Source organism: Platalea leucorodia, assembly GCF_965183815.1.
Source record: "Platalea leucorodia genome assembly, chromosome: 2".
Lineage (NCBI taxonomy): Eukaryota > Metazoa > Chordata > Aves > Pelecaniformes > Threskiornithidae > Platalea > Platalea leucorodia.
This window is the reverse complement of record NC_138824.1, coordinates 96737355-96880693: the sequence shown is the minus strand read 5'-3', so window position 1 is coordinate 96880693 and position 143339 is coordinate 96737355. Positions and strand designations below refer to the sequence as shown.

The following is a 143339-nucleotide window of genomic DNA, read 5'->3' as shown; positions in this document are numbered from 1 at the left end:
ATGCACTTAAGAAATGGGGTTTTGTGGTCCCACAGAACTTGTGTCAGGAAGTTGTTAATTTATGACACACTGTGGTGTTCAGTTTAAAATCACGTGGTACATCACTGTACTTGAGCATTGCTCAGAAACTGCTCCAGCGCATGAGAGTAACTGTGCTATTTAAAAAAAACCTCTGAAGAGTCCTTTGTGGAAGTACCTCTGCCAGTGAAAAGCTCTGTGATTGTGTGGGCTGGCAAATGAATCACAAACAATTGCTTGCCTTCACAAGTGGAGCCAAGCTGTGTATGCCAGGCGGAAGAATAAGGAACACACATCTAACTCTCTTTTACAGCTTTGTTTCCCACTTTATGTACACAATAAAACTTCAGACCCTGCGGTCATCTGTGCTCTTCTGCAGGGCTGAAATGCACAGACACCTGCATCTGCACTGTAGTTTCTCCCTTCACTTGCCCTGTACACAGCTTAGCAGCACTTCGTGTAGAGAATTTTGTGTCCGTGTCACACCTGGAGAGATGCTCTCTGCGCAGAGAAGTAGGTTACATATAACCTCTTTGCTGGGCCTACAAGCTGAACAAGGCAGGTTACCAAAAAGACCCTTGCAAGGGATGTCATCTTTTGGGATACTGTAGTGGTTTTGGCTGGGATGGAGTAAATTTTCCTCATAGAATCTTGTACGGTGCTATGTTTTGGATTTGTGACCAAAACAGTGCTGATATAATACAGAAATGTTTTAGTTATTGCTGAACAGTGACTAAACAGCATCAAGGTCTTTTCTGCTTCTCACACTGCCATGCCAGTGAGTAGGCTGGGGATGCACGAGAAGCTGGGAGGGGACACAGCCGGGATGGCTGACCACAACTGACCAAAGGGATATCCCAGACCATATGACATCATGCTCAGCAATAAAAGCTGGAGGAAGAAGGAGGAAGGGGGGCATTTGGAGTGATGGCGTTTGTCTTCCCGAGTAACCGTTACAGGTGACGGAGCCCTGCTTTCCTGGGGATGGCTGAACGCCTGCCTGCCGATGGGAAGTAGTGAATGATTTCCTTATTTTGCTTTGCTTGCACCCACAGCTTTTGCTTTACCTATTAAACTGTCTTTATCTCAACCCATGAGTTTTCTCACTTTTATACCTTCCAGTTCTCTCACCCATCCCACTGTGGGGAAGTGACCAAGCGGCTGCGTGGGGCTGGGCAGCCTACTGGGGTTAAACCACGACAAGTGCATATGTGTGGAAGTTGTTGAATCAATTCCATGTCTCCTTAACTTGTTTTCTTCCCCTAACATTTGATTTCTGACATTACTTCTAATGTGGTAAAAGACATCAGGCTGAACACATCTGAAAAGTACATGGCCAGTTTAAAAAAAAACTACCTAACACTGCATAACAAATTTATTGGCCTTTGAAAGGCATGGGGTGAGGGGAGACAGCCTGCTGGAACCCTTTCAGCACAACCCTCCTAGAAAAGAGGAATGATGTTCACTCATGTTCCACTGCATGTGAAATCTTTCAGGAGAGAAAAGGCCCCGATACTGCAAGATTTCCCTCCTGCAGTCCCTCAAACTTGCAGGAAGTGAGGACTCATAACATTTGACAGACGGGATTTTTCCTACATCTTGCATGCATGGATCATAGTGCTGTGGAAAATGGCATGAATTTCCTTAGCATTAAGTGGATGAAAGAGGGGAAAACTTGCTTTGTGCAACAGCTCAAATAGGTCTTTGTTCCCTTATCATCTGTGAATGTAAAATGGACCTCTCTCCAAAGGTGTTTAAAACTTTTGCATTTTCAGGTGGAAATAGGTACACTGCAAGGTCTTGGTGTGCGAAGAACTTGAGAAACCCAGATGCCTCCTTTAGCTGCAATGAACTCTTGTGACCAGCTTCCTCATCGACTGTGGAAAAAGTCCTGTCTCTGGGGAAAAAGGAGCTCTGCAAGTCAAATGTGACGGGGTCTCCTGATGTTTTTCTAAGACGTGTGGAGCATAGATACTCTCAGCACCATTTTTCATACACAGCTTTGTATGTGGGAGAAAATTACCTGACTCTTAACCTCAAACTCATAATGTCTTATATGTCATTAATATACCAAGGTCAGGTTGGATGGGGCTGTGAGCAACCTGATCTACTGAAAGATGTCCCTATCCATGGCAGGTGAGGTGGACTAGAGGATCTTTAAAGGTCCCTTCCAACCCAAACCATTCTGTGATTCTATGATTCTGTGATTTAAAGGCAAAAGCTGGGCACCTAAACCAATATTAGATGCATGAAGTTAAAATGGTCTAATATTTTAAAATAATACTTCTACTAGCTTTGGAGTACACTCTGGACATCAGAGTGATAACCTAAGGATGAAAAGCTGGAGGGAAAGCTTCAAAACCTTAAGTTCAACATCATATCCTTGCATTCAGCACACCTTTTTTTTTTACTTTATTTAGGAAGAGGTCTGAAAAATGACTGCTCTAATACTATCTATCTAAAATGGTCTTTCTTCATTATTGAAAAGTGAGGAGGCAGAAGGATAAGAGAAGCTTAGCATACCTTGGTGCAACAAGTTTTAGCAGGGGTTCCTCCCTCTCCAAGATAGGGATGACGGAACTACTATTAACTAGTTTCCAAATTATCCTTAAGGTATTTCTGGAAAATGCAGGGAAATTAAATGTCTCCTCCAACAAAAGCACCAGTGGTTTCCAAAAGCAGCAAATCATCTTCTTGGAAGCACTTTTTAGCACGTTAGAGACTTCCAGATATTCTTAGCGGTTCTTGATTGTATTCCAGACAGGATGCAATTTTTGCAGGTATACCACTGGGGGTCACTCATGTACTAACAAACAGTACAGTACTGGCTGCTGTAAGGGAGAAGGTAATTTCATAAATCATCCAAGAATGAACTCAGCTTGAACTGAAGATTACCTTAAAATGAAAATTAGTTGGGAAATATGCTGTGCAGGTATTTCTCAAATTTACAGCAGAATATATTAAAACTAGCAAGTAAACTAATGATTTTTAGTTTTTTATAAAAAGACAAAAACCCTAACATTAGCAAGCCAAGTTTGCTTTGATCTAGCTACAGTAATATTGGAAATGCAGCACTTCTCTTTGCCGAAGAAAGCACAAAGACGAAAAGATAACCACCTCTAAAAATGCTCACTGAAGTCACAATCGGTGTGACAAGAAATTGCAAACAAAATTACATGTAAGATAGGAGGGGAAAGACTGCATGAGAATTTTCTCACTATGAAATTCGTGATAGGAGAAAAATTGCAGGAAGAAGTAATAAACTCTATTTATATGACTTGTTTCCTTATCTCTGCTTTCTCTTAATCCATTTTTATCACTACCTTTCAAACTTCTGGGCATAGCTTTGCCAAAATTGTGAGTTGTCAAGAAAAGGAACTTTTTAAAATGTTTTTCCTTTTTCCCCTAAACTAAAATTTTAGCATAGATTTCGTGCTCTGAGGTTAAGAATAAAAGAAATGCAGGTCTTGTTTCAGCAGTTATCAGTACAACATACCTTATCCCAACTGGGCCAAAACCAGTTACTTTACTTCAAAAGCAAACTGCTACTGGCTGGCAACTCTCTACCTCAGGCTCCAGGGCCATCAACATTCACACCCATATTCTCACAGCATGACAGAGTCAATTAAAGTCAGACAGATATATATGTTAATAACTAAGGTATTGCTTACATATTATCAGGAAAAAATTTTTCAGAGCAGCTTTATTCACCTGGGAGGTGTGTAGTGGTCCAGGTGCTGTGTATCCAAGGACCTGCCGAAGGAAGCATGCAGACTGTTCACTATTAAGGAGGGTAAATGGGACATCAGCGGGGTCTCCACAGAGGTGAGAGCCTGAGGGATGTCTAGGGGCTGCACTGGATGGAGCGGTGGATGGGGACTCCCCTGAGGGAGGTTGCTGAAGTTCATGACTTCTGGCAGCAGGAGAAATGTTCCTCCTGGTATTGAGCCCTAACAGCCATGGGAGGGGAACAGGTGCTGCTGAGGGAGGCTTCAGAGCCAGCTGCGCCCAGCTGGAGCATCAGCAGCAAGAGGCAGCAGCTGGAGACCCCCTTCTGTAGGGAACAGAGGAACCTGCCTGCTGACCAGACACGCTGTCATGGGAGGTTTGCTGTTTGGTAGATGCCCAGACACTGGATGTTGTAGAGAGATGGCCAAGGCTCATCCAGTCCCCTGACTGTTACCCCTCATTGCTCATCAGTGTAACCATCTGTCCTGGTTTTGGCTGGGATAGAGTTAATTTTCTTCCTAGTAGCTGGTATAGTGCTGTGCTTTGGATTTAGTATGAGAATAACGTTGATAACACACTGATGTTGTAGTTGTTGCGGAGCAGTGCTTACACTAAGTCAAGGACTTTCCAGCTTCCCATGCTCTGCCCGGTGCACAAGAAGCCGGGAGGGAGCACAGCCAGGACAGCTGACCCAGACTGGCCCAGGGGCCATTCCATACCGTACGGCGTCGTGCTCAGTATATAAACCGGGGGGAGTTGCCTGGGGGGGGGGGGGGACGGCTGCTTGAGGATGGGCTGGGCATCGGTCGGCGAGCAAGTGCGTTGTGCATCACTTGCTTTGTATAGTCTATTATTATTATTTATTTTATTTCCATTATTAAACTGTTCTTATCTCAACTCACGAGTTTTCTCACTTTTACCCTTCCAGTTGTCCCCCATCCCACCAGGGTGGGGAGGAGTGAGCGAGCGGCTGCGTGGTGCTTAGTTGCTGGCTGGGGTTAAACCACGACACCATCAGCAATACTGCTGAGGGACACCGGGAGCAAAACAAGAGTAACTTCAGGATTCTGGGTGGCAAAGGACACGGAAACCCACAGGATGACCCCTTGATCCTCCATGGGAAGAGGTCAGGTAGGAGGGGATGCAATCCTGAGAGGTAACAACTGGTCGCACGGCTGTGGCCATGGATAGTGCTTTGGCTTTCATCACCATGGGTCCCTTCTGGAGGAACAAGGAGATCGAACAAAGTGGGGTAAGAGTATCTTTGCCAACAGGTTTGTAAATCTGGTGAGGAGAGACTTACACTTGATACCTTGGAGGATGGCAATAACTGCTTACACTAAGGGAAGGAATGGAGTTCAGGGGTGGTAAGTAAATGGGGCAGGGTGATGGGAGCAAGATACCCCTTGGGCAGGATAAAACAAATCAAAAGGGAGCCAACCTTAAGTATGTGTATACAAATGGATCCAGCCTGGGAAACAAAAAGGAGGAACTAGGAACTGCTCTGTATGCAGATGCGGAACTGTGACATTCTTGGGAAAACTGAAAGTATGGTGGGACAGCTCACACAACTGGAGCTCTCCAGTGAATGAAGGGCTCATTAGTAAAGACAGAAAGGGAAAACGAGGGGGAGACTTTTCCTCTATGTGAAGAAGCATCTTGAATGCATGGAGCTCTTCTGTAATATGGACAATACGCTGGTTGAGAGCCTGTGGATCAGCAAGGGTATTAAGGGTGGCATAGTGTTGGGAATTTGTTACAGATCCACTTCCTCACCCTGATCAGTTGACAGTCTCCTTTAAACAGCTTAAGGAAGGCTACAAAGTACACAAGAAACTTGGGACTGAGCTGCAACACACACAAAAATGTAGCAATATACAGAATATACTGAATTTTGTATCAGAAATAGTGTGGCCAGCAGGGGATAGTGCCCCTGTACTCGGCACTGGTGAGGCCGCACCTCGAGTACTGTGTTCAGTTTTGGGCCCCTCACTCCAAGAAGGACATCGAGGTGCTGGAGCGTGTCCAGAGAAGGGCAACGAAGCTGGTGAAGGGTCTGGAGCACAAGTCCTATGAGGAGCGGCTGAGGGAGCTGGGGTTGTTTAGTTTGGAGAAGAGGAGGCTGAGGGGAGACCTTATCGCTCTCTACAGCTACCTGAAAGGAGATTGTAGGGAGGTGGGGTCAGTCTCTTCTCCCAAGTAACAAGCGATAGGACGAGAGGAAACAGCCTCGAGTTGCACCAGGGGAGGTTTAGGTTGGGTATTAGGAAAAAATTCTTCACGGAAAGGGCAGTCAGGCACTGGAACAGGCTGCCCAGGGAAGTGGTTGAGTCCCCATCCCTGGGGGTCTTTAAAAGACGGGTAGACGTGGTGCTTGAGGACATGGTTTAGTGGTGGACTTGGCAGTGCTAGGTTAACGGTTGGACTTGATGATCTTAAGGGTCTTTTCCAACCTAAATGATTCTATGATTCTATGAAAATGGAAGCAAAACCAGACTACAAAGGAAGAATTTAAAAACACTGCACCAGTGTGTTAGGAAAACAAAATTCAGTTTGAGTTCAAACTGGCAAGGGGAGATTTAGGGCAACAAGAAGAGCTTCTACAGCTACATGAACAATAAAAAAATAAACAAGGAAAATGTAGGCCTGTAATTGGTAGTCTAGTGACAGGGGATACAGATAGACATGAGAAGCCAAATTCTGCCTTTGTCTTTGTCTTCACAAGCAAGACCCCCAGGTCTCTGGGCCCATAGGCAGGTTTCAAAGAAGAGAAGAACTACCAGTAGTGGAAGAAGATTGAGTTTGCTTCTGCAAACTTGTGAGGACACAGCTTCATGAATCCGGAATAATCCCGTACTGATTTCAACAACTGACCACCTGCTACAGCAAATAAAGTTGTCGTGAGACTGCACACTCTGAGATCATAAAAGTTTCAGACTTATATCTTCCAGACAGAACAGTGACAGAAATGTTTATTCAAAGTATCTTAACTCAGACTTTTATGAAGAAAAATATTGCAAGTTTACCATAATAAATGATTTACTCTGAAATTTATGGGGTTTGGCTCTTTGTCTTTAGTTGTATCCAATTACTCTTCTTCCTTTGGTTCATCCTCCTTATCCTCTAAACTAGTAGTTCCTGTGGAGGTGAAGGAAAGACAGGACATAGAGATGCATTTTATTATAAAATACTGGAAAGCAATCCTAGTAACCTAAAATGTAATTCTAGGACTATGCTGTCTTCCTCAGTCATCTTTCCCATTGCCTTTCACTGCCAATACTTGAATTTAACTGTTATACATTGTTTGTCAGCTGCCAGACAGACTCAGTACACACATATTGACTGCCAGCCGGCCCATATGTAACTCTGGAATAGCCAAAGAATGTTTCCTATTTAGACAAGTATCATAAGAAACATGGAGCAAGAAGGATGGTATTCCTGTGTGGAAAAAAAATGATGGTAATGGGACAGAGTACACAAGGCTGCGAGAAACCAGACTTTGTTACAGCTGCTCTTCACAGTATGCATGTTTTCTTCAAATCATTTCCTCTTACTATAACTTAATCTTGCTAAACATAAAGGCAAGGGGAACAATATGTTGCCTAATTAATTATGGATGTAGACCTAATGCTGAAAAATGTATAAAATCCAACTCTTTGATTCTAGAAATAAAGAGCTGGAAGGAACTTGGAGAACATCTATCACATTCCTATGTTTTCATGCATTGGAATCTGCATCTAGGCTGTCTCTGACAGATACTTGGGTCCATTTGTTCTTTTTTTAAAAAAAAACAACACAAAAAAACAATGGGAATACCATAACTGTTTCATTGTGGTAGGCCAGAAAATTTGTTAGAATCAAGTTCAGTCAAAAATGGTTATTTGCGTCCAAGAGGCTTGGAGACAAACCAGGCACAATGAACTTTTGCCAAATCCAAAGCAGAGCTATGCAGGAAACCTGCTTAGATTTCTGCTGGATCTGATCCAAGCCCAGGGATCCTGTATGTCAGCCTGATGTCAGCCCTACACACCAGATCAGCTAGCTGGCTAGTCTGTCCTGAAGTAGGAGTGCACCTTCAGAGGTGATGGGTAAAAAATGAGAGCAAATAGACTATGAAATTTCCAAGAGCTGGCCTAAATGTTTAGTGTATACCTCCAGGCATTTTCACACGGTTTAATAGTCTTTCTGATCCCTATGGATAGTGCTTTGCTTTGATTTATTGTAAAATGGACTGATTAAAAATTGATAAAATTATCTCATGTTTTCATACATCAGATATGTAAGCTTGTAAATTTTAACACTGAATAAAAACAAGCAACACAATTGGGTGGAGGCTAAATATGAGTAAACATAGATGCATCCTTTTGTTGCTTCTTAGTAATTTTGTATTTAAAACAGGCTTCTGAACTGCCTGGAAGAAAACCTGAGCATCTGAATTCCAAATCTCTTTGATTTGTAAGAGAAACAAATCAACCAGAGACTGTTCAAACCATAATGCATAACAATACCTAAAATTTGTTTCTTCAGATGTGTTTTGCCCACTTTTTAACTTCAGTTGAGAGAATAAGAATACACGGTTCCATTCTTGAGAGAAAAGTGGAGTGATCAAAACCCACTGAATTTCCCAGGGTCTGAAATCTTCTCTCTCATTTTTGCACAAAAAAAGTTTGCAAATGCAGTCACTTGCAAACTCAGCCCTGCAAGTGCTGTCAACTGTACATGCATAGGTAATGCTGCACGAAGCGTCACTTCTAGTTTGTACTGTTACAGTATGTGAACTTGACTATTCAAAATCAGTTTGCATCTATAGAGGACTGCCCCCCTTATGAAAGGTAGAGATTCCCATAGTCTCTTCAGCTTGATAATGGACCTCTCAGCAGCCGCATGAGTTCAGCTGATTGACATACATCACTTCAAACCCTGACTGCTAATTGAAGAATGAGCATGCATGCCCCATTCCTCACCTTGATCCTCCTGATCTTTGTTTTCTTCTTCCTCTCTGTTTCCCTCATCTTCCTCTCCTGCATCCGTTGGTGGGCTAAAAGCTTCACTGGATACTTCATGAAGAGAAGGCTCATCATCCCTACCCTCAGCAGATTCATCAGTGACTGAAATACGAGAAATTAGAAATACTGAAGAAAATCATTGTTTACAAATTTGCACTCAGCCACCATTTTCATGCAGTAGCTAATAACTCCTACTGAAGTCTGCAGTCTTTACTCACATGAGAAATCCCACAAAATCTTCTGTAACTGTTTATAATCAAGTTTGTGTAACAGGCCATGATATAGACTAAGATGATTCACAGGCTTCCCAAGACAGTTGTATCTCATTATGCTAGGTAAGATAAACCAGACATGTATATATTGTGCAGTTTATGAACAGGCTTGGAAGTTCCTAACATTCGATATGTGGTAAACTATAGGAAAAAAACCCAAAAAACCCTCTCTCACCACTTGATATTAAACCTGAAAAACATGGTTTCAGGGGATAGTCAAAGCATGGAGTTTCCAGCTGTCCAGAAGAACAAACCTGTAATTGATGGCATTTTCCTCTCTTCAGTTGCTGCTTCTGCTGCTCTTTCTTCCACTGCTTCTGCTGCTGCTGCCGCCACTAGGGAGGCTTCTCTGGGAGAAGGTGGGCTTTCCCCATGGGGAGTCCAGAGTGTTAATTTGGTAATTTCTGATGCTTTCCATTTTGGTGCAACAAGTAATGAGGGTTCCTCCTCTTCTTCTCCCTCTCCTTTACCCTAGAAGACAACTCATGAAATCCAGCATCTCATCTTACAGGTGTTAAGGGAGTAACTAAGATGATGGATTTGTGTACTAAAACCTCTTTTTCTGGGCTCAAAACAACGACATGACCCTTTAAAGTATTTACTGGTGGAGGAACTTCAGCAGCCGCAAATCTTGGAAGAGAACTATGCTTCGAACCTTGACGAAGTCAGTTGACTACTACTAATGATCAATGCTTGCCAGCTTGCTTTCTTTAAGGTAAAATTTTGTCTCTCCCTTAAACAGAATGGCTGTGAGGGGCCTATCAACTACGTCTCCTCTTCTATACCTGTCTACAGTATAACAGCGGCAAATAAGACCTGATGCTCTGTCAGGTAGATGCTACGCTGTCTATCTCACCTTGGGTTCTCAAATTCATGTTTAAACTCCCACATCAGTGGCCTAATATTCCAAAATCAGCACATCCAACAATTCCCAACTGAACTGAGGATACTAGATACACATCACTTTGGATATTCCTATGAGTCTGATATTTAATTTGAGGATCTCTTGCTTTTAGCCAAAAAAGCAAAACAGTCTCCATGTTTTGCAAATCTCTATCAGTAATGATAGGAATTTTTATTATTATTATTTTGTCCTTGTCTTAAGAAACAATTGCTGCATTGGAGAATTTTCAAAGAGTGTGTAACGGGAACTTATGTGTCAGACAACAGAGGCAGCAAACTCTCAGCTAAAATGTGGCATATTTTCTTGAATTCAAAACAGTAATATTAAGATATATTTCTTATTTCTATAGCTATTTTGCATTTGCACCATATTAATCAGAAACATTTCGAGACATTCATGCATGAAGGAGAAGGAAAAACAGGCCCTAATCCCATCTGGTCCCTATGATTATTAGGAGCTGTGGATATTAAGCTCCTAACAGGACCAGGACAACAATGAGACATATTTCCAAAACACGAATCTGCTGGAAATTAGCATTTGTATACATAGCATCAAGCAATTCAGAAATGTAAGAAGAAATATTTTTCATTGTTTTCTGGTGTTGGGAACAAAGAGCAATACAGGCTAAATGTACAGACAAATACATCTACATTCTTCTGTGGTTTGAAACTTCAAATGTTTTGGGAAGGTCCTGATTCTTCTAAACTTTAAGCAGAAAGGACTCCTGTCTGCAGGTAGTGCAAAAATCACACCTTGTACTTGTCAAAGCTTACACAGTAGAGAAGCTAAAGAAAAAGCAAAATGAAACCTCATTTACTGAGTTTCTACCCTTTTTTGACTCGTTAGATCTACTTTAACATCAGTATCTATAAGCCTATCTATATAGATTACTCAACAATAGGTTTGATTTACTGAGTTCTCTGATATTCAGCATAATTTGCACTTTCTTTTACCTGCTGTGATTGTATGTATTCACCATGCTGTTCACATCCGATATCAAAGACATATTTGCCATGACCTACAGGCTGCACAAAGATACAAAAAAGTCAGCAGAACTATAAAGTTAGTACATTCTAAGCATATAAACGTAAAATATGCTTTACTACAAAATTCATACAATAGCCAATAACAATATAGTTTGAAAGCAAAGTTGCAGAGAAACTTAGCAATCTGTCCTACAGATTAATTCAGTTTCATATGTTACACTTATGGTACAAGAAAAACTAGAAAAGATCAGGAGCCTAGCTTCTTATTTTAAGTGGAAACAGATCATATTAAGGCAATTCCATGGTAACTGTTCAGATCAATAGAGAGTTTTCCAGCACACTTACATTTCCATTCAAAAACTTGCCCTTAAATCTATGGTTTAGGTGGATAAGTTCAGCTTCTCCTTCCTGGTTTCCATTTACCCAACCACCAACATACTTAGATCCTGTGTCTTTATAGACATATGTACCTTGCCCATGCCTAAGGAGAAAATAATAATTTTGCTTTATATTACTGAATATTAAGAATTTAGGATGTTGTTATATTTAAGGTATTAAAACTGTATTATTTAAGTAGCTGGAATGACTCAAGTTGGGCTAAATTGCTGAGGTCATCCAGTAGCACTTGATTTGCTGCAGTCAGCCATGCTTTGAAAATAACCTTTGCATTTTAATGCCATTGCGTGACTTGAAACATCACTGTAAGAATGAAACAAACCTATTGTTGTCAAACCATTCTCCAGTATAGGTGTCTCCATTTGCATATGTATACTCTCCATAGCCGTGTCTCTGGTCATTCACCCAGTCTCCTTTAATGAGAATATGATAAAAACAGAGTGAGATGTGGTGTATTTAATTGTGTGATATAGTGGTCAGTTTGTAAAGTTATCATACATGAATTATTAGAGAAGGAAAAGAAAGCTATGACACCATTTTGATTCCTTACCATTCCTTACACCATTCCTCACTCTAAGCCCTTGCTCTTTTTATTTCTGTCTGTCCCTCTGCACACATATTTATGCAGCTGCCTGACCTCCCTTTCATTTTGTCCATCACAGTCTGTCTCCATTATCACTCTCCAGTATCATTATGAACACAAGAAGCCGTGTAACATCCTGCTCCTATCTATGTATTACAGTTGCATTAGATAATGTGACATTTGCACTCAAATAAAAAGAGGGACTACTTAAGTTTGACTCATTTGCTAAAATTGTCCTGTCAGTCAGTGGGCATCTATACTTAAAAGGATGGTAGATTGTGTGTCTTAATTATTCTTCTATTCAAACTTAAAGAAATAAAAAAAAAACCACACCCAAAATCACAGGTGCATATGTTCCCATAAGGGAAGACAAGGCTGCTCTTTTTGCTCTCTGCTTCTAGCCCTCACAATGTGAATGTTCTTTCTTGCCTAGCTTAGAAAGGAGGGGGGGGAAATATTGTCCCTTGAAGCCTAACTGATATTCAGAGTGTTTCAGGTACTCTCCTGGAAGAAGGGAAACAATTCAGGTTTCAACTTCTTCAAACTTCAGAGGCATCCCAGTCCCTGAGTAAGTGCTCTAATTAGTAGATTATTTTTTAAGGATTGACCTAATGAAGTCCTAAAATACTTTATACTGAACACATCTGTGGTTCTAATCATCATTCAGAAATAAGTAACTATACTCTCTTCTACCAAGATTGCACTGATTTGTAAAAGATGCTTAATATTTCTCAGGACTTAGAACATCCCACTTGAAAGGAGGACATGACAAGAATAAACTGCTACTAAATACCACACTTCTCAGAATAATTGACATAAATCCCCATAAATAAAACCCACACTTCTCAGAGCTTGTAGTAAAAAAGGAATAAAAGGAAAACATTTTGTAGCAAATTTATCTTCTTGAAATAATACATTTTCCAATGGAGGGGGTGAGGGGGGAATGTGTCCTTTCACTTACAGAAATCCTTGCAACCATGTTCAGTGTTTTACCTTCATATTTCGATCCATCTGGATAAAAAAAAGTGCCCTGGCCATGCTTTTTGTTTTGAAGATATTCTCCAATGTAGCGAGCACCATTTTTAAATCTGTAGGTCCCCTGAAACATATTTGGTATAGATAAAATACTTGTCAGTTCTCCCTCTTGTTCCAATATAGTGCCAAAAGTAACAGAACTGCCAAAATGTAAGCACGATGACTGTCTTCTGTCACTGTCTTACCCGTCCATTTCTGAAACCATGTTCATATTCTCCATCGTATGTGTCACCATTGGGTAGACGTGCTTTTCCACGTCCATGTCGCTCACCTTCTGAATTGCGTTCACCATCATACTCCTGATCACATGTGGAAAAAAAAAAATTGTTTAAGAGGGCTGACTGAACCTAACCTCATTAGGCAGAGGAAAAAAGGTGTTTGCTCAAAGCTGCTCCAATTCGGCTTGAATCAGAGACTGCAGGAGCACCTGGCCGACAGATGCACTGCTTACGCAGAGGCTTTCGCCAGGCCCTGGCACCCAGAGGCTTTCCTCCCTTCCTGACACACTACTGGAAAGTATGGGTGACTCGTTCTCGTCCAGTGGACAGAGTTTCGGCAGGTCCCAACTGAAATGGGACAGTCCCGCTTCCGAAACTCCCGTGCCCACGGAAGAAGCGCCTCGGGAGCTCTCCCAGGCCCGGCACGGCCGCCATACAGCATTTAAGACCCCGGGACCGGTAACGTTCACCCTTCGGGCGCTCCCCCAGCCCCTGCCCGCCCCGCTCGTCCCCAGCGCCCTCGGCGGCGGATGCTCCCAGCGGGGACGGGAGACGGGGCAGGACCGCCTCCGCCGGTGCTGCAGAGCCGCCAGCGGCACCCCGACCGCCCCGGCGGACCCCCAGGTCGGCCTCGGCCTCCTCGTTCTCCTCCGAGCTCAGGTCCGACATGGCCGCCGCGTCGCCGTCACCTCGGCAACCGAGGCGCGCGGGGGAGGGCGGGGCGCGCCGTTGGCTGCCGTGGCAACGCCCGGCGGGGCGCGCGGGGGCCCGCGCTGCTGTCCCGGGTGCTGAGCGCAACGGCCGGCCCCGCCCCTCACGGCGGCGGCGGCGGGGGCGGCGGGAGCGGTGCCTCCAGTGCCGCGACACGGGCTGGTGGCCCCTGAGGTGAGCCCCGAGAGCCCTCGGCCTTCTGAGAGCTCCCAGGAGTTCGGCCGGTTTGGCCCGTAAACAACGCTTGTTCTTTTTTTTTCTGTCAGGTTTAATTACGTTCAGAAATTCCAGTCCGTGAATCTTTATCTTTTTGTTTTATATCTTAACAGTTTCAGTCCAATGAGCCTCATTCACCCGCTCAACAGACCAGACGTTCCCCCCACGCAAGCCGGTGAATCCCACTGGAAATTCAGTACGCTGCTTAAACTGGAGCCAGAAGGCCGACGGCATCCAGCTCCAGTCTCCGCAATCCCACAGGATTCCACAGCCAGCCGGACGGTTCGCATCCGATGGCGCCGTTCGAGGCAGGGGACCCATGCGAACTCGTCAAGAGGCGTCACAGAAACGTGCTTTGGCTGTCACCGGCGCGCCCGGGGCACTGTCGCACTCTTAGCGGTCAGGCTCTGTGCTTTGGGGCGCTCCGAAGGGATTCCCTTGCGTTTTTTTATGCAAAGCACAGCAGAACGTCCGTATGGGTAATTCAGGGGTCAGGACAGAGGCGGGGAAATGCTCTGGCGCTAATCACTGCTGGAGCTTAGGCACCAGGAATCATCAACCAACTGTGTGGTCTGGCCTGGAAAATCCTGTGTTTCTGCATAAACAAATGAATGGAGTGCAAGTAACTTCTCCCGTTATTTTTTCTAAATTGCACTGACTGCTGTGGTGGCAGGGGCACTGTGCAGTTCTAACAGAGTTACTAGTGAGACAGCAGAATGACGAGTCAGTCAGGTTTTTACATCACTTAATCACCTTCTGCTTTCACACATGCAATTACTTTTACTTCCACTAATTTTTTTTTTCTTCTCCTTTTAGTAACTATAATTCTCAATGATCTTAATATGTAGGAAATTCTCAGTATTCTGACTTTTCTCCAAACCCCTCTACTCAGTCAGCCTCAGCAGTGATCTGCGTAACTCCGATGACAAGCTCAGTCACCTCAGCCAGCCAAGACCCTCCCATACTAATATGATTACAGCTAAATCGATGCAGGAGGCAAGAGAAGGGCTCTCCTTTCTCAAAAGGCCAAGAAGAGTGGAAGGGAGTACCTCACAAGGAAATGGAGAGAGGATAGTACATCATAGCCACCCTCAGTCCATATCAAGCAATAATAATACCCCAAATGGAAAAGACCTGTTTTGCATTTCATGTCGCTTTTTTGTTAATGTTTTGTATGTGAGCTGCAGAATTCAAAACCAACCACTCTTCTTTAAGATGATCTTATTTGCCTCAATGCAAGGTAGTGCTTTGTTATTCTTTACAGAGGAAAATGCCCTAAAAATCTACCTTGGCTAAGGGAGTTGACGGTGACTGCATTATGGCTCATGCCCGCCTCCTGCAGATGTTGAGGACGGGTTGTCTTGCTGAATGCAAGTGGCACTTTGCTTCTCTGCAAAGCAGCGGCTTCATAGCGGTTGTGGGAGCCAGCGATACGGGAGTCAGGCAAACCACCTCGCTATCGCTGTGCACAGTAATGTAATGGCCGAGGTTTCAGGAGAGGGGCCGTGCGAGGATATGTGTGGTCAAAAGCAGTTAGCTAACGAAGCACTGGGCAGAGGAGGTGACGCTTCTGAGGCAGGCAGCCAAAGGAGTGGCAAGTGGCTGGAAAACGTGGTGGAGGTCATCTTATACCCTAGGCCAACGCTTTACCACCCAAACCAGGAGCAAAACAGTGCTGCCTTTATACAAAGGAACACCATATATTCAGGTAATTTTCTTAGTTTTCATAGGTAGGAATCTAAATAGCCAGTATTTAGATAATAAATAAATGCTACTTATTTATTAAGATGTGTCACTTATGTGGCATATGTGTGTCTCTGTTTTCAGTCGGGCAAAGATGAAAACAAAAGAGAACTATTGCTAAATACCATCATGTTCTTAGCTCATAGGAAGCATTTAGGCTTCCGAGTTAACACCCAGTTCCTAATTTGAGAGTGCCTTCTGTTTGAAACATTTAAGAACACTGAAATTAAATTTTGTTAGCTGGCAGAGCTTTAAGAAGCTATACATTTATTAACTCAAAATTGTATGGTTATTTCTCTTTCCTGCACATCTCCAGCATTTTATTAGGGAAACCTCATTTGCATAATCACTGTACTGTTAGTAAGTGACTGCGGAGTATGCAAACTACTGCTCCGATTGCTTACCTCCTGCAGAACTGGATGTAGGTGCATGTTATCTAAACCATAGTCTGTGCATTTCCTCCTTTCTCACTCTTGATGATGCCCCAGGTTCTTCTTTCGCCTAAGGATGGCCAAATTCTTTTATCTGTGATAAGGTAATGTCTCTAATTATAAAATCGGTTGCTTAGCCTGTGAGTGGCATGTTAATTCTAAGCAGACACTGCGGCTCAGAGTTGTAAGGGAAAATATGTTCGGGATGCATATAAAGGTGCTCCCTGTTAAACTGGATGGCAAAAATAACCAGATATGTCTTTTGGCTTCAAAGTTCACGTAGCCCAGGGGACAGCTGTGACACAAACAGGACACGGTGACAAGCCGTAAGAGAGACTCCCCCTAATGATCACTAACTGCTCTTGCGCTGCGTATTGTTTCAGAGTCCTGAAGGAGGAAAGGGTCTGAAAGAAGAACGGTTCATTTTCTCAGGAAACAAACAGGAACTATTCCTTTAAGCTGCTCTGAACCTAGAAATGGCAGACAGCACAAATGTCCGTGTGTCGGGGTCACGTAGTTTGACCTACATGAGGGAGGCATCATTTAAAATTTTCTATACCTAGAAACTGCCTTGTGAGGACAACTAGAGCTTATACGGATGCATATAATTAATGACAAGGAGGATATATTTTGTAGTTTCTGGTCTTTCCATTGCATTTGGGTGTGTTTCGATGTCAGATTTAAGTTAAGCTTTAAGTTTGTTACTATTTAAAGGAGGGCTGCTATCATCCTTATTTTCTTGTTCTTCGTCCACCTTTTCCATCAAAGGACCAACATAATACCATAAATATTCTTAAGGTCCTGCTGATCTTGTATATGAATTTCATTTGGCAAAAGGCCCGAGAGGGTTAGCAGTGTGCTGGTTATCTGCTCTGCTCTTACTGCTGGCTCAGCTGGCAGCTGCCGGCACCGAGTGCCCGTCACCCTGGCAGGAGAGGGCAGAAGCTGCCACATCTGCGAGCTGCCCTGGAGAAGCTCCTGGTTTGCAGTTTGAGCAGAAGCCCCGTAGGGAGAGAGAGCTCCAGAGAAACCCGAAGCTGTTGCTGCCGGAGGGGCTTCCAACCAGGGAAAGACAGTGACACAGCAAAGCAAAAGGCTGCTAGGCACAGGACCCCATAAGGTACCTCCTGCGAGAGAGGACAGCCCTGGCTGTCCTTTTATCCTGCTTTGCAGGTCCTCACTCTTATTTTAGCCAGAGAGCTCCTCTGTAGGGAGGAATGGCGCACTATGCCCCCGGCTCTCTTTGGACTTCATCCTGCGTTACGAGGGGGGAGACTTTCGGCAGCACTGAGGTTCTGCAGGGAAAACACTGCTGTGCCAGGCCTGGCCTCAGGGACCCCTTCCAACACTGACTGAGCTTTGAAAACACGTGTTGCACAATGAACGTTAGAAACGACAGTACTATCTGTTCACCCCTACATTGCAATCAGTGTCTCGCTTCAAAGGGGTGATAAAAACACAGCAAGGTGCACACGTTACCTCTGATGTGGTAAAGGTGGCGTGCTTCTTAATTCACGCTGGGTGCACTTTGGCATTCCTGCCCCCTGGGAGCTCTCTGCTCTATGTCCCTGTCCTACCACACATCCTTCTTCCAGAGGCAATGCCTCTGTGAACCAGCTTTTCTCCACCCAGCCAGCAGTGTGGCTTTAGGGAGCTGCCTTTTCAAATTCTGCCATCAAAATTATCAGGCAGAGTGTAATTTGCCTGATTCACAGGTTAGTTTCCTCGCTTTACCTACAGTTCAATCATTACTGACAGAGCCGGTTACTTTGTGAGGGTCAGTCCTTGGGCATTCAAGTCACTTTGAGTTTTGCTCTGGGCTAAATTAGAGATGCAAATGACCATTTATTACTTTTGGTAGGGGAGACCTGGGCAAGATTATGGTTTTTGACAGGAATTTAAAGAACAGAAATCTGTAGCGAAATATTTTCTTATGTCTTAGAAGACAGTAATTTACATCTTTCTCCTTATAAAAGCTAAAACCACAGTCTAGTGTACTGCGCGGTCAGTATCAGATACTAGCAAAGTGTAAACTGGAGTTGGCAGGAAAAACTTAATGAAATTAGCTCTCTTCCTCCTGAAACTTCATATAAATCAGGTTGATTTCAGCAGCCTTTTGGAGGAAAACTGTGGGATTAGTGAATTAAAGTAATATCTAAAGGGGAGTTCCCATTTGGGAATATATGTTTCAGGACTTTTTTATTATTCTGCAATATATACTATCAGACATACTTAAAGAAGTCAAAATATTTTCTTAGATTATGGGAGCAAACAGTGGACAAAGTGGAATTTACCATCACTAACTTCAATATATTGGTCTTTTTCCTCCAATTCAGGATGAAGCCAGATTCTGAAATCTTAAAATCCTTTGCAAAATGGGAACTTCTCTCTGCACAGCCCTTTTTAAGCCCTTTACAGGCAAAATGAAAGCTGCTTAGTATGAAAGCCATTCTTGAAATACCGGTAATATTTTTTTGCATCTTGGCTAAATATAACCTTTCAGTTCCCTCCTGCAAATTATCCAAGGGAAAGCGTTCTGCTGTATTTATACCCTGCCTCCCTCTTCCCTGACCTTACTGCTCATTTTGAAGTACAGAGCGCATTCCATTCTTCAGACATAAGGGAAAATTGTCAAGTTTTTCTTTTATATATGGGGTCTCCCTTTCCACTAAAGTGCAATAGGGACATACACAAGTCACTTCTATTCCATTTAGGAAATTGTTGCTAATGTCTTTTCTCAAGACTTTTGTGACAGTCAGCGTTACTACTGCTACCAAGAAAGCAGTTGGCGTTCATGGGATGAAAAAATATCTTATGGTCAGTATAAGAATAAAGTAGTGTTAATATTACATTTTTCTCTACTTCTCTCTGGAAGTGGATTTTGTTTCATTAAATAAACAAAACCCCAAACCTAAGCTTCTTTATTTAGGCAGAGCTTGTAATGACATAAAGCTAAAGCAGCTCGATCCTTTTGTCCATACCATCTGAAGTCCTAACCTGGTAACTCAGAATGAATTCAATAGAGAAGAACAAAACGATCGAGGTAGATGGGACTAATTTGCTGCCTCCTCATTCCTGTCAGCTTGAAGACCTTCATACTTCATCTTCTTATACATGACTTGCAAGGCAATTGCTTTAGTGTAAGCTCTCTGTTGTGGTCTGCTTTCTATTTTATCATGGTATTTGTAACTGTTCTGGTATTTGGTTTCTATTAAAATATGCCTCAGTCCTCCCTTCTCATATAACTACCTTCCAGTGATCAAGTCTGCAAGCAAGGAGAAATGAAATCTATCAGTAGTCTACCTGCCTATTTCAATCTGTTTACTCCTCAGCAATTGTTTCCATGGCCATTTCTTGCACTTCCACTCAGCTCTCCAGGCAATTTAAGAAGAGTAGAAATAAGGGCAAAGTAACAAGAGAAACTCCTCCATTTCCTGCTGGAAGCAGAATTAAATTCTTCAAGATAAGTTCCTCAAAACAGATGTTCTCCGTTTGTAATGAAAGATGGTCTATATATTGTTTTACAGATTCCATTTATAATAATACAGCTTGGTTGTGCTTTTTTTTTCAATTCTGTGTTCTCAGTACATTCTTGTTCATTTTCCTGCGAGCAGGTGGCTGAAGGTATGAGAGCTGATCTGGGTCTCCGATCCCTGTAGCAACAGGTCACGTGCAGCAGCTCTGCCCAGAACTCCCTCCAGTAGATCCTACCCCAAGACACCACTGTTCCTATAACCGCTTTTTTTACAGATTTTTCCTTAGGCGGCACGAGGTGATTTAACAGTCCCACTCTCCAGCCCTCTGGAAAGCCTTGGAGAGAATCAGAGTAGCATCCGTCAGCACTCCGGATCTCAGTTTTCTGAATGGAACAGGAGACTGACAGGCAACTCAGAGGGTTCAAATAAATGCCATTATTCCTCAATGTCTCCTGCAGTCCTAGCAGTATCTATCTTTATGTAGGAGGCCTGGATGCAGTTTTACACCCCCCACCCCCCATCCGCGTTCCACCTGCTAGAGGTTTTTTTAAGTAGCTTGTACTTAGGTACTCAGGCTGGGGAAAAGGCCGTGCTGGCACAGTGGTCTTGTCCGCTGGTCTCTTTTCCTAAAGATACTGACTGGTGGTTCTCACTAGCTTTCTGGCAAGCCAGACGTGATGAAAGTACCGGTCTGGAAACTATGTACTCGTATTAGTGTGGCGCTGGGGCAGTGCTAAAATTTCTCATCAACAGGCAGGAGATACTGTGCTAACTCAGCTAGACAGCTTCCACACCACAGCTGCCTTACCTCCAGCCCTTTCAGACTATGGCCGCAGCAGGGCTACACCCGTCTACTCCCAGCCATATGGGCATATCCTTCACAACCTCTTTCTTTTTTGGCTCGTTTGGATATTTTTTTTTTTGGTCTGCCAAAGCTCGATGGCAGGTTTTATTTGGATTGCACCCAGTGTTGATGTGAGCTGCTTATACAATATCGCAGCTGCTCTGTTGGGAAAACAAAGCATGTAAAACTAATAAAGGCAACTAAAAGCTGTGATTATATCAGTCCTGAGAATCCTGCTACTTGGGTGGAATAAAGTCTAAGTAAATATCGATTTTTATATTGTAAAATACTATTTAACAACCCATTATTATGTAAAGAAGTTATGAACTTTTCTGATACCCTAAGACAAAGAGATCGCTCAGTGGCTAAACAGATTAGCCGTTTCCATCTGTGCAATTATGAATCATAAAATATACTTGTGCGATTTACTGGAAAGAAAATAAATACATTAATCAGCTAAAGGGTGCAATAATCTGCATTCAGACCTCTGTTCAGCCAGCATCACCTATTCAGCAAAGGAAAGACTGTGCTGACATCCACTCAGGTCAGAGTGTTTTGCTCTGTCAGGACTTGAGGAGTTAAGAGCACCACTCTTGTTCGGTGGAAGTAAAATTTAACCGTCAACCAGGAAATTAGATTCTCTTTTCTGAGAGAAGCGCCAGCAGAGGCACGCATAAGCATCTGTCAGCTCATACATCTTCACTTCTGTTTGGTTTTGCAGACAAGAACACTCCCTTTTCTATTTCCTCTAGTATGAACGGTGCCAGAGGCTTAGAAAGCCAAGCTGCCGCCACGCTTGCTACCCAATACAACCGTTCACTGGACCGCAGCCTTCATTTGTATTTCCTTCTAGAAAGGAACTGGCCAAACGTCCTTTCTGTTCTTCCCTGTGAGGCTCTAGGTTACATATGCTATTTTTAAAAACAGGGGTCTGTGTTCTGTTTTTTAACCGTTTACTCCTGCCTGTAGACCCCTTTTTACCTCCGACGGAGCTCTGGCCCGCCGTTGATACCCCGCACCGGCAGGCTGTTGTGCGACCCGCAGCACAAGCCTGGGCGGCTCCTTCTCCCTGCGTTCTTACTCGTTTGATGGCTGCTGGCAACTGTAGCTGCTGGTGGCCAGCACTGGCACAGCAGAGAGAGCAGCAGGGTTCAGTGATGTTGGAGGAATGGGTTAGGAGGGACCTTTATTTTAATGGGAGATGCAGCTTCTACTTTAAATAGGAAGAATGTTGGCGGGGTTTGTGGCTGTTTGGCTCGTGCTTTTTTGCAAGTTGCTTGTAACTGAACATAGAAAGGTACTCGAGCAAGGTTAAATTCTTTAAGGAACTTAAAAAGGTCCAAGCCAACATCAATTTAAAAATTATGAGACTCCTGCATGGTGATGATAGTTGTTGTGATAATTTGGGATGGCTAATCATGTATAGAAACAAATGCACTGTGATGGGTCTGACCTTTTCTGCTGTAAAGAGACAAAGCTTCATTTTGTGTGTGTGTGTGCGTGCCGGTCAGACTAGATGGTGCCTGGGTGCCTTCCCGTGCTGGCGCAAATGTGCAGCCAGGGATTCATGCAGATCCCTTTTCCTAGAGGAGCATTCCCTGTCTCGTTTTGTCTCTGCAAAATGGTTGTTACAGCAGAAATGACAAACATCAACATATGTAGGTGCTCTGCTCTGGCTGCAATTACCCCATCTATATCTGATGTTAGCGTGTGCTTTTCCACTCCAGGGAACAAACGCCCTCTCCGTAAGGCAATGGCATTTCCATGATACACGTGCTCAGAAGAATAACGAGGCTTGAACTATTTCCTTGTCCAGTTCATGCACCATCATACGGGGCACAGTACACACGGAGAGCTAAAGCGGCTCTGGGAGATGCCTGTTTGTGCTCCACCTACACGTGTTACCAGTCGCTGAACTGAGCCCTGCTGCCCAGGGCATCGGCCATTTCAGCTGAGCTGATGGGGGTTTGGGGCAGGTGATTTTCCTTTTGGATTCACACGGGACATGGGCCCGTGTTGTCAAAAAGCAGTTACACGCTGTCCTTTCCCTGAGACACTGGATGAAACCGTGGTTTGTCTTATACTGCGTGACAGTGCTGTAAAAGCTGTGCTAATGCGAGACCTTTTGATGCTGAGTAGCAGCTTTTATCTGTGAACCAAAATCTTGTCCTTAGATGCTAAGATTGACGCTAATCAAGAACAGTGCATTTGGTTTTCAAGTAGGAACTTTGTAGCATTTGGGGGCATAGTGAATACTTTTTTTTTTTAGCCTCCGATTCACTGCTTATGAATCTCAGCGAGAAGGATGTGAGCGTGAGCAGGAGTCGAGGTCTGCCAGTGACAAGTTTAACAGTGGCAAGCTGTGCAACACCCACCCGCATTGCAACAGTCTGGTGCAACTCTGTGACCCTGCTTCTGCAAACCTTGCTGTAAGGGAGAAGGGCTTGTTTATTGACTGGGAAAAAGGGAAGGAAAGATGCCGCTGGGATTGTGGAGCAAAGCCATGCACGTGTCTGAGTCTTTGAAATGTGAGGCCTAATCAATATCATCCCGGGAGTCAAACAGTTTCTTTTATTGGAATTACTGGCAAAGGCAGTGCAAGAGGAGAGGGAAGAGACAAAATAAAACCGAACATGTTAGATAGCGCCTTAAGTGGGCTGCTTGTGCCAGGCAGGGGATACTCTGCAAGGGACAAACAGTTATACAGATAAATTAAAACCTGCACAAGGTAACTGTTAGCAGCTATTCAGTGTTGGATGAAATAAACAGCGTGGGGTTACCCGCACTGGTGAGGTGGTCACAATAAAGAAATACACCTGCAGCTGAAAGTATGCATTTATAAAAATAACCAAGCTTTGAAATATATATGGTTGCTGAAAATGAAAAAGCCCTGCAGGATCAGGAAACCAGAAGGCAAATAAAATTAATAATTTCTTTCTTTTTTAAAGAAGTGCCCTTTGAAGAATTTTGCCGTCAGTTTTCAGACGAGCTGGTGTGCGATGTCCTAACGCTGGCGGCCTGGCACCCGAAACACCTCCCCGCGTCGCAGGCGGGCAGCCGCCGGGGCCGGGGCCGGGGCCGGCACTGGCGATGCCGGGCGAGGCAGAGGGCGCCGGGCCGCCTCCGGGCCGCCGCTGCGGAGCGGCAGAGGCCGCCGGGGCGACAGGTGGGTCGGCGGGGAGGGCAGGCAGCACCGGCTCCCGGAGCGGCTTTTCCCTCCGCGGTTCCCCAGCGGGATGGGGGCGGTGCGGGGCCCCGCCGAGGAGCCGCCGCCCCCTCAGCCCCGCGGCGGCGAGGCCCGGGGAGCCGCGGGAGGCCGGGCCGGGAGCAGCGGTTCCCCCGCAGGCTTCGCCGGCCGCTACAGGGGCGGCCCGGAGCCCCCGCGGGCCGCGCTGCCGGCACGCACCAGCCCGCGGCGCGTCTCCCACCGCCCGCCGCGGCCCGGCCCGGCCCGCCCCGGCGGGCTGCCCGCCTGCCCGCCCAGCCCGGCCGTGGCGCGGCCCGCCCCGCCGCGGCGGGGCGCCCTCCTCCACGGCGCGGCGGGGAGGGGCCCGGGCAGACCGGCCCGCCGCGCAGCTCCCGCGGCCGGGCGGCGATCCGCAGCCGCGCCCGGCCGCTCCGCTCCGCTCGGCTCGGCTGGGCTCGGCGCAGGCCAGGCAGGAAGCAGGAAGCTACCGGCGGCGGCAGGGCGAGAGCAGCGGGTAGGCTCGGCTCGGCTCGGCTCGGCTCGGCGGGCGGGGGGCGGCCGTGCACCTGCCGTGCCCGCGGCGGGGGCGGAGCGGGGGCGTCGCCGCCGCTTCCCGCCTGGGTGGCGGCGGCCCCTTCTCCCGCCGGGCTGCTCGGGAGCGGCGGCCGGGCGGGGGTGCCCCGGGGGCGGCGGCCCCGGCTCTCCGCCGGAGGCGCGGGGAAGGCGGCTGCGGTGCTGCCGGCGCTCAGGCGCTCACCTCCCCTCCCCTCCCCTGCCGCCGCCGCCGCCCCCGGCGCTCCGTTTTCTTCCCGTCACCTTTTGTCGTGCTTTCCCCCTTTTCTTTCTTGGAGGCCGGGCTTGCTGCGAGACCCCCCTCCTCCGCCCCAGCCGGCGGAGTCAGGCCCCGCACCCGGGGCTCCGTGGGTTCCGTTGGTCGCAGAGGGGCCACGCTGTGCCTGTGCCCCTACGGCTGCAGGCGGAGCCCGCTGAGCGATCGTAAACCCAGAGGCAGAGACCAGCCCCCGGCTGGCACCGACCTGCCCGAAGCCTCCCCGGGGGGTGCGGGGGGGGCTCCCGGAGGCCACGGCGCCTCGACAGCACTCGGGTGCTGCCGCCTCGCCCGGCTCCTGGCCTGGCCCCGCAGACCGCGGGTGCGGGAGCGCTGGCCTTGGCCTGGCTCGACATTTAGGGAGGCCGGGCCGTCTGGTGTTGGGGTAGCGCCTGGTGCGGTGCGGTTGTATGCAGGGTCCTGGGACGCAGGGGTGGATTCGCTGTGCGTTCACAAGCGGTCTTGTCCCCTGTCGTTAAGCCAAGGATTAACCGCTTTCCACGTTCTGTATTCAGTGGAAGGTATACGGCCCTTTAAGGTCCAAAGCTGATGGATTTGGCAGTTTATGGCCCAGGTGCTGAGCTGTTGAGTATTGCGCACCATATGCGTTTGATCTGCCTGTGTCTGAAGGCCCTTGGAGTCCTTGAGGACGCCCCGATGAGGAGTTGGCATTACCCACTGTCTGCACGCACAGAATTAATGTCCGCCCTCCCGGGGAGCTGTGTACAACGGGGCAGGGGCCAGGCAGGAGTTTTGCTCGCTCTCTGCAGCGCACAGCACAGCTGAGCCAAGGTTTGCAGTATTGGCCGTGGTAAAGGCCAGTCACGAATGACCGTGTTTTCCTGAAACAGGGAGGGAGCTATGCTTCGGCCAGTGCAGCAGGAAGCCTGAAGAAGCAACACAAAGTTTGGAAGGTAAATATGGATTCAAAGTAAGTACCAGAATATTGCTTTATACGTTGCGGTACAAGGAGGAAGCAAAAGTATTTGTTTTCATTTTCAGGTAAAATAGTTGCTGAAAATGAAAGAACAGACAACCAGTTCGAGTGATTGAATTGGAGCTTGTCCTTGGGCTTCATTAGCAAAATGGAAATATAAAGGATGTGTTGGTAAACTACCAGTTATGTGTTGTAGCCTGTTAATGTCATTTCTGAAGAATAGCTTGGTTTTAAAATGTGGTTTAATCTCCAGCAGGATGTAGTCTTTATAACCTGGTACCACAAGTTTTGTTGCCAGAAGTTTCTTTGCTTTTGTGGAGGAAGTTTTATTAGTTTATTTTCATGGGTATATGGGGACAGAGATAAGCTGTTGGCGAGTAAATGAGGACTCATGTCTCTCTGCCTGCAGTAGATAAAATGAAATCAGCCCCTGTCGAATAGAGTTAGGGTGCAGTTCTCTTAATGCTGCTCATAGTCCAGTTGCCTTTGCTAGGGCCTTGTGACTCTGGATTTATGGCCAGGATACGCTGTTAGGAGGTGGCGTGAGTACGATCTGTGCAGCAGGTGCACAGATGTGCAGCCTTGTGTGACCACTTAGCACTGAAACCTTTTTGTAAGATGCATGAAATCTTTTCCTGCTTACACTAAAGCTGTTAAATAGTAACCTGTTAAACAGTTACTTTTCTGTGAGGACAGTTACCTTGTCCCATTATATTTTAAGGGAACCGTTGAAAGAGGTTTATGACCTCAGATTTTTGTTCTTTGCCATCCTCTCCATTTTTTCCCAGTAGGTATTTCCGTCACCTCACTTGAAGTGTGGTCAGTTAAATAATAGTTTTGGTGTTTGGGATAACTGTGAGAGAGGGGAGATGGGGTTTGGGATCACCCTGAAATAGATCTGTTACTGCTGGCAGAAAAGTTCACTCCTCTTCAGGGCTGCTTGTGCCTACTTCTTCTTACCTTTCTTCTCCCACGGGAGCTATCCACAGCTCATTTCAACCAAACACGAAATTACTGACAAGCAGTTGTTGGTCTGAAATTAGAGTTCAGCTGACCTACCGAGCTAGCCATGGCTGTAAGGGGCAGGCCCACCTTTAGTCCCTGCCTTCATGTTGCTGCTTCAGATTCATCCTTTGTAGTGGTTTTGTGGCCACAGAGTGAGTTAATATTCTCCATTGGATCAGCTGTTTTTCAGGGCAGGTTTTCTGATGGATCAGCCACCTGAACCATCGCTGTATGACTACAAGGTCTGACACCGAGGGAGGCAGGGACCTGCAGCTGGGGGTGGGAGAGGGGAGGAGGGTGTAGGATTGCACTTTCCCTAACCTCTGCAGCCTCAGAGAGGAGGTAGGAAACGCATGTTTGTTGGGAATGATTATGGGCTTTGCTGATTAATTGCACAAGCAGTTATCTGAATCGGGGCTGGGGGGGGGAGGAGGTGGAACATGCCAAACCAGATTAGCAAGTCAGTGAGTTCACTTTTAGGGGAGGGAGGTGTCAAGCTGAACCAGGACACTGTGGAAAAATTAAGGGTATGACAAAAATGTGTTAGCATAAAGGAGCAGACACTTGATCTTTTGGTGTGATACTCTGTTATGTGAAGAGGTGGTAGTTTTGCCCATTCCTGGGGAAAAAGCCTATGTGAATAGTGAAGCTTTCAAGTTGCCAGCTTTGACCCAGCAGATACTGTTTGGTGTTGTCATTCAGCTGGCTAAGGAGGAGTAGTTTTGATTTCTGTAGTAAGATAGGGCAATAAAGATGGGAAGAGGGAGGCTCTCGCCTTTGCCTGCCCTTGTGAGAGCCTCTAAAATTCCCAAGTTAAGACAAACCCTTGGTCTTGGCAGGTGTGTTTTCTTCAAAGGAGATTTTGCCGTTGTTTACCGGGAGAGCTAGTCCTGTATCCTGCCAGCCTCCCGTCAGGAGTGTCGCAGTGGCTGGTGCTGGCATTAAACCCACTAGCTGGGCTACCGGGAGGGTAGGGGTTATGCTGCAGACCCTGGCGTGTTATTTGGCATCCTGCTGGGGTGGCTTTGCTGTTAGCACAGAGGGAGGCTCGGCTTGCATGCATGAGGTGTAGTCACACCTTTTGCCTACAGTGCCTTTTGTCATCTTACTCAACAGTTGGCTCAGACTTGCTGCCAAATAACCATGCAGCTAGTTCCTGTTGCTGTACCTGTAATAAAGGGCACTGTGCATCTTTCTCTCTTGAGGGGCTTCGGCCCAAATTTGAATAAACAGGGGGAACTCTACAAGATTTTAAACCAAACTGAACTGATGCTGCTACAGTCTCACCCTTCCATGCATATCATGCACATGAGCCTGCTTTCTCCCTTGTGCTGGATGAGCTGGTGTAGGGAGCACAAGTGGTGAAAAAACTTTTTTTTTCTCTTTTCCAAGTTTTCTGACGATGTGGTGCTTTGTGCAGCACTGATACTGGGATGGGGGAATCGGGCTGGAAGAGGGAGTGCTGGTCAAGCCTTGCTGGCAGCATTCTTCAGCAGCACCCACTCTCAAGCTGGAGGAGTTTCTGTTCTGAGCTGAAAACACTACAGTCATTTTTTTAACAAATTTCAACCTCATGAATGTTTCTGATGTGTTAAAATAGATCTTTGTAAGGTGGGGAATTGCCTATTTGTAGTCTTTCTGGGACAAAAGCAGAGTGTTTTGATGTCAGCTGGCTTTGGATCATGTTGTAAGTACATCTTTCCCTTTTGTCCCCACTGCTTTATACTATGCTGACTTCTCAAAATAGATTATACATGATAAAATTCAGAAAAGGCTGCGATTTATATTGGCTTAAAATTCTCCATTACATTTTTGATGTCTAGAAGGTTAGTTATGGTAATTACTTGTCTCTGAAATAGGTAATTGCTGATTCAAATGTTATGATTAGAAAATATTACAATAACTCAGTAAGAATATTTACTTATCAGCTTCTTTTATTTGAAGATCAGCAGTTAACAAAGGCAGAGTGAAGAATTTGCCACATCGTGACTGAAGGTATAAGAAAAAAAAAAAACCCTACAAGGAGATCAACTTGGCAGCATATCTTCCACGTTTGTTAACAGCCTACCACGGCTTTGGCAGGATCTTTGTTACTCATTCTGAAGAACAGCTAACGTTGTCACAAGTACATAATCGTGTCACCGAAAATTTGGTACCAGCTGTAAAGTAGATGGCTCAGCTTCCTCCTGGGATTCGCCTCATCACTTCATTTTCACGCGATCAGTGGTAAGTCTTGAAGTATGGTGGTGACCTTTGTTTTGGACAATGTGAGTTCATATCTGGGGAAGACGATACTGTTGCCTTACTCTATTTTTGCTTTTTCGTTGCTTAACATATACAGCAAGAAAATATAGTCAGTTGTATAATAAATAAATATTGCTGACATTTAAAAAGTGAGATAATTCATTGGGGGAACCCAGACAGACCCTTACTAGTCAAGTGTGCTAGAGAATAAAGCTTTTTGTCCTTTTCTTTGCAAGGTATTTGAAGGGATAAATTTCAGATTTTTATTTTCAAACTCTTAGGTGGGAGGGGTGCTCGAGGTTAGCTTTCTTAATTAGAAGTGTATTTTCTCCCCTATAATTTGATGTGTAATATAGACTTGTAGAATTACAGTTTTAGTTCTTGCTACTGTAATATTAAAAAAAAAAAAAAAACAAACCCAAAAACTCTTTGCTTTAGAAAAAACTAATCCTGGAAGTTGGATGGCATCAGTTCTTGTGCTTTCTGAGATACAATACTGCATCAGTTGTGTGTGACTAACAAAAAAATAACAAATGAAAGACGAAGCACTTCCCATTTGAGCAATTTTATCACATGCTTTCTCTAGTAGAGCATCAAGGACAAAGTCATTTCAGTTTTATCACTTGTGAGGATGTTTTCAATCATGGGGGTGAATAACAACTCGTGGGATAACTCGCTCTTTTTTTTTTTTTTTTTTTTTTTAATGTCTCTGTGAATATGCCAGAACTATAAAGCGACCCTTGTTATGTAAAAGTTTATGTAAGGCAGAAAAAGGTTGGAAAAGGTTAATTAAAAGTTAGGGACCATAGGAGGCTGTGTGATATCAGATCTTTGTATGTATATATGTACTTTTATTTACAGATGTTAGTTTTAAGATCAAGGCTAGACACACTCTGATCTCTGTGTATTGTTAAAAGCACAAATCCACAAAACACTCTCCTTTGTAAACAACTGAAACATGCTGCAGGTAGAGAATACAATAGAATAGATCAGATTGTTATCTTTGTTCAATGCTTGCAGTGACAGGGAGTTTGAGATGCCCTTTTAATTCAGATGCACTGCAGGGAAAGACCCAAGGATGCCAGTGAGGTACAAGGGAAAATTCCTTCCCAATCCCAAAGCTGGTTAATTGTGTTCATGTGCTCCAGCTGACAGTACACAGTCAATGTCAGTCCCCCCGTCCATCTCTAGAAAGGGCTGATTTCTGTTGTTACAGAGGAAGGCAAAAGTAAAGCAAAATCCTAAAAGCAGTAAGGAAAGAAAGAAGTAATAACCCATAGTAGCCAAATTGACAATTCACAGAGCCATCATGTCCTAATCGTACCAGAAAACCGAATGAGACAGTAAAATGTGAAATCTGATTATCAGTATGTTTAATGTTGAACTGCCTTTTAACAGCCCCCAAAGGAAGGTTGTAAAGCAGATCAGCTCTGTAGACTCCAGAGCACTGCTGTGTTGTCCTGCCCATACCCATGTGCTGCTAAGCTCCCTTCCAAAGCCAGATCAGAGCAGGTGATGTAAGGCAGTGTAACTGCTAGAGTGGTTCTTCAGGCTGTTAGAGAACATGAAAAAAGTTGTCTTCTACTATTCCAAGATTACTAGTGACTTGTATAATGTCTTTATGTAACTTAGTGCTAAAAGTAAATCTGAATAAAAAAATTTTCAAATACTCTTTTTTTTTTTTTTTTTTTTTTTTAATATATTGTAGGTACAGAGCCTTCATTTTCTCTCTCACTTTCTTACTGTATGCCAGCTTCCATTTATCAAGGAAACCCATTAGTATAGTTAAGGTAAGCGAGGTTGTGTCGTTTAAACATCCTTCTGCTCCTGTCAAACACGGAAGTAGTCGTCTTTTTCAGTGTTTCCTTTTGTGAAAGGCAGTGTTTAACTTGGAATGGTTTAAAAGATGAAAAACTGATAAAGGTAGTATGCAGTGACATTTACTTGGTAAACTTTAGTAAGACCACACCTAGAATATTGCGTATATGTCTAATCTTAGGGCTTAAGACTTGAAACAGCTATGCCTATTCTTAATTCATGTGAATTAATCTAATTATAGACATTTAAGAGTTTACAGGTTTACATTCATATGTTTGAGAAAAGTTGCTCATAACTGATGAGTCACACATGATAAAATTCTGCTGGCATTTACAAGACTGTTCCAAGTACTGTTGAACATCACAGTCATAGTTGTCTGTGCACTTGGGACTCTGTTCCCAGTGAAGCTGGTGGCAAAATCCTATCTAATTCTAGGTTTGTTAGTTTAATCTTCTGCCTGTATAACTTGCCAAACACAAATCAAATCCCCCAGGGCTGTATTGTATATAACTGATGAATAACAATGGGCAAAGTAGCTTGATGTTAGTGAAGAATTTTGAAATTCTGCAGTATCAGAAACACCAGTTCGCTATAGCATGTTGTTTCTAACCACGTAATTACTCTTTCATGTAATGGTGGCTTCATCTAGCAAAATACCAAGCAATTAATAATGGCTAACAATTTTACTGATTTCAGTGGGTTTGACACAGGCTCATAGAGAGCTAGAATTGTTGAATTTATTGCTGTATGGGGATTAACAGTCACAAGCAAATTTTCCATTTTCAAATTTCCTTTCTGTATCAGGGAGAGCTGCATAAGCATTGCGCTGCTTCACATGAAGTTGAACTTAGCTCCTACAAGGAATATGCTGCCCAGATTCAGCCTGTCAAAAAGCCATCTAATGTATCTCAGTGTGGTTGGGAGCCATTTGGTAAGGGTTGGGTTTTTTTGTTTCGTTTTTTTCTTTCATAATAATGAGCTGATATTCACAATTAGATTATTTGCCTCTTGCTATTTCTTCTCCACGTGTGGAGGGATTCAGGAGATGTGTATGGGAGGAGTGTTTTGTTTCCATGTTCTCATTGATTTTTCCAAACCAAGTTAAGTTGTGACTTACCTTATGCTGTCTTTCCTACTTAGTCACTTAAACAACTGACATTATTTTACCTGTTATAGCTATGAGATGGTTTCAGTAGATCAGTTTTCAGTCAGAAAATGGGATTTGTCTTTAGAGTGTCTATTAAGGAAAAAAAGGGTGAAGAATAAAATAAACCATTATAATTTTCTGCTATTTTAGTTCAAGGTCCAGCAGTCATTTAAATGAAATTACTTGGTGTTTATCTAAATTGGAACTTTTCAGAGTTCTTATCTGCCAGAAAGAATATTTTTCTCCTCATTTTAATGGAGAAAAATGGGAAACTTTATTGCAGAATAGAGTTGACAACTTACTGAACAGCTTATGAACCTGGTCTTTCACTGAAATAGAAAAAAATATTTGCCTACTTATAATTAAATTTGAATTTAATTGTATAGGAATTTAATAGAGATTTTGAATCATTCCTTGACACTTTTATCATTACCAAGAATGTCAGTGAAGTAGAATAGACCGTTCTGTCAATGTCCCAGTCCACTCCAGTCTATCTAGTCATCCATTCTAATTATTCTTTAATTAGCAATTAAAAAAAATCCTGCTCTGTTCAAAGATAATTAAAGATCAGAGCTCTGGGTTTTCTGTGGACAAAATTCTGTGTATTAACTGCCTGCTGCAAGGTAATCAGTCTACTGAAACTATATGGTCCCACAGGTTTCCAAATGTATCAGGATGCAGTTAAACTTGGTTGCTGTTTCTTGTCCCTGGACCAAGGGGAGACTGAGTTTGCTTGTCTAAAACACTAGTTAGCTTTCTTAATGGAGACTTCTGAGCTCCAGTGTCCTCCTTTTTCCATGAGCATACAGGTTATTGCAAAGCTACCCCCTTGGGATAGCACTCTAGGCTTGTTCTTTCAGCTCTGTTTTTCAAGCAACATAGCTGGCAAGCTGGGAGTAACACTGAAATAAGGAATGCTTTAATAACTCTGACTCTATTCTCAAAGTCAATGGGAATTGTGGCTCCTTGCAAATACACAAACTGTCTTTCTTGGTATGAGCTCAGGTCTCTTGAGACTAGACTTGGTGTTTCTGTCTGAGTGGAGTCCCTCCTGCTCCCTCCATCCCGCCTGCAGGTCCCATTTAGTTGTGATTGTGGTCATTTGTGGTACAGAGCAGAACCCTGTTTTGGTTTTTTTGTTTTGTTTGTTTTTTGTTTTTAAAAACAAGACTTCTATGTCTGTGCTTTATGAGTAGTTGGAAAACGAAATGCAAAAGGCTTTAGCTATTTAAAAAATATATATTAAGCTGATTCCTTAAAAGCCTATATGACGATGGCTTTTTTTTAGCCATTTTGACTGTTAGAACCTCACACATTTGCAACGCGTCTTTCCACTTTTAATAAAGTCCGTTAAAGTTTGGGTGTTTTTTTTTTTTTGTTTAAGGACCTATAAGAAAAGGGCACCTTGTTAGTAACTGATGTTTCTTCTCTTCCAAAATGCTGTTTGGAATAAGATAGAATTAAGAATGGGCCTACCAATATTTTCCTAGTATGTTACAGGCAAAACGGTCAGTTGTAGAGGGGATTTTTTTGGGTAAATAAAAAGTTTTGCAAAATGCATGCTCAAGTCTAAAAGTGCCTGTTGAAAATTAAGTGTCTGTGCATGTTCACTAACATTTTTCTTGTAATACGTAAAAATGGTTGGGAAGTTATTGGTACATTTAAACTGATAATTTGTTTTGAAAATTATTCTTAGATAAGAACAACTACAAACAGTTACTGGGAGCACTGGATTACTCGTTTCTGTGTGCATATGCAATTGGAATGTATTTAAGGTAAACCTCACTCTCTTGGAAACCTGCTTTATTGCTTACTGTTAATTTACGAGGCCGTACTGCTTCTGAGATATTGTCCTTTCCCACTGTAAAGTTGCTGGTGAAGGGAGTGAGAACTTGGTTGCTGAGGAAAAAAACCCACATCATTCTCAGTCCCCAGTGGTGTCGTACCAGCTTGTATATAGAAGGCTTCTTACCTGCACCCATCCTGACTGCCTTGTGCAGGAATGCTTTCCAACTTGCAGTCCAGCCTGTCTTTCCTTCATATGGAAGAATATATGCTGGAATACATGTCCTCAAACTTTATCAGACTCCAACTTGCACATGTAGACTAAAGTGATTGTCCTGGCTTTCTGCATAGTCACAGGACAGAAGCAGCCACCTCCTAAAAAATAATCCTGAACCCGTCTTAAAATGTGCAATATTAGCTGCTGTTTGGAGATGCTTCTTTTTAGTGACTAAAACCAGAACCTTCATAACTAGAATCATTAGCAAGGGAGACAAGTCTCACTTTAAGTGGCTGGAGACATGTCCCACCTTATGGGTCATTTGGAAAATGACTCTGTAAGTAAATGACTTCCAGTGTGCTCCAGGTGTGCATCTCCCTGAAAGATGATTGTGCAGATGTCAGCACTTGGCAATTAATGAACATGAAATGTTTGTTGTTGGTTTTTTTTTTTTTGTCAGGTGCTAAAAATTGCTCATTTGCTGCTGTGAAGGAAAACAGCAGTTACCAGTAAAGTTTCTCCTCAACCAGAATTAAACAACACAAAATATTCTTTATTTGTGAAGGCTTGGGATATGATCTCATTTTTAATTATTACCTTTCTTTTTATTTCCTTCCACATTCCAAGTGGAATAATAGGAGAACGGCTACCTATCCGGTACTATCTGACAGTTGGGATGCTTGCTAGCGGACTCTTCACTGCAATGTTTGGATTGGGTTATTTCTATAATATACATAATCTGTGGTTTTACATAATGGCCCAGGTAGGCACGATGTTATTTAGATACTCTGAGTTTCCATGGTGCTGTTTAGTGTAGTATTGGTTTTTTTTCAGTTGCAAACAGTGATTAGTGTGGTTGGATGGGAGGATGTAAATGCTGGCGTACATTGTCATTGATGACAGGCAGAAATGATAGAGTGGATAGCCCCAGGTTTTATCTTTGAAAAATGTTTTTTTAGTGGAAGAACTCTTTGAAAACAAATTAAAGTGTTTCAGTCTGTGTCAAATCAGTGATCCAAGCTTAAATGTGGGCGAGTTTTAAAACAAGTGTGTTTACTTTTGTCAGTCTGCCAAGACCTGAGTGACTCATCCTGGCCTTCTCTGCAGGAAAATTACATTTATACTGCTAATGATGAACAGTCTCCCACATTGGTGCGGCTGAGAACGGGCAGCTTCTGTAATGAGATTCACTGTGTGGGATTTTTCAGAGCACTTGTAGATCTAATCAGGTGTCACAAGAATATTTACCATTGATGTAAAATGGAATTTAGGTCAGGACCAGGATATGGTTAGCACTTCTGAGTCATTTTGGACAGGTCTGCACCTTGCACTACTGCTTTCTTTGTGCTACTGCAGTAGGACTTCCACCACTGGCACACGTGCATGGCATTGTGCAACACGGCATGCCGCGATACTAACTTGGGTACCGCAGGCTTTTATAACCGTTTCACAACGTCATCCGTTTAACCGTGTCGCTGCCCCAACGCTCTTGGCTTATGTGGTTTCCAAGGCAGGAGCTGGCTCCTTTAGGGTGAAGCCAGCTATCTCTACCAATGCTGCACTGCGTAACGTGCTCAGTGAATCCTGTAATGCCAAGGGCAGTCTCACACCACCAGCCTAATTCGTTTTTGTTGGGTAGAGTGAGGTCGTTTCGTTGCATGTTCAAATGCTCATTTTACAAGTGAATTATTGTATTGTGACCTTTGTGTTAATGTGTTATTCGAGATAGGGAGCTTTTTAGGAGTTGAGATGAGTAAGGGTTATGATCTGTGCAACATGGAGGCTGAAATAGTTCTTAATTCAGCCCGAATATAGTAAGTTAAATTTCTCCTCTCAATTTATTTACAGGTGTCTGTTAAGTGTTTTAAAGTTAATGTTCAAAGTTATCCAGTCTCCTCTAAAGTTTTCTTTTTTTTTTTTTTTCCTTTGTTTGATTGCAAACATGCCTTGCCATATGTTCAAATTGTGTAGGAACCTGACTTATTAAGGGTATGTTTATTTATTATTATTTTTATATACTTTCAGATAGCTAATGGGTTGGTGCAAACTACTGGCTGGCCAAGCGTCGTTACATGTATTGGCAACTGGTTTGGAAAAGGAAGGTAAATAATACGTAATCTAAAGTTTTGGACGTACAAATCAACACATTCTGGGCTGTAATATTATAGTCAATTTAAATATCTTTCTTTTGCTTCAGTGTTTTTTTTGGGATGAAACAAGCAGTTATGTAGGTCTTTGAGAGGAGTTTCCTTTGTTACGCTGATTAGTTTATATATAGGTTTGAAATTCTCTCTCATGTCAGAACAGTGTTCTGTGGTAGCTCTTTAGTCTGATGTTTAATTTTTCAGATGAAATATTTCAGAATTGAATTAAGAATAATTCTTGCAAATATTAAGTCTAAAACAGTTTTAATAAAGGCTGTTGTTATGCCATTTTAATGTGGAATTTCCCGTGTTTTCATTTGTGTTTCAAATCAGTTGTCAGGGTGTAACTCTAAAAGTATCTTCTTGTCTAATGTCTTTTTTTCTAACACACTTACAGAAACTTGAAAATGTAAATAAAAAAAGAAAATACATATGGCAACTGATTCAACCTTTCTTTTTGTCACTTTCTTTAAATCATCTTTTTTTTTTTTTTCTTCTTAATCCTGCATAGAGATCACTCGTAATGTTTATTTTGTCATACCATACAGGAGTTTTCCATAAATTTTGCAAGAGCTGCATGCTAAATCCATTGGCTCTGATAATGGTCGATGCACGTAGCATATAGTAATGCTACTGTAGTGCCATCCATTGTACATACATACCATTGAATGAACATTATTGGCAATTGGTTCAAGAGAAGGACATGTGAAAATTAAGTATATGCTTTCTGTATAAAATCACGGGGTAGTTAAGAAGATGTAGGCTCAAACTAGTTTTCCGTAGTCCCTGCAGCCTTTTTGGTGAATGTTACAAAATGCAGAGAATAATAACTGTCATACAATGCTGAACAAAATTGGTGAGTCTGTGCAAAACAAATATATTTATTCAGATTTTGCTTTGTGTGAAAGCAACAGCCTTTACTTTTAGGAGGCTGCAGAGTGGACTGGTGGATAGGGCTCTGGTTTGAATGTCAGTGATCTGGTTCTTGTTTTCATTTTGCTACAAATTCCGTGAAACATGAGCAGACCTCTTAGATCTTGTCTTCAGCAAAAGGAAAAGATTTGGTTTAGTTCGAATTAGGTTGCTCCAGGTAAATTCCTGCTGAGGGCAAGGCAGTTTTCCTATGACTTACAAGGAAAAAAAAACCTGCTAACTGTCACAACTTCAGTAGGATTTTTGTGGTTTACATTAGCTCAGCTGGAGCTATTCTACAGCAGCTCTAATCTGGGATTTCCAGGCAGACAGCAGTTTGATGTGTCTGTTAGCCAAGCTTGCACAGGAGTTACCTTCTCCTAGTGCCTAGCAAGTCCAGAATGTGATCAGAAAATACTGAATTTGCTCTACGTATCCTGTACAGATTTTTTTCTTGTGCATGGTAAGTCTAACATATCCTGAAAGCATCAGATTATCGGTGCAATGTGTTTGCAGGAGGACTTTCATTCCCTGAAGCATCAGACTTAGCGTGCATGTGCTACACAACATCTGCATACTTGTTTTTATCAAAGAAACTCTATCCAGAATATACAAGCCCTAGTGGTGCCTTTAAATGCCATTAAATGCAGGATGACTTCTGTCGTGCACGGAGAAGTATTTAGAAAGCTTCTAGTAATAATTGAGGTGCCTTGAAATTGCCAGGTGAAAGACTGTAGCATAAAGAAGTGGTCAGTTAAAGAACAGTAAGATTGCAGATATTTCACTGACACCACAAATGAACAGTCACTTGTGATACACTTTTCTCAAGATAGTAATGCTTATTGTTGGAATAATAAAAAATGTTTTGGTTTTTTTTTGTTTTTTTTTTTTTAAATGCAGGAGAGGTTTGATCATGGGAATCTGGAATTCACACACTTCAGTAGGAAATATCTTGGGATCCTTAATTGCTGCTTATTGGGTGTCTACATGCTGGGGTCTCTCCTTCGTGATGCCTGGTGTTATCATTGCTGTGATGGGGATTGTTTGTTTCCTGTTTCTTATTGAACGTAAGTGCTTTAATGGGATAGAACCATGGAGGGCTCATTATGGGTGAAGAACACTGGCTGTTTAAGCTAAATGACCCACTGCAAAGTATATTCCTTAAGCTATGCCAATACTTCAAGAACTTCCTGGAACACTAGATGGAGAGGAACCTGTGTACGATTAAAGAGTTGATATGCTCAGACTCTGGCATACCCGAGAGAGTAACAATTCAGAATTCGGTCCACTGCCCTGGCATTAGTTCCCTGTCTTTACAAATTGTTCAAGTGTATCTTAGCAGAACGTCCCACCTGGCTGCAATGTATATTCTGTGCTACCATTCAACCCGTGCCACCCATATTCTGTGGTATGAAATACAGAAGTCAGTCGATAAAGCAAGTTTTGTCACTTTAAATTATAAATTAAAAAGGAATGCCTCATCTAGTCCCTATGTAGACCCAGAGATACTAGTATGAATGCTTATTTTACTGTAACTGTCCTATCTCAGGAAGTAAAAAGTTCTGTGAATATAGCTAGAATGCTGTAATGAGCTGGACTGCCAGAATAACACTTAATGTGGTCGTAGGATGGGAAGGGTACCATGGAGCACGCTTTTCTTTTTTTCTAAAGCTACCGTTACACATTTCTACCAGGACTACTTCTGTGCTATCTGTACTGTTGGTTTATTGTCGGTAAATTACACTGCTGGTAAGTGTTTCAAGAGATATTCATTATGCTTGTTTTCACTATTAACTATGCACGGCATTGTATTTCAGATCCTAGAGATGTAAGTTGCTCCTGCACGCCATCCAGTGTAAGTGAATGCTTTTTCTATTTTGATTTTTGCCTCCTAATACACGTTTATTATGATAGTTCTGGAAATCAGATAAGCTGTGTGGCCCTTTTGTGCCAGGCTGTTACAACCGACTCTATGCTTGAGGGAATGATTGGTCTTCTGTGCTTCACTGGTAAACCAGTAGCTTACTTTCTATCAAAGCAATGTGAATCAAGAGGTGAATGAGTTTGTTTTAACTAAAGTTTTGGAATAGATGATCTTACTACAGTAAACCAAGTAAAAACTGTTCACCTTTTTTTTTTGAGTTTTCTTACTTTCCTCCAGTCCTCCTGGGCATCTTCAGAGCATCTTGACCTATGTCCCGCTGTTGCCTTCCTTCCTTAGGTATGGCATGATGAGATAGCTGCCAACCATATCCTGTGAAGGGTCTCACCATTTGAGAACCCCGTATTAGGCATTGCAGAAAGAGCAAACAGCCCTTTGCTGACATAGTGTGAATGAATCATGCGTCTATGGGCTTGGGGATGGAAGGTGGGATGTTCACTTGAATAGAGGGAAGGACAGTAGGAGCGCATGGCTAGGGAAAAGGGGGAAGCAAGGGATGGATGTGAAGCTGAGGTGAAGAGATTGGAGCAAACAGTCAGTCTGTGACAGTGAGTTTAGTCATGACATAATATGGCCTTTATTTAACTAAAACTTGCATTAATGAAAAGCTGTGAAAAGCAGAGAGAAATAATCTGTGCTTAGTGGTATGGGTCACATGACAAATCAATACTTTAGTTTTTGTGGCATCACAGAATAATTTAGGTTGGAAGGGACAGGACCTCTGGACATTGTATGGTCCTACCCTCTGCTCATACTAGGCCTAAATTTGACATAGGATCAAATTGCTTAGGGCTTTGCCTGTCAAATTTTAAAATCCTCAAGGATGGAGGTGCTGTTTATGCATAGATTTTTTTTTTTTTTTTAAAAAGTTTTTAGAGTTTTTAGAATGCACTGATCACATGTTTCATTGGCATCAAGGCAGTGGATCTTGCTATTGTATGAGAGCTTATACTTTAAGGGTTTAAATTTTGGCAAGGTAGTGAAATTCACTAAACTGTAAATATACTCACACACATACAAACTGTGGAACACATACTGCCCGGGTCACAAGGGAAAATGCAACTTTTCTTGACACAAGAGTTTGAAAATCCAGCATCAGATACTGACCGCATAAGGCATTGTTGAAGTAGGATTGAAGTGTGTGTGTGTGTGTGTGTGTGTGTGTGTGTGTGTGCGCAAATGTCTAAGCTTTCTTTGGGTTGCTGAACATTGCATATATACTTCCTTGTGCCATTGTGGCAGCAAAACTCACAACTTTTTAAATTGTTTCTAAAAGGAAAGCTTTCTCTTTAAGTATTAGTATAAGGTTGTTCAAAAACTGTTTTAAAAGTAGGTTGGAAGTGGTTAAGCTCTGGTACCAAAGTGTTTGCCCAATGCTTTTAAAACAAAAGTTCAAAAGACATTTTATGTACTCAAAATTCAGTAATGTAGAAAGCCATGTCAATGGCAAAAAGATGTGCCTGAGAAAGCTCTAGCTACTACGTGAGAAGATGATTCCTTTCTTGCCTCGTGTAGCTGTGACCCAAGAGGAGGGAGGCAACCCAAACAGAACGAGAAAAAATAAAAACCAAGGAAAGCGAACAAAAAAGAGAGCATTAGGAAGACCAGCTGTGTATAACTTCTCGTAACAGAATGCCGTTTGCAGCCCAGTTTCATTTAGGAGTGTGTTTGCAGGTTCATCCCCATTTCATGTTCCATAAGACTCTGGTATGTGTTTGTCTCTACTGTAACCAAAACCTAGAGCAGCCTGTTGCTCCAGGCTGTTTCCGCTTTGGCTCTCAGGGACCTGTGGGCAAGCAGGTCTGCCACATTTTCAGCTTGTTCTTTGGAAGAATAGTAGGGGTAGATTGGCAAAGAAGGTCTTAAGCAAATCAGGGCTGTTGGGGAAAGTGTCGGAGGGAAGGTCCCAAGGGAATCCCACATATGGTTTCCAATGCTAGGGGATTATACCTGGAGCTTGTCTGCACATGCAGGTATATGTGAACTATACCTTTTAGTTGCAAGTCTCGCAGGTAGATTGTACAGGGATGATTGCTGGTTTTTTATCACTCCCCCAGTAGTTTCAGATAGATGGCTTTTTACTTTTTAAATGCTCTCTTCTTCTTGAATAGTAACCAAAGGCGACTTTTCTAGTCTGTTACCTCTTTTTTTACCAGTTAATGGGTTTTTTCTCCTCATATGAAGTACTCCTGATAAAGCTTCTGAATACTTCTAATGGTCTGTGGAACTCCTATTCTTAATTTATTACTGTGAGATAAGGTGTGCTCACAATGCTCTCTGTATTTTTCATTTAATTCTCTTTCATTTCTTAAAGGTAACTTCTGTCAAGTACGAGAATATTTTAAGTGACTCTTCAAGACTCCTAACAGGAGGCACTTTTTTCCCTAGCTTTTATGTAGTTCAGAAATGCTCCCATGAACATTTCAGCTAATGTTTATAATGCCTAGAGCATAATGTTTACAGAATTTCCTGTTAAGCTTTATGGAAGTAAATGTTTGTTATTTGTTTCAAATACACTTTTACTGGAAAGCATAACACAATATGTTGCTCATCTGTCTCAAGGAGCTGGTATGGAAAAATCTGACATTCAGTATCTACTTGCCATGATATTTTTAACAAAAACTTAGTATTTTAGGGGCTTTTTTCCCCTTCCATTCACCACCCTTTCCCCCAGTCCCAGAAAAGGGCTAGCATTTGACCTAATCTTCTCTAGAACACCAGCAAGATCACTGGTCCAGGCGCAGTCTCGTTGCATAGGGATGCATTTGACCTTCTGTTTCCCTGGAAACCTTGCTCTCCAGAGCTAAAGGCAGCACTTCTTCCTTCCGTACTTCCTATACTCACATCTGCAAGTCTTGTAGGAGGCTTGTAAAAGTGCTTCCCCGCCTGCCTTGGACCCTTCTCAGATTAAGATTCGCCGTTGCCTTGGGAAGCCATATGCTATTTGAATTGCTCAGATACCTCTCTTCAGACCTGTGTGGTCTGCAAAGTGCAATGGGTTCTAAATCCTTACTGAGTAGGGCTCACAGCTTCTGTTCGCTGCAGGGAGGGTGGTTTTTGAAGTTAAGGAAATGAATAAGGTAAGAATAGAAGTTCAAGAAGATCTACAAATGCAGATGTGGTAAGGACAATGTCTAACTGTAAAGAAAACTGTTAATTGAAGGAAGGTTCATGTAGTAAAATAGACTGTGTTATTACCGGGAACAAAAAATTTCAGTCATGTTGTACAAGGGGTAGAATTTGCTGGCAGGAATAAAATGCTAGCTGTCCTTTTTTTGCTCAGTCATTTCAGTGACGACCTGAACATCCTCTGTGCTTTTGCAAATAGTTAGAAATGTTTTGGTTTTTTTTTTCTATGGCATTAAAGAAATATACACACTTGCTTTGCTTATAAGGCCACAGTAGGTCAGTTTGGACAGATGTCTTGCTTAGGTGCAGGCAGCTCTGCCAGCTGGTGCCAAAAGCCAAACCTCATTGTGGAAGAATGAGGCCAGTTAAGTTTAAGCACAACTAAAATAAATGCTCAACATGAGAGAAGGACTTAGGGTAGATTTATATTAAGATTTGTAGATCAGATTCATCTCTGTGATATCACTATCTTGGATGAATTTGGTCTACTGTTTATTTGCAGCATGATCGTGTGCCCAATATTTCTACAGAGTTTGTAGTGGTGAGTAATCCGATTTCATCGAGTTGTCCAGAAGCACACAGAGAGAGCCAGGCACAGAGCCTTGAATGCATGGTTCTTATTCTTTGTTCACTGATTTCTTGGGCTGTGCTTCATTTGCTTGTATTCACCTTGGCTCTGATTTATAAACCTGAAATTTGTTTCAAAACAAATATTTGAGTACGGTAAAGTGCTTTTAAATGCTAGCATTGGAGGCTTAATCTATGACTTTCCAAAAGGCTATACCTATGACAAATGCAAGCGAGAAGTCAGTGTGCTTATTAAGCATTGGTGCACTTTCATAATGAAAGTTAAAGAGTAGCTTTAATGGCATCTGTGAAATGTGATGATTTAGAACTGGTTTTATTGCTTCTCATCTTTTCTCCCTGTACCTGTTTTTGGGGGGTTTTTTGGTTTTGTTTTTTTTTTTTTCTCCTAGGTAAACATGTTAGTTGCAGCATGTTCACACAAACCTGTCTTTATGTTCTAGGAACTTTCTTTTAACCTGACTTCACATTTCCAGGAAACTTAGCTCTCAAACTCCTGTGGCAAAGTGCTTGTGCATTTAAAAGATACCAAGCTGCAATTTTTATCTTCTGAAAAGGAGAAAGAAGTCTAAGTATTAAATGTGCAGCCTCTCAGTCTAGTCCTTTTCCCCAGACATTTCCTCCTTACCACAGTAAATCTTATTTTTGACAGTCAAATGAAAAAGTCTTTCATTTTTTTCTCTGCTGAGCTGCTGAATGTAGATGTAGATGACTTGTCTCTAGATAATGGATTTTCTTCCCCACAGATTATTGTAAAGCACTTTTTTTGACAAGAGCCTAATTTTCTGTAGGATAAATTTAAAAATCTGCTTTATCAGACCCTGGGGGTTTGAGTGTTGTTTGTTTATGTTGGGGAATGGATACCCAAGAGTGCTTGTGCCTCTGCTCTGCATTGAGCAGCAGAAATACTTCAGTTTATCCTCAAAAGTTTTTTGCCTTCTTAGAAGGATTTGGTTGATGAATGGCAGTTTGTCTAAAGAATACTGCAGTACCTATCCTTGTGTTTTTGTTGGGGAAGAATTACCTAGTGATGCATTTTTAATTAAAATGTTTGGTGAGGATGGGCATTCTTTTTTTTATTTGTGGTGGTGGGTTTTGGGGGTTTTATTTGGGGCAGGGTTTGGGATTTTTTGTTTTCTTTTTTTTTTTTTTTTTTAATGTGGCATCCATAGTGTGATTAGACACTTAAACAAACATCTCATCCCTGAGGAATGTGGTCTTAGCCTCTTGTGGTCTTAGCAATAGGTTGTCCCTACCTGACTGCAAGCCTACTTTGAAGCGGTATATTTAATTCAGCGGACAAACCTTAATGTCCCTGGCAGATCTTTTTGGACCAAGGATCTCGGAATGATGTTTTCCAGTGAATTCCATTTTTGTGTGAACTGATACACTAATGGGCTTGTTAATAAGTAAGTGTAAAAAGCAGATCCATCTGAGGCCTAAAATATAGCTTGTTGCCTTTATTTCGGTACTGAGCATACTGGAGGTGCTCAGACCCTTCATTAACCCTCCTGCCCACAAGAGCACAGTCCGTTTCTGGCTTAGAAGAATATGCACAATAAGTAAGCATAAGCTAAAGGGATAAACTTTTATCTTAAAGGGACACGGAAATGAAGAATCAAGTTTTTTCTGAAACAAATCAATTTCTGTAGTTGCTACTAGGATCATCTACTTATGAGAAAAAACTAAGTTTGCAATGTCAATGAAAGTTCAGTAGAGGAAAAAACAGCTCAAAATGTTAAGAATGGCATGACTGTGCTCTGAATTCAGTATGCTGCTTCTGTCTAAAAACAGTATGAAGTTAGCCTTCAAATAAATTTGTGATTGCATTTTATGTACATTGCCGTAGGTCTGCATAAGAACTTCGAAAACCTGAAATATACAATCCTTAAATTAAAGATGCTTCATTTGGGGTTATGTTTATGTTACAATGCACAAAGACTTTTGTTGCAGAGAAATGATTAACACTAATATAGTCTTTTAAAAAACAGGCAACAGAAGTATGGGGTTGTTTTGTTTTGGTTTGTTTTTTTTCAGAGTTCTAAAACCTTCCTGAATGGTGCAGCTCGATTCAGAGTCCAGATGCCAACCTTAAATGCTAAGGAAACCAGCAAACCTCAGGTAAAATATAACGTATTGTAAAATAATATAGAAGACTTCCTAAAGCTCACATGGAATATTTACAGTAGATTTACTATCAATAAAGTTTTCTCCTCTTTTTATTATGCTGAAATCTACTTCCATCTTCATATACAAATGTAACTTCAGATGAGGGAATTAAGCATTATCTAACAAATACTGCAAACTGAGCTGAATAAGATAGCATGCTTACTCAGTTGGTCTTGTGCTCTTCATACAATTCCAGCAAAAGTAATGCACTGCAAAATATTTAAAAAATAGCCCATTTGAAATCTTTAAACTACTTATCATGTTTGTCCCCTCCTTGCAGTCTCACTTCTCTCCCTTTTTAATGTAATAGATGTATGTACTTACAAGGTTATATGTGGAGACAGAGAGTTCTAAAGATGAGCAATTATTCACAGAAATCATGCTTAAAATTTGTAAGCATAAGTGCTGGTAATTCTCACTGGAAACTGAGTTCTGGATTTGCCCATTTGTGGGCAAAAAGGCAATTTATCTTGTGATGGACATTAACTGAAAATTTCCATTTGAAATTTTGTATTTGCATTCAGTACACTTGGCACATCATATCCTGAGAGGATAACTCTCTTTTCTTAACTTCTTTCAGACTTTTACAGGAAAACAGAAACTTCCTGTTCTTTTCATCCTTTGCCCGTAGAATAATCATCATCATTCACAGGCTATAATAATCAGCGTTGATGAAAAGGTTTTGAAATTTTTAAGGAAACACTTTACTTGTATTTTTTATCAGTCCAGCTTAAACCCCCTCTGTACTGAGTTTGTGTTCATTTTGAGCTGCCCAACAACAGTCTCCAGCCCAGAAACCATTTGTCAATATTATTTCACAACCAGCTGGAAGATAAGGGGAGAAGATGTAAAAATATCAGTAGGTGTCTTTAGACAAGGCATGACGACAACTAAAATACAGTCAGCAAATTAGTAGGCAAATATTTCTCTTCTAACTCTGCTACTAACTCTGATTGGCACCCTCGCTGTCAGCCCCTCGCAGACTCTCACACTGACTGGTACTCCCTCGTGAGCAGGACAGAGAGACCACACGGACAGCAAGGCATGAGGGCACTCACTGGCAATCCCATCAATATTCCTTCCCCCCCCCCCCCCCCCCCCCCCCCAATCCTGCCAGCTGGGTTGGTTATTTGTAGTGTGGAGTCCCAACAACACTTTAAGAAAAAATAAAAATCCTTGCTTGCCACTGTTGGGGACCCCCCCTGATTTTCTGCCAGTGACAAAAGATAATCTTTTTGCTGTCAAAGCAGAGTTGAACATCTTTCCTTTTTACAGTGGTTGTGTTACAGTTATGCTGAGCTGATTATCACAGTCAGCTTTTGTGCCTGTACAAACAACAGATGTTTTGCATTTATGAGCTGGTCTCCTCCAAGCATACTGGAACAGCAGCTTTTACTGATTTTTCATTGACCTCTTCAATTACTGTAAAAAGAAAGCAAATATTCAGGATATGCAGTGATTGAAAGCAGAATGTGTTTTTACTGCGTGACCTGAATACCTCCGTGTGTTCATTACCACTTATATCAGGTTGGCCTCTTAAAAAAATTACACAAAATCGAGGGATAATGAATCCTTCCCCAGAGATCAAGAGTCTGCCATATGCCTAATCACGCTCTATGACAAGCTGGCAAGGCTGAACAATGTTATCTCTGCCAAGCACAAACTGCTGGTTTTATTTATCATTTAGCTATGTGCAGTATAAAAATCCCATATTGTTGATAAAAGTTTCCAGCATGAGTTGCTAAATAAGTTATTTGGACTTTGGTTACTTCTGCTTCAATATTTAACCCTCTCTTCTTAAATAGGCTTGGAGGTACCTGTCTGAGAAATGAGCAGCATTACTTCAGACAATCCTGGTTAGGGTTGCTGTGCAAATTGTGCAAGAGAGAGTCACTGAAGACACTGTCTAGACATGTCTTCCATTGAGAATCCAGTGGGGAGCTTCACTGCTTAAGCCCTTTTTCATCTGCCCTTTCTCCCCGTGCTTTTTCTGTGTGTTTCTCTGGTGGTTTTTTTTTTGTTGTTTGTTTGTTTGTTTGTTTTTTTAATTTATTGTTAATAGGTGGTGGTTTGAATTGCTACTGTTAAAATAGTTCAAGTTTTGAAGTTGTTCCAGTAATTCAGAAGATAAATACTTACAATGATGATGGAGTGACTCATGCCATAGCACAGGTTTACAGTGCATGTCAGAGGTCCCTAAGATGTTTTTCCTGTCTTCTAGTTAATGCTTCATCGGGGTGCAGGGTCTCCTGTAAACCCTGAATCCTGTCTACCAGTCCTGTGCAAACATTTTGGATGCTGCATGGTAGCTTCTAAAATTATGCTAAGTGTCTGGGCTCAGGTGCCCAGATGGTTCCCTAGTGTCTTCTCCTAAATGAAGTTCTTTAAAAACAGAATTTATTTAGAATCACTGAGTGTAAAATAGCAGAATTGAATTTGTCCAGCACTTGATTATTTTTTTTTCTTTCTTCCTCCTTCAGCTTACCAAATATTAATTGGAAAATTTTCATCTCTGTAATAACTACTGGAAATGGAATGGCCTGCTGTTTTATCCTTACTAACCTACAGCCAAATATATATTTGAGGCTTAATTCTCCACTAAGGCTTTATTCAAATGCACAAGAATTGGAGAAGGAAGACAGTATGTAGAATACATCCATAGCTAGTAAAAGTACACAGCTAGGTGAGCTTCTCAGCAAGCAGGTGGGAGTGAGGATAGCTACATCCCGTCCTTTTTCTGAGTTGGAAAAGACGTACCGAGGACTATTTATACCTGAAATTTCTTTTTCTATATACAGCTGTAAGATGTAAATTTCCAGTTCTGTTCTGAGAGTTCACTTCAGTGTGGTGGATGGATAAAAATAACAAGATATCCTCATGGCTAGACTGGGATGGCTTGTTCTTGTTGAGCGAGAACTTGCTCCACAAGTATTCTTAGCAGCCAGTGGAATTATTAGAGTAAAATACTTCCTAGTGCTAGAAAAGAACTCAGAATTTCTAACTTAAGTAATATTGGTAAACTTCAGGCTTTTATAATTTGTGGATTGCAATGTTCAAATGAAACAGACATGAAAAAATAAGTTATTGCTTAACATAAAGCACTCAGTATCCATGGTTCAATTGCAAAGATGGCCTGTATTTAAATCGGTGAATAAGGTGATGTTAGGGAGTCTGAAAAATGGGCTTAATATTTGTACAGAAAAAAGATAATACATGCTTTTATACAGAAATGCATTGTAGTACTCAGTAGATTGTCAGTTTTAGTTAGACCACATTTATGTAGTGGGGTAAGGGAAGACTGGAAATCATTTTATTCCATTGAATTGTACTCTTAATACGTGTTTTTTGCAACTTGAAATTATTCCACAATAGAACAGAAACTTGATTCTGTAATGGAGTGTATGCACTCAGACATAAACAACCAGGCTTGTTTCACTTGATATTCTGCATATACTCTCTACTCTCTCTACTCTGCATATCCAAATCAAGAGATTTTTAAAAGCTGTAACTTTCTGTGATAAAATAGATAATTTTTTACAAAAATTATTTTGGAATTATTTGATTCCTTGATACGTGTTTTGATGCATTGTTTCTTTCTTTTTGATATGGTGTCGCTGGGGGAAATTGCAGGATCCAGAGACGCAGCATTTACTTACTGACTGTGAAAACTGCAGTGTATCACTGAACTCCAGCACTGTGGTCACAGTAGAAGGTAGACATGGGACATCAGCTATCAGCTTTCTTGGGGCCTTGCGAATACCTGTGAGTACATGCGCTATTCTTGCCTGTTCCTCTAAGAATTAAGTTTTGCCTCAGAATTCATATTTCCATGAAGTTCTAGATGGAGTGGTAGATGACATTAACTTTGCATCACAAGCTTTGATTGGCAGCTCTGGTGTATATAGGCTAAAGCAGATTCTGGTACACGTGAAAATAGATACAAGAGGACTCTCTTCCCCAGTAAGCAGATGGCATAAGCTCATTGGTTGCATCTTAGAAACTACAAGCATCTAGGCTCCAGTACCCATATAAACGGCTTTTTTTTTTCTCCCACCTCATTATAACTAATACTAGAGCAGCCTATAATGTAAAATGCATTTTTTGCCTCAGTCTTTAATAATATTTATAGACCTTGGGCTGCCTGGTTCCCTGAGTTGGAGGACTATGAGTGTGGGAACAGTGACTTTCCATTTCTGGACACTGAAAGTGTAAGGGACCAGCTGTATCAGCTGAATGTTCACAAGTCCACGAGGCCTGATGGGATTCATCCCAGAGTACTGAAGGAGCTAGCGGGTGTTGCGGCAGGACCCCTCTCGATCATCTACCAAAGGTCTTGGGAGTCTGGGGAGGTCCCTACTGAGTGGAAGCGAGCCAATGTTACTCCAATCTACAAAAAGTGCATGAGGGAAGACCCAGGGAACTACAGACCTGTTAGTCTAACCTCAGTTCTTGGAAAAATCATGGAGAAGATTATACTGGGTACTACTGAAAGGCATTTAAAGAATAATGCAGTCATCGGGCACAGTCAACATGGAATCACAAAGGGAAAGTCCTGTTTAACTAGTTTGATATCCTTCTGTGATAAAGTCACCCGCCTAGTGGATGAAGGGAAGGCAGTGAATGGAGTTTTTCGGGATTTTTGTAAGCCTTTTGATACTGCCCCTCACAGCATCCTTCTGGACAAGTTGTCCAGCTGTGGGATGAGCGGGCTCACAGTGCGCTGGGTGAAGAACTGGCTGAAGGGCAATGCTCAAAGGGTTGTAGTGAATGGGACTGCATCTGGCTGGCGACCGGTCATCAGTGGCATTCCTCAGGGTTCAATTCTAGGGCCAGTTCTGTTCAATATATTTATAAACGATGAGGATGCAGGAGTTGAATGCACCATTAGCAAGTTTGCTGATGATACCAAACTGGGAGGTGCTGTTGACTCTCTTGAGGGACAAGAGGCCTTGCAGAGGGATCTAGATAGATCGGAGCATTGGGCAATGATTAATGGGATGAAATATAACAAGTCCAAATGCCAGATCCTGTACCTAGGATGGGGTAACAGGCTGGAGGGCAGCCCTGCAGACAGGGATCTGGGGGTGCTGGTCGACAGCAGGCTCCATAGGAGTCAGCAGCGTGCCCTGGCAGCCAAGAGGGCAAACCGCATTCTGGGGTGCATTGAGCACAGCATAACCAGTTGGTCAAAAGAGGTGATTATCCTGCTGTATTCAGTATTGGTGCGGCCTCACCTGGAGTACTGTGTGCAGTTCTGGGCCCCACAGTTTAAGAAGGTCCTTGAATGCCTGAGGGCAGCAAAGCTGGTGAAAGGGCTGGAGGGAATGTCCTGTGAGGAGCCACAAAGGACTTTGGGCTTGTTTAGTTTGGACAAAAGGAGGCAGAGGGGCGACCTCATTGCTCTCTACGGCTTCCTGAGGAGGGGACGTGGAGAGGGAGGTGCTGAGCTCTTCTCCCCGGTATCCAGTGGTAGGACGTGTGGGCATGGTTCAAAGCTGCACCCGAGGAGGTTTAGGCTGGACATTAGGAAGCATTTCTTTACTGAGAGGGTGGTCAGACACTGGCACAGGCTTCCTAGAGAGGTGCTTCATGCCCCAAGCCTGTCAGTGTTTAAAAGGCATTTGGACAATGCCCTTAACAACATGCTTGAACTTCTGGTGAGCCCTGAAGTGGTCAGACCATTGGCCTAGATGATCATTGTAGGTCCCTTCCAACTGAAATAGTCTATTCTATTCTGAAGTCTATTGTAAAAGTTTACTGGTCTTAGTTAATGACACATGGGTATTAAGGATGGAATGACAGGCTGTCTATAAGCACTTCTCTGTGTCAGAATTTGCTTCCATGGCTTCCCTTTTGCACTCTTCAAGATTGTTTTTAAAAGCTTTAATTTTAAAATCTCTTGTATGGCTCATATTGAGAAGTTTCAGACAGCCCAAACATTCAGACTGCTGGTAAAAGGAAAGGTAGTTTCCTTTAGGTCAGGGACTATCATCCTTGATATTTCCTCTTGGCTTGAAGCATAGCAGCCTCAGTAGGTTGCCCAAGTAGAATTATAGGCAAATTGATTTGGACCGGGTGTAAAGGCAGGGGAGGAAATCCCCAGCACCCAGCCTCTGTATTCCTGCATCTTCTCGTCCTGTCCAGTCTGATCCTCTGTCTCAGCTATTTTTCCTGTGGCAAGTGGAAGTAATGGGTAGAAAAATTGCTGCTGCTGCCACCTGGAATCTCTGTAACTGTGGTATTTTTCCTGCCTGTTGTTGGGAAGGGTCACAGCTGTATGTGAAGTAGAGCCAGCTGTGTATGTGTGTTTTCCATGCAGATAACTGCAGTACTCCGTACCAGGGATTTAAGAAATCTGGTTTCAAACAAAAAGATATCAGATGGTGAGGGGAATGAAGATAGGTTAATTTGGCAGTTTAGTTGCAGCTACGTGCAGTAAGTATACTTTTCGTGTACCCAGCAGGAAAGAGGATGGAACAAATTAGTATTTTAAATAGACATATGCCCTGTCTGTAGTATGCTCTTACCACATACTGATTTGAACTGTGTCACACTGGTTAACTGGCTTTTTGTAGAGAGTTAAACAATAAGGGAGAAATCATAGACCCATCTGAAGGAAGGATCTAAATAACAGAAAAATGCCCCAATTTCTTTGGAATGCACTCCAAACCTGCTATAATGCTGTATAAAAACTCTTTACATGAGAAAAAGAAGTGATGCAGGTGTCCCAAACAGTGTCAAATCCTTCCTGTTCATTTTAGTGTTCTCTCTTTGGTCAATTCAGTACAATTTAGAGAAGAGAAACCATGTTAAGTAAAACACCACAGTCTGCTCTGTAAGCTTTGTGCTCTCTGGGGAAGAATGCTTCTTGGTAATTGTTGAGAGAAAAAGAAAAGCCTAAATGTTTCTTAGAAACCATTTTCATAATGGTCTTTGAAAGCAAATAGCAGCCTCTGTCAAGATACTAACTGCCTATTTTCTTTATTCTCTCAGGGAGTCATAGAGTTCTCCCTTTGTCTTCTGTTTGCAAAGCTGGTGAGCTATACGTTCCTCTTCTGGCTTCCCCTCTATATCACAAATGTAGGTAAGTAACACAATAAGGGGATACAGAATTATGACTACAAAGTGTCTGGAAATAAGAGCTTGAAATAAATAAGAAAATAAACATTACTGCTTCTGAAATAGGCTATCCTTGCTACAATAGCAGGAGAGTTGTAAGTCACCAACTAACATATTTCGTAGTTTTATGAATTCAGTATTATGAGAAGGTATTTTCAAAACAAACAAACAAAGAAAGAATCTGGCTTATCTTCAGCAATTCTGCGCATAAGTGCTGTGGTTTTGGCTCTTGCAAACCAATCAAAAAGGTTTACTTTCTAGTAATGTTTTTACATGATTGAAGTGCCTTATTAAAACATATACAAAAAAATCTAAATGAGCTTCTTTGTCTGTTCAGTACTGCTTTTTTGTTTGTGCTGTAGAGTGCAGAGAAAGGAGTTCTCCCCAGCCAGAGAAATTCGTGTTCTTATGAGTCATGATGTGACCTTTAAACCCCCAGCTAACAAAAAAGCTGTGCTGGACAAGTGTGGCAGTAACAACCAGCAGAGAGAGACAAGTTGAACACCCTATGAAAACACAGAGCTGCAAATCCTATAGCTAAAGGCTGTTGTGTGTAGACTCCAAATAACCAGTGCTCCTGCAGGACTGGGTACCTTGAAAGCAGCGGGCTTGTAATAGCAAGGTTAATGATGTTTACCACAGTACTGCCATCTGTGCTGTGGCAGATATTGGTGAGGTTATGGTAGTGCCATTGACACCACTGTTTTGGCACATACTGCTCTTTCAGATGTATTTCAGAGACCTTAAAAAAATACCAAAAGGGTTTAGAAATTCAACTCCTTTTGAAACTTGACACTTAAGACAATAGGATGGGCTTTCCCAGCTTCCTGGTGTACTTTTGGAAATCTGACCCCGTAGCGTATCAGTAACTACATTAGACTAAACGTAAGTATGTGCAAACAGTGGTCTTCACTGCCTGTGGCAAACAGTGGAGTTAAGGAAATCGTTGTCTCTTCATAGCCCCCATAAACTGCACAGTGCATGTTGTGCCAAGCAGCGTTGCCAGATATAATTTAATGATGAGTATTGCTGGTCACGTGATGGAGACCTCCATGATGAGGCTCTGTAAGTGATCCGAATGTACGCTAATCATGATTTTAGAGCAAAGAGCCTCACGAGCATTTGTTAGCTGTTTATGAATCTATGGCTATTCACAAATGGGAATATTGTTAGTCCAGACTTTAACAATCGATAGCTCTATTGCTTGGCCTGCATCTATAGTTAAAGTGATAAAATGTCCCGCTGTGAGTGTAATTGCATTCAAAAGACTGTATCCCTGAATACCCAGTTATGATACATTCTTATTTGTCATATACAATGACAGGTTATGGTAGCTTATTCCTGTGAACAAACAATACTGCCATAAGATGCCTTTATCCTAGCATGACAAGACTGCGTTGAGATTTCTATGTTTTGTAGTCTGGAAATGAGACAAATGTTTTCCTTCTGTCACTAGAACATCTTGATGCCAAAAGAGCTGGGGACCTTTCTACACTGTTTGATGTGGGTGGAATCTTCGGTAAGTTTTGTATATTAATATTTCGTCCTTCATCAGACCAGTTTAGGAAAAGCTGTGGTATGCACAGCTTACATATATTATTAGCCCTTGTGCCTTATGTCCGCTGAAAAAGAGTGGCAGTAAAGGTACTAAGTTGAGAGCTGGATTAGTTGTTGAAAACCTAGCAACTAAAATTGAACAACTCACAGAGCCAATGATATTGTCCAGTACAGATTGTAAGAGCCAAATATTATAGAATCTTTTTGCTCCGTCAGCTGTGGCCCATGAGCTCTGGTCACACCACCTGTCAAAATATCTTCCCTTTGTTGCTCTAATGTAACAGAACTATCACAGCTTGTACAGTTGTGTATTTTTTTGTGGGCACAGAGGCGAATGGCCACAGGTGTTTCGGTTTTTTTTCTTGATGCCTCATATAACTGTATGTGATAAAATTGGGAGATTGTAATAATAATAATAAGGATGAGACTATTCCTTTGTAATTTGTGAGGTGACCACTGAGTAATTAAATTTTTATGCCAGTGCAGACAGTATGGCTCACAATAAAACAAGCATCATCATCTTGATGCCCAGCTGATTTGCGTGAGCTGCCGTCCCTCCCAGCTTCCCCCAGTTCCCTTACGGAAATAAGCCCTCTATCAGTCTATTGGAAAATGATGCTTATGCTAGAGAAGTTTCACTGGATCTAGAGCTATGTAGACTCTGGTAGTTCAAGATGCCGGTGTCAAGGTGTGTTACAGTGACTGTTCCAGTCTCACGCTGGATGTGACCTTTGCCATTTCTCATGGCTCATTTCATCCCAGATAGCTAGAAGCCAGAGTTAGCAGTACCTTAGAGATGTGGGTGACTTCTTTCAGCAGCATCTTACTCCGCTGTGAATACAATCTTAATAAGGTGCTGTGTGCTGCTTAGATGTTTGGCATTTACATTTAAATTCAAGTGGGATGTGAGCACTTTGGAGATGGGCAGCTGGGAAGGGAGAGGCAGGCCCAGTGATATTTAGGAATCTGGAGAATCCAGAGAACTTCCTTTCCTTCTCCCCATACCAAGTTCCCTTTGTATCATTTTGGCAGCTCTTTCCCTCAGGCCTTCCAGCCCCCTCCTGCCACATGCTCTGATTAGTAGTTCTGTGTACAGTTGTTGGCAAACACAAGAAGAAGGGAACAGTAAAGAGCCTGGAGTTACTGCCTGAAGAGAAAAAAAATTTTTCATTTGCCCCAAGATCTAGAATAGCTCATTTCCCCCAGTTGCAGTGCAACATGGACAGAGCGCTTGAGAGCCAAGTTTATTGTTGCATGTGAGGAGTTCAGACCAGTGAGTAGCTGGGCACAGCTGGATTCCAGAGTGCCAGCAGTGGGGCCACGTGGCACCTGGTGAAAAGGTTTTTTGCATTCAAAAGCAGCAGAACAATGATTTCTAAATATTTCTTCCATCTCTGTTCTGCCCCTGCCCTGTCATCTTGGATATTTGGTTGGCATAAACAATGAGGAAGAACAACTGTCTGCTTCTGTTATCTTCCAAGTCAAAACGGGTTGGGTTAATGAGGATATTGCTAAGTGCAAATTATATCGTCAGTCTCATGCTCTGTGCTGCTGTGTATAACTGTACATTAAAAGTCATATCCTATCGTTTTAATCTGAGTTGGGTTTCATTAAGTATAACTGATGTCTTTTGTGTAAAACATGCACAGAACGTTTTCCTCACAGACCTATCTCTTCTTTCAGGTGGAATTTTGGCAGGCCTTATTTCAGACAGGCTGGAGAAGAGGGCATCAACCTGCGGAATGATGTTACTGCTTGCAGCACCCACAGTAAGAGTGTGCCCCTCTCTTACAGCTGCAGCTGAGACTTACACAGCATGCCTTGGGAAGTTCTGCAAACAGCATCTTCTAACTTGGATATAAAGAGTTCAGGCCAGGTTAAAAGCTGTCATGAAAAGTTGAGCACGTGAGCAAGTATAGGCATTGGGGCTGTCTTTGCTAAAGAAGCAAACAGGTCTAGTGCATTGCTTGTTACAGGACTATATGGAAATTTTATCACTGTTCGGTGTGTGTTCTGGCCAGTTCTTTAGCTGCTCAAAGGCTAAAATTTCTGTGCTGTAACTATCGGTAAACTGGCAGTTGGGCATATGAGGTGCATTTTTTCTTTAAGTTTTGATTCTTTTGTGAACAGTATTCTGTGCTGTGTTGAAGCTGGCAATTTGAGAGTTTAAAGTTGACTAGTCTCATAATACAGCCCTTTCTTCTGAAAAGACCTATTGAGGAATAGGAGCGCATCCCTTATCTCCCTCCTCTGTCCAATCAACCAACCATCCTGCTGTGGTCTAAAAGGGTTTAGTAAAACCTAGGATGCTAGAACTAGGTTTCACATAATCCCGACTAAGATATTTTTTAGTTAGCATGGGGAAAACGGGTAACCTAAGATTAGTACATATGTTGGTATTCAACATGGGTTTTTTTTCATCTTTACAGTTGTACATGTTCTCTGCAGTCAGTAAAATGGGCCTTGAGGCTACTGTAGGTGAGTATTTTTAAGTTGTTTTCTGCTTGGCCTTATGTGAACTTTTCATTTATGATTCTTTGGTGCTCTTTCCTCTTTTTTTTCTTTTTTATTTTTTGCCCTGAGAGGAGGAAGTATGGAATCAAATTTCCTAGACTTTGTCTTGCAGGCCTTTTATGGGGTAACGAAGGGGGCTAGGAAATAAGTAAGGGGTGGCATGAGAACAGGGATTTAGTTAATATCATTAGTCATCTTTCTGGAGCTTGTTGCTCAGCACAGGCTTTATTATATTCTCTATGCCCAATGTCAGAAGTGTTTAAATACTACTTGTAGTACTTTTGACAGCAATGTTAACTTTACTTGTTTAATCTGAATCAACTTGTGCCTTTCTATCTGTTACCTCAAAACAGAAATTGAAACACAAGTTCTGACAGTAGTGTCTCCTCTACCTAAAGGCTTTGTTAAGTTTTAGAGCCCTCTGGTACTGGGTGCTGTACAACCAGAGAAGGGGCTTATGGGTGGGTCCCTGTGAGCATCCCATGCTCTTAGGGTCAATTTGGTCAGACTTTTCCCTTTCTCTGACCTACTAGGATCAGTAAAGGCCCTGGGAAGTGCCTTTTAACTCAGCCCTGTGTACTCATACATTTGAGAATTCACGTCATGGAGTAAGTGTTGCAGGGAGATACAAATACATGTTGCTTTTCCTCCTCTCCCAATTCTGTAATGGGGCCAGGGAAGCCAAGGAAGGATTAAACCATTTGAGAACCACAGGCTATGATGTTTCCTGTTGCTATGATTAACAGTCATTCATCAACTCACATTTTCTGTTTTTGTTCTGCTTGCAACAGTGATGCTGCTTATCAGTGGTGCCCTGGTGAATGGTCCTTATGCGCTGATCACCACTGCTGTCTCTGCCGACTTGGTGAGTTTGGCTTCCCCTCTGCTTGCAGTGTAGCAGCTTTGGCTTCCAGAGAGAGCCCTTTGACTTTTGCAGGGTCGTCAGCGAAGGGGCTGCATTGTCCCTAAGTAAAGGGATAAGGAGCTGGATAGGCAATACTGAACTCAGGCATTGAGATTGTTTTAGAGATCGTGTTATTAGTATGAATGAGTGTCATGCTTGTGAGAGGCTTCTAAACTATTCTTGCCTACTGACAAGACAGCCCCAATCTTGTAGGTGACAGCCCAAAGTGAATGTGAAGGTTTCATGTAAGGTCAAGTCTCTGTACAGGTGCCTCCTCCTCTTTTATACTTTGCATCTTTAAATGAGGGGAGAGGCTGTGTCTGTGTGAGAGATGAGCTGGAGACCTAATTCCCATCAGTGTGGAAAGCTATACATGGCACATAACCTTACTTTTGTCCATGCTACCCTCTGCCATTTCTTGTACTGTTACTCTGGTTGCCGGCACTTGCAGCTGGATCAGGTCGGTCAGTCACAAATGCTGTGTGGAAACATTGACCCTGGTACCTGTCATTAGGTAGGCTTTGGAAGGTTGCTTTTAAGGCACCAAGCAAGAGGCAAAACTCCTCTAACAACAAATGCTCTAAATATAGGAAAAGGAGCAGGAAAACATCCTCTGGAGTCCTATCCTTGGTCTGGAGGTCTCGGCAAGACAAAGAAGGTCACCATGCATTGCCCATTTTATCCTTAGCCTTGTTGAAGGGGCTGCTAGCTAGAAGGTGGGGCCTGACGTTGCAAGATCCCTACTTGGCCCTTGGGAAGAGGGTTGAAACTGCCAACCAGTTCCTATGATGTCAGCAATCAAACATCTGACACAAGCAAATGTAAATTGCTGATTACCTGACTGTTCTCCTCAGTGTACTGGAGATAAAGGACAGTCTTAGCAGTTCTCTGAACTATTCAGTTTTTTCTGTCTTTTTACTAAGTCACTCCCTTTATCAGTTGTTTTATTCTGAAGACCTGGCTTCTAAAATTGGGACTGAACAGCTTCTTTTGGCTCAAGAATTCTCTGAATTAGCATTTCAGTATATATCCATACTTCTGGTACTCTAGTATTCCCGTCACAGCAGTGATCTCTCTTTTTTTTTTTTTTTTTTTTTTTTTTTTTTTTTGGTGGGGGGGAGGAGATGGGGAGGTTTCTTTTGTTCTGCAGAGCTTTGCTGTATTAGCAAGGGAAAAGAGGGCCATGGAAACAGCCTTGCAGCATAATGCAAAGCTGAAGTGCCGTCCTTGTTGCTTGAATCCACAGTGTGCAGAACAGAAAGCTTCTTGGCTCTTGTGGTTTAAATAACATGAGTAATAAAGGAGAACGCTGTAGGCAACAGATTGATGGGGCAGAAGGCTTCTTTCTATAAGTAATGGTAAAAGAGTCTGAGCTAGGATTTTAAAGCATCTTCACAATGTACATCTGATGTGGAGGGGTGTGAGATAGATGATGTTGTAAAGACTTCTTCGGAGTTCAGCTCAGGATGGATCTAACCAGTCTTTGTCACTTTAGGGTACCCATAAAAGCCTGAAAGGGAATGCAAGAGCCTTGTCCACAGTGACAGCAATCATCGACGGAACAGGATCTGTAGGTAAGCCAGAGCTGCAAGGTAGCCTGCCTTAGCTGTGGTAGGTTAAAACAAAGGATCTTTGAGAAACTAGGCTCTCTCCAGTTCACATTTTGCCAGGATCCAGTACAGCTTTGGAAATGGGGAGTAGAGCAAACCTAGCCTTAAACCTCTCTAGTGGTCCCACACCTGAGGGAGGGAGGAAGGGAGAGGGTGGTAGACTGATACTGGGCACAGACAGCAAAAGTAGATGCCATTGGGCTGTTTCTGAGATCAGGGCTATTTTATTTATGCCCTCTGCACTGGTATGTGGAAGGGAGAATTGAGTAGGATTCAGCTTAATGCTGGATGGTCATTTTGTTGAGCCAAAGGCAGGCATTTCTCAAACTTCTAGTCTTCCAGCTTCCCCTGTGATAGGTTTCCCATTGGCTTGCAGCTGTACCAGTAATGTTTTGCACTTTCTGGGACCTTTTAATACACAAGGTAATACTGAGTTAACTAGGTGGAGAAAATGATATTCTAACTCAGAATAACTGTCTTTCAGCATAGTGAATCTTATGTTGCATCATTCTGACAATATCAATATTATATCTTAGGTGCGGCTTTGGGGCCTCTCTTAGCTGGTCTTATTTCCCCATCTGGTTGGAACAACGTGTTTTACATGCTCATGGTGGCAGATGCGTGTGCCTTGCTAGTAAGTCTAAAAATACTATTTAGTTGCTGTGTATTTCCTTTGTGCTAAACTATCTTAAAATGCAAATTTTCCTTTTGCAATTTCAATACTCTATAAGAAACTTCCAATTGTGTAGGAAATTTTCAATTAAAGAGCAAATTTGCTCATTTTGAAATTCTCATCTAATTTTAATCAAAAGTGCAGATTAGTTCTGATGCACTTCAATTCCTGAGCAAACACACATCTGTTAATTGCTGGCTGAGCAGATTATAGCAGGCATAATTGTAAGTAAACCTTCATATATAGACCTAGAAGATGCCTCAGATTCCACTCACGGAAGAATTACTTCTGTTTTCTTTAAAGCCAGTTTAGCGAAGCAGTAACAAATGTTTTGCTACATTGCTATATCACGAAAAGCACTGCGGTAATGAAGCTGTTGAAAGTTAATACATCACATTCTCCAGATGGGCCCTAAAACTGCTGTACTAGGTTAGACAAAAAACTGGCATCTTAACTTTTGACAGTAACCAGGAGCAGATGTTTAGGGAAAAGGAGTGCAACACACACGTGGTGGCTTGGTACAAAGCACGTCCATTTTCCTTTTTTTCCTGTCTGAGATCCTGTATGATTGATAGGAAGATCTGAAAAGGTAGTTTTGGTTGGTTTTATTCCCCCCCCGCCCCCCGCCGACTGCCGACTTGCCCTGCTTTGCTTTTAAAGACCAAAGAAGACACGAGATGAGGCAAGGCACGTCTTGCTGTACCTTTGAAGTCAGTCTTGCTGCACCCAGCTGTAGGTTAGCCTGTAGGTCACATTTTTGCATTTGCCACCGATTTCCCTGGCAGGTGTCTGTACCAGCTTTGTTCTCCAGCAGAGCAGAATGCTGCTATGACTACCTCAGAGATGTCTTGAAGTGTCACCTGCTTATCCTCTCCTTCTGAAGTTCTGGGTGGAAGTAGTCACAAAAGGGCAAGGTGACTGTGAAACACTTCAGAAATACTCCTTCCTCTGTACTGGCTGTGCCCAGACAAAGCCCTGTGCCTGCACGGTATTGCACTGAGCTCTGTGCTCCGGCAGAGGAGCTAATGCTGAGCGTGTCAGATCACTCTCTCCTGACACAAGAAAAGCAGAAAGTCTTGCTTTGAGTTACAACTGAGGCTTTTTTCCTAAATTCAAGTTAAACCCAAAATTTTAAAGTAGGTTTTTCCACATTTAAGATATGAAATCTCTGGAAATTAAGCAAATAAATTAGGTAAGTTAATAGTTGAAGTATGTTGCCACTGGTAGTCAGCAGCTCTATAAATCCTGATCTGTGCTGTTTTCAGTATTAGGTATTCCATGCTGCAGAGTGAGGTTTGGGAGATGGTCGTAGTTTTTCCAAGTAGACTTAAAGCTCTGCTTTTTTTCTTTTATAGTTATTTATTCAAACCAAATGAAAAAATGCCACGTTTCTTTGCAGCATCAGTTAAAATGCCTTTATAAAGGTCTGTTTTTGAGAGAGGTGACTCTGTGCTGTTGTAATAAATCCTGGGTTTTGTTACTCTTGTTCTGCCTTTCCTGTTCTTTGCAGTACAGCATATAGATGCCTGTTTTCAAATGTTATTTCTTCAAGGATATTGGGAGGGGCTTTAACCTTTTATGTGGTATTCAGTTCTGTCATTCTTGGCCACTCCCATACCTCTGAAACCTTAGGTTTAGCTTCTTAGAACACCAGTACTTACAATAGTGAAGAAACTTCCATTTATAACAGTGAGACTCTGAGGATAAGGAAACCTGTAGCAGTGAGGAGCCCTGGAAGTTCTAATTCTGTCTTTAATGTACGTGGGAAGCATCAAATTTTATTCATAAAATCACTTTCCTTGGTACTATCATAGTATACCTTTTAAAGTGCACTTGAAAGTCCTGATCCTGCACTTGCAAGTAAACATGACTGACTTTAGTCATCTTGACTAATTGTGTGATTAAAGCTTTTCACACACAGAGTTGTTTTTCAGAATAGCAGCTAAAATACTTTTAGGCTCCAAAATTTCTATCTGCCATGTTTTCTTGAAGTCTTGGGTTCCCTCTGCTGGTTTCTTTACACATCTGCTGGTAAAGTAACTTTGGAAAGCCCCTCTGGTTTTTACAAAGAAATTGATCTCTCAGTTGCAAAAAGGACATTATTTTCCTCTTGCCTATTCATTATGAAAACTCCTCTTCCAAACATTGACTAAGCATCTCTAAATTTTTTTTTTAAAACTGATTTCAGCATTACAGGGTAATGAGGAACTCTTCAAATCACAGTGAACATCTTATCCTGAAACTTAGCTTATTTGTATGTCTGTATAGCTATTAACACCGTTACTGTGACTGTTTTTACAGTTCTTACTCCGTCTTATTCAGAAGGAACTTCGGTGTAATGCAGATCAGACCCTGTAAGTGTTATGCATGGCTGTTGCTCCTTAATAACAGTTTAAAAAGATGTTACTAGGCCTTTGCTCCATAATACCTGGATGTAGACTGAACATGTTAAGATTTCTGTATGTCCATTTCTGTCTGTTTTAGTTTTGCTTCAAAAGAGTAATCTCAGTTTGATGTTTTCAAATCATGAACGTTTTTCTTTAGAACATCTTATTTTGAAGAGTATCTGAAAACCCATCTCTGTCATGGTCTCTTGGTTGTGGTTTGTTTTTTCCCAAATATGTAATCTTCCTGGGCTTCATCATGGAGCATGCACGTGGGGAATGAGAAGCTACTCAATTGCTTGCTCTATGTTTGTTAATAGTTTCAAATGTAACTTTTTCCAAAAGGTCTCCTTAAAGGAAAGGGTGACTGAATTTTACGGTGTTTTGAATAGAGAGGAAAAAAAAAATCCACCAAACCAATGGGGTTACACTTGCGTACACAAAATCTAAATTGAGCCCCTTTGGTTGTAGTTTTGGAGAAGTAAAATGGACAGAGAATAGAAAAATGCATGGCAAGGGATGGAACCTGCATTTTGAAGTTAGTTGGCTGTTACGGCTCATACCTCAACTTTTCCTGCCTGGTTGCTGTTCTTTCCCAGGTTTAAAGAACACTGAGCTACGAGACCAGATTTGGAATGAGACCGTGTCAGTGATCAGAGCTCTGCCCTGAAAAACAAATTTCACGGAACGTGTTATTCTATATTTAAGAGATTCTGTTTGGTGAAGAACTTTGCACGTTTACTGGAAGCAATGTGAGAAATGCAACTGGTAAATCCCTGAAGCTCTTATTTTTTGCACAAGAATAAGTACCTCCGGATGGCAACTATTCATCAGATGAAGAGACAGGAACTTTGGGAAGGTTTTAGCAGCGCGCCTCAACTGAGCCAAAGAGAAATACCAAGTGCCTTTTTATTTCTTTTGATAGGATGTTTTTAATTAAAATGCCGAACTGTGTATTTTCCAAAAACAAGTCAATACTAGAGCAGAAGGAAGTTGAAATCATAACAGTCTAAGCAGTGAAATGTCCCAGTGTCAGTGAGCCAAGTATGTATCCCTTATGTCATCTTGCGCACGTCAAGGGCATCACTTTATAGAGGATAATACCAGCTGATTATTAAGATGCACTGCTACTAGTATTTTGAAGCTGCTCCGACAATAATAACCTCACCATATTATTAGTTTTTAACTGCAGTACTACTTCTAATCCCAAGGACAGCATCCAGCCTTTTGGTAGGTAATGAAATGGAATTTACTGTTGTGGTGTACCGCAGTTAGCAGTTTTCACAGACTCTTTGGATGGATGTTAGTCCTCAATTAGGATTGTGCAAAAAGGAGACCTAAGCAACAAACAGCAGATTATGAGTCAGAATTTCCAGTGGGGGGCTCTAATGATATTCAGGGCATTATAAACTGGTTGTGCAAATGTCACATAATTATTGTGCTGCTCCTCTAGGCTGGGTTGAAATGAGAGGAGGTTCCTTTGGGGTGGCAGAGAACTGTGAGCTGTCATACTCGAGCACTACAGGATTCAACAGATTAGCTGCTTTTGTGCCTGCTGCCACAGTGATCTCTGTGGGTTACTCCCTGATTTCAGTGCTGGTGTGTACACGTGGAAGTCATTGTCAGATCAGGGCCTTAATAATCAGAAATCTCTTTGAAGTAGCTGATTTCAGGTGGCTCTGAATTTTAGATTTGGAGCCAAAATATCAGAAAAGAAAAATGACCTGGGTGGTAGGTTGTAAGAGGACATTTCAGTAACTAGTGTTACCCAGCAAATGGACGGTTTAATGTCTTCAAAACATATCATTTCTTTGTACAGCTATCTCCTTTGCAAAACAGATGTTTCTGCGATTTTTTTTTAAAGATGTACAAAGTAAAAAGGAACTTTTTTTTGTATGAGGTGTTTATACTTAGATCATGAAGGCTAGATAATTTAAACTGTGTATTATTATTAACTGTATTTATTAAAGTTCTAGGCATATGTCTTGTTCTGAACTATGCTCTAAGTTTTGTGAAACAATGCAGTAGTCTTTACACTTGATTAACAAAACAGCACACTCTAAAATAGTCCTGCAAAACATGGAGAAATGTCTCATCAGCTGCTGGTGTTGTTCCCTGTGCTGGCACAACACTTAATTTCCAGGGCTGTTTTGTAATTGTTCAGTCTTCAATGAGTTATTTCACTGGCTTGATTGAGCATGTGCTTTATGCTTGACTTGAACAGTATAAGAATGTGTTCATTTTTAACTGTTTTGCTGAACAGAGATACAGCGAAGACCTCAGTCCCACAAAGACGTAAGGAGGGTACCAAAGTCCTTGCAAGTGAATGCTCTACGTAGGTCCTGGACCTGCAGTTACCTAAATGAATGGTTAACTTCACGCATATTGAGTAAACCTGTTGAGACTGGTGGGGATACTCAACACGCGCATTCGTAAATCTGTGCTGCGTTTAGGCTTTAGGCTGTAGTTAAATGCGACAGAATTCTGCAGTGATGTTACTTGAAAGGACTTCCATCCCGGTGGGGTGGCACGCTGCCCCTCGCTCAGCCGGGCTGGCTCTGGGGGACTGCTAGCCAGACCAGGGGACTGACCTACCCTCTGATGGCGGAAAAATAACATTGCAACCCCAAAACAGCTGTACTGGCACAGCTTCAACGGCTGTGTGAGGAGGGAGGGGTGGAGGGCTTCTTTAGCTGAACATGTCATTCCCTTCCCCACAGAAAGGTATGTAGAGCTACATACTAGTTTATCGAAACAGTTTAAACTCTCAAACTCTGCTGTGCTCAGATTTTGAGAGGCTGTTGCCTATGGGCTGAACTCTTAGGTTAAAATGCTTTCAGTTGTATTTAACAGTTACAGGTTGTAGAGATATTTAACTGTGGTTTGGATTTTACATGTTTTACTTGTTGGGGCTGCTGCTGTTATTTATTTATTTATTTGAATAGCTTTTGCACTGCAGTGACTCGGGTATGGGATGACGACAATGTCGGAGATGCCGGGCTGAGTCCTTCCTTCCATCGACTGTAGGAGGGAGGTAGGACTCTTTAGCAAGGAAGGAGACATCGGCACGCTAATGTGCAGCATTTCAGTTCCTCCCAGCTACGAATTTGTGGGACAAAAAGACAAAGATTTGCTTTTCTTTCTTAACAACCCTAAAGGTCCACAAGTTGTAAATAAACTGTGTGCTTTGTTAGTATCGGGTGTCAATATCCATTCATCTGGAAATGAGCAAGACTGACAAAATTCTGTATGTAGAAATGTGAGTGACCGGTAGGTAGAGCCAAATTTAAATATGACTGCAGGGTTGGTTTGTTGTTTTTTAATGCTGGTTGTTGTGAATTTTATCCATTTACCATCCTGTGTTGAATAAAAATAGATTCTGCTTTAAAATAAGAAATGTTGATTACTTCATCTTTTATATCTCCTTGAAGAAATGCTCCATTTATTGGTTGGAAGGATAGACATCCCTGCTGGGACAGCACTCCTGTCTCTTGTGAGGGTAACGAAAATGGTTCATTAGGAGAACAAATTAGAACCTTTTGTTCTGAAAACAGTGCCCTTCTCAACTTGTAATTTTTTTCATTTCATGGGATTGCAGGTTGTACAACATCAATATTTCCAATCAGCTGCATCAGATGGGTATATTCTGCCTACTTATTTTGGTCTAGTAGGGAAGGAGGACCCTCACCCAAGTCAGGGACTGAGTCCAGCTCCTACAGCACAGTTTTAAGGTGACTTTTTTTGTTGTCTGCTTTGCTTGCTCTTCAGTTTATATGGAACTGAAATTGAAAAGCTTCATCTTTTCTCTCTAGCTGTAATCATCTTCAACATTTATTGTCTTGATTCTGTTATGATGTTTGATGGGGTTTGTGTGCCTCTACCAGAGATACAATGTCCAAACAACAGATGCGCTGGGGAAAAACTGCTTGGAAAGGAAAACATTTTCTGGTTAGAAAAAGATGTCTGAGGGTCTTGGACAGAATTTCTCATCAAAATGTGCCCAAAGCGCCTCCCAGGAATAGGCAAATAATGGCTGGAGCATCTTCTAAAAGAAGGGAGACTCGGATCCAAGTTTCTGTTCTGCCCGATTCGGAGCAGGAGCCTCCAGCAGAGCACTTGTACGTGAGCTCATGAGCGCCCTGGCTGTTGCTGGACATGCTGCAGTGGAGGTTTGTCTCTGTTGTGTGTAGGGAGGGTTTATTTATAGGGTGGGAAAAAGATGAAGGGAAGGTGGTGTATTCACAGGTCACTTTGAGACTTCTTTTGCCTCTAAGTTGAACTGCTAACCTGCTCCATGCACTGATACACCTACTCCTATATGTTTTGCCAGTTAGGAAATTCCAGAAGGGATTCTGCCATCCGCTTTGGGAGGTTATTGCATGTGGTTCTGGCATAATATCCTTAGAATAACCACGGCAATCCTCCCTGCGCGTTTGGGCCGATGTCACGCTGCCTCAGGCTTTGGCTGACCTCGTGATGTGTGCGCATGGGAACCTGTTGGGTTGCTGCTGGTGGGTGTCGCCAGTGACTGATGTGGGGGGTTGTTTATATAAGTGCTGCTCAAAATCAGGCAGACATAAGACGGTATACATGAAATCAGAGGATGTTTAGAGCTGTTGGAGGTGACTGTTCTTCACATGGAATTAATTTGAGGAAGATTGTTTACAAAACCATCAAATGATGAGGCCCAGAATTGGTAACGGTGGTGTTCTCTGGTCTGAATGAAATTTTATGGCCTGCATGTTATATAGGAGGTTAGACTAGATTATTTCACGATTTGTCCCAGCCTCAGAGTTTATCTGATATGATGTTCTGATTGCTGAACTATGTTGCTTTCACCTTAGAGCAAGTCTGTTTTGATTTTGTTTTGCTCTCTGCTAAACTAGCCACGCAATGGTACGGGCTCTTCCTCCTGCCCTCCTCTCACAGCCTGCCGTAGGCAGTTCACTGGGAGGTCTGCCTCTGCATGCTCTGGGGCTTTGGTAGCCTTGAACTACACTTTCTGCCACGCCAAGTTAAAAATCTGACTCTCATCCTTAAAGCTGAGGCGGGGAAGGAGAGGATTTAACTGCTGGTATGCTTCACCCTCGTGTTTGGCGACCTTAGTGTTGTGTTATGCCGCGCTGCCTCGGAGTTTATTAAACTCGATTGCTATAAAATGTTGGTTGTTCCCTTCTTTTGATTAGTTTCCAGTTTGGAATAAAGAGAGAATTGGTTAACATCACCAGCTGATGCTTGGGATGTATTTTTATTTTTTCCTCTGTATTTCTCTCTTGGTGTAGTATGCCAGTTATCCTTCTGCTGCAGGGAAACTTTTGCAGCTCTGTAAACTGTGAACACAAGAGCCAAACTTTCTTTAGGCATATTTCAGGGAACCTGCTCCTCTCCTGCATCAGGAGATTAGCTGTCAAAAATGTGTTGAAAGTCTCTTTTGATGCTGTACTTCACTAGAGGATTCTAAGGATGTTTTCTTCACCTCCTGATGCTACTGGGAGTAGGGCTTCTCTCCCTTCTTCGCTTATAAAAGCAGCTGACAAATTTTTAGCCACATTTCCACAATACTCCCTTTGGTCCAGTTGTTTCTTTCAGGCAGAGGAGGACACTGAACTGACTTCACATGTACTGCCACATAAGTATAAACATTGAAACACTGTCAAAAGGCTGATGCACCAGGTAATGTGTCTTACTTAAATGGGATTGCAGAAACTTTCCCTCCTGGTGGTTGATTACAGTCTTCACGCCAAGTGTTCCCAGCCATTCAGAAATGTAAGACAAGCGCTCTTTTCATGAATTATTTACCCTGCAACTTCACATCATAAGGGACTGTCAAGGTTGAGAGTTGATATATGTATTCTGTGCCATACCATAAGGGTACATACACACACATCCATAGAATATCCTCGCTTGTGGCTGTTAAATAACTCCTGATGTAAATAAATACAAATGAGTGGTTTTTGGTTTTTTTTTTTTTTCCCCTGGAGAGGTATATCTGCATGTCAGTGAGGTTTTAAAACAAAACAACAACAAAAAAAAAGGCAAAGGAAAGTAAGGTACCTGCTAGCATAAGTCAGCAGAAGGATGCAGTCAAGAGCTTGAACAGATTTCATCTGCAAAAGAGCAAGGGCCTTTGTGTATGAAAAATTGGCTACGGATAAAAAAAGGAAGGAAAAAGACAGAAAGGTGGTTCAGTTTTGGAAATGAAAAGAAAGAGGAGGACATCAAATGATGATGCATAATTAAAATGCAGGGTGTAATTGCAGTGCTACAGAAATGTGAATGTGGGATGATGACGTAGTGGTAAAAATGCAAAGAAGGCAAAGTGCAAAAGACTGAGTTGACTGGGAAACTGGGAAGAGAGGTGAAAATCTGGTGTCAGGATAAAAAAAGGTGCGGGGGTGGGGGGGAGAGCCACCTAACCCCAAAGTCCTGCATGCTGAGCAGTGTTTGCAGGTGGGAGCAAGGGGGCTGCTCTCCCCGTCTGCCTTTGGTGGGCACCAGTCTTGGCCTCAGGAGGACCTGGGACCCCCGAGGGACATATCCTGAGGGTAGAGGGCTGCCGTGGCTGCATGTGGAGCTGGGCAGCTGCTGGGTCCCTTCCCACCTGTTATTTAGGCATACGTAACCTGTAAGGTAAATAGACGCTTTGGCCTGAACAACCTTTTGATTTTTCAGTTCCCAGAGGGTTCATGTGAAGTTTGGCATTTCTGTGCTCACAGCTGTAATTTTTTTTTTTTATTTTTTTTTTCTCTCCAGGAACCAGTTGGTTGCTGTACTTGTAAGAAACGCCTGCAAAGGTTGGGGTGATGTCCTGTCCCAGTGCTGTAGTGACCAAGGGCTTCTGCAGGTCCCTGTGGAGCCATCGCAGGACTTGCATCCAGTAGCATTCAGTTGATTTTTCACTTTTTGGCATCAGCGTGCTCCTTTGCTTGTGTGATGGCAGGTGGGAGGCAGGGCTGGATGAGCAGCTAGTGGAGAACCTGAGTGAGGCTGAAATTTTGGATGTCCTTTCCAAGCAAGGTGCAGGCCTGTCCCTGTGCAGCCTGCTTTGAATTACTTCCATCACCTCCAGGTTACTGTAGTTATGTGAATCTGGGCTTGGGCGTAGGGTTAGTGCTTCAAAAATAAACATCTTAGAACTTGAATTACTCTCATATTTGCATTTATTTACTGTTATACTAATCGATTGTCCTGCTCTAATCACATTTATAGTGTGTTTTTAAAAATACAACAGAAAAATTTGAGCTAAAACTTACTTCTCATTTTTCCTCACCCCTACAGGTCCCTTTCTTGCATAAACCTGACCTTGCATTTGTAGGGTTTCTCCCAATATCGCAGGGTGCAGATTTCATATGTGTTAGAAAATTGGCTTTTTGTGGCCTGCCATCTATGACTGAGTTAATTTTTTTGTTTGTTTGTTTCATAAAGATTCACAGAAGGCAAAACCTTGGCAAGGTGGTATTGGATAGATGAACTGTGGCAGAGCGGGGTGAGGTAAGTTCATAGAATCACAGAATGGTTTGGGCTGGAAGGGACCTTAAAGATCATCTGGTTCCAAACCCCCCTGCCGTGGTTAGGGACACCTTCCACTAGACCAGGCTGCTCAAAGCCCCATCCAGCCTGGCCTTGAACACTTCCAGGATGGGGCGTCCACAGCTTCTCTGGGCAACCTGTTCCAGTGCCTCACCACCCCCGTAGTGTAGAATTTCTTCCTTATATCTAATCTAAATCTGCCCTCTTTCAGTTTAAAGCCATTACCCCTTGTCCTATCACTATGTGACCTTGTAAAAAGTCCCTCTCCAACTTTCTTGTAGGCCCCCTTCAGGTACTGGAAGGCTGCTGTAAGGTCTCCTTATAAGTTGCTTAACCTTTCCCAGCCATGAGTATTTTGGCAATTGTACTCACAGGCTGCAGCAAAGATGTAATCTCTTCCAGCCTTTACTCCTAGAAACTGATTGGCCTTTTGCTTGTGTACCTCAGGAGCAAGCGTTTGGAGAATTCAAAAACTTCATTTAGGTCCTTGCTGTCTTTGGCACTGAAGTTTTTTTTTTAGTTTATCTGGTACCTAAATCCTTAACAGGTGGCCTGAATTTCTTAGGTTATTCAGAAACCAGCAGCAGCTCCTTACATTGAGGTCAGAACTCAAAGCAGCAGCCTGAGTTCATATGCTAAATCAAGAGGGATACAGATGTGTTTGTATTTCAGCACGAACTGGGAATAAGCTGAAAGGGCTGGGTTTCACTGCCCGATAGGTACAGGGGGTCTCGCTCAGAAGAGAAGCGACAAAACGATCAATGACTCCTAAGTTCTCACCTTCTCATTTTTGTGATACAAAGGGTCGTTGGTATAGGCAGCCCATCATAGCCGAGTGATGTACAGGCAAAGCTTTTGGAAGGAGTGGGTTTCTTCTGTGATAACAGTGATGGTATTTCTGCTGCAGAGGACGGAGTTTTATATTTGAGTCTGAGTCACCCAGCTTCACCACAGGCCATGTGAGACTTCAGCCTAATAAGTGCAGCAGGTCCTGAATCTATTATTAAATTGCTCTGATCATCTGGTAGGAAACAGCTGACCGTTGCATTGTTGTGGCAGAATCTGCAGGTTTGGTTTTATAACGACAGGTGTAACAACAGGATTCAATTTAGCCATCCCTGTTAGAAGTCTTTACAAAGCTTCCTCCCCCTTTTCCTCTCCTGCAGCTTTCCAGTTACGTGAAAGGAAGAAAGCGCGTTAACAAAGAACAAAAGAGGTCACTAAAAATGTATCAGAAGCATATTCTATCTCCCAAATAGAAGAAAGAGCCAAAACGGCATGCAGGGTCACCTGTGCTGGGGTGACCATCACCCCACCTGCACGTGTGTTCAGCTCGGCACCAGCTCTTTACTTCCCTCTTGGCCGTGGTAGGGGTTTGGAAGTAAGAAAGTCTGCAGCTTGCTTGGCACTGAGGGGAAGCCACTACCACAGCTGGTCTGCGTCCGTGTCTGCTTGCAAAACGGTGCGGTTGCTGAGAGCGGAGAGAAATAGAGAGAAACCTTCTGGTTTCCTTGCTCTGATTTTTACACTGGCAGTTCTCAAAATAGTGGTCACCAACCCAGAAAGGCAGAACTGGGCTGGCTGAAAAATCCGGGGTGCAGGCAGAGAAGCCTGAGAATGTGCGTTTTAGGACTGGTACCTGTATTAGAGTTACATTAGACAGACTAACTTCCCATACGCTTTGCTGTCAGACAAATCACGAGACTCTACACTTACCCCAGATTTCAGCAAATAATTTTTTCAGGAGGATGAAATCCCTCTCTAGCAAAACACCTAGAAATGGTGATTGGATTAAATCCCCTGAACATCTGAAGTAGAACTAACACATCTAGTTCTCAGAACAATTTTCACATTGCTGTCATTTGAAATGAGACCTCTTCGTAGAAAGGTTACAGATGATGTAAGTCATACAGTAACAGGGAAAACAAAGCTTCTGTATTTGCCTGCCTGAAGTCCTCTAATAAAATAATGTATCTGTTGAAGCAGCATCTAAATGTCATTTCTGTGTGTCATCAGAAAGGAAATGTTATTCCTAAGCCCGGACTGGTTCCTATACACAGTTTTTTCAGCCTTCCCAGACCCATAAAAGCAGTCAAAATTAATGATTAGCAGCTCTGGTACATTCATCTTATGCATCCCTGTAAACATCAGAAACTGCCTTCCAAGTTGTTTTTGCGGTCTCTGTTTTTCAGCCACAGTTGAAATTGTCCATGTGAACGTGCTCTGCTGAGAACAACCACCACCAACCTAATGATAAACTGCTAGTCTTACTTTTTAGGCCAAAAAATGGATCTAGCAAGCACTCGGGTGCTGCGTGACTTTCCAGCAAGTTTAGTATTCTGTGGCATGAGTCTATTTTCAAGCAAGTTTGTTCAAGCAATTACTTTGTGAATTACAGTTCGATTCACCCAGAATCAAATCCTGGATCGTTTCGGAGCATGCAGCCTTTGCTGGGCTCTGTCTGTGCAGGTATCCGGGCTGTCTGCGGCAGCTAACGCTCCCTGGGGGATGCGCTGGCTGGGGGAGGCTGGGCCGGGATGCCAAGGGCAGGATGTCTTCACAAAGTGATCTGCAGTGATGGATTTTGTGTCTTGGGAGGACCCAGCTGAGCTTAAACCTCCTCACTTTTAGAATACGAAGCAGAGCTGGTTGCTGAAGCTGGCAGGCTCTTAAGCGATGGTGTCAAAAGAAACACGGAGCAGATGCACCCAGAGAGCAGCAGCGGCAGCACTGGGGGAGAAGTTGGACTCCAAAGGCGTGAGAAGAGCGTGCGACTCCTCTCAGGTAGTGGTGGGATGCCTTAACCTTGTAGGAAGCTTGGATATCCTCGTGGAGGACTCCGTGGAAATTCCTACAAATAATATTCAGCAATGCAGGAACAGCTAGTAATAGTGATGCTTTGCGTATTGCAATATGATGCTATAGCACGCTAGCAATATTTAATTCATGGTAGCCACAACACGTCTCGGGCGGTGTGTTTTGTGTTTGGGGGGAGCATGTTCATAATGCATGCCATACCTTAAAGATTTATAGAGACGCACACAGACACGTGCACACGAACCAGGCACACCCCTGAACAGCAGCTCCTCAGCAACAGGCACAGTTCTTCAAGTAAAACTCCAGTCTCAGTCGCTCACTCGGGGAACATGGTGTGATTGGGTTGGAGAAGGGGAGAGGGACGTGTAGAAGACAAATAGACCAAAAGCACCATTTTATTAAGAGAAGCAAAGTGATGTGTTGGCTTTGGCCTTCTCCCTAGCAAGTGCGAGGGTCAAGCACTCATATGCTCCAAAGCAAGCAGGGCTCGGTGTCTCTGCAGGAACCGTGTTTTGTTGGTAAGTGATTCTGGCTCTGTGGCTTTGCTGCTGCCCGTGGGCACCATTCCTTCGGCAGAGGGAAGGCAGAGATCTGGTTGCACTGCTGGCAGGAGAGCTGGGTGGCAACCAGTAGGGAGACTGCACCCCTCGGATGAAATGGGGCAGGGGGAGAAGTGCAGAGCCCCTTCAGCCGTGGCAGATGAAGACACTGGGGCAGATAGTGGGGAGCAGAGCACTGGTCAGAGGAGATGATGATGGAAGAGCAGCAGGAGAAACCAAAAAAACAAAAAGAACAAAAGTGCAGGGAAAAGGCGTGGGGTTGGAGAGAAGAGCTGGGCATGACGTTGTGCCCTTTTTAGTGGAGGGCTGCTGGGTTTTACTTTATTTCTGTATGTTCTCGACCTTCTCAGTTTCTGATCTGAAAACTTGTTTGCTACCTATGGGAAGCTTCTAGACAGTGGCTGAGGGCCAACAGTGCATTTTCATCAAACACTTGGGCAGAGCAAGAGATCCAAGGAAGCGAAAACCGTCACATCCAGCATCCAGGTTGTGTGGAAGTAGCTGAAGGTGGGTGGATAAGGATTTTAAGAAAAAATCCAAGTGAATCCAGTGAAAACCATTCAAAGAAGGAAAAAGAAGGAAGAAAGGAGGAAAAGGAGGAAGAAAGACTAGGAGGGAGACATGGCTTCAGCTGTGTTGGAGTGTGACAGGAGGGGATCCAGCCACTAACAAAGCCCCTCTGGAAGAAGCTTCCCACTAAAAGCCAGCAGCTGTCACGCCGGGACCCTTGGAGATGGCCGCGAGGGTTGTCCCTGCTGATGGTCCCTGAGCTGCTCTCCTCAATTTTGAGGCTAAATGCATAGAATCACAGAATGCTTTGGGCTGGAAGGCACCTTTAAAGGTCATCTAGTCCATCCACCCTGCAACTGGCAGGGACATCTTCAACTCGATCGGGTTGCTCAGAGCCCCACCCAGCCTGACCTTGAATGTTTCCAGGGATGGGGCATCTACCACCTCTCTGGGCAACCCATTCCAGTGTTTCACCACCCTCATCGTGAAAAATTTTTTCCTTGTGTAAATGCTATAGAGCTAGCCTCAGTGTGGTGACGGCGGGTCCTTCCCTGCGCAGGAGCTAGGAGGGGAAGCACTGGCTTGAGCTTGTTTTCTTTACCTCTTGCAATATCTTGGACATTAATGTTCACATCTCAAAACCAATGTTACTGGTCTCAGGGTTGGCCTGGGGCCACCTCTAAGAAAGGGAGGGCGCAGGAGGGGAGGGGAGGTATGGGCTGAGGCCCAGCATCATGGTGAAAACTTAGGCTGTGCAGGGCAGAATCAAATGGAGGATGGAGAAAAGGTAGTGAAGAATATTTACAAAAAAATATTAAAATTCCATTTCTGTGTGAGGCACTCCCTCCCCCCCATAAGCTACTTCCATTTGATTTTCTGTAACACTTCAGTGCTGCCCTTTCTTCTGACCATACCATTACTTTATGATATTTACTGTTTTACTTGGGAAATGGAATTGTCTTATTGCATGAAAATCTCGGTTCAATTTTGTTCCTTAGTGAAAGTTTCTGGCTTTCAAAGTTGTAGAGGAAAGCTCACGTACGTGACCTGGATGAACAGTCAGGTTCAGAAAATAGGAGATAAGTAAAAAGAAGAGCCACAAATGTGTTATTTGAAAGGAGACGCTAATGATTTCTCATCCAATCTTTTGAGTTTCTTTGGTTGTGACCTATGATTTTTAGAAAAGGTGATGATGCTAATAGAGAGACGTGTGATGGGTGATTGTCTAGGTAACGCTCCCAGGGAAAAGCATCACTCAACTCAACATCGTTTTGGAAACTGCAAGAATAGTTAAAAATTTGCCCATTTCATGCAGCCTTCGGTATTCTGGTGGAGCAGATCAGGCACTTGCAGCGCTACCTGAGGCTTTTGTCATCCTTTTCACACAGTGTCTGTGACTCTGTTCTGGCCTCCCACCCTAAAAGCTGGGACTCTTTAATCTCTTATTGAGAAAATGTGCTTCTGCCCGTTAATGGAAACAGCACTGAATGATCTGTGCAAACAGAACAAATATGAGAAAATATGTACGTTATGGAAAAATGTTATTTATTTGAGGTGTTATCTATTTTTGAAGATCAGTATTTTTTAAATTATGTTAAAATAGAAGGTCTAATTTTTTATGTACTGCAAAGAACTGTGCAAAGTCCCTTTATGCTGACCCCCTAGGCTAGCTCTGATTTTTAAGGGATGGTGTGATGCAGTTGAGGTACAATCTCTCACCCAGGGTCCAAACTTTGCCAATGCACCTAGCCTGCTGAAAAGCAACCCCAAGTAGCAAAACATTTTGCAGCCATTCCTGCTGATGTGACAGTGGCTCGGTGTTGTAAGGAGGGGGTGATCGCCAGCCTGCAGACGAGGAGGCACCCAGGGATGAGTCACGGATGCAGCAGTGATTGCCTCCCGCTCTGCCCACTCGGGTCTTTAGCCCAGACACAAAAGTGCACGGACACCCCCATTCCCCAGGCCCCACATCTTGTGAACGTGTGAAATACATTACGCCAGGCTGGCACCGGTATTAGCAACCCTTCGTTAATCTTTGGTTTGCCAAGACTTTAGGGTGTCTGAGGTCTGCTTGTCAGAAAGATGGAAATAGCTGATTTACAGTGAGTCACTGAGCTGCTCAGATGGCAGTCTCCCAAAACAGGCATCTGAAGTAACTTCACTTTCCTGCACCACATAACATGCCAGGCGGTTTTCTTCAAGTCGAGCCGTGTATTGCTTCCCTCCCGTTTGGGAGCATGGGCTGCGGCCCCCGCGCAGGCTTTCCTGCCAAGAGCATGAGCCAACCTTGTGCAGCAGAGGGAATTGACTTTTCCACTTCTTGGCTCTTGTCCCTCTGAAGGATCTAGCGAGTGACTCCAGACACAGTTAATTTCATTTATTTTTTTTCTTATCGGCTCTTGAAAGTTCCAATTGGGTCTGCTAATTTCTTCCATGACCTTATGAAAAGACAGCATTTACAGCTGGGCTTTCCCAGAAGCTCTGTACCAGGGATCCAGCACGCTGACAGCGTGTGTCATTAGCAGCTAGTTAGGGGCTGTGTTTATGTATGTATTGCATGCTTCATATACAGCAGTGCCTAGGGCAAGATTGCAAGGCACTCAGGTGCTCTTGGCTCCACGTCAGTACTTTAAATGAAGGGCTAGGAACAGATAGCTGGATTACGGAGATGGGAAGGGAGAGAGAAATGAAGGGAAGAGGTGGAAAATGGAAAGCAGAGAGGGAAGGGAGCCTATAAATGAAGCTGCGAGGTTGCAGGATTGCTGCAACGGAAGAGGGTGCAGCCAAGTCTCTCTGTAGGCAGCTGGCAGAGCTCAGCACCGTGGCATGGGGATGCCTGTGGTCCTGCTTGCTCCTGGCAGGGAGAAGGGAGCCAGGTGAGGGGTCCCCCAGGGAGGTGCTGCAAAGCGCTCTTAGCAAAATCAGGACCTAAGGTTGTCTGTGCCACTGCATTGCAAAGCCTGTGTCAAGGACCTGATGAAAAAAAGGTCCTCTGCAATGAAAAAAAATGCTTGTGGAGGCTGAGCTTCCTCCACACCCAGCAGGGAGCAGGGAAAGGCAATGGGTTTACACTGCTGGGAGACCTTCAGGAAATCAACCTGGGGAGCTGCCAGATATTGCAAGTGCTTTATAAATCAGATTACTAAAAAAATTGCTAACATAGAGCTGGAGAAAGAAGGTTTTTTCCTCAGTAGACAAAAGAGGAAAGTCAAGAAATGCCAGATGCTGTAATGGACACATGCTTTCATAAAGTAGAAGGATCGCCTGTGGCTTGAGACTGCTCTTCTTCTCCAAGCCAGTACTGCACACATGGACGAGTATTTGTGAGTTAACAGGGTTTGCTATTTTTACTTTCCCAAGATTTGAGCCTATTAACTGCCATGTGTGAGTGTTGAGACACAAGTGAGAACTACTATTACCAGAATTTTAACAACTGTAAACAGAAGAAAGGCAGTATTATCACCGAGGTGGCCAGCATTGTTGGGTTAAAGAGCAAGGCTGGTTTCCAAGTGAGTAATACTACATATCCAGCCCACGGGGCTGTATATCTGCACCCTGCTGCCCCGGACCAGCCACGTCAGGAGATGCTGCAGCTCCCCTCCAGCCCACGTTCCTGGGGGTTTGCCATGGAAACCGGGATGCGGGCGATTACGGCTGCACCGTGTGGATTGGGGATGGGGTGAGCAACGGACCCAGAAATGGGGCTGGAGCCAAAAGCGAGGTGGAGAGCTGCGCTGCTGCAATGTGAAGGGCCAAACGTGGGCTTTCAGGGCCTGTGTAGACAAATCATACAAAGGCCCTGATGTTAATAATCAGTCATTCTGCAGTTAGCATTAAATATGATCATTTCCAGGACTGGTCCTGTGGAAACCCGGCAGTATATAAAAGATATGTGCAAAGAAGCGACCTAAAATTTCCATATACAGCAATCTATACTCTTTCCATAGGCTTATGGAAAGGAGTAGAGCTGGGCTGAAAAGGTCAGTCATGCTCTGCAACAGGCATGATGGAGGAGCTTACGCTGGCATAGCCATTGGTTTAGCTACTAGCAGCGTAACTGCCATGGAAAGTTAATTCCTGTATAGACTGAACCCTGACTCACGGGTTTGTGGGCAAGAAAAATCTAGAAGCAAGAGTGGCGAAACATCAAAGGTGGTGAAAGGAAAGAGAGAAGACTGAGCGAAGCAGGGAAGGGAAGAGGAGCCGGGGAAGCGAAGGGGAAACCTTCTCAGCTCCAGGGGCAATCAGGCGTTTCGGTAAGTTTGAGTGAAACGGCGTGGAAAGGTAAAGCAGTAAGATGAGGCCCTGTGGGAATGTGCAGACAGACAGACATGGGCAAGAGACCTACAGATGAAGGAAGGTGACCTGCAAGAGAAGGGATTAGTGGGCAGAGGAAGCAGCTGAGAGGCTTAGATACGGAGTAGTTAAGGAAAAAAGTTTATTTTTAAAAGTTATTATTCTCTGCTTTTTCTTCTAGGCAAACTTTGTTCAAAATATATCACCATCCTTAAAATACTTGGCTTGAGTCATGTTCCAGCTGCCCATCACCTTCTCAGGCCAAGCCGCACCTTCCCAGTCCCAATGACCCAGGAAGCATTTCCAAACACAACCTTAGACCCTACTAGGCCCCCTCCATAGGCATTTTCTGTGCTTTGCACAGAACCCAAGGTTTTCCCTCCCCAGTTTTGAGACCACAGGCACCTCTCCTGCCCTTCAGGTGGGGTGAGCTATTTGGTGCTGAGCCCGGCCCCGCGCAGCCTCCCGGGAGGGCGCAGGGCAGGGGCAGGCACCGCAGGCAGGGCACCGAGAGACCTTGCTCCATCACAGCGGACAAGGAGAGCCAAAATGCAGCAGAGATTGAGGAAACAGGGTCCAGTGATAACCTGTGGAAATGCGTTTCTCTGATGGAAAGTGAATGTGAGATCTTTCACTGAAAGGTGTAACTTACTTGGCTTTTTTTTTCCCATCTAAATCCCTTTGAAGATTACCACCCTGCGCACCCCCGCTTTGGATCTGCAACTGCTCAACAGCAGGTTGCAAGGGGCACTTAATTTCTTGAGTACTGCAGGAAAACTAGATTTTAGAGAGGCTGGGGGTCATGGTCTGCAGCGTGTCCCAGCGTGTGAGCACAGAGGCTTCAGGACTGGTGAAGCAAGCCCTGGAAACCCCGTCCCATGGTTGTAAATAGGTGACTGTGATTGACAGGGATGCTTCAGAGAAAGGACAGATTTTGGAAGAGTATTGCAAAAGGATGTTGCCACCTCAAGATGTGTCTGACAGGAGCAGCTCCTCGGAGGAGCCGCACAGGCTGGCAGTCCACAGGCAAGGTGAGCGGAGGCAGCGGCGGTGCTGTCCCTGCCTTGTCCTTGACGGCTCGCTGCTTTGGTCCCTTCTGTGTAGTTGCAGCCGTGGGCAGGGGGGACAGAGTGGACAGGGATGGTGCCATGCCACCCCATGCCAGCCCTGCATGGAGAGTGGCTGGGGCAGCCCTCTTCATCCCTAAAACTTTACACTCACCCTTTAAGCAGAGTTTGCAGCAGGGGGGGATCTCAACCCGTGTAAAGACAGTGTGGATGTTTTGTGCCTTGACAGCAGTGACTCCAAGTGCAAACCGTGTATGATCTGAATTTCCTACAGTTACACCTTGGAAACCCTAATACAGCTGCCTCTGAACCGCATACGTGGAGCAGACGCCGGGACTGGGAGACAGAGGCACCTTTTTTACTCCTTGGGAGCACCCGCCGGGGTAAGTGACACCTGGCTGGGGCACCGCCAGATCGTCGGGCCAAAGGCTCAAGTCCCGCAGCCCTCTGAAAGCCATGTCTACTTTTAAGGGCTGTGTGTACAAAGTGGTGTGTGTTGGCCTCTGTAAACAACTTAGCAGAGAAGGCAAAGCAGAGCTGTGCAACACTTGCTGTGCTGCCTGCAGTCTGGGAGATAACAGCTTAGTGCTGCCCGCAGTTGGTCAAAATGCTCCTTTAAGGCAAATGATGGAGAAACATCACCTAGTGCTGTATTGCCAGGATTCGGCCCAGCTGATGAACTGCTGAAGGTTCGACAAGACAGGATAATTCTTCCAAGTCATTTTTGCCCCACATTGCACAGCGTATAATGAAATAAGGAGATTCGGGAAGGTTAAACCAGCTAAAGGCAGGCAGTGATCTCACGGAGCTGCACATCCTCTTTGATGAACACCGTCTTTTGTCGCCTTTCAGGCATGGGCCTGAGCTGTGCCGTAGATTGCATCAGGCTTTTACCATGATTTCTGAGAGCTCAGCTTTTGTAGATTCACTTCTACATGAAAAGTTCTGGAAAAGTGCAGTAGTCAGCAACTTTACAGCAAAGTAAATTTTCCAACAGGTATTAATGTAATTAGGGGGGTGGGATGTGTGCTGGAGCTTAAGGAACACAATTTAAATACACAGGGACAATAGATACGACAAGGAGGATGGAGAGGCAGGAACAGGATCATCACCTGGATTTTGGAGCCTGTCTTTTTGCTAGCTGGAGAAGCTGGTCACTTTTTAAAATAGAAATCAAAAGGTGGATGCTCACTGGTGTGAGGTTCTGATCATCAGATGTCTCAATGATGTGCTCTCAAATCCTGCAATGCACCAGTGACCTCGTCCAACCACTCTTGGAGCAGGTCATCACGGGGGGAGGTCTCAGCCTCCTCCTCTACAAGACCAAACGCGCCATGTGCATCTCCCAGCATCAGTGCTCTTGCTGCCTCTTTCTAAATGCCTGCATTTTTGTCTTCATGGCCATCTCCCTCAGGTACCTGCTGCTTGTCAAGGTCAATCAAATCACTCAGGAGTGAACCATGGTAAAACAGGGTTAAGGCAATGCTTAGCAGAGCAGGGTATGAAAAAATCGGTCACAGAAGTCCCAACTGATGTACAGAAGAAGTGGGGTTGATGTGGAAGGGCTGATGCAGTGGGAGAGGCTGCAGCCACCTCAGAAAAGCCATGGACATAGCCTAAGGGAGATCCTAGAGGACAGCCGAGGGTGTTAGCTTACACGATAGCCTATGGGATAGACTGCAAAAGCCTAGAGATAGCCTAGGGGGTAGCCTCCAGGACAGCTTACGGGATAGACTGTAACATAGCCTAGGGGATAGCTTACAGGGTAGCCCATGGGGTAGCCCGACAGTGGCAAGGTCTCTCTCCTGGAAGACTTCAAGTGCCTGCTCCAAGCTGGCAGGGGAAGGATGTGAAGCAAAGGCTTGCACCTGCCAGAAGAGTCACCTTGCCGCTGGCTCTGAGGGCATTAGGAGGACCGCTGCCATCAGTCCGAAAGGCCAGCCTGGCTCTGGCTCCCAGACTGGCTCCAGGACCTGCTCAGCCCCGCGGGCTCTTACGAATCCCCTTCACACAGCAAATGAGCCCTGCCTGTGTGTTGCAAGGGGCAGCCAAGGCTGCTCTTCGTGCAGTGCCGTAGCCCACAGGGCCACGTTGGCCTCTGCAGGTCAGTTGTGCCTCGCTCATGTTGCAGTGAGGGCCTGGGGTGGGCAGGGAAAGCAGCAACCACCCCGCTGCCACAAACCTAACTCTCCCAGACCGCAGCGCAAAAGAGACCAGGAAATGTTTTTGCAGCTCCTCCATCAGAAGCCGCAGAAAACACCGAGAGCTAACACTCGCAGGATGAGCTGTTTCCAGCCACTGTGCATGCTTGCAGCCCATCAGCCAGCCTCTCCCCTGCGAGGGCGGAGGAGCCGCTGTCTCCAAAGCTCTCTCCCCTCCGTGACCAAGTGTCACCCACTGCCGCCGCCGCTGCTTCAGCTCCCCACAGGCGCCGGCACTGCAGCACAGCACAGACACGCAGCAGATGGCACTTGGCATCCGCTCAGAGAATTGACTGTCGGATGCTTTGCTCCCTCCTGGTTTTCGGATGCGCCTTCCCATGGGAGATGCCTTTGCCAGGATACTTCACGTTCCCTTAAATAACAAATTCCTTCACTCCGGGGGTGGCATGGAGGGCGTTGGGGGAGAGCATGGGCTTTATGATTTCTTCATGCTTCTGGAGCTTACAGGGAAAAAAAAGCTACTGTTTTTTTCTTCCTGTCCTTGTAATGATAACAGGAGGGATGTGGAAATTAAGCTGCCAAGTTTGGCCTGAGACAGTCCCATCCCCGGCTGCAGCGGGTGTCTGAAAGGACACTCCCAGCACAGGGCACAGCTGGGAGCCTGTCACATCGCTTGCAGGGTGCGGGCAGCTCACCAGAAAGGTCGGCACTAATTAATAATTACAGTCCTATTTCACCACAAAAACAAATGACATCCCTCACCACCCTGATGAAGGAGGCTCCCCCCCCGCCCCCAGTCTTCCCCCTGGGGACAAGTGCCACTCGGTCTTGTGCATAACGGGAGCTCATCAGCCCCAGGATCAGAGCTACAATGCGGGTGCCCAGCAGCCCTCAGCCCTAAAGCCAAGAGGGGTTGTTGCTATGGGAATCGAGAGGGCACTTGCAGACAGCATCTGGAGCCTGTGTCTTTCCCTGTCCAAGGCAGCTGGATTTGGAGGGAAGCAAAACTAAAAGGAGGTGGCAGAGAGAGACAGAGGCACAGCAAAATGCATGCATGTTAGAGGAGGGACCTTCCCAGAATGAGAGTACAGTGGGATACAGAAGAGCGGGGACACCAAACTGTCAGGCAGTGGTGGCTCGGCTTGGTAGGATAAACCTTATTTTCTGCTCTGTTTGACACTGGAAAAAGGTCCAGTGAAAGCCCAACTGTAACAAGATGGGATCTGCCTCCTCAACTTACCGGCCCAAGTGTATTTATTTGGATATTGATGGAAGAATTCAAAAGGTACTTTTGCTGTTTTTCACAAAGTAGTGTCTCCCGACGCAGCAGTGGCTGCGAGCTGTGTTTGCTGCACGAGCTATTTCTGTAACGTGAGTTAGACGCGTGTTTGCATTCAGCACCGTTGTGGGCTTCAAATCTCTTTTGGGGGGGGGGGGGGGATCTTGAGTGGTTTCTGCTTTGTACACGGATGTTTATTTAAAGGGGAAGGGGAGGCTGGCAGCAGGGGAGGGCTGGGCGCTGCCAGCTCTCCCTGCCTGTGTGGGGATCCTTGCTTTAGCAGCCGTGTAGGCTTCCTCTCCCGGAGTAGCGTCGCGACGTGTTTACAAAGTTTTGCCTGCGGAGAGGTTTTCACCCAAGCAGTGGGAGCCGGAAAGCACGGCGTAACGAGTTATTTGGAGATTGACTGCTGGGGGGGGGGGGGGGGGCGGTTTAGTGATGGACGTTTTCCTACTGCCAAGCTGAACGACAGGCAGGTGCCTGGCTGTTGTGCGATGGGGTGTGCCGCTGCATCGCCGGGGGGCTGCGGGGTCCCCGCCACCTTCGCCAAGTTGTTCGTAAATGGCGATAAACATTAATTAAAACTTCCACTTACATTAGCCTGCCTTGTTTGCTTAGCCACGGTCCACAGCACAGGGAAAACTGTGGGAGAAATGGATTCTGGCTAAAAGGGAGAGCTCGCACGCTGTCGAGCTGACAGCCCACTGCTTTTAAACAGAAACAATGCCGCTGCGTTTTTTTAAGTCATCTTTTTCTTCTTTTTGTCAGCAATTCTTTGGCCACAAAGCAAGTGCCTTTTTTGTAATAGAGTGAAAGCAGCCATGAGGCTCAAGAGCAAGTAAACTCAGACTTGCAAAATCCAGATCTCTCCCTCCCGTCTTCCTGCTCTAAATCTTCATTTCACTGAGCCTCGCCTTTTGTTTCTCCTTTAAAAAGGAACAGCAAAGATACCCTTTCCCTTCCCTCCCCTTTGCTGTATGAATGACCGCAGAAACGAGGTAAAGGGAGAGCTGATACTCACAGTCCTGTCCCACCATACACGCCTCCGTTGCCTATGGTCCCCTCTGCCACTGCCCTGGAGACCCACCAGGACTGCCAGAGTCCTGTCCTCAGGAACAAGACCTCGGAGAATCCAAATCTGCGCCAGGTCCCCCACAGCAGGTTGCTCCTCTTCATCCATCTCAGGGCTTAGACGTGATGGTGGTCCCTCTGCTGCTGCGGGCTCCACCGTACCAGCGAGCAGGAGCGTGCCGGCTCCGCTGAGCCGAAGGTGCCGCTTCTCCTTTGCTGGGACTTAATGAGTTGGTCGCCTGGCAGCCCCCAGAAGCAAGGCTTGTACAGAGCTCCCTGGCACCTTTACTGTTCAGTACGAAAATGGTTCGGTATTTTGAAAGGGTGGCGAGTGTTTCCATAGATGTTGGTAAAGCACATTGTCTGTCATCTACTCTGTTTTCTAAAAAAATAGCATTTCTCAGAACCAGTCTCTGGAGAGTAATTTTGACACTAAAAATGCAGAAGAGGCACAATCGCATGAGCAAGCAAATGCAAACTCAAGCAGCATTAAGGTTTTTTTGCTCGATAAATGTTATCTGTTTCTTTTGTCAGATGTGAAATTCCGTCTGTGCAATGTTTGGAAGGATTCCTGCAGTAAAAATGCTGCATAAATGGGGTTCACCCAGGGGTAAGCAGGGCATATCTCAGATTCTCATGCCTCCTCAGTAACAACATCATTAGAAAGAAAATAAAAAGCAACCCTTAATCTTCCAAGGAATGCAGTATTGGAAGCTTCTAAAGGGAACTCATTAAATCAATGCTGAGCTACTCATCAACCCAGTAATAAGGTATGAGCTTCATTATAACAGCACTTGTTGAGTTTGAAAGGGCTCAGCTCCAACTTGCAACTGGTTTGCTGGACACTGCAGAGCCATGCAATAGAACTGGGCATCCTACAATAGTGCTAGCTGGGATGGCAATTATTCACAGGTAATTCTGTGTTTCCACAGCCTCATTCTGAATTTCCACCAGTGCAGCCACAGGGAGTGCTACTGACTTTGGGAGAAGTTGTTTTGCCTCGGCACTGGGGTAAATGAAGGGACACACCAGGCTCAGAGAGCCACATGCCGCCTCCCCTGGGAACCTGCGCATTGCAGATGAGCACTTGAAAGTGCTCTGCAAGAGGAGCGTTGGATTAAGCTAAGTAGGTTTGTGTGTCAGCAGGCCCAGAGGGGCACAGCGGGGAGGGCAAAGGGATGCAGCAGTTGTTGGAGGAGGCTTTGCTGGCTTTGAAACCCTTCTCAGTAGTTGTTGAAATAAAGGAGGCACCACCAGCAGGAGTTGAACGCAGGACTGCGCCTGAGGCCAGCACGTCCCAGAGGAAGGGCTGAGGTCCATACCTGCAAGGCCAGTGCCACGAACACCCAGTAGCCTCCTGCGGGAGGGCGACGGGAGGCTGAGAGCAGAGGGGAGCCCAGCCCAGTGCTGCTGTGCATCACTCCTACATCACACTGGGGAAGCCTAGCCCTCGCCTCAGTAACTTCCTCGGCTCCTGCCCTTTCCCCTTGGCCCCATCCCACCTGCACCCGCAAAGGCTCCTGGTCATTTGTCGTAGTTTGGTAAACTGACCTTTCAGAGGCACGGGCAGGCACAAAATGGTCTTCACCAAACCTGACCACAGGGACAAGCTCTCCTCCAGCGGGCAGAGTTGACTGAGCATCTCCCCATGCTGGGGCAGCAAGGGCTCTGCTTTGGGAGGGACATGAGATGACCCACCCTGGCCCAGCAGACACCAACCGTGGAACCCCCCCACAGGCACCTGAGCTCAAGATCCCCAAAGGGGTGGCTTTTGTGTCATCAGGGGAAGGCTTTGGGCTGCTGGTAGCTGTGTCCTGGCCAAGGGGCAGGGACTGGGGGGTCTCCCATGGGGCAGCCGCCTGCCAAGCTGGTGGAGGTAGAGCCGAACATGAAGCAGGAGGTGGAGGGGACAGCCATGCCAGGGCTGCCGGAGAGGGAAGATCAAAGGCTTTGCAACATTACAGCCATGCGCCGAACCTGGGCTCTGTGCAAACCGGCTTCAAAGAGGTCACTTGTTCTCAGAGCTGGTTGAAAAATGAAGTTACAGTGTAATGCGCTTCCTATCCAGTGCCAACATAAAGGGGATGCACGCCTAGGGGAAACAAGCGTTGCTCGGTTTATTTATTTTTAAAGGATCCTCTCGCCCAGAGACACCCAGCCGTTCATTACCCGCTTGCCTGGGCACACATGTCCCTCTGCACTTCACACGCGTGCCCGGGGCTTAGCACACCCAAGAAACACGTCCGCATCCCACCCCTGCCACAGCCTGGTTTGCTGCCAGGCAAAGGAGAAGATGGCAGGATGGAGGGAAGCCATGACCGTGTTTCATATAGGATAAGGTGATTTTGCAGTACCGCCGTGGATGGGATTTCTCATTGTTCCTGGAGTGCCACTAGATGGGGTCAAGCACCCAAACCCCCAACCTGCAAGCAGAGAAGTGAGGTTTGCTGCTCCAAACTTAAGCCGGATCTGGAGTCTTATTTTCTTTCATAATGATATTAACCCTTTGGCTGCATTTTTAAGAAAAAATCCTATTGAGTCTGTTTTGAATTAAAAATCCACCAGCAAGAAAATGTTCCCCAGCCCATGTCCAAATTTTTTTCCATGAAGAAACTATCGGGGAGTATTTTCTTTTGACCTTTGAGATTTAAATGGTAGCAGAGCCAAACCAGCCATGGCCGTATTCCCAGATGAGTGGCTTCGTGCCTCTCGCTTTCAAATGTCACAGGTAGTGGCTTTGCTCACAGAACTGTAAGTTGTTCCTCTCAGAAAAATGCTTAATTTGAGAGGATTTCTGTTTCCAGTGTCTTAATCAGCATCACATTTGTAACAAGGATGGAAAGTCAGAGGGGTACAGAGCCTGAGCTAACTGGAAAAAAGAAAAGGACCGATGCCTTTGTCAAGGATTCAAGGAAATCACTCAGGGTGGTATTTTCTTCCTCTTCAGAAAGCAAGTAAAGAATTTTGGAGCCATTTTGCTGGTTGACTGAGTCATTCTGGATGCCAAACAGAGAAATGACCTTTTTTTTCTCAAAGAAATGTATTGAGTTCAACCTTTCTGGGTGTCTACTGGACTGACCTGTGGAGCAGGACACTGATCCATCCACAGCCATTTTTCCTCTTGGCCCAAGGTCCACAACGAACAGAACAAAGCTAAGGCCGCATTTTGGTGCTGTGGTTATCGCATTGAAACATCAGCGCATAGGAATCATTTCAGTCATGTGAGCTTTTCTTTTTAATTAGAGCAACAGCAACTGTGGTATAAATGCCTAGACTCTAGCAAACCCAACAGATTTTTCCAAAGCTTGCTGTGCTATTTTTAACACGCCAAACTGGATTCAGATTAAAAACAAAACACAGCAGAAAAATAATGGCATGATGATTGGTTCAAGGCGATTAAATATTTTTGCATCCCTGGGACTCTCTTGGCACAGCAGGGCAAGCGTGCTCTGTGGTGTCTGCGGACCCAGTTCCCTGTCTGTTTGGACTGGGGATTTAGAGCAATACCCTTTCAGCTGCCAGCCGTTGGAGGGGTGCACAGAGGTGGGGTTCATGGGCAGTCGGGACATGGACACCTCCAGGGGCCTCTCTGCCTGGCTGGTGTTCACAGGTTCCTCCCGCACATAGACAAGCTGATGCCAAAACCTTCTTAGCATGGTGAGGCATAAGTGTGGTTTTGCAGGATCAAGGCCATTTTCTTAGCGCTGGCAGATCTCTGTGGACGAGGGAAGGTGCAAGGTAGCACAGCCTGAGTCTGGCCAGTGGTCTCAGCTCACCTTGGCTCTCTGATTTTAGCTGGCCCCAGTGAATTCAGGGCGGGTACTAGATGTTCTCGTTGTAAAGCAGCAAGAAATGAACAGCGGGTTCCTAAAACACCACCACATTACAGCACATAAACATTTTAAAGAGTAAAACTGACTTAAAACCAGGCTTTGAAAAAAGTGAGAGAAAATGTCATACTTGAGGCCTTTCTCTCTCCTACTCGCCCTTCTCTTTCCTCCCCAGCAAGGGCTCCTCAGAGCATTTAGAGCACCAAACCATAATCCTAGCACAGCTCCGTAATTCCAGCATAGCACCATCATTCTTCTGTACGCATCACCCAAAAGGGCTTGTTTACTGCTGTTTATCCTTCTGAAGTCACATGCAGTCTATTATAGTTATTACAGTTTACGCTTACGTTAGCTAAGGCAAAGTTTAGGTCTAACACTCTCCTGCTAGCCTTACCTATGGATTCAGACAAGCCAACCGTAGCAGCTTATGCTGCTCACATAGGAACTCTTTTGGCTTGATACAAACAAGACAAAACCATTTTGTTTCTATCACCTTTCTAGTGAACTTAGTTCTACAGCTGCAAATTGGCCTCTCACCGGCCTCTCACCGTACCTGCTTTTCCTTACTCGGTTAACCAACATTACCCTTCTGACAGTCCTATATTATCAAGCATGTTGTAATGTCAGACCTTAATTGCGTGAGTAGTGTTGAAACAAGCAGCCTAGCTTCACTCACATTTAGTGAGGACATTTGGTGCTAAAGCATCCTTATTATGCAGTTTACGAAACATTTCAAGTTTAATGCATTAATGTGCTACAGGGTTAATTGCACTTAATACTCTGTTAGCAGCAACCGTGTGCTCTTTTTATGTTAAGTAAAGCCAGAGTGTAGACATTTCTGTTATTTGCCAAAGGTTGAAATACTTTTATGTCTGCTGCAGAAAATAAGAAACTTTCAGCTCAGCCTCTCACAACCAGCCTTGCTGGTTGCTGGTTACATTCTGCCATTAATCATTAGTACTGAAAGACTGAAGAGTAGCAATATGTCCCTTAGTATAGTCAGCAGGCTCTCTTTAATGTAATTTGGCTTCCTCTACAAGCCCCAGTGACTCTAAAATGTAATGAGATCCTTCCTTGCTCATAGTGACAGAGCCGACCCCTGCCATGCTGTCCCTCTCGATGGACGTCCAAGATCGCCCCGGGAGTCACACGTATGAGTGTATCATAGACATTTTCTCTTTCCTGAAGAGAAAAATCTCTTTTCCCATAGCTCACTGTTCAGGGATGTTATAAAGGATGGGAATTGCAACTTACCATATAGCCACATGCCTCGGGATCCTGATATGTCAGCTCTGTCTGGCGGCTCCTGTTTCTCATTTTAGGGTAATGTTTATAATTAGGAAACTAACGGGATTCACCCCACTTAACCATTAACCGTAGCCATCTAAATGTTAGTGATGACTGCTCCAAGATAGTCACACAAGTTCCTCCGTAGTCACTGGGGAGGCAGGTGATGCCTCCAGAGGATGATTCAACCCATCCTAAACTGGGTTTTGGAGACATGTGGGCTGATTTACCCTTTGGAAGTTGTCCTCTTTCTCTACTGGCAAGAGAGGGAGTCTAGCAGAGCAACATGCATGAGATGCCAAATTTGTAGATGTTTGAAGTTACGTCAGATGAATCCCACCCATACATTTCACTTACGTGTCGTGTTGAAACGAATGTTGTCAAGCCACATCACTGCCCAAAGGTAAGTGTGAGTCAGCAGGACTGCAGAGCTCCAGCTGTTGAAAGGAAGACATCTACCATGCTCCTCATCCTCTAACAGCAGCGGTGCTTGAAGAGCTCGGGGGAGCCTTCATTTTTGCTCGGACTCTCAGCTGAGGGCTCTCGCGCTTTCTTCCCCACACACGCGCTTGTTCTCTGTTCCTCTCTTAGAGGAGCTCCTAATGCATCCAACAGATGGTAAATCTGGCATACTATTTTAAATTCTGCCTAACATTTGAAGCTTAGATAAATGGAGTGGTTTTCCAAATATTGACTGTTAATTAGCGTGAGAAATAAAAAAATAGGTATTTTGGATATAGCTGGGCTCATGCTATGCCTGTTTCTGAATTCAAAGAATGAGAAAGCTGGGAGATGTTTAGATGTGGGGTTTTAGGTAAGGCTTCTGTTGGATATTGGGAACTATGACTGATAAGGTAATTTATCACCATTTTCTGAGGAAGACCTATTTGCTTACATGTTTAGAAATATGAATTACTTCCAATGATTTCTACAGAGTGGTATCTAAAAGTTCTGGATCCTGCTTCATTTTGATACGGACAAGAAAGACTGCTGGAGAGACAGGGAAAATCACAGTGAAAAATTTCACGTCAGCCTTCTGCCTTAGCAATTCAGAAATCCTCTGTGAAAGCTGCTGTTACAGAAGCAGCAACAATTTTCACAGTCCCTGCAAGACACATAACTGAGTTTTACCAGACTCTTTTCTGACACACCCTCCACTCTCATTAGTGAAAGGTTACAATTTTAGATTGTTTCAACTCTGCACTTTCAGCCCCGACTCTGAACATTGCTCACTGAGCTGAATGAAAGACTTCACCAAGTGCTAAAAGTCTTGAACACAGCAGGTTGAGACCAGCAAAGGGAAGGAGGACTGGAAACTGAGGATAGGCTGCCTTTGAAAATATGTCTGCATTATTTATTTAGGAATTTTACTAGGGTAAAAAAAAAACAAACACGAGTTAAATTCTTGGAAGAAAACCCAATTACCAACAACAGATCAGAACAGGATAACATTCTGGACAGGGTTTACAGTTTACAGAGAGGATTAGCTGTTCTGAGCATCAAATATAGAACAGAAATTGGATTTGTAGGCTGTGTTTTTACCCATCCTACCTGAAAGCAAAATATAATGTGATTAGTTGTAAGCTGGTAGGTTGCAGACTATATGCACTATGGTCCCTTAGTAATACTTCCATCACAATCCTTAATATTGAACTGCTCCTCTGAGTGGGAAAGCCAGCCAGAGTAGCAGGGCTCTTAATCCCTATTCTTTCTGAGAGGGCTTTTAAAATCCTTGTCCTCGACCAGAGGTGGATACTATGGATTAAGAGACAATGGCCTCTTATTTCAGAGGAAGATGTTCCAAAAAATGCAGAACTGTCTCCAGGAAAGAAACAAGTCCCACAGAAGTGAGCTCTGAGCCAGGAACCAGGCATCCCCATCGAGTCACGCTGTCCTACTTCGCAGTCACCACATGCTTCATCAGAGCATTATTTCCACTCCAAAAAGCCTCAGTTATTATTCATTCTGCTTTTCCCCCCTTTGCTTCACATTACTTTCCAAGGCAGGCAGACAGCGTTCCCCACTTAAATCAAATGACTACTTCTTGGTCTTGATGGAGAATTATTGAAATGATCAAGCTGAGAATTCAGGAAAGACTAGTTTTCTCGTCTTTTTTTTCTACACATAGTAGAAGTTTTGCTAACAGTAACAGACAGAAATATGAAATAATGTTAATTCTCAAACAGGGGAAATGAATTGTTTGCAGATGCTGCATAATTTTTGAGGAATGCATTCTTTATCCTGCTGGCACAAATCCAAGGGAGATGCAATTATCAGGGTTTATATGTGGCTGATTTTCTTTGTGGCATTTAGTCATCAATCCGCAGGCTGAAGCAGAGGCCTCTGTTTCCCTTTCCCATGCGGTGTATCACCTCTGTGACTCTGCTTACATGATTTTGGCTCTGCCTTTGCTTTCAGAAGTTACACTGGCAAATGAGTGTCTTGTGTTGTTCAGTCTTGCAGAGACTATCATGCCACCAGGCAATATTGGAGTCCCTGTGTCCACTCCTTCTTGTAGGAGGTGTGTCAGGATCTGCATCCCTGGCTTTTTTGGGTGGTGCTGACCTGCATGACTATACACTGTTTTGACACGTATTATGGGGAAACCTGTCTGTGCCCTATACGTGCATGATCTTAGCCCACTACCACAGCTGTAGAAACTGCTGTCGTCTCCTGCCTTTGGCCTCTGTTATGCTCCATAGCAAGGTCTCAGTCCTGTCCTAACCAGTGATTTCTTCCATCGCTGGGCATTAATGCAGAGACCGAGGTGCTGCGAGACACGTCTCAGCAGTGGCTCGCCACCCAGGGACAGGAACAAGGACCTAAACAAGGTGACAACTGTGGGTCAGAGACAGCTGAGACAGGTTTGAAGGGAGATGAAGTCGCTCACTGCTGACTGTGGATCTGGATCAGACCCACAAACAGTGCCAGAAAAGTATCATCATGGAGACCTGGGCTGAAGAGCAATGGCTTCAGGACATCTGCCCAAGTAAGGACATCTGCACAGGACTGGGTAGGATGCTCACTTCTCCACCCAGTGCCAACAGGGCTGCCTATCCTGAAAGCTTCAGGTCAACAATCTTCCCTGGCCACGGGAGAAACCATGTGTCCCATCTGGCTGAAGTATGGCTGCAAGCCAAATGTCACTGTATTGCCTTCATGTTCCTAATGTCCCCACAATGATAATGGACTTTAGCGAAATAGGATTCCTATACTGTGCTGGAGCCATCAATAGTATGTAGTAATGTCCTCCTGTCTCTCCAAAATACATTCCAATTGTATTCCATCAGCACAACTGACATTGACTTTATTGGGAACATAAACCTGCAGGCACTAACAGGAACAATTGCATATTGCTGGGAAACGTCTGAGGCTGGCTGCTTTGTTTTAGAGCAGAAGGAAGTTGGTCAGAAAAGCTCAGCAGGTTGCAACAGAAGAAAACTTCAGTAGCATATACTCTTTGATTAAAAAAAACCAGCCAACTGAGGACAACCAGCCTGAGATGAGTATCAAAGTGTGGTGGGTGATTCACAAATCCACTTTTAGCAAACATAAGTAAAAATGCCAAGTATGGAAGGCTAAAAAGCATGTATGGAGATAGCTCATAATCTAGAAAATAGTATCTACAGTCTCTGTTTTGCTTCCCACTCTTTCACTATTACATGGAGTAAAGGAAGCATTAAAATTCATCCTCAATGCATTGAAAGTTCCTGCTGCTTTCTATGAGTCAGGCCGGCTTTCTTACCTTTAATGTTTTTTGATTTTTTTTTTTTTAATCTTTTCCTCTCTTATGTGTGCTGGTCGATAACAATTGATTTCCAGAATAAGAAACCTCAATACCTGAAATAGCACCCCTGGCACATCATAAACCTTTACCCTATGTTCAGCTGCAATTAACATCATCTCCTCAGTTACTGCATGTACCAGTTGTTGTACCCTCCAATACTGCCGGCTGATTTTAGCAGCTATCACTCCAGTAGTATGCTGTGTTCTGCTAGGAGAGGGGTTGCAGCCCTATCTGAACTCGACTGGCTATGTTTTATTGCTTTGACCGCTGCTGTATTTTAATAACCAAGAGGCAATCACTGAGCAAAGCAGGCTTTTAAAAGGTATTAATCCCACCCATTTCCCTGGTAGCAGTTACTAACTATCTCAGCAGCCACGTGCCTTGATGTTTTATAAAGTAAAGGTATTGCCTGGTGTAATCTCATCTGGCTCAGAAAACAGAGAAGGTGAGTGTGCACGCACGTATTGGTCACAGCCACCTCTTGAGGTGACCAATGTCGCTCTCGTCTCTACCACAAAACCGCTGACGCTTCCCCCAAGAGTACGAGGGCTCCTCACCACCGGTGAAAACTGAGGTCTGAAGCCTTGCTTCAGCATCAGTGCCAGTGTCGGTGCGTCACAGGCACAGCAGGACTCAGCCAGGCTGGCCAGATCTTGCCATTTTGTCCTGACTCTCCCCATACTTCAGGCTTGCAATGTCCCGGCTGTGAGCAGGCTTTAGCAGCTCCTCACGGGCAGAGTGTCCCGCGGGCTCTTCCACAAGGCATGAGGCACGGCAGAGAAAACAAACCGTTGGAAGGCCATCCTGGGTGACATGTTCCTCACTTTCTGAGTCACCAGCCTCGAGGCTGATCTGTGGGCGTGCACATCCCCTGTGCCTGCGATGGACGGCAATGGAAACTGTGCCTGAGAATATGGCACACTACGGGTGGTCGTGAGGGGTGGAAAACAGCGTTTCCAGCAAGGCACCTGCACGGAGAGACTTGTGACCTTCATCTCCCTGTGCTTCAGACCTCATCTGTGAAATATCACTTTCTTGCTCCTCCTGAGTTTTGCTCTTAGGTCTCCACAAGTCCCTTTGAGCTGCTGCATCCTGAACCCAGAGGCTCTGTGGCTATTTATTCTTCGGGGGCGTGAGGGAGCTGAGCTCCAGTGCTGGCCAGGGAAGCTGCCCTGCTCCACACCACCGCCTCCCCCCGCTCCCCACAGCAAGCTGGCCACCGCAGCCTGTGGCCGCCCCGGTGACACCAGCAGCCCCCAGACAAATCAGCCCCACCGCTTGCTGTTGTTCCTGGCTTTGAGAAGATGAGCCGGGCCCGACTGCAATGAAGCATTTTATAGGATCATAGAATTATTTAGGTTGAAAAAGACCTTTAAGATCATCAAGTCCAACCGTTAACCTAGCACTGCCAAGTCCACCACTAAACCATGTCCCTAAGCACCACATCTACACATCTTTTAAATACCTCCAGGGATGGGGACTCAACCACTTCCCTGGGCAGCCTGTTCCAGTGCCTGACTGCCCTTTCGGTGAAGAAATTTTTCCTAATATCCAATCTAAACCTCCCCTGGTGCAACTTGAGGCTGTTTCCTCTTGTCCTATCACTTGTTACTTGGGAGAAGAGACCGACCCCCACCTCACTACAACCTCTTTTCAGGCAGCTGTAGAGAGCAATAAGGTCTCCCCTCAGCCTCCTCTTCTCCAGGCTAAACAACCCCAGCTCCCTCAGCCGCTCCTCATAGGACTTGTGCTCCAGACCCTTCACCAGCTTCGTTGCCCTTCTCTGGACACGCTCCAGCACCTCGATGTCCTTCTTGGAGTGAGGGGCCCAAAACTGAACACAGTACTCAAGGTGCGGCCTCACGAACGCTGAATACAGGGGCACTATCACCTCCCTAGTCCTGCTGGCCACACTATTCCTGATACAAGCCATTAGCCTTCTTGGCCACCTGGGCACACTGCTGGCTCATGTTCAGCCGGCTGTCGACTGACACCGCCAGGTCCTTTTTCGCCAGGCAGCTCTCCAGCCACTCCTCCCCAAGCCTGTAGCGTTGCATGGGGTTGTTGTGACCCAAGTGCAGGACCGGGCACTTGGCCTTGTTGAACCCCATACAGTTGGCCTCAGCCCATCGATCCAGCCTGTCCAGATCCCTCTGTAGAGCCTTATCTCCATGGTGGCTTTAAAGTCTCCACCACAGACAATCAAAGGCACACAGAGAGGCTTTCTGCCCCCCACCCTGGCTGCAGAAGAGCTTCTCAGCTGGGGATCACTATTGCCCATGTGCCCTGATGGACATGGGAGTCTTGGGGAAAATCATGACATGGGATCGTGTCATTGAAGGCCTCATCGCAACAGGGGTCAAGAGGATGTTGCACACCCAGACCCACCGCTCAGTCTTCTCTGCATAAGGCCTGCCTGACATGTGTGGCAGGGCAGGGGGGTGAAGAGGTGATTGGGCGGGTGAGAAGGTAACAGTGGCAAATTTTGTAATTTAAGGTCTGAGGTCTGACCTAACAGCAGGAACGATATGGCCTGACAGTTGGCAGAAAATTTGGCATAACCTGGGGTGACAAAACCCTCGGTTCTGTTTAAAGCTAGCTTAAGCTGCTATAGTCCAAAAAGCAGTGCCCTTTTATACCATGCAAGGATCTCCCCAAATCTGGGCTGTTTTCTTCCTAAATCTGGGCTCTTACATCCTTAAATTTGCAGTTGTTATCACCCTGCAGCAATACTGCATTATGAGATACCTTTTGCTCTCAGTTCATATACGTTATTGCTCTACTTTTGAACAGCACAATTAGGTCTCCACAGCTTGCTTGCTTTATCAAAAAAAGCACAGGTATTAAACAGTAGAGAAATATCCCAGCTCACAAGTCAAATCAGATAATTGAAGTGGTAGGATGAGCCTTAAAATTAGCCCAGTTCACGCCTGAATAGAGTTCATATCTCACTGGGAACTAACTGTCCTTTCTCTTCTTTGTCTTCCATTTTTTTTTTCCCTGCTGCTGTTCGGTTTGGAAGGTGATCTTTAGCAAATATTGCAACTCCAAAGACATCATGGACCTCTTCTGCATTGCTACTGGGTTGCCAAGGTAGGTCTCTCTTTTCATTTGTGGCATTCATTTCACTTTTGTTCCCTTAATTCTGGGGACAGGCCCCAAATTATGCATTTACCTGCTATTCAGGCTTCTTTCTCCTTCCAGTCTACTGGAAGAAGAAATTGGGGCAACCCAGAGATCACCAGCTGGAAAAGTACACAAAGCTCTGGCAGTTGTTGAGCCACCTCAGTGCTGTCTGTGCCTGAGGAACAGAGTGGAATAGAGTAGAACAGAAAAGATAAAGTCTAAAAAAATAAAAGCACATGCAGAAGCCCAGCCCTGAGTGCACATAGGTTGTGTGCGCCTACCAGTTATCCCTCAGCACTACATTTTTGCCCATATCAAGTGAAACACAGCCATATGTTTAGAACCTGTTTTTTAGGGAAAAAATCGGGGCCAATTAGAAGCGTTGCCACTAGGGGATAAACTTTCTATTTAGGTACAGTACAATCTAATCCCAGGTATGGGGTAGTCAAACACAAAGTACCCCAGCAGAACCATTTTATAGAACATAAATATCCCCAAATCCATTGCCCCGGCCAAGTATTTCCTAATCTATGTTGTCCTGCAAAGTCCGTGCATCTCTCCTGCTGTAATTTCCTGGAGGGTTTGTTTCTCTTACCTTCAACCTAGAGAGCAGCATCCAACTTAAATCTCTGTGTTGAGAGGGATCCAGGACCAGGTGTAGGTGTGTGTCAGGGCAGGAAAGGCCGGTGCGTGGTGGAGGGTGGCAAGGTGTAGCACCCAGCCACTTCTCCAGCACCTGTCCGGGGCAGTGGTGCAGGGGGAGGGAAGCCCCTTAGTCACATCTAGAAGGGGGCATCTGCTGTCTGCATATGGGCCTTGAGCAGCCCAGGCCAGATGCACAGCAGCATGCAATAAGCCATAGTCTTTACCTTTGTACATACAGGTTTATAATACAGAAAAAGTACAGGAAAAAAATAAGCCAATCCTTTTATCCTGGGTTTATTGCATGACTCCAGCTCTGGGGATCGAAAGATAAAATTGTCTATATTGACTCATAATTTACATAAACTGCTGGACAGAATTAATGCCCTTTGCTGTTTATCCTGGGTTATTTCCTCCGATTTGACAGTAGAGAGGTTAATGCCTCTCATCTGCCTATGATGTCAAATACTTCCACTCCATCACCCAGGAAACTTTGTTTAGCAGTTTTAGTCATTCATTAACAAGGTGTTCACTGTATATTTGTCATTTTATTTTCATCAGAAGACTTCCAAAGAATTGTTCATTTCAACCAGGCTCCTGGAGCCAGAGTAAACCTCCAAGGTTTACATCTGAGACTATAAGATCCCACCTAGCACAGTAATAAAAGAAAAAAAAAAAGGCCCCATATTCAGCAAGACATTTGTTTTGTTTGTTTTGGTAAAGGAATAACTAGACAACTTCAAGACATTCATAGCACCGGTAGTCATTTGTATAGTGTGAGTCAATACATAGCTGCAGAGTCAATGTATCACAAAACATATCTTTTTAATAGAAATTATTAGTTGGTGACTCAACAGAATACATGAGTTAGCAGGGTGCAAAGTCTGCTCTGAGGTCAAAAATGATCACACTTAACATTTTACCAGAAACATCTCTGGTAATTGAAATGGGTGAAGCATCAAGCCTACCCTGTCCTGAGCTTTGACCCTTTCTGCACCAAAGTAAAATGGGTCCAAGACAGTGCCAGGCCAGGCCAGGAGTGCTGCAGGAGAGAAGGCGGCTATGCACCACATGCAGCAGCACAGAGTTTCAGCCAGTATTTCTAGGTCAAATAAACCTCTTTGGCACATGTTTTTCAGGAACACAACAATCTCCCTTTTGACGGCAGACAATTGTATGGTATCCATTGATCCAACAATGCCTGCAAACTCAGAGAGGTAAGCCTTGCTGCAACCTGCTCTTCAAAAACGGGGTCAAGCCCAAGGGAAGGGATGGTGGTTGCCTGCAGATGCCTTTTTTGTGCAGTGGGAGGTGAGCAGCTCCCTGGAAGGAGGGAGATGACAGCAAGAATTGCATGCTGGCTTAGAACACTAAAGCCTGCTGGTTTTGAAGATTTTTGCTTGTTATTAAAGTAGGAGTAATCATCTGAAGAAAAAAATACTGCTTTTAAGTGTTTAATGTAGAACATCTGTTCCCATCCCGCCCTGTTTGCTGTCAAATGTGAAACACAAACCGCTTTCTGAGTGTTGCTAACATCAATCCTCTCTGATCCTACCAGGTCTCCATACAAAGTGATACCTGTTGCCACTGGGCAGCTCTCAGGTAAAATGACCCTTTTGAACTGAATTTACTAAAGCTGAATTTGCAAACATTTGCACATGGAAATTATGTGGCTATGATGCAAGAAAGAAAGATGATGGTGTCATGGTTGTAGCTATGGCGGAATAAGAAGTGTTTGATCACAGTGTTCTGGAGGAAAGCTAAGAAAAAAAATCCCCAGATTTCAAAGTATTTGAGGGTGAGGTGGAATGGCTGGGGTCCAGGGGACTTTCACAGTGCTTAGCTCTGGTCTGACTCAGCACCACTGGTGTCCTGGGGAAAGCCTCGCATGGAGCAGTGTTTTCTTTCAGGCAACACAGACACTGTTTGAAAGCCTGTCCAGCAGTGTTTTGTTAAACTTGTTCGTCTCTCAGCAAAGCTCTTCTGGAAAGCTGAGCACAACATTTGAACCCCATGTTATTTCCAAATGGCTGAGGAGAGAGCATAATTTCTGTTGTGGGCATGGTAGCTGTAAGTGTAATAAATGTTTAAATACACCTGACAAGACTAAAGCAGGCCCGGGTGAAAGAACACATCTGGAACACATTCCCCAGCGCACAGCGCTGTTGTACTCCACAGGCAGGACTGAAGTGGCACTTCCACCGTTTCTCTTTGCCTGCCAGTGTCATGCTCAGGCCAGTAGCTCCCAGGCACTGGGGCAGAGCATTTGCTTGGGGCAATTCCTGTAGAACATCTGGCTCACAATCTCTCTCATCCGTGCAACTGCAGCATCTCCTGTCACTCGCTCTGAGGCAGCCTGAGCAAGAGCCCTAGCCTGTACACTGTGGAGCTATAGGGAGAAGCTGGCTGCTGGGGCAGGGGCTGCAGGAGGGTAGGAGACATCAGCTGGGGACACAGTTTGGAGCAGTAAAATGAGAAGACAGGAGAGGCAAGAGGCAAGAGGTTAAGATTATCTTGGAAACGTAGGCTGCACAGAAAGAACAGGAGGGAGCCAGGAAGTCTGGCGCTGGAAAAAGCAGTGTGCAGGAATGGGCGAGGCTCTTGGATTAGGGGCAAGGCAGTTTTGCTGGTCCCACCTCCTCTTCTTGCTAATGCTAGTTGCTCTTCTTCTTGCTGAAGCTCCTGTGTTGCACAAGAAAACATAGTGTCTCACAGCACTGCCTTTTTTTAGATGGGGAGGCAGAGGGAACCAAAGCTGCTCTCTGAGGTACCCACGTCCACCGAGGCAGAAACATCTGTAGAAAAAGGACACAGCAAGGCAGCGTAGGAGGATGTGCAGGGGGGACAGAGAGGCAACAGCAGGGAGCTCGTGGATGCAGAGAGCAAAGACGAACAGAGAGCAAAAAGAAGCTAGGAAACAGGGAAGAACTTTATCACAGTAAGGTTTGTTATAAGCCATAAACAGGTCCCATGTCAGTGATTGCCACTGTTGCCAGAAGGAGGTACTCAAAGCCGAGGGATGCACGTGACTGCTAAGGGAAAAGAAGCTGTCTCCTTACTGTAACAAACTCTGCTGGAACAGCATCACTCTTCTGGTCGAGGAGTACACTATTTGCATTATCAGATCAGAAAAGGTGAGGTCTTAACTGGAGCACATGTCTCTGTGTACCAGCCGGTGTGGGTAACCAACAGCCATTTTCCCCAAGATGGAGAAAGACCGGTGAACAGGGCTGGTGGGGCTGGAAAAGGGCAAGAAAAATTCTGCAGTAGGTTGCCAAAGCATAAGACAGAGTCTGCTATGGAAAAAGGAGGAAAGTTGAACTGAGTGTGATAGAACTAATGTTCCTTGGTATCTGTTTCTCTTTCACATGGGTTGTCATTAATCTTAAGCATTCCTGACATTTTGCTGAGAGTAGGAAGAATAAACAGAGTGGGAAATTGTTCCTCTTCATTAAAAGAAAAAAAACAGCTCTGTTCTAGTCTTCACTTCTTAAACAACTCTGCCTGCGTGATTCTGCTTCCCAAAGCAACTCATCCAAATACATGCCAAAAAAGGGGTCACCCCAATTTTCACAGCAGTGGGAGGTAATGAACCTCTTTTCAGCAGTATCCCAGGCAGCTGGAAAAGAGTGACGCACACTTCAGCGGAACAAAGACTGTAAAAGGTGGGACTGGAAAATACGATCCTTTGGGAGGAAAATATAAGCAGTGGCTTTTATCCAGCAGAGGAGATATCCACTGGAGTCCTGCTAAGAAACCATTCTTCATTTCCTGGCCATAGTCATGGGAGAGGGTTGGAATTAAAAAAATTATTATTCCAGTGAGTGTCCGTTGGACGCAGCGGCGATCGCCGCATCACCGCAGGGTCAGCTGTCTGCAAGGCGAAGGCAGGGGCCCAGCTGGCCGGCCCTGAGCCTGTGGGGCCGCTGCATCACGTGCTGTCCCTCCTCTCGCGGCCCCGGACCAGGAGGCGCGCGGCTGTCCGAGCAGAGCATCAAAACCCCAGTGCCAAACCTTTCCTTCTCTCTGGGGTGTTTAAACTCCCAAGCCCATCGAACGGGCATCTTCTCTCTCCCAGCAGCAGAAAGGCTCTGGTCTGTGTCCTTGCAGTGGAATGGGCTCAAAACTCACAAACCGATGGCCGTGTTGTGGCTGTAATTAGTAGGGTTCAGGCACTCTGCAATATTGCTGGAGATGCCAATTAAATGAACAAGTCTTACTAGCAGCACACTCTTGAGAAATAAAATGGAAGTCTGTTACATTTCTGATAGCGCAGAGAAAGGAGCTATTGCGGAGCTCAAGTGAGCCCGATCCACTGCAGTCCTAAATGGGGGGAAACATGCACAGGGGCTTTCCTACCACTCCAAAGTTAGGGTAGCAAAACACACAGGCAGCTGAATGAGCCCTTAAAGATCTCACCAAGGATGTGACCTGAAAGAGCGTGACACGTGCCAGGCTCAGCCCCAGCTCTCTCTGCACCTCTGTCTCCAGCTTGTTCTGGTGGGTCCTTCAACACAAGCATCCCCTCATCCCTGGGAAAATGGGCAAGGAAACCCAAAGAGAGCAGTGCCCGATCGGGATGGCGGCCAGCAGGCGGGGAGAGCTTGCCACCTGCCACTCCTTGCTCAGCAGCCTCGGCGCCGGGGAACCCCACCAGCGTCAGCGCCGCTTGGCCAGGCTGAGGCTGTAGGCAGCGTCTTTGCCTCCCACTTCACTTGCCGTTCAGTTATTTGCCTTTTCATCTAACAAGCTATCTAGCACTTGCACAGAGGAAAACCCACGGTCTCTCCTCAGGCATATCGGCTTGCAGTGGGAGAACTAGCTCGACCAAGACCTGTGTGGCTGCCTGCTAGAAGGCCCACGTCTGAATCTGTGCTAGTCCTGCCTTGCTCGCTGCTGAGCCCACCGACAACGTGTACAGCTGCACCAGAGGTCCCCAGGGACTGCTTTTTTCCCCTGAATGATTAAATACACAAGATCTTGTGCAGATTGCTGTTGGTAAAGTGACAGAAGCTTGTCACTGTGTCTAAATCTTCTTATTCTGGGATCTCTCTCTTCTCCTTTTGGAGGCATATTCACGCTCACAGCTCAGGCAAGAGGGAAAAGGCAGAGACTGTGAGAGAACAAACCCCTCCTGCCTGCTGCTTCTTACACGCATCCCACATGGATGCGTGCGTTGGGATGGGGGGCAACTGCTCAACTGCTTCAGGATTACTCACATAAGCGGGGACTTGCATGCAGCAGCGCAAATTAACCTGAGCTGTCAAGCGAATTTGGTGCTCGATATGACGTGATTCATGGATGTGGGCTTGGACTTGAAGCACACCCCTTCCTGGGGCTTTTGTCCACCTGGCACTTTTTTTTTTTAAATTCTTCTGACTGCCCAAATCCAAACAAACCACAGAAAGGGAAATACAGACAGGAGCCCAAGCCAGAGGTACAGGCACACGTGAGAAAGAGACTATATGTGGCAAGAATTCGCCAGCCTGACACTGTCAGGGAAAGGCAGACGCCCATGTCCTCACAGCCTTGCTTGGCCACATCAGAAAAGATGGGGGGAAACCAACCCACCCCCAAAACCCCATGCACTCCCCGCTTGCACCTCGTTGAGGCTGGCAGGATGGCGAGGGGAGCCGAGGAGGGTGGGAGGATGGAGGTGGCTCCCCGGCCATGATCTCGGCATGTAAGACGGGAGAGGAAGAGTCACTGCCAAGCAGGGCGGTGTGAAGCAGAGCATGCATGCCAGTGGGTTATAAGCCATCTGTGTCAGTGCACGCATAACCTGAGCTGCCCCAGTGTGTACCTAGTCCCCGTCTGGCAGGGAAGGTGCGTGCTTGCTGCCAGCCCTCCGATTCGGCCACAGCAGGAGCCACAGGAAAAAGTGCTGCTGCCATATTACCCCGCACCTGCTTTCTGCCCAGACCTGCTGGAGACGGGGCTGCCGGGAGGGAAGGCAAAATGGCTCCTTGCTCTGTGATGCCCCGGCCAAGCTCCCTGCTGAACTCGGCAGGGGCCAGCAGGCGAGGAGCTGAAGTCCCTCTGCCTGCAACGAGCGTGGGAATGAGCCATGGGAAGCCTGGGGAGGCCTGAGCTGGCCTCTCCCCTGCCCAGCATTACGCTATTGCAGCATCTTCTGGAGGGGGGTTTTCTAATTTCCATTTGTCAGCTCTAAAACGCCCTGTGTATTGTATATATGTGCAAAAATCTGTCCTGCTGAACACCTGCATTTGCAAATGTTGCACATTCACGGTGCTGGCAGGCGGTGAGCTGAGAAGAGGGTTGCTGTTGGCTTTTGGGTTACTGCAGGCAGGAGCTGGTGACCCTCGGCAAGGTGCACGGATTGCATCTGCCCATGCCACGTGCAGCAGCATTTCCTTTTCCCGGAGGGAATCACAGAAAAACAAATAAAGCGACTGAGGAAAAAGGTAGCTGCATGCACCTGGGGTATCAGCCCTGCCCAGAGGTATAAAAAAATAAAGACGACAGAGGGTAATGAAGGGAGTAAAAGGACACCTAGCCTTCCTGTTTTACAAAGGAGTGGGCAAGCGAGACTAAATGATGTTGGCATGATGTCTCATTTTCTTCAGAATCAGGGGTTAGCAGAGGTCTTCCCCTCGGAAAGGAAGAGGGCAAAGAAATGGATCTTTGTCTCTTTAAGATGAGATGAACTGCCACTCTTAGTCATATATCTTTACTGCACCCTAGGGTTATAAAAACATACATCTTCATTTTGAAAGTCTTTTATTACATCCATAAACATCAGATTGCAGCTGACTGTTCCCTGGATGAGAATGTCCTAGTACTCCAAGTGAGTTTTGACAGGGGGAGGGAGTGAAAGTAAGATTTTTTTTTTTTTTACTGGAACCGTGTTTATAGGGAACTTGTCAGTCTCTGGCATGCTACAGCCACTGTCAGAGCTGAGCGGCACCGAAGTGAGAGGACACAGGTTTCTCTGCTTGTTCTCACTGTTGGACTCGGGTACCATCCCAGGTGCTGCATACGGTAAGCTTTCCTCCTGTCTTAAATAGGACACAGCATTTGCTTTGTTTCAGTGCTTGGGTTTTCAAATGGGGTTTGTGAGAAAACTGAAAAATGGGTCTCTGTGAAAAGAACTAATCTCTTCATTTGCTCTGCTAGCCACTCCATTGGGAGTCGGATCGCAGCAAAAAAATAAAAGAGGGAATTAGATCTGAGACTTTCAGAGCACAGAGTGCTTGCTCCAGTTTAGAGACATGGGGTAACAGCCAAATTGTTTTGACCAGAAAAGTGAATGCTCTTGACAAGTATTTCTGACATCTCTAATACCTGAGAAATTGCAAATCCTTTCAACAGGTACAAGAGCTATTATTTAGAAATATGTTGTAAATGCTGGGTTGTATTACTGTCTGATGTGTTTTGCCTGGGTGATTGCACTTGTGAGGCATTGTGCTCCCTCAGGCAAGTGCAAGAAGTAGCTTCAGAAATGTCATTGGGGTTTTTCTATGCAGGGTATAAATGGGTGTTCTGTAATCTGCAGCATGTATATGAGAGGATGCAATGTTTTCGCTCCTTAAGCATGAGTACATCCACATTGCAGGCATGAGAACGACTGCAGCACAGTGCAGTTTAAATTAGCTGGTGGGCGAAAGTGGGAGCAATCTCAAAACAGCAGCTCACAGCTCAGCAGAGGTGATTTATGCTTCCCCTGTCTGTGTGAATACAGCGTGGAAAGACTGAAAGATGGGAAAACATTGCTATCGTGCTTTTTCCTTCCTAAAGTGTACTGTCCCTCGAAATCTAGGGTCTTGTTTTAAGGACTCGTTTGCTTTTTTCTGTGTTAGTGATTGCATTCCTGTGATAGTCTTGGGAAGGGGTTGGGGTTTCACCAGGCTGACTTTCCTGAACTGGCTGAAGCGCCTGAGTGCTGGAGTTGGCAGTGGGAGGCGGGGAGCTACCAGCGCCAGTGCTCCCAGTGTGGCCTCTGCCGCAGCAGCTCAGGCAGCGATGGGATCTCCGCGGGATCCCCCTGGCAGCTCTGTCCAAGTTATGTTCCCAAGGGAAAAGGGGTTGGAAAACTTGTGCCCTGCTGTGTCCATCCCACAGGAATGGCAGACCTCATTCTGCAAGGACAGTCACTTTGGCATCTCATGTTTGCCTGAAGTTTTATGCATAGCAGTACAATCCTTATGAATTTGCACCAAAAAATTGGTCTCCAGGATAATGTCCCAGTGTAAATCTGAAAGGCAAACTGGGTTTTATTGTCTTCATAAGCTGTTGCGTTGTTCGTGGGCACTCTGGCACAGTGTGCTGATGGTGTAGAGGCAGTCTTTGTAAGCCAGACCTTTCAAAAGTGGATGGCAATTCTGGGTGTCCCACTCAAGAAATGCAAAAGGGATCTCCTTTCCAGAGAGTGCTGCTTTAAACCAAGCCACCTCTCAGAGACCCAGCACCGCCCAAAAATCCTCTGAGAAACCTTGACTGTAATCCGCAGGCAGAGGAAGGCAGGTGAGACAAGCAGTCATTCCCAAACGCTGTCACTCTTCAAAGGACCAGAAGGACTTTTTGGCTAAATGCCTCATCATCAGAGCTGGAAGTATGGGGATGTCACTCTGCAGGGGGGTTGAGGGTGTCTTCTTTCCTCTGTCATTTTCTGTTAAGTCTCCCTCCTATTTTTTTCAGAGAAAGAAGAATTGTTCCAGAATTTATTGGGACAGATTGCCGAGCAGTTCTCAAGGTAAGAAGCTGAACATCATTATTAATTTAAAATGCTATTTCTTTTATCAGCCTGAAGTGAAATTTTCACAAGAGGCAGAGGGGCATTTAAGATCTCTTTCGAATCCCACTCTTCCTGCCAAATTTAGGCCTGGTACACACCTGATTTCCTGCTGACAGCAATACGGTATCTTAAACCAAAAGCGATTTTGGCAATTAACTTTGATCTAAAAAAGGAGATGAAGTATTAAATATAAATGTCCTTATTATGCTCCTGCCCTCTTAGGAAGCAAAAGAAATGCTTCTTTGCTGAACAGTCAAATCATCTGATTTGTGTCATTTTTCCCTTTATCACCCGAACATGTCTCCCCTCCAACAGGATTTCTGAACACCTGTACAGCAGTCTAATTTATTCCAGCTGTTTTCAATAAGACAGATCAATCCCACCACAGCTCAGCAAATCACCAGCATAACTCAAAAGGAGGAGGGCTTCAGAGTGTGCAAACACCAAGATGCTGCTGTTAGGCGAAGCATTATCAATTTAACTTTGCTTCCCTAGGGGGTACAATAACAAGTCACTGCGGAGAGAGGGGGTGATGAAGTGTTGCAGAGCCACAGTACATTCCCAGAGCCATAGCAAAATCATTTGTTGTTAATTTTTCTGAAAATTAAACTCAGGTGTATTTTCTGCCCAAATCTTAGCACTTCCATGGAAAATTTTCTTTTCCTTATGGCAACTGCCATTGGACGGATCAGTCCTCTGAAAAATGTAGACATTTCTAGCAAAAGTCCTTTGCACCTAGGGTAGGTATGACACTAAATGTATAACATTAATACATGAGGGTTTTCTTTTCAGGGTTTTTAAAATCAGTGAGCTGAAAACGGAAGTAGCTAATCACTTGGCAATGCTGGAGAAAAAGGTTGAATGTGAGTGTCCCTTTATTCGTATCGCAGTGGGAACCGATGCCTCAGAAACCCCCCGCCTCCCTGCCCCTGTTGTACCCCCACTGCGTCCCGCTCCTCACAGCCCCCCTGCTTTCTCCAGTCGCTCATAGTTTGGGCGGCCTTGAGCCCCAAAGGCCGCAGGCCAGCCCGGGGTGAGGCGCGGGGAAGGCGGGAGCCCGTGGTGGCACCGGCTGGCGGGGCGAGGCCGGGGAGGGACGCCTGGCTTCGCAGGCATCCGGAGCGCCCCGGCGGGCTCCCCTTTGAGGGGCTGCCGAGCCCCCCGATGAGCTTTGGGCCCTGGGCCACGTCCTCCTGCGACCATGTCCCCACAGCAGAGGGTCTCCACCACCCACCTCCCCGTCCCCCACCTCCAAGCCCCCCGGCCTGCCCTCCCACGTCCCCTCGTGCCCCATCCCCGTCCCCCGTCACCTTCCCTGCACCCAGCGGTGCCCCCCATGCCTCTGCACGGGCACTGCCTGCAAAACGCCCCCCCACAACACACCTGGGCTCGCTGCTGCATTTTGTAATTAATTAAAGGAGGGTACCGCAGCTGCCTGCCTTCTACTTCAAGTCGGATATTTGCACAGATCAAACATGTTGTCTTGCAGAGAGACTTTCTCCTGTCAGAAATGCATTTACTGTGTATTAAGCAGTCGGGTCGCTCCTCACTGCTGACCGAGGCCCAGCGCCAGCACTGGCACCTGACTGCATTTCTGCTAAGTGTCATGTCGCGCACCTCCCTCTGCCGGGAAAGGGCCCGAAATGGGGCAAGGTCTTTCCCTGCAGCACATTTGTGCGCTACACCTGCAGCACAGATACAGCGCGAACACCGAAGCGTCCATAAACAGGCGGCGTAGCATGTGCTGAAATACAGCCGGAGGGTACGTCTCGTTGTCTCGCGAGGCAGTAATTTCTGGGCTGCAAACATGGGGGTTCACCCCTTGCTGGCCATATTGCCTGGCAGACTACCAGGCAGCATCAATTTCCTCGCTTGTTCAGTGTGGTAACAGTAACACAACTGCATTTAGTTACTGTGCAACAGCCAAGTTAAGTTCATCTGGCCAAAGAGCTCCTCTTCTGTTTTTTTGTTTTTTGGTCTTTTTTCCCCCATACAGCATCTGACTTGCTGTTTTTCAGTACATTATGCAGAACACAGACCCCAGAAAGGCAGAGAAGGAGTATGTGCTGTCGCACAGCACCATTTTGACACCAAAGGCCACATCCTCGCTGATACGCAGCATTTAAGCCAGGAGCGGGCAGAGTCTTCCCCAGCATCACAGCTGCAGCAAGCACTTTCTCATTAGAGTTGGCTGGAAAAAAAAAAGTTTCTGGTTCATGGAAGTTGTTTTCTTGACATTTCCCCTGACCAGAAGCTACCTTGACCCTGCAGCTGCTCAGTGAGACTGATGCCTTTATCAGCAGGGAGAGGAAAAAAATGTCCTTATTCAAAGAGCAGCTGCAGGGGAACCTCTCCCAGAGGCGACCCCAGCTGCAGGCTCCTGGTGGGGTGGGAGTCCTCTGGTGACGTCCGTGGAGGGGTGCACCCTGCGGCGTGCCTACCCCCGGCACAGACCTCCGCGAGGCGCCCGAGTAGCAATCCCTCCCAGTCTGCTTGGCTACAGTTCACCCGAGGCTCCACTGATTTATTCTTTTGTCCAAAAGAAAAAAAAGAAAGTGAAAAAAAAAAAAGGAAAAATTAGCTCAGTCACTCTGCATTTTCTGTGAAACTTCTGACCAACGCCAGTCCTCAGGGCTAAGCGGCATGGACTAGAGCAAATGAGGCAAGCATTCCTGTGGGTCTTCCTATCCCCTTGGTAGCCCAGGCGAGCAACTACTGCAGCCAGCTAGGGGCTGCTTTCGGCTACTGGCTCTCCCCGATGGCCCGCTGGGACCCCCGGCTGCACCCTGCACACATGCTGCCTTTTCACACTGGCAGCGCGGCAACGGAGGGAGATAACAAAGTTTTCCACGCCGCTGCCGGCAGGGAAGAGTTGTGCGTTTGCATTCTCCGGCACTTTATTGCTGGTTTAGGGAAGGCAGCATACCCAGAGCTGCCGTGCCATGCAGGTGAACTGAATTCACTGGTCCCCAGATGAGGCTTCTTTCTGTAAGTGGATCTCGCTGGTGATGGAAATAGCAGCAGACTTAGCAATCTGCTGCCATTCTGCCTGAGCGCTCGCGATCCCATCTCTAGCAGCCTCAGCCTGTGGGAAGGAGCTCCCCGGGTTGCCTGTCTACAAGTGCACCCATCTGCTTGAAATTGGACTTCCAGAATTTGCAACAGAGCCAAATCCACATCATTTTGAAATAATCACAGGCTTTCATGTTTAGAAAACAAAACTGTGAGGGGAAGGGAGCGTCCAACCTCCCTACTCGAGCTGGGCTCCCAGAGGTTGCTTTAAGAGCCGTGTTTCAGTGCTGGATTCAGCCCAAGGATTTCTTCAGACAGCACAGGGTCTTTACAGAAGGTATTTCTTGCTGCAGAATAATATAATGGGCCCCTAATCGGTGCACATGACAAGGCCATTTATCATTTGTGAGCCAAATGTGAAAAGAATTGTGCTTTTGTTTTGCCTTTTCTCCTACCTCCTTCGGAGATCCCTTTTCCACCACTTTCACATGTGATCTCCAGGATTTCTTCCCCAGAGGGGATGTGTGTGTGGGCATAAGTGCTCATGACAGCGCTACATCTGCACCTCACATAAAATGTTCTCAGCATCCTTCCCGCTACTATCTAGAGACCACGTCACAGAGATGTGTTTTCAAGGAGCCAAATCTTTTAACTGATTTTTAAATCCCATCTAAAGCTTGTGACTTCCCCTTGGAAAATGCATCCATGCAGGGCAAGTGCTGGGAATGTTGTGTCCTGTGGCTTGACTTACTCTGCTCCAGTGTTCGCACAGCAGCCCACACATGAATAAGGGAGCTGGCAAAAACCCTTTACAATCTGTAAGCATCTCACATCTACCTTAAGAAAATAATTATGTAAATTCTCTGCTCCCCTGGAGAGGTTTTGGAAGAAAACTAAAGAGATGCAATACGATAAAAATGCTCAGGGCTGCCATTTTGCACCGTAACTCCTCTTCTCTCTGCAGTTGCCTGCCCCACTACCCTGTTGGTCTGATAACTCCGCTTTGCTCCTACTGCTTCAAATAGGCACTGGCCACCATTTAGACAGCTTGGCAAATGGGCTACCCACGAACTTCTCCTGAATGAATGCACCAAGGTGGTACATAGCGGCGCAGGGCCTGCAGGTCAGCTGCAGCTGATCATCGGCAGTGGAACTGAGTAACCAAAAAAATGCAGCCAGATATCCAGAATGAAGATATCGAATAAGCAGGACAGCATCTTGCCTCTATCATCCCATTGTGATCACCCAAAGAAATTGATTGTAACAATGCTAGACAAAAAAACGTTAATCTGGAAATGGGATTTTTAAGTGGAGGGTATCCCTGTAATCAAGCATAAATCGAAACCCTTTCCCTTTCCTCTCCTAATATGTGGCATTTTGGACTTGGTTCATACAGCTTTCTGTTTTTCCCCTTTCCCAGTTCCAACAGCAATCTTTGTTCTTACTAGCATAAAGAAAACAAAACTGAGGTCTCTGCTTATCTACGGAGTTGTGCCCTTCCAAGGCAGTTTTTTATCACTTACACGCTACCCTCCAGATAAGTGTGATTTTGACTATTATTTTCTAAGAAAGTGACCGAATACTGATTGTATGATTGCACATTCCCCTGAGTTCCCCCGAACCACAGCTTGTCCATGCAAACAATGAGTTCAGTAAACAAATGAGCTGTGAAGTGATTGCACATGAATGACATGTACTTAATAAATGGTGCTGCGTTATGTCCTTGAGCATGCTGATAGCTCAACGAGAGGGAAAGAAAAGGGAGACTATTTTCATTCTCGCACCACGTTGGGTTCTCATGGCTACATGGAATGAAATGCATTGCTGCATAAACAGGCAATCAAACTTTTTGCCTTATGGCTCTCATAATTACATACAGAAGGGGAATATAGGATTTTTTTGTGCCACATGCAGAAATAACGTTTGATTACAAAATTGATTGGCAAAAAGTGACAGATCTTCAATACCTAAAAAAAAACCCAAACCAACTCAATCGTTAGAGCAAAACTTTTCAACATTTCTCTCTCTCCTGCATTCTCACTTTGGTTTCTCTGTATCTAGCAATGCCTCTCAGAGCTCCTTAACGCTCTGCGTGAACTTTCAAATGAAAATCTTTTATCCTAATGGGAATTCTGATCCTACCGGGACATGTTTGCCTAGCTGCGCTTATCATCCCATCACAGGAGGGTATTTTTTGCTCAGGATTTCCTTTGATTCGTGTTCTACAGCAGAGCAGTGAAGGCACCAGAACAGCTGACTGCTGCTAACAATCGTGGAAAAGCTGAGACGTTATAGCCGTTTTGTGAATTAAAATACTGTGGCTATTATCTAAAATTGGCAGCAGAGAACTCCTATGGGTTTTCAAGATATATCGCTTTGGCAGCACCTGCCTATGTGAGAACCGGGGCAGACTGTAAGCGCTTGCTGGCTCACTGGATAACCCCACTGTTAAAGCCCTTTGAAATTTTGCACAATTGGGAAACGAGATCCTTCGACTTTCTCCATGGTAACACCCCTGTTGTTTTCCTTTGTTGACAGTGGAAGGCCTGAAAGTAGTGGAGATTGAGAAATGCAAGAGCGACATTAAAAAGATGAGGGAGGAAATGGCAGCAAGAAGCAGCAGGTAAGTTCTGCTTTGGACCTAACCAAAGAAATAAGCATCTGGTTTCAAACCCTAATGCAACGTTTCCGCAGAACTGAGTTACCTTCTGGGCTTGGAAGTAAAGGAGCAAGGAAACCAATAACCATTAAGTGGCTTTAATTTAACATTTGAAGATCTATAGCCACTCATCTGTTAAAATAGCTCAGGCTGCGGGAATAGAGAAAAAGGTCTTGCAACGGAGAGTTATTTTTCACCATACAGAATGGGAATTCTTCATCCAGATTTACTAGGAGAGAGGGAGAGGGAAAAGAACTTCTGTAAAGTGCGGTGTTTGGTAGGGAACCAGCTAACGCTCGAATCAGCTCCAATATATTCTGGGAAAGTGTCAAATAAATATGTAGGAGCTCTTCTAATTATGATCTCATGCTATTATAAAACACCCATTTCAATTTCAACAAGAAATTGGGAATTTACTTTCTAATTCAAGGGCTCACTGTGATCGTGAAGTTTGGTTTCACTGTAATTAAAACTACAGCAGAAAATTGCATTTTGTACGGTACGCGGTCTCAGCTGGAAAGTTTGCCCCCTGTGTCACTGAAATACCCCACTAGGACAAACAAATCATCACTGTGAGATTATGAGCACTTCTGGGAAGGTTGCTGAAAAGGGATATACTGTGTTGGTCAAAGTGTGGGTGAAGGGGATTTTTCTCAGCAAATATAACAATACTATCTTGACAGCCTCTCTCTTTTTCTTCATTTGAGGTTAAATTCCCTGACCCTTAATCAAAGCTATTTCCTATTGAGGGCAATGGGGGATTTGCTAAAAGAATTAGGCTTTATAATCACTCACTTTCATAAATTTTGCTATCCAGATATGTCAGGAGGCACAGTGTTAATACATTCCTATTAAGTCTAAGGCCAAATTCACCTGTCATACTAGCATAAATGCAGAGTAACATTATTAACTTCAGATCTGCTCCAGATTTATACCAGTAGGATGAATTGCAGTTTGCCCTGGGGCTTGCATCATTTCTTGTTCAGGTGTGAGGAATTTTCATTAGAAAAATCAGAGCTCAGACTGGCAGCACATGCAAAAACACATATGCTGATTTGCGCCAGGTGTGACGTGAATAACGTGTGTGCCCGTGCATGTGTCTTCACTTTTCCTCGACTGTTGTGGGGAGCTGGGAGAGCGGCATTTATGAGTGCAGTGACGCATGGGCAGATAGAGAATTAAAATCAAAAAAAAGAAGTTATGGCAACTTCAAGTTCACCCTGTTGCTGTCACACACATCAGGAAGTACGAGACTGTCCCAGCAGCAGCCGTGACGCATTCCCGTCCCAGACCTTGTCACCTTACAATCTATATTTTGTAGTATAAACAGCAATCTGTTAACAAGAAAAACAGGAATGGGGCGTGCTGCATCTGCCCAATGCAGCCAGCTCCAGCTGAGGTGGAGTCTTTGCGGAAGGCTTCAAGTGGGATATTACGGCCACCAAAAGCCAGAGACCAGCATGGAGTGTGATGCTGGAAGGCTGTGGTAAAAATGGGTTCGGTGCTCGGCAGCAGGTAGTGCTGGGCACAGACACCCAAGCTAGCTTGCTCTCAGCTTGCACTGCATAGCTGCTTTAGCTGAAGCAGGAGCTTTACTCGCTCTGCTCGACATCACTTTGCGCTGTATCGATGTGGCAGCTACCTGTCACAGTTCTTTTTGGTTGCCTTGAGCTGGGTCTTCCTCCTCCTGGCTGCACAAAAGCTCCTCCTCCTTGCACAAAATTCTGCCCATGATTATCTGTACCCTAAGGGTTTGGGTCTCAAAGCAGCAGCTAGATGTGGCCGGGTTCAGCGTATAACCAGCGTATAACTCTTTTTGCTATAAGAGTGAGGAGATGATGCTCCTTGGTGGCTGGCCATTAAGAGGGACCCCATCGGGAGCTGCTGAGGAATGAGCCGTGCTTCCCTATTCCTGAGCAACCACGGCTCTGCAGGAGCCATGCCACTAGCCCACGGCGACCCCAGCCTGGGGGTGCTGCACTCCAGAGAGGCCGAGCAAGCTCTTTCCCATTGATGTGAGATACGTGCATGCTGGGGATGGGGACAGAGGCACCCCAGGGCAAATGGAAATGGGTTTGCTCCTATTTAGACTTGTCATCCCTTGTGCAATGTCATTTGCTAGATAATGCATTACAGTTGCAATTAGAGCTCACATCTAAATTTAATTATATAAGTATGTGTGAGTGTGTATATTCCTGCAATAATATCACAGTGTACACAGCTGTATTCTTGTATGTTTACATATTCTTACGTTTGCTGTTACATTACCAAATGACAGAGTAAGGATGAACAGCTAAGTTTATAACAGTAATCACGCACAGTGAATTTTGCATCTCTCCCCATCAGAAGAGCAAAGCAGCCCCACTCGCATCCCCTCAAATTGCTTTTTTTGCTAGTCTGCTTTTTGCGTTCACCACTGGCAGATGCTAATAACATTATAGTGTCATTTAAAATCATGATCATTTGCAGACACAGTTTTACATTTGCAAAGGTCTGATGCATCCTGGCTCCGGTGCGTTCCCCAGTGTGGTAGGATGAAGGCTTCCGATGTCTTACTACAGCTGGGAATTACAGATAGTTGGCTGACCCTCAGTTAACCCTGGCAGCCGGTTCCAATTAGAGCAAGGACTGCCCCAATCTCACTATTTTTATCCTACTAATACCCCTCACAGTGGGGTATTTTTTTTTTTTTTTTGAGCTGTTTTGAGGAAACAGCTTTAGAAACAATTACGACAGCTCGTCACCAGCTGAGAATCCCCTTAAGCAGGGTGGGAAAAGGCAGATGGTTGAAGCCAGCTGACCACCATGAACCGTAAGATGACATAACTTTCTCAGGATTCAGACACTACCATCAGAAATGATAGCAGACATCAATGTTAAGAGGAGAAAATAAAAAAGACCGTGACCGATTCCCAACAGAAAAGAGAAGCACTAAAAAGCGACACGATACAGAATACGTGAAATAATTTTAAAAGGGACAAATGAAGTTAATGGAATACTTTGGTTGGCTTCTTTGAGGGGTTTCTTTTAGTTTCATTTGGCAGGAGGCTTTAAAAATGAGAAAGGATAATCCAAATGTTAGGACTACAGGGATAAATGCAAAATGCAAGCAGATCAACATCACATGAGAGTTATTAAACTCCATGTGACCAGCTACCTGGGAAACACGTATTGAATTAAAGTATCACGATTGCCATGGGTGATACCACAGAGCTCTTAGTTTTATTGTGCCCCCTGTGGCTGTAAGGCAAGAAACCGCTCTCGCGCTGCAATGCAGCAACCTAGATGTTCTGCAGAGGCTGTAAGGCTGGTGTGCACCTCCTGCCATCATAGTCATCTGCTCAGGTGGGATAGCATCAGCTTGGCTATTGCACAGGCAGAGGAAGAAAGAGTAGATAGCTGCCAGTGCGTGCTGGTGTTAATAACTGGGCAAGGGTTAATTACCTGTAATTACTGACAGCAGCTCCCTTCCTCCAGAACCAAGCAGACTGTCTGCTGAGCTGTGTCTCACTGCTGTTGTCCCGCCTGAAGGTCAGCAGGCAAGATGGTCATGCCATCCAAATGGATGGTCTCACCCGAGCTTTTACCAAGGCCTGGAGCTGGGTTGCACTAAGCCATGGGCTCAGTGGGTGCCTGCACTAAACAACTATGCCTGCCACAGACAGCAAGCTGCTCGCTGAACGGAAAGTTACTTGGTTTAAATAGAAGTGATTGGGTATCCATGGATACTTTTCTGAAGACAGATGCTCTTTGCTTGAATTCAAATAGATGGAGAATGGGTGACAGGGGTGTTGCACAAGGGGAGAAAATCCTAAAGAGGATCACACTTCTAAAACATTTGAGCAACACTGCATTAGAAAGGGAGAGGTTGGGCGGTGGGGTAATTCTCCCAGTGATACCTACTGAGAGACCAGAGGACTTCTGGCATTTTTCAAGGCACTGCGGTTTTGTTGCCACAACGTTAAGCACTGAATATTTCATTTCAGGATTAACTGTCCCTGCAAGTACAGCTTTTTGGATGAAAACAAGAGGCCGACTCCCAGGCGGGATGTACCATCCTACCCAAAGGTACCACGCAATGTTTGCCCTTTCCAGAATCCTACCACGCGTTTCCATCCTGACAAGTGCTGGTTTACAGTGCATGATTCCCTAGCCATCTACCTCCTGGTTATTCTAAACCCAGAGCCTGATCCAAAATCCCTGAAAGCCGATGGAAAAACCTGTCATTGCCTGCAGTGACTTAAAGTTGGATCCTCAGTAGTCTTTAATACTTGAAAGCTCATTAGTGTTTGAAATGTTAATGAACATTTTACATTCGTCAACATTTAGTGCTCTTTTGTCTAGTTATATTTGTTTATTCTCCATGCTCGTAGCAAACAATCAAAAATGGCCTATAATGTTGTACTGTAATTGAAAATAGTGCCGCTGCCTGTTTTCTCCTAATGGATTATTTTTTAATTTAAAAAGTAATTTATGGAGATGCTTCACCTAGGGAAACAAAGAGAAAATGCGACATTGGATTCTCTCCAGAATGATTCATTGTCCCTGTGAAAATGAGTTAGTGTATTTGCTAGAGAAAACAGTAATGCTTGAAGAAAAATGTCTACTGGGCAAGTACAATCCACAGTGATGAATGAGGCTGAAACCATGAAGCACACAGGATCTTTGGTCCTAGCACCAACATTCTTTGCCCACAGGAATTATTCAAAGCTACCAGGTTATACCTGCTCAGTGCCCAGCTCACACCTTGACAAAACACCAGCTCACACACGTGCAAATCATAGTTTAACAGTGAGCATTTGCCTGCACACATTAAAGCTGGCTGAACCACTCTCAAATTCACTTGGTCCGGTGTGATGCAGGTGTATGATATGCACATGCATCCTGATATATTTGTCTTCAGGGCCTTACAGAGCAACAAATCATAAGTTCTGCTGTTTATTCTGCTCTGCCTAGAAAAAGTGACCTCTAGGTCTCTGAAGCAGACATCATGAGACTTACATTTTTTTTAATTAATTTTTGCCCAAGAGGCTTGTGCTCCTGATGCTAACACATGTTTTCACAAAACATATCAGTTCTAAAAATTATTTTTTTCCCTTGATAAATATCTATGTCAGATCAACCTTTGATCTACTGCTATGATATTAGGATCTTGAATTAACAACAAGTGCAACGAAGAGTTGTACTGCTTGACTGCAGAGTAAACTGGTAGTCTGTGTTGTTCCTAGACCAAAGCTCATAGGAGTTTTGGTTTCAGAAGTTTGGGTTCTGTTTGACAGATTTGAAAAATGTGTTATCAGTTGTCAAGTGCTGGATTTGTCCAATATCAGTGAGGCCAGGAAGTGATGAATACAGTGAAAGAAGATGTCATTACAAAACTGTTATCAAATAACAAATCTGTACTGCTAATTCACAGATTTCTTGCAGAATGTCATATTAAATGTACATTATATAGGCAAATGCAAAAATCATTGCCTTCTCAAGAAGCAAAATTAATCTTCGGTGTTATTCTTCTTTGGATTAAGTATCAACAATTTGATGGCACATACAATTTCATTCACCTGCTCGGTACACTAAGCCCAAACTAATTAGAGACAGCCATGGTAAATGGGCCAATTAAAGCTACAAGGTTTTTGTGTCCCAGAAAGACTCTGATCAATAGAGTCTCAAAAATATGATTCGGTAGAGTCCAGATCTCTCCTGGTCTTTTAACCCTCCACATTCCTTTTTTTTTTCATTTTGTATAAAAATCATAACTGGCCAATGAGCTTGATTTTGTTTTAAGCCTCCAAGCATAACGACAAAACATCACTTGAATCTTGCAGGCTGAAAACCAATTTGAAAATGTGGGCATTCTTGAAAAAATACTCAAAATGAGAGTATAAATCATCTGAAAGTAAATATATCATACCCACCAGCTAATTTAACGCTGTAAGCATAGGCACTTCACACCACTCAGCCATGACTGGCTGCACTGAATGTCTGCAGGCAGCAGAAGCAGTGCAGCCAGGGATGAATCTGTGCCCTGCACCCTTTACATCCCCGTGCTGGATCTACCTGCAACCCCGTCCGTACCACCTCCCTTTTCTCCCAAACCCTCCACCTCCCTGCTCCCTAAGGATCTCCACCCATCAGCAGCCTGCCAGCTGGTGCCGTGGCAGGCAGCGAGCTGCCTGGGGGCTTGCTGCTCACCAGGTGTGGGCATCCTGGAGTGACCATGAGCAGCTGGTGGGGCGGGAAAGAAGAGTTGGGCAGGCAGAGGGAGAGGTCAGTTGCTCTGTCCTTGGGAAATACTACTAAACCCCACGTGAATGGGACCCCAGGAGTCCCAGGGACATGCCGACAGCAGGTCCCATGCTAGGGCTGGGGACCCTCATTTACACTGACTGCCTTTTTGTCTGCAGTACATGCTGTCCCAGGAGACCATAGAAGCACTTCGGAAACCAACCTTTGATGTCTGGCTGTGGGAGCCCAACGAGGTAAGGATGCCATGTTAGCTGGGTTAGCACTCTTTCTGGGAGCCAACAAGGCCAGAAGAGCCATTTGAGATGGTCTGCAGGGTTTTTCCCCTTTTCTGCCCCTCAATCTCTATCTTTTTTTTTATTTTCATATCACACCAGAATACAGTACTTTTTCCCTACAGATGCTAGATAGATTATGCTGATTATCATAACCTGATCCCTCTATATTTTTTCTTTAATCTCTTCCTAGTAACGTCCCACAACAACCAGTGCACTATCTTTGCTGCCACATGAGTTCTCTCATGCCATTTTATCTGAACAAATCAATCCCTAGTAAAGTGTATGCTTAAGCACATCATCAATAACTCCGCTCAAATCAATGGAGCTGTGTGCTGCTGTGTGAAGCCAGGCAGAGGTGCATGCATTGATTCACAGCCTTTTAGGCAAGGATTTTTCTGCAGTGTATTCTGAAGAGGTTGCAAAGCTGCATGCATAGCCTATTAGTATTTTCTTATTGCTTCATTTTCTTATTTTCCTTGTTGCTCTTAGTATTATTCTTTGTTCGTCACTGGCATTGCAGAAGGTTCTGGAAGGCCCATGTGTAAACCTCTGCAGAAACATGAAGGAGAAGGATTCTTCTGTAACGGACAGTTTATAATATAATGTAAAACTAGATTAAGCAAATCTTACCTAGGAAAAATGTAAGGAAGGGCAGGACTAAACTAGGGTTTTAGTGTTGGGTTTTTCCCATGGGCAGGATTGGGTAGTTCTAGCAGCACCACCAGCAGCAATCACCTTAATTACTTTCTCAATCAGCTGCTGTGCATACAAGAGTCATTCTGGCTCAGCACCTGTAGATCAACATGACAAGGAAAAATACCCCATACCGCACCCACAGGAACAGCATATTCCCTTCAGGATATTTCATCTGGCTGGTAGAATAACAGAAGGACTCTCTGATGGCTTTAGGTCCATCTCCCATTCACAGAGGCTGGCAGAGCTTCCTTGTGCGGTCTGCGCCAACCTGAGGCTAGTGCTCTGCAGTTACTGCTCCCTCTCCAGCCCCTTTTCCCTGTACCATGGCCACAGAACTGCTCAGGCAAAATGGCTTGCCCCCAGCTTTTGAATGTCTGTCAGGTCTTTACAGCAAGAGAGAATTACGACCTGCCAGGTGGACCATAACACTGTTGGCTCATTGTTGTTCTGACTATTAAGAAAGAATAGGGAGAGACAAAAACCATTATCCATGGATTCTTGTGTGCTGAGGCATAGTATTTTAGCACAGTAACTCATTCAGTATACTAGGAAACACTATATGGGGGCATGAACGAGGCTAACAAGAGGGTGTGGAGATTAGACATGCCCTGCAAGGAGGAGTGCTGCTCAGAAATAAGATACCAAACAAGCTCTAGTGAGCTGAGCACCATATGGGTTTATCTCACCCTTTTAGCTCTGGTTCATGTTTACAGAGAATATTTCAATTCTGTCAATGCTTATTTAGCAGTGAGCGTTTGCCCGCATGCTCAATGTGGGGCAGGCAGGTTATAAACCGTAATCTTCTGTAAGAAAATTAATAATGTGCTCTGTAGCATCTCAGTAAACAGAGCTATGCAGCAAGCTTGCATTATCTTTCTCAAATGCCCACTCACTTTCAAGCCTCAAGAGAGTCCAATATTCAAGCTTTTGCTGTTGACCACAAAAGCTAAAAATGAAAACTGAGATTCTCATGTGTTCAGGGACAAAAGCTTGAGGACCCTGCCACTCACCCAAAGCTCTCTTGGCAACAGCTGGAGGGAGATAGGCATTTCTGAGGGTAATTCAGCCCTTCTGGATCAACTTCATTGTCTCGGAATTGTCTTTTCTGAAACTACTGCAAAATATATATTCTACCTCAGGGATTAGGGACTAGGAATAAGACAAGGTAGTCTACAGCAAAATCTGTCTATGTGATCTGAGCACAATTCAGCTTGTGACATTGTCCCTCAAGTCTCGCAGGAAAGTCTCTTTCATCCTGTTTGGATGACTCAAAACCAGCTCCCTTGTTACTGCATGAACTATGTATATTCCCTGGATAAATATAAGGTTTCAGTAGATGAAATCATTCTTCTGGAGAGTTTTTAAGAGCCTAAATAACAGAAACCTAACTAAAAATGTCTCCAAGGCCATATTTGTGACATTGCACTCATCATGTTAAAACCCCTGGATCAGTCTACAGTCTAAAAACTGCATCTGCTAATATAATGGCTACATTTCATCCCCTGTAGATTTTGCCTTCAGAAATGGGAATGCAGATACATGAACTCCTGAAAGTCTCTCCATTTCTGACTGGTGACAGCTGCTATGTGCCCAGACACATCAGATTATCAATACTCTTCTTTTGCAATATTTTCATACCCAGAAGATTAATCAGGAGTGGTAGTGCTAAACTATCTGCATCCCCCTTCCTACCTCAGAGCAGATGTTGTCTCAAAAGAGCAGCCTGCCTTTGCATTTCAGCTATTGGGATTCATAGTTAGTTTACAGGAGTGGATGGTCACAAACCTGCTGCAATTTTGTAGGCTTATAATGGGAGATCTTTGGTTAAACAAGAAATCAGAGTTAAGATAGTGGAGTTAGGAACTCATGAGACGTCATAAAGAAAGAAGATATTGTCACGTATCTAGAATGCATGTTTCTTTAAGGATCACTTATTTTCTGCTGTCATTTTCTATACAGTTAGGGCCTGATCCATTTCTGTACAGCTAAGGCCTTTGGAGCCAGTGGAAAAACTCCCGCTGATTTCATTGAGCATTAGAATATATCCCAGATGAATTAGAAAAACGGCAATACTTTTTTGTGAGAAGGAATTGCTATGATACGCCTGAATCACAATTACTAAAGAGAGCCGGTGACATTCAAAGCCCTGCTCAAAACCTATGAAGTCAACAGCAATCTGTCTACTTCAAAAAGCTTTCAGAACCTCTCTTGCACTGGCTTTAATCATGCAATCTTTGAGCATCTTTCTTTCATCTTAACAAGAGGGCTCTGCAATTATTCGATGCTTGCAAGGAGGAAATTCACTCTGCAATGTATCGTAAAGCAAAGTGATATTTACCAAGCCAATAACCTATCTGTTCCTGGCTGCAGATGCTGAGTTGTTTGGAACATATGTACCATGACCTTGGGTTGGTAAAAGACTTCAACATCAATCCTATCACGTTAAAGAGGTGGTTGGTAAGTATTTCGAATTCCTGATATTTGCAATTTTTCAAATTCAAAACTCAATAAACAAAACGTTTAGCCATGGAATTAACTTGACTCACATGAGTAATCCCACTGAAAGCAGTCAATCTATACAAATTCTTGAAATTTAAGTACTTCAGCAAATGTTTGCATTCTTGTGGTAAAAGATGACATTTTTAAAACTGTTTTACATTTGGTTGCTGAGCTTTCTATTACTGAAAGCAGTTCATTTCTGGTGAATGCTCTTGGTAGCTACTGCACGTGGAGACAAGATGGCTGTCTTCAGATATGGCCAAAAAACGCCAGTATGTGCAATAATCATTACATGTCACAGGGAGTAAAAATGCAAGGCAGGAAGGAAAAGGAATTGCTGAGAAGTTAAATAACTTTCTTTGCCTAGGTCTTTAATGTTGAGAATGTTGCAGAGATGCAAGTCATGATAAAGATGAGATCATACCAAAACTAAGATGTCTAAAGAAGAAACACTGGAGTATTTAAAAATCAATAACTTTTCAGATCCAAGGGAGAGCATAAGAAAGAATTTGCTAAAAAGCTGAAGAATATATTGGCTTTCTCAGAAAAACCCATCATGTTCCTAGAGGACCGTAGAACAGTAAATATTTTACCTAGTGCTTAAAAAGGATCTAGGGATACCCTGAAGAGTTATGGTTAGAAAAACTTCTATCTCTACCTGACAAATTGATTGAAATAATAACTAAAAACATCATGATGTGAAGTTCATTATACAGATGTTTCATGTGATTCTTGTAGCAAAGAATTATATCTCACTAATCTCTTCTAATAACCTGAAGAGTATGGACAGAATAGAAGGAACTGTTTTACATGATTGATGTAGACTCCCAGGAAGGCCTGAACAAATTCCACAAATTCAGAAGGTAGCTAGAAAACACAAAGCAAAACACTGGATTCATCATATCATGAAGTATAGCAAGAGCAAAAAGCACCTGGGCACCAGCGTACGCAGGGCAGTGACTATCACAGCTTGGCGTGCCGCTGCCGGCTGAAGCTAACATGGCATTAGGCTGATCAGAGACTGGAATAAGGGATAAAATGGACCGATGTTAACGACGTATCCATAGAAGGCATAAGGCTTACCTAGAATTTATGCCTAGGACTGGTTAAGTCTCTTTAGAAAAATGGTATGACTACATTAAAGGAGATGTAAAAAATGATCGAGACCTGGGAAATCTCTCCCTGAAGAAGGCAGATGAAAAGCTCAGTATTGTTGACCTTAGAAAGCAGCTGAACAGAAGGGGTGGGACGAAACCCAATACAATCAAGGCTAGCACGGAGTAGATAAACCAGAAGACTTCCTCCTCTTGTCTCACAGTCTGAAAACATGGGAAACAAGGTGATACGTCAACACACATCAACATGTCACCCACACATGCAGGCAGCTCCCTGTTAGCTTGTATCTCCCAAGTGATTTGTTACCACTAGCATTTAACACAGCCTCGTTCTGAACAGCGAGGGGAGTTTATTACGTATTTTCTACAAAGGGTAGAAATTCTACAGGGTGAGATTTTCTTTCTTAAACTCTAGCTTTGCAAAAAGAAAGATGATTAAAAAAAGCCCTGAGGACTCTGCTTCAAACTGTGATGCTTCCCCAGGCACAGTATGGGCACCAGTTTGAACTTAAGTGGGTGAGAAAAAGCCACCTCATGCACATGCTTGCTTTCTTGCTCCCACATCCACTGGCTACAGAAATGTTCCAGAAAGGGGAGGAAAGGATGACTAATACAACCCAGTCACTCCAGCCCTTCAGTGCTCTGAGTCAGGAGTCCCCTGGGATGCTCTGGGCTCCACTGCTGGATGTATACATTACATCCATGCAGTGTTGTGCAGTGCCTGGGCATGACCACGGTGTCCATGTGGAGGCTGTGAGATACTGCCCACCACCTGCGAGCCTGGCTGTCAAACATGTTATGCCATTAGTTATTCATTTTAAAATAGCGTAATGTATTTCTAAAGTCCTTGCTGCAGAATAATCTGAACAGCTTTTGCAATGAAGCCCCCAAATATTGAATAAGCATTGAAAACCCACAGTTCTCTTGACCTCATCCAGAGCTTTGAGGCTTCCTAGAATTCAGGTCCCAGGTTGAAGGGTCTGATCCTGATGAGGCTTGAGGACTCTTGAAGTAAATTCACTATTTAGCTGGAGAAGGGGACACGAATTCCGCCCATTCATTAATTCAGGCTCAGTAATTGAAGCATGTGCATAAGGGCTCCCTAGGGTCCAGGCTGTGGAGGATTCACCAGAAGGGGTCCAGCAGTGCTGCTGATGCCTGGCTGTTTTGTGCAGGACAGGATACCAAAGGCTATCCAGTGCATTGGAAAAATGACTGTGGCATGTGTTAACCAGCTGTGCCAGCTTCACTCATCTAGCCCGGCTGACAGTAGCGAGCACACATGGGAAGACAAGCTTTAGCTTGCATTTGTAATGAGGGCACATAGCCAGGATCTGTAGAAAGTTAAAACACACAAAAATCAGTCCCATGTGCCTATATGGCTAAATCTCTCCCATGCTGCCTAGCGTAGGAAAGCCACACAGGTATGCTAGTGCATGTACATTCACATCTTCACTTTGCCAAGCAACACATCCCGAAGTGCCACCTCTGAGCATTTGCAAATGAAATAACAACTACATTTCAGCCTTGAGGATTTCAAAGCTGCAATTTGCATTCAGTGAGAGAGGGGAATGGGGATGTACTTTGAGTTCTTTACATACCCCAAAGTCACTGTTTAACCACCGCACAGTTTGAAATACAAATTCAGGATGAGAGCACAGAGTCCTGTCTCAAGACTGAGATGCACTTGCAGCCGTGCTGGGATGTTTACCCATTGCTAGCTGGTATGAGAGAGAAGCTGCTATGAGCTTTACCTGCTGACAAATTCTGGAAAGGCAGTAATCTCTCACCCTGCCCCAGGAAAACAGACAGTGTCAGAGGGCCTTGTGCTGTCACTCTGTCCTAGCAGAAAATAATACTGGGCTCCATAGGACTCCTGTAGGGATATGCAGTGCTTCCAGGGAGGCTGGGAAGCATGTGTAATCATGTTTTTATAAAGAAAGAGCTCTCCTGTCTCTGACTGCTTCATTCCCTCTCTCTGCAGCTGTGTATTCATGACAATTACAGAAACAACCCCTTTCATAATTTCCGGCACTGCTTCTGCGTGACCCAGATGATGTACAGCATGATCTCGCTCTGCAGCCTCCAGGTATGCCCCCCGCCTCAATAGTATCACTCCATTTCCATCATGGGACACATGTTTGTCCACTGAGCACCACGACACCTGTGACACTTTTCTTGCAGAACAGGCCACCAGCTTGCTAGCAAGCGATAAGCTTTGCAGTAGCTGCACTTGTTCAGTCCCTGGGGAGAGGAGGAGAGGTGTTGCATTTCCACCTCTGTCTGCCTGCTCAGCCATTCTGTCCCAGTCCCCAAGCATCTACACAGCTTTCTGAGGCTGCTGGGAAGACACTTTCACCTCCTGGGTATCCCCAATTTGTACACTGAAGATCTTTTGACACTCTGGTAGCATGAAACACCTATGAATCAGATCCAAAAGCTTACTGAATTATGGTCTGTGGATATGGTCTTCGTCCGTGACGCAAAATGTTCCCACAAAAGGTTTTCTCCAAATATGTGCTTGCACCTGGGTGAGCTACTGCAAATAATACCTTGCATGTACTGTATGCAAGATTCATATTTGACCTGTACTTTGTCCAAAACTATAGGCATCATTTATTTTCATTGACTGGATAACCTGTCTATATAGATTCATTTCATTTCTGTACAAACCAGATTTTATTCAGTTTAAAAACCCCTTTCTTCTCCATAGTTAAACATCTCAGTTACTGGCCTAAGTCTATTTTCTTGTCAGTAAGAGTATGAAGAAAAACTTGCTTTAATGGAAGTTCATCCTATTCAGAAGCTATGGGAACGCAACACTTTTAATTTTTCTCACTCCTTTCATAACTTCAGTTAATGCAGAATGCAATGGCAACTAAGCTATGTTCCAGCCCTCCCTTAACTAATCAGGATGCTGGAATGACTTGTAAGCGACTGTACTAATATCTCAGTGCTTTTATATGATCTTTGCAGTAATAGCAAGTTTCAAGCAAATTGCCTCCTCTGAGCTGCTGCTATTTAATGCAACAAAGGCAAATCTGAGTCATTTTTATTGGAAAGGAAGGCAGAATTCTCTTTCTTGACTGAAGTAAATTGATCTATGGAAAGATACTTTGTTTTGCTCAGATTTGCATTTCTCTAAAAAGTAAATGTGGGTGGTTTTTTCACTTCTTTTCATTTATGGGGATAGGGGAAGTAGAAATCATAATACTACATTAATATTTCGTATTTTACAGGAGAAATTTTCCCAAATTGACATCTTAATTCTCATGACTGCAGCAGTATGCCATGACTTGGACCATCCGGGCTATAACAATACGTAAGTCTGTCTCTTGCTTTGTCTTCCCTTAAAATTTATTGGGAAGGTAATACCAGCTGGCATTTTTGGTAGATCAGCTTTTCCTTCTCACAGCTTGAGCTGGCCACGACCTTCCCCCAAGGCCCTGCTGTTCACTCACACGTGGGCCAAGGCAGAGCTTCATGCAGAAAACTCAGGTCTGGGTTGGGGTTGCCAGCTGTCCTTGGCTCAGTAAGGAAAATGATTTTTCAGATTTCTGTTCCAACACTTTCCCCCACTCCTGAGAAAACACGGTAAAATGTTTTATGGCTGAGAGAGAGGCCATAAATTATTATAGCTCCATTGACTGAAATGGAATAATTACACTAAAATGCAAAGGGTGATTTAACTTACGTATTATTTCATAATTATAAATCATGAAGTGCATGTTATTCTATTTATTATCATGTGAGAAAATTAGAATTGTTGACCCATGGACACATTTGTGTTCATGTATGTGTGTGTGAAAAAGAGAGTGAGAGAATCTAATTTATTTGTAGCCATTCATTAAATAAGGGCAGAACCCAATTCTGACTTGGATCAGTGAGAACCTCTCCATTGACAGTAGTGGGGGTTGAATGAAGCCCAGGCAATTCCTTCTGTGTTTGTTCTGTGTCATTTTAAGCTACAGAGACTTGGCAAAATTTAAAAAAAAAAAAAAAACACTTACAGGGGAATAGTGCCTGAGATTATATTAAAGTAATATCTATCTTCTCTAAAAATATGATTTAGTATTAACAATCAAAAAACAAACGGCAGCTAATTGAATAAGTATTGAAAAGAATGTAAATAAAAGTAAGCAGCATGGTTTAGAGCAGCTGGTGTGTGTCTGCAGGAGTTCTCATTGTTTTTCTTCACATCAGCTATCAGATAAATGCACGAACTGAGCTTGCAGTACGCTACAATGACATCTCCCCACTGGAGAACCACCACTGTGCTGTGGCTTTCCAGATCATTTCCCAGCCAGAATACAACATTTTCTCCAATGTCGACCAGGACCAATTCAAACAGATAAGACAGGTATGAATGCTGCTCCCATCTGTGTCATACAAACTGTTCCTGAAGATGTAAGCACGCGCAGACTTCCCTGCTGTACAATGATGTGAGTGAATCATTCTCCCCAGAGAGCAGGACTGAAAAAGCCCCTCACACTGGAAGGATCCAAGAGGGATTCTTGGAAAATTTCCACAGCAGCACTCCCTGGAATGTCTTGCTGAGAAATAATGAGTACATCCTGACTATTAAAGCCGACGACATTTTGGGGGGTAGATATTTATATTATTGAAGGAACCAATTAGCTCTGACTGGGAAAGGATTAAGCGCTCATGGCAGAAGTTTATGCTTTAAGAGAACACTGTAGTAATTTTAGGATGGGCTTCAAAATGGGGAAAGATTTACAGCAGCAGAGCACTTGTACTGTTGGAGGATGCTCTAGTGGACTGGGAGTCATCACAGTTATCTCTTGAGACAGTAAACAATGCTAGAATTCCCATTAGAGCACTAAGGGCCAAAATTCTGTCTTAGTTTCCACGTTGTATCTTCCTTACACACCAGATGAAAAAGCAGACCAATGTAAGGGCTCAGATATCAGTCTGGTTTGAGTGATTCTGCCAGTGCATGGGAAGCAGGCATGGGTCCAAAATGGATAGATCTGTATGAAAACCTGCAAATTTAAATTAACATTTTCCCATCATAAACTCTGCCTAGCAAGAGGATACAGAGCTCCTAACACATTGGCTGCGTCTGGGTATTTCAAAGCCCTTAATCCAAGGAGGATGAGCACAGAGGGCATCCACATCTACTGATCTTTGTCTCTTCCTAGGGCCACTGAGAGTCAGCAGCAAAACCTATAGCGCTCTCCAAGGAGCCAAAAGCAAATCTTGGCAAACAGAGCATGACTTTTAACATCCTGTTGTACAGTTTCTTTTTCCACAATTAGTCAGTCAGAAAGGAAAAACCTCAATGCCTCTAGAATATCGCACCAGTGTTACGGATTGATCCAACCATGATCTTCATTTGCCATGAACTCTTTATAACCCTCTTCCAGTTTGCTTGGCAGTTTCAAGTCAGAAATTTCGCCTTTCAGTGTTAAAAATGTAATGCATCTGAGGCTTTTTGTGTGTAAGAAAGACCCGACTTTGCTCTGCAATAGTAGACATTGTAAAGAACGTCAAGTTAATACATATACATATTTTCTTTGCTAGGGGATAATTACGTTAATCCTGGCTACAGACATGGCGAGACACGCAGAAATACTGGACTCTTTCAAGGAAAAAATGGAAAATTTTGATTACTCAAATGAAGAACACATGACCTGTGTAAGGAGGTTTTGTAGATTATTATTTTTCTGTGCATGGTGTGAAAGCTTGTAGCTTAACATTCGTTTAAAAACCAAGATTCGATATACATTATCAAAAACAAATCCTTCCTACATCCTCTGCCCCACCAAAAAGAATTAAAATTTGGAAGTGCTCTATATAAAATAGATTATTCCAGCTTTAGAAATCCTGGAGTCCCATCAAGAAAAAAAAAAGTATATTTACTCTGTCAGGATACAAATTCTTATTGTCCATTACTGTGGGGCAAAAAGTATCCACAAGAGTACAAACTCTAGTCTCCTCTACTTCCTAATCCAGTTGTCTTTGACGTCCAGGGAAGCCTCTCCCCAGCTGCCACTGAGTGCTCCTCAACTTCATGTTTATTTGTGGCTGCAGCTCTTCATGCAGCGGATAAGCACAGGTCCCAGTGTGGCACATCCCAGTGCTACAGACAGGGAAACTGAGGCAGAGAGGGGACAAGTGATTTACACAGGGTAACTGAGCAAGTGGAAAAGAACCCAGATCATTTACGACCTCTGATTTAATCCTAAAACTGTCCTTTCTGTTTGAAAACATTGCCTCCCATTGCATTGTAAAGACACAGGTTTTGGATGGGGGAAAAAGGGCTGGCATTAAGACTGCAGTATTAAAGTATTATCCTCTTTCAGCTGAAGATGGTACTGATAAAATGCTGTGATATCTCCAATGAAGTCCGCCCGATGGAAGTAGCGGAGCCCTGGGTAGATTGCTTACTAGAGGAATATTTTATGCAGGTAAGAACGAGGGAGAGACGCAGTTGCACAAACTGCTGCTCTTCCTGAGTCCCACCTCAGCTACAGGTGCTCTGCTGTCTGACAGCCCAGTCTAGCTCTAGGATGGAAAGGCATCTTTTTTACAGAAAGTGGGAGAAGGCTGTCAGCAGGAAAAGCTGTTCAGAAAGCAAGTGAATGCAATTGACTGTAATTTGCAGATGAATGACAATAGCAACCTAGAAATCCTAATGCTAGCAGGCTGAAGCTTGTTCACTGTAAAGTGGCTGCCTTGCGAGTTCACTTGACATATAAATGATTTTTGAGCCAAAAGGGCAAAAGCAGTGACAAAAGAAAGTTATCAAGTAAATGATATCAAATATCACACAGGAACTAGTTTAGATAATTTTCACTATGTGTGAACATTTGCCTAAAGAGAAAGCAATTTGCCGAGGCGTGCAAAGTCAGACTTTACGCTCCCCAGGCCATTGCTCCTCACTGGATTCCCAGCCAGACACAGTTTCTGACTGCTTAAAAAAGGATCCCTGGAAGAGCAGCCTTCAGCTGTCTCCGGCACACAGCTCCCGAGCAGCATGTACATGCTGCAGCAGTGGGATCTCAAGAGACACATAGCTGCAGTGCTCTGAGGAGGAGATGCCAGAGCTTTCCTGTGTGTTTTGTCTATACCTTGATAGGGTGCATGCTGAGGAGGGCTTCTCACAAGAGACAGACACCTCGGATGATGTGTCAGAAACACTCCTCGCTCACTGCATCTGCAGCTTTTCACTCAAATTGCATTCTCATCTGTGTGCCTTACTGTTTTGGCCACCCAGCAAGAGCGCTATGTGCTGAAAGATCCAATAACTGAGAAATAAAGTCTGCTACAGGGTATCTTCTCTGCACGCACAACCTGTGACCTCCTTGCACATGAACCCCCATAGAAACAGTGAGTTATGTGGTCAAGTAGGCAGCTTGGTAAACCTGTCGCGGTCAATGGAACTGTTCTCCATTGACCCAGCTAGCCAGAAATAGTTTTAATCATCGGTAAAGAAGGATATGTAATTTCTGGTTGAATACCCAAAAATAATCACTCTCTGGAGAATGATGAGGAAATCAAAGACCTATTCCTTCTCTTCTAGAGCAGCAAAAACCATTACCATCTTTCTGAATGCTCAGAAATAATTTCCCTCACAAGTCCTATGGGTTTGCAAAGGGAACCAGGTGGCCTCATCGTCCTGTAAGCCTGGAGGTGAACGCTTTCATGCCAGTACTCTGCGGACGTAAAAGAACAGAGTTCTCTTTATTCAGACGCTTGCTCTCAACAAAGCAGGATACATTGGCCCGAGGGAAGCATATTGCTATTCTGTGCTGTCTTCAGACACCACTGAGATCTGTATCTGAAGGCCACTGCTCTTTAGCTAGTGATCTACTTGGTACATCACTCTCCTCACAGGCTTCTAGCCAAGATTAAATATTTGTTAACTCTGGCTTTGTTCCAGAGCGACCGAGAAAAATCTGAGGGGCTTCCAGTGGCACCATTCATGGACCGCGATAAAGTGACCAAGCCGACAGCACAGATCGGCTTCCTGAAGTTCGTTCTCATCCCCATGTTTGAAACAGTAACAAAGGTAAGTCACCCAAGGCCAGGAGCAGGAGCGGGGGCGTGCAGAGCTTCAGCGTTTGCTCCGGCAGGTGTTTAGTTAGCCAGGGAAATGGGGATGTACAGTTCACACCCTGTCTTTCGCCCCATTTCTAGCGTGTACAAGTTAATGAATACAAAAGGAAAAGTTGATATTCTCTCTCTTGTTTTCACCTAGCTATTCCCAGAAGTGGAGGAGGTGATGCTCCAACCCCTTTGGGAATCCAGGGACCACTATGAGGAATTAAAACAGATAGATGATGCTATGAAAGAGGTAAGCACTAAATATCTCTTTGATAAAGCAAACGTTATCATTTAATAAGTCAAACATTATAATGTAATAGCAGCTTAATTCTGAAAAAGTAGGAATGCTTATGGCATAATCATAATCATGAGAAACACATTCATTAGACCTGGCTGAAGAAAGGTGTGTACCATGAGCAGAAAGTGTGCACAAGAGCGTGCTCTTGCAGAGTCGACCAGGCACCACGCAAGTACAGCCATGGGAAGGGAGCCGCTTGCAAGAGAGAGACCTCAAGGCAAAACCCAGAGATAACCACCTGAGGGGAGTGTGTTAGCTAACACCTCTTCCTGGAGGGAGCTGGAAATTTATTTTCTGGGAAGAAACTTCCACTCACGTGTTGATCATCAAGGATGTGCTTGAAATTTTATGAGGAATTGCCCTCTAATACACAGCACCCAGTAGGATTAAACACACAACCAATGAAGCCATTTTATGGCCCAGGCTGGGTGGGGACTTCCCATTTTGTCCCTCATTTTGACATGTAAGGCTTAGGGGAGGTAGGATATACATGTAACTGCATTTGCTTGTCTCTGACCACATCGGCATTGCCTCAGGAGCCTGACAGGGTGGAGACCCAGGCCAGACCCCGGGAGCGGTTGCCCCATGCCCGCAGGGCAGCAGCCGGCGTGCTGGCCCGGCTCCCGCAGTGCCCTGCAGCCTGTGACACTGGGCCTGCACGCCTTCCTTGCACGGCTCTTCCAGTGCTTCTTTTCCCTGCCAAGGCAGATGACAAAACCAGCCCAAATGGCATTGCAGTGTAAGGGTTTTCTGATATGAACAAATTTATCATGTAGACAGAATACTATCGGTCACTCTGTCATCAAAATAAACTGGGAAGTACCCTGGAGCACTACTTGTGCTGATATTGTTTGATATGTTGGAAATGGAGGTTCATTCACTTGATCATCCTTGGCTGGATAAGGGGAAGAGTAGCTTTTTGGTGTAGCTCCTACCCCTTCTCCCAAGTGCTTTGGAGGAAAAGCGCCTCAGCAGCACAAATACTAAGGCTGGTTGATCAAAGAGCACATGCTTTGACGGAACTAAGTTATAAAGGAGAAGAAAGTCTTTTAGACATTTTTCAGTTTAGAGTGGAGCATTTCTCAAAGGAGGGAAGAACTCAAATATGACTGCCAGACTTTCTGGGTTCTATTCATCATTCAAATTGAGCTGAGATTTTACTTCTGGTTTACAGAAGCTGTCAAACCAGAAATTTTATACAAACTGATGGAGCTTTAATGATGGTGTATTGGCACAAGAGGTCTTAGGAAAATAGGAGCTGCCTGAATTCAGAAATATCCTGAAACAAGAGGAGTTAGTTAATAATCCTAGAGCCTAGCATGGCAGATGATGAGAAACTGTTTACTCAGGACATACATCCAGAGCTGTTTGGATTAAACGGTGCCTGTGATATACCATGCTGCTGCCTATTATTTCCCAAGAAATGTTGCACATGCCTTGTGGAGACACGAGCGTTCGGCTCACAGCAGCAGAGGAAAGCGGCAGTGTATGAGTCGGGGGTATTAATCCTGCTTTGCTCTTCATTTCAGTTGCAGAAAAAGAAAAGTGAAAGTTTGACCACTGGCGGTACCGAAAAGTGAGACGAAAAAGACTTCGAGCAAAACATAAGCCCTAAGGTTATTCTGTTTTCGAGAAATACTGTATTTGCCAGACAGACATGGTGGCTACGTCAAAATCCAACTGGGACGATGTACGCAGAGAGGTGGCAGGCACGGATGCCCTGCCTGCCTGTCTGCCTGCCCAGGTGCCTTGTCTACAGCCTGCAGCCTGCTCCTACTGGCGCTGCCTCCATCGGGCGCCAAGGGCCCCCCTCACTCCGGCATGCCCACCGCAGCCCCCTGGGCAGGACCTCCCCTGCGGACATTGCACAGGTTGCAGCATGGCTCAGATCTGCAGCAGATTTGCCTTTTGGGTGACCACGCTGACCACAGTCTGTAGAGACAAAGTGGAGTTTAGCTAAGGAGCCTTTTCTGGAAAATGATCCACTGGCATCCAAAAACAAAAGAAAAAGTTTTTTTAGTCAACATACTATATATATGTGTACAGCAGTATGCTAATTCCAGCATAGCTTAACAGATGCTTATATTCTGACAGGGGTCCTGGCATATATTTTTTTTTGCCTAGTAGGCCCTAATGACACATTTCTCTGCATTATTCTCTGAATTTTATAGTGTTCACAGTACATTCAGAAGCCCAGCACAGTGGGTTCAATTTTTTTTGTTTTCTACACTAGAAAAAATCAGAAGAAACCTTAGTGCAGGTTCGCTTCGTGGCCTGGTACAGCTAGACATCACAGGATCCTTCAGCATGAGCAAAGAAGGTAGCACAAAGCTGAAACCACTGTGCAAGCACATTTTTATCCTGGTGGATGCAAAAAGAAACAACAAGAAAAACCTTCAAAGATGTACAGATTTTTTTTTTAACTTTTAAACTGATCTGCTAAATAATATATTCTTCTACAGAAATGGGTGTTGTGCTTGTTTTCTTTTGCATATGTGTTCTCATGAGAACTGTGTCTGTTCCTAAAGGCAAATGCTTTCATAATAAATACAAGGTAAGGGGCTGTAAAGGAGAGGAGAGGGTTGGTTCTCCTTAAGAGGAGAAGCTTTACAAACATTTTTTGTGGTATACTTGCATCATAAGCGCAATACCGAAAGAGCTTCACTTCCCTCGGTGACTCTGTAAAGGTTGGGAGCCGAGCTCTGCCCGGAGTTGCAGTCATGCAAACAGACAGCAGGCAATGCTGTGATCGACTCCTGTGCGCCGCCTCGCCAAAGGGGGGGCCGGCAGAAATTCCCCTTCCTTGTGCCCATGAGAGGTGAGCCGCGGCCACGCTGCCCACCTGCTGCTGGCTTCTCCCACTGGGGAAAGGTCGCCCTCCCTGGGGGTTTCAGCAGACAGGATCAGTTCCTATCACGGCATGGCTGCTGCGACCAGGGATTCGCTTGCACCCTGGCTTGCTGGCATTCCCCCCCCAGCAGCCGTAGGCATGCAGCCGGCGAGCATCATGCGTGTTGCACCAATCCTCTTTGGCTCAGTTCCCGAGGCTGCCCCATCAACTTTGCTAGCTGTGTTAGCAATAAGGGTAACACTAGTGCTGTGCCTCTGCAAAGTCCAAAGCCGCATGCGTTGTCTCAGCTTGTTTTTCTAGACGAGATGAGCAGGCGGGGGCCAATCTTTCTCCCCATGACCCAGGAAATCCCTTAGGAAGCTCAGCCTCTCTGGCAGGTACCTAGTACCAAGCTCACCTCTGAACAACAAACCCAGCCTCCTGCTCTGGAAATTCAGATTTATTCTCCTGTTGTTTCTGCACATTAATTCTGAGCTTAAGTCTTGTTTCTCCCCCAGTGCCATTTCCCATGTTTGGTCTCTTTCTTTTGCACAAAACTGCATTACGTCAGCTACTCTCCAGTGCCTCAGGGAGATCAATATTACCTTGAAACACCCATCCCTCTACCCTGTTCCTGCTTGCGCATTTCCAGAGACCCAGGACAGGCCCACAGCTAGTTCTCTCTGCTGGTGCCTCTTTCTGCCCAAGCTGCCTTCTCCTTTAAACAGCTTTTTGTGTGTGTGGTTTTGGGCTTTCTGCTGCAAACTGGATAAGGGTCTGATCCCTGGATTTGAACAGTCCTGGGGGACCCCAAGGGAGATGGGAAGATCCAAGCACAGGGTCAGCTCCAAGCTACGCAGACATCTTCATGAATGGATGAACTGAATGCTAGTTTAGATTAACCTCAAACTTTTGACGCTTCGAAGTTGGATCTGAATTATGTGGTTTGGGCCTTTTTTCCGTACTAAATCTTATAATCTAAAGTACATCGTGACCCAGATTGTTCTGCTGTGGAATTCTTCACTTCTTTTTCACAAGTAAATCAAATTTACCATCTCCACTCAAGCGGATTTCCGTCACAAATCAGCTCCCAAAGCAGATGAGCTGTGCAGAAGCTGTAAACAATTGCTTAGGATATGCCAAGTCCTGCACTGAGCTAGTTACATTAGATGAGAAAACCTGCTGTAGGAACTTGACTGCACCCTCCTCCCACTACAACTGTTGAAGAGTTAGATCCTGATAGGAAGTTTTGCTTCAGTTGGAAGGATTTTCTCAAACCGTAAACCCTAACCCAACAAGTATTTATGCATGCGTTTAACCCCCACAAGCCCAGTCACGGACCCTGGTGTACAGCAGCTACCTGCATAGTGCAGGCTCCTTAGCTTTCTCTAATCAAAGTGCATGGGAGTTTGAGAGTCGATGGCCCTCGATGCTTGTTTTGGCTCCATCATTTTTAAGAGCAACCTGAAAACTGTTTACTGGAGAGAGATGATCAGAAGATGTTGGTGAAATCCCGCTGACTTTATTGGAGCTGCATCAGAAACGCAGAGAAGGGAATGCAACCCTTCCTCAGGGCTGCACTAGTGACTGTCAGGAGGCTGTAACGCACTGTGCGGCTTATTGAAAGAACAGGCAACATCCAGGCTGCTATTCATAGACAGCTGTAAAAAAGACCACATGCAATCACAACCAGCTATTGGTATAAATGGGAATACCACAGCATTTTTTAATCTCATTTGCCTTTGTAATATTAGATTTCTAAGAGACAATCCTCCCAACATATGTTTAACCAGGGGGAATGCAAGGCATTCTCTCATAATTCTAGTTTCTTATACTTTTTCCATAATATTTGATGCTGTGATTCATATGCAAATTAACAGAGTCGAGAATCTTGGCAATCAGCCCATTAAAATGTCACACAGTTTCAGGATGACATTTTAAAACTACACTTAGCATGAAAATGAAGTTTTTTGAGGCAGCCAGACAGATGTCTCAAGTGTGATTTAATCTTTTCTCTCCCTAATCCAATGAATAAAGAGTGAATATTATATCTCAGTGTTGTTGTTTCAGCTTACGGTAGGTGCCTTACAAAGAACTTTCTATGATCTGTGGCGTGCATCTTTTCAGCATCATGACGGTGCCACATGCATCCCAGCGTTACACTGCTGCTCCCATACCTGTGTTCAAAGATGAACATGAAACAGGTTATAACTATTCCATGCCACTTAGCTTGGAAAATTAACAATGAGCCCTGGGATTTTACTTCTTATTTTTTTAAAACTATGAGATCCCACAGCCCCATACTCACCTCATTTTTTAGTGTGGCTTTCATAATCGGACCAAACTAAGGCTGTAGCGTAACTGCATGTCTTGGGAAGGAAACAGCTTTTTAAAAATGGGAATACCCCCACAGCAGCCAATTTGCAATGAAAATTTAGTGTGTGTTAAATACATGGATTATGTAATGCCAAAGAAGTATCTGTACATGGAAATTGTTAATCTCAGTGCTGCCTCTGAGCAGCAATAATAACAGCATCTGTTCCATATGGGAGCAAAGCAGAGTGCTGGTGTGGAGTATGAGCCCATCAAGAGAAGCGCTGGCAAGCAGCATTCAATTTTCCTGTTTAACAGTGGGCTTGTCCTCCAAATTGGCCCTTCTATCTGGAAACATCTTCCCAGCATTTCTCCCCGTATTTACACCTTTCCCACACTATCATCTTGATTTCCCTGTGGCAAGGCAGGGCATAAAACACAGCAGCATGCCTGTTAGTGACAAGGAGCGCTCAGCCCCAGCCTGCAGGAAGGATGTCTGTGAAAGGACAGCTCTGATGTCCGGCCACCCAGCTGCTGCTCTGACTTCCAGTGTGAAAAACTTACTTTCCAAGAGGTTGCTCTGGAATCAGGCACATCCCAGCTCCAGGCTCTGGTCCAGAGGACACCAGGGAGGTCTTGCCCTCCTGAGCCACCCCTCTGGACACACAACCCTCTGCCGTGCAGCACCCTTGCGATTAAGGCTGTTCAGTGCTTGCAAAGTGAAGCAAGGACTTTCTGAAGTGTGTTTAAAACTGCTTGGATGCTGCTTTTCTAGGCAACATGGCAGTGCAGCGGGCAATCTCTCCATTCTCTCAGCTCTCCAGGGGAGGCCCTAGGCAGAGGTAAAGTTTGTACTCTGAAAAACTGGTACATTGGAGCCCTGGCCTGTGTGTGGGTGCTATGATAGCACAAGAAACCACCAGTAAGTCTTAATAACAAACCTAGCTCTGCCACTGGCTTCAAATACCACCTGGGGTGAGTCACCAAGCCAGGGCTTCCCTCTGTTTTCAAACAGAGACCAACCTCTGCCAAGCACCTTGTGGTATTCGGATGTAAAATGCTCCTCACTGCAAGAACAAGAGTTACCATTTTCAGAAAATATCACTTCATAGAAACTTCTAGCCAAAAAAACTTATTAGATGTTCTCATAAATGAAGAAGCTGTAACCAACAAGTCAAACATCTCTTTCTTTGCAATCATGTTGTAGTAGATCTGGCTCTTTGCTAGCGAGAGGCCATACTTCTCGCTATCTCACGCACACAAAAAAAGCTTTCTGACTATTTTGGCATGTAATCAGGAATTACAGGTGTACTCAGGCACATGCACACACACAAAATGGCTATCATCTGTAGACATTTTTATAATACCGCTCTTGGCTCTGTTGCAAGACAAACTTAGAACCAGGAGGGTTTGAAAAGTGTAAACTTGTCTTGTCACAGCCAACATTTGCTATAATGTCTCTGAGGAAAAAATCTCTGTTTTCCAAACTGTGTGGAAGCACACTTACTGCCTGGCTAACAGACCCGGCAGATCCTCTGCCCTAAAGGAAGCTCCAAGGTGACAGGGACTTGGAGCAGCTCTATTTCTTTCTAGATGAAAAAAGCTTTCTCTCAGCCCACTGATGGTGTTCTGGGCTCAGGACAGCTGGGACGTGCTCCAGGCTGAAAAACGCAACAAGAAAATCAACACGAAAACATATAAATCCTCCTCAAATCTGTGTGCCCATGCCTTCTAGCATGCTGAGTTAATAGCTCCCCTGGTTAACCCCTGCAAGCCAGATGCCTCTCCAGCTCGTCCCACAGCACCCGTGCCACCAGAGAGCTGCCAGGCTCTGCAGCCACCCCATAGCACACAAGGATGTTCTAAAGCACCTGTAACTAATGGACTTGTCTATGGACAACTAAGCTATAAACCATCAGATATGCATGCATCTCAGTGGAAAGCCAGATCCAGACCTGTCCCTGGCCTGGCCTGGCCTAAAACAGGAGCGCACACCGAGTCAGAGGGATGGGCAGCCAGGTCACCATGTGGTATGGGGACATAGCATCCCCTTATAATTTTTCAGCCTCAGATATTATGGGGTTTTTTTCAGGCTTTCCCAGCTAGGTTTAGTGTTTAGCTGTGCATGGCTCGCTCCTGGCATGGTGTCTCCGGCTGTTTTTCTGCTGCCTGACCTCCCCTGTTCCCCACATCCTAGAGGTAAAAATGTCCCCCCACCAAGGACTGCTGGTGACGGACACTTTGGGCTCTGACCACTGTGGCTCTTGTGCCAGGCCACGACCACCCTCAGCAGTCAGCATTGCAAGGGCTTCAAAGTAAACGCAAATGACGGGCAAAGTGAAGGGCACACGAACGGGACGTTGGCTCTGAGGCCGTTCTGCTCCGGAAGGGAAGCTGGTTGAAGTTGCTTTTTGAAGGGGAGCTTCTTTTTTTGGGCTGGATGGGGTTTTTTCAAGTACTTTTCCATCTGGCCCTGCAGCGCTTGGTCTGCTTTTCAAATCAACGTGCTGGAAACATAGCAGCCACGTTTGCGTACCGCTGCGGTCAGTGCCTGGGGATCGGCCAGGCTTTCTGTCACACGAAAGCCACCTTGTCAGGCCTTCACATTTGGGGCCACATAACATGGCACTGGAGGCTGAAATCCCCTCCTGTAGTCTAATTATAAATGTAGCCAACAAGTGGGCCTGTGGCTCTGGAAAGCGCATGGTGAGGCAGCGCTTGAAATTTCGTTTTCTTTACTAAAAAATCCTCAGCTAAATAAAATGAACATTCAGAGCAATGCTTATGTGTTGCTACTTTCTTGAGCCATTATTTCCCTTTCAAAAAGTGTTAGTAATTTCAGGCGAAGTTATCCTTGAAATAAACAATCCCACAACATCACTATTAGAAATGTTTTCCACCACGTTTCCTTGCCCTGCCTTGAAACAACCTGCCCAATTTGACTTCAGAGGCGATGCCATGGTGGCTAGGAGCCGTGGCCGGGATCCCTCCTCCAGCACCCTTGGGCCCCGCGGAGGATGGCGGGGGCAGGGGACGGGGCTCCGGCTGGGGGAGGTGTGTGGGCAGCCGGTAAGCGCCTTGCACCCGAGAGGAGGCCGGCACACCCCAGAAAGCGGGGAAGAGCGTGGGATGGGCACTGGTGGCCCCAAACCCCACTCGCACCAGGAGATGGGTTCCTCCTTCTCCACCAGCAGCCATCTCCCTACTGCTTCCCAGCACAGTCCAGGGTACCCGGGCTCGCAGGGTGCCGCCGGGGCTGGCCAGCGGGGTTCAGCTGCAGGGCGATAGCTGCTTATCTTGGGGAAGAGCTGAAGAAATATGTTCCTAAAGGTTATAGGATAACAAGTCTCAAACACTATGTACTTCGTAAAGTTCACCGGGGTGATGTGCGTGTCATAAATGACAATTTCATTTCTTCCAGGCTGTATTTTTTTTTTCCCTGACTCAAGACTTTGATCCTCCTCGTCATGCTGGCTACCATGTGCGTTGCCAAGGGCAGATCTCCAGCTGCAGCGGCTCATCCCAGCTCCTTCGCTTGCAGAGGACACACCACTCACTTCAGGGGAGGTGAGCCAAAGTTGCGTCATCCGGAGCTGGCGGAGGCTGGCCACGCTCTGCCAGAGAAGGGCGGTGAGTTTCGTCTCCATTTGGAAGGCAGCCTGAGTCCAGGGATATCCTGGTTTGTAGGGCTTTGGTGGACAAAAAGTACAGGAATCTCCCCTTTATTTATAGTGTTTCATTTTATCCTACCAGCTGTTTCATTTAATCATCCTGTCTGGTGATTTATTCATTGACCGGTGCTTCGTGTTGCCATTTCCACCCATGCAGAAAGCACCAGCTGCTGCCCAAGCACTGCACAGGGCTAAGCACCTTCACGAGAGACAGGGCATCAGGCCTCATCCCCTGGAAAGCACATTTAAAAAGCAGCAAAAATGCATTCTTATGCCTACATCTTTCTTTATTTATGTATTTCTTTAACAATTTTGACTAAGGACAAAATGGTGAACACTCAGATAGTGAGTCAAAACACCCACAGTTTTGAACTGCACTGAACCATAGGCATTCATATAGCTTCATTTAGGTGTTCTACAGAATCAAGGCTCAACATGTGTCTTTTGCATGAAGATATATGAAATTAAATTGAAAAGGTTACAAGCTGATTAATATAAAAAGTTTGTACCAATTAGTATTGTAGATCTCTTCCCTTTAAACATCAGCTATGCAGGCTAACTCAGGAGGCTTACTTTTTTCAAAACTGAGATTAAATCCATTATTTCCAGTGTAATAACCTTATAACACCTCTGAATTTATCTCTAGGACAAAGGTCTTTTCTCATCCCAGTTGTTAACATTTAACTAGGGAGATAATAATCATCTCAAAAGATACATTGCACACAGAGGGGGATCCGGTGGCGTGACTTACAAGAGGAACACGAAGTCTGCAGAGTAAGAACGATGTTTGCAGACTGTAAAAGAAAATAACAACCCCTGGGACATTCTTTCAAAAAAGAGGTGAATCCTATGCTGTGCTGCAGGGGAGGATTTGCTCTCCATACAGTGGGGTCAAAATCAAAGCCTCTTTCCCAGATGCGGTTTGCTTGAATTTTTAAATTTTTTTTCTTTTTTTAGCCCTGCTTTGTTTAGAGCTCAGTAAAAAGTTAAGTTTCACCACCATAAGTTAGATCAGAATTCGCCCTCTGAGTGCACGTTTACACAGTGCAGTCTTCCTGAAGCTGCGGGCAGGTGCCTCCAACTAGTTGCCCTGCTTCTCTGTAAACAAGCCAGGTAATCAAGAGCAGATAAAGATGCCTGGATTAGCCCTGGGTACGTGTGCACATGCTGCCCTTATTCTACTACGCCAACTGTTGCTGTGTTTTTACCTCCAGGTGACTGGCAGCATAGCCATGGATGGTCTCTGCTGTGGGGCTCCCCATTCCTTCCTTGCCCAGAGGAGGAGGAGGAGGAGGAGCAGGTATCATGGTAGGCATTAGAGGGTGATCAGCAGCCAAACCCTTTTACCGTTTCCCTCAGCACACAGAAGAAGCATTTCGGTCTGCAAGAAGGGGAGCTCATGCTCCAGTCCGTGCTCCCAGCAAGGCCAGCCCCCTTAAAGCACCTGAGTAGCACAGCTCGCCCTTTTTTTGGGTGGTAAACATGGCAACGACCAAGGCACAATACCGCTAAGGATGGCAGCATGGCTGTGACCTTGCTGTCAACACTAACACAAAGGGAAGCTGGCAGCTGCCAGGGCAGGGTTAGCCTTTGCAGCAGGGATGCAGCTATAGCAAAAGAAAGAGCAAACTTGGCACCCTCAAAATCCACATCCCATGGCCCCAGCTTCACCCGCAGCGTTCCTGGATGGGAAGGGGTCCCAGGTTTGAGGCTGCACATGTCTGCTCTGCTGGTGCTGCTGAGACCCTCAGGGGGTATCAGACTTGGGAAGCACAGTGGAGTCCCTGCTGTGGACCTCCTGTTGCATGGCATCCATGCAACATCACCTCCCAACGGCAGTGGAGGTAAGAGCTGGCACTGCAAAGCCGGAGGGAGATAGGACATTGCCCCCCACACACTTGGGCTTTGCGTGTAAAGAATAAAACTGAGGACTGTGCTGGCCCTACGGAACAAAGTGCCGGACACTACTGCCAAGTAACCAAAGCATAAAATAAGAAGTACTGGTCACCTGGACACAAGAGTCAAATACCTTCATGCTGTTGGTGTGTTTTTCAAGTTGCAATATGGCATTTAACAAAGTAGGTTTGGCAGTTAGATTTGAATACAAATTTGCATATTGGCCTCATTAGATGAAATTCCAATTAAGCATTCAGCGCATGCAAGAACGGCCGATACGCAGGCCTCACAGGTGTACTGTTCTATGCTACACGATGGCTGTCATGTTTACATCAGATATGATTATACCCTCTTCTGCCCAAATACAGATTCATTAGCTTCCATCAGCTCCATCCACTTCCCACATTTTCCAAACCTGAAACCTTTTATCTTCTCCACTTCCTTCTTTTTTCAGAATTATATTATTATCTACTCTACTACATTCAGAACTGCTTTTTAGCCCATCTAAATGTATTCTCATGTACGTAAAAGCAGCATAATAACAAGGAAAGGTATAGGAGCCTGACATTTCTTTTCATGCTGGTACTTACTGTTCAAAACGTCCTAGAAGAATATCAGTGCTGTCTGTGCTTTCACAGGTGAAGGGTACCAATCATTTGAAAGGACTCTCCATCTTTGGAAGCATGTTGCACCAAGCAGGCCGTTTCATTATCCTTTCGCAAAACACATTGAAATCCCTTGGATGGCACCCATGTCAGTCTCCTCACTCCCAACTGCGCAACCACTGTGTTACAGAACTGCCAAGAGAGGATCAGAGAAGAAAATTAGGCAAAATTTTTGCATTTTCTGATTCTTAAGGAGTTAGCAGGGTGGGGAGGATAATAGCCACTATTCTCAGTAACTACATGGCGCTGGCAATAAACAACTTTTTTAACTATCATATGTCTGTAAAAGCCCCTGATCACTTCAAACGTCTCTGCCGGGAATACAATTCCATAGGTAATGTGGATCAGCCACCCGTAGGCTCCAGCTTTGAGTGGCCCCATAGGCGCAGTTCCCCAGAAAGACAAGCAGGCTGCACGGCCACTAAAACCACATCAGTTACAGATGGAGCCGATGCTTACCCTCTCAACACTGAGATTACCATAAATTTTTTCCAGTATTTTCTTCCTCTAGATCAAGTTGAGATTAACCACTTGACAATTTTACAGTAAGCACAGATCTTAGTGAGAATCTCCGATGCGAATCGTCCCAAACGGGCTTGGCTCAGTTGCAACCCTGACCTCAAATCTTAGACTATATCTACCAAATCTAAACACTGCTTCTTCAGTCTAGCTTTAATAAAGGCCCTTCTACAGTGGTTATCCACATGGGTACGTAAACCAGCAACATTTCACTAGAAGCCTCTCAGTTTAGAATTCATGGAGCTTTCTCCAGGGACAGCCAGGAAACAGACATCCGTAAGGATAAAATGGAGACTGGTGTCTCCCCTTCCTAGGAGAAGTTAGAGTAGATGTCATTAATTTTCTTTTCACTTCCCACCCCACATATTACTTTCTGCTGGAAGAAGACTTCATACCGTGGTAGACTCGAATTGCTGGGCAGTCTGCAAATGTTAAGAGAAGCATGGTTTCTACCTCAAGGAGTTGACCGCAAAACCCAAAATGGGACATAAATGAATTCAAATGGTAAGAAGAAGGAAAAAGCTCTTTGCAATACATGCCCTAGGATGAGTGAGCAGATGACGGCAGCACTCTGATGATGCTGAATGTTCTGCAGCAACAGCAGACTCCTCCTCCCACCCCCATTCCTCATGTCGGTCCTACTCATTAACCTCTGTGTGTGAACGCAGCGCTGGTGCCATCTTTGGTCACCGAGACATCTGAGAGAGAAGTCGGGAAAGGCATAGGGATGCAGAACCCAACCAGTAAAACACTAATTGCATTTCTCCAAAATGAAGTCACCAGCGCAAACCCATTTGCGTTTTTTCAGCTGAAGTTTCTTGCTTGGTTTGTGGCAGCGATGGTCACAGCGTGTTTCTTCTGCTGTAGTTCAGGAAAGATTCGCTGGTTGCACGAATCCAACCCACGGCAATGCGTGCAGGGGCTGATGCAGCTGCTTTGCACCTGGACAGAAGCCTGCTAGATAACTCTGCGTAGAGGTGATCTGCTCACTTTTCCGAGAGGCATGGTTGAAAACTCGGATCCAGAGAGCCTTTCCCTTCATCCCCTAGATCTCGCTGGGCCTCCTGTTACTCCTGCAGGTTCAGCTTATCTGTTGATTTTAAATACAGCTAATTTAGATATGCTTTCCTCCTGAATGACAAAATTTTATTGTAAGTGGATGAGCTGAGCTGGAAACACTGTGCTCAGCTCAGTTAAGTGCAAAGAGCCCATTAAACTCACAAGTGGGACAAAGCAAAGCACACTGGGGCAAAAACCAGGCTGCCTTTACCCTCCCCAGGAAAGACTTTTCCTGTAAATGGGGGTGTGCTTGACTAACCATGAGCATGCGAGCTGGAAATGAGTGAGTACTGCTGCCCGGGGAGCAGGGCAGAAATGTCATCGCAGGGTCACGCTCACACACTTTACCACCTCCTGGGTGAGCAAGGGCTCATTCAGGTACCACCCGCTGTGGGGCTGGTGCAGCTGTGTCTCTTCCAAGAGGAGCTGGCTTTCCTCCTGCCAGGGCTAAAAACAAGCGGTCAGTGCTCACTAGGGCTACACTGCCTTTGGTCTGAGGCCCTGAGGGACCTCATTCAGCCAGAGCAGACTGGGCTGAGGCTACGTGGTGCGTTGCAGGCAGATAGCAGCTTGCTCTGTTCCGAAAAGGAGCCCACCCAATGAAGCTGGGTATGTGTAGTGGATGTGCAGCTGTGCTGCCAACTGGGTGGACCAGTTCAGGAGCATCACTGCCAGTAAAGCCTGACTGCAGGTTGGTTTTTCTGGCATCTGCTTCTGCAGAAGTCCTCCGTGGCTTAGAGGTGGCCAGGGTGGGATCAGCTCCCAGCCTCAGTAACACTATCTGCCCGCCTGCCCCCCCTGCCCGCAGCTCAGGAGCGGGAAAAGATGGCGAAAGCAAGCTAGAAACACAGTTACAGCACTTCCTTCTCTCTGTGTCTTCATGACGGCCAGCCACAGCCAGCCCCCTCAGCTTGTCGGCATGTCTCGGTGCCTTTGCCTTTGCCAGGCTCGCTCCCGCAGGCCTGCTGTCACGAAGGGGAGCTGATCAGCAAGGAGAACGGGTAGCCCTCTCACCACCACCCCGTTCCACAGGGCAGCAGAAAGGACCAAACATCCAAGTGGTGAAATACCTTCTCAGCCCTAACATCTCCCACTCAGGAATAAAGCGGCAACCACACTTGCAATGCCACTCGTTGCTTACAGGGAACACCACTTCTTGACCCTTTCTTCATCTCTCGCAACGTTGATGTGGTCTGTTTTAAAAAAAATAGCTTTTTATTTTTAAAAAAATCAGAATTTTTAAATAGGCTGACCAATAGGCTTTGCGCATGTTAATTGTTCTCAGGCAAGTAAGATCAACTGCATTCTCAGTGACAATTGCAGAAAGAGCCGAGATGCACACAAGGTATGCAAGCCTGATTGCCTGCGGAAGAAAGACGTGGCACCTCTCACTGAGCAGTGAAGGATGAGTGTGGGAA

The 143339-nt window shown here is 44.7% G+C and overlaps 3 protein-coding genes across 17 annotated transcripts; 2 read left to right on the top strand and 1 right to left on the bottom strand.

Moving 5' to 3' along the window:
* Positions 1–6835: 6835 nt before the first annotated feature.
* On the bottom strand, positions 6836–13816 carry RSPH1 (radial spoke head component 1; the record flags this gene model as incomplete). The annotated part of the gene is made up of 9 exons (XM_082303834.1): positions 6836–6885; positions 8712–8855; positions 9280–9496; positions 10883–10954; positions 11261–11396; positions 11634–11724; positions 12888–12993; positions 13115–13228; positions 13766–13816. 9 exons carry the CDS (start codon positions 13814–13816, stop codon positions 6836–6838), a joined length of 981 nt encoding a protein of 326 aa, XP_082159960.1.
* Positions 13817–23715: 9899 nt separating this feature from the next.
* SLC37A1 (solute carrier family 37 member 1) lies at positions 23716–64912 on the top strand. Of its 13 annotated transcripts, XM_082304159.1 has the most exons (23): positions 24143–24269; positions 25436–25498; positions 25587–25692; positions 27919–28213; positions 28471–28752; positions 30479–30560; positions 31393–31519; positions 33432–33510; positions 34365–34500; positions 35763–35839; positions 37694–37860; positions 38611–38648; positions 44487–44570; positions 48249–48380; positions 51612–51702; positions 53194–53256; positions 54978–55063; positions 55724–55772; positions 56600–56673; positions 58208–58286; positions 58859–58956; positions 61297–61349; positions 61979–64909. In XM_082304159.1, exons 5-23 carry the CDS (start codon positions 28697–28699, stop codon positions 61992–61994), a joined length of 1587 nt encoding a protein of 528 aa, XP_082160285.1. In that variant the 5' UTR covers positions 24143–24269; positions 25436–25498; positions 25587–25692; positions 27919–28213; positions 28471–28696; the 3' UTR covers positions 61995–64909. The 13 variants fall into 13 exon arrangements, with proteins under 13 accessions (XP_082160287.1, XP_082160285.1, XP_082160286.1 ...); XM_082304161.1 differs by lacking the exons at positions 24143–24269; positions 27919–28213 and adding an exon at positions 23716–23734; XM_082304160.1 differs by lacking the exon at positions 27919–28213 and having other exon boundaries at positions 28476–28752.
* Positions 64913–81537: 16625 nt separating this feature from the next.
* Positions 81538–130548, top strand: PDE9A (phosphodiesterase 9A; the record flags this gene model as incomplete). Of its 3 annotated transcripts, XM_082305148.1 has the most annotated exons (18): positions 81538–81606; positions 94598–94668; positions 96483–96560; positions 96902–96945; positions 104002–104056; positions 104891–104961; positions 109649–109733; positions 113756–113837; positions 116174–116248; positions 119357–119443; positions 122585–122689; positions 123840–123922; positions 124804–124960; positions 126145–126258; positions 126927–127031; positions 128507–128635; positions 128825–128920; positions 130498–130548. In XM_082305148.1, 18 exons carry the CDS (start codon positions 81538–81540, stop codon positions 130546–130548), a joined length of 1557 nt encoding a protein of 518 aa, XP_082161274.1. The 3 variants fall into 3 exon arrangements, with proteins under 3 accessions (XP_082161274.1, XP_082161275.1, XP_082161276.1); XM_082305149.1 differs by lacking the exon at positions 96483–96560; XM_082305150.1 differs by lacking the exons at positions 94598–94668; positions 96483–96560; positions 104002–104056.
* Between the last annotated feature and the right edge of the window lie 12791 nt (positions 130549–143339).

Bases quoted from the DNA above. Each gene is read 5' to 3' on its own strand.
- SLC37A1 (XM_082304161.1), top strand. From the start codon at position 28,697: ATGGCTCAGCTTCCTCCTGGGATTCGCCTCATCACTTCATTTTCACGC. The intron at 53,257-54,977 runs GTAAGTTTTGTA...CTCTTCTTTCAG, and splicing joins TGATGTGGGTGGAATCTTCG to GTGGAATTTTGGCAGGCCTT. The intron at 55,773-56,599 runs GTGAGTATTTTT...TGCTTGCAACAG, and splicing joins GGGCCTTGAGGCTACTGTAG to TGATGCTGCTTATCAGTGGT.